This window comes from Malaya genurostris, chromosome 3 (genome assembly GCF_030247185.1).
Source record: "Malaya genurostris strain Urasoe2022 chromosome 3, Malgen_1.1, whole genome shotgun sequence".
Taxonomy (NCBI): domain Eukaryota; kingdom Metazoa; phylum Arthropoda; class Insecta; order Diptera; family Culicidae; genus Malaya; species Malaya genurostris.
Window position 1 is genome coordinate 181,518,153 of NC_080572.1, and position 144,179 is coordinate 181,662,331.

The window sequence follows — 144,179 nt, forward strand, 5'->3', positions numbered from 1 at the left end:
ATACTATTCGAATCAGTTCGTCGAGATCAGAAAATGTGTGTGTGGGACTAAAAATTTCACTCGATTTTCTCTGAGATGACTTTTACATACTTTTACATACTTAGATTCTCGTGAAAAGTCTTATGCTCCAGGTTTCTGAATTTCATTTGAATTCGACTTCTAGTTCCGGAACCACAGGATGATATGTAGAACGAAATTAAAATAATGTCATTATTTTTTTTCGTAAATGGTTGAACCGATTTTCTCCAACTAAGACTCAAATGGAAGTTCTTAAGATCCCATAACAAAATCTGTTTTCTGTTCAGATCCGACTTCTGGTTCAGGAGATACAGGGTGATTAGTGCAAAAAGATCAATTTCACATAACCTAATCGGTCTTACAGATTTTAATAGTCGATTACCAAATAAACCTATTTCAGTTTTACCGGTATTCGGTTTTCGATCCTGGAAGGTAATCAAAACTTTTATTTGGAACGCACTACGATTTCTCAAAGATGGCTGCAATGACTTTCAAAGATCTCAAATCAAATTAAATGATTTATAATTCCTTAGGTAAATTTAACTGACTTCGGCTAAACCGATTTTGGTTTCGAAAGTATCGGGAATATAGGAGCTCAATCGTTTTCTCAATGAAGGCCAAAACGAATTTCATAAACAAAAATTCATATCAAAAGACTTATGGTCCCATACAAAATTGCTGAATTTTATCCGATTCTGGAATTACAGGATGATGACTTTTTTAAAATTCAAGCCGTCATAGAAGATGAAGTTGGGCTCAAAACTATTCTAATTTATTCGTCATGTTAACTCATGGCCGTAAATAATAACCAAAAACTCTAAAGTGGAACTCACTTCGACATTGTGGAATGCTTTATCGATTGCCACACGTTTCGATTCAAAGGAATAATTCTACTAGCAGTTCCGAAATTTCAGGGTAATGAGTGATTGAAATTTCAAACTGTCATTTAAAACGTCGATGATTAAAACAATTTCATGAAAACTAAAAACACCGAAAAATATTCATGAGGATTGATAAAAAAGCACGGTTTTGCATCGTTGCTCTAAATTCCGGTCTGAAATTTTCAACACACTACACGCTGTAGTTCCGGAACCGAAAGTCGAATCCAGATAAAATTCAGCAGCAACCAATGATGTTAGCTTTCGTTTAAGCCTAAGCTTGTGAAAATCGGTTAATACGGGTCTAAGAAAATAAAGTGAGTTCGGTTTTAAAGTTTTTTTAACCTCCGGTTACCTCTAGTGATGAATATTATTCGACTCAGCTTGTAGACATCAAAGGAATAATTCTACTAGCAGTTCCGAAATTTCAGGGTAATGAGTGATTGAAATTTCAAACTGTCATTTAAAACGTCGATGATTAAAACAATTTCATGAAAACTAAAAACACCGAAAAATATTCATGAGGATTGATAAAAAAGCACGGTTTTGCATCGTTGCTCTAAATTCCGGTCTGAAATTTTCAACACACTACACGCTGTAGTTCCGGAACCGAAAGTCGAATCCAGATAAAATTCAGCAGCAACCAATGATGTTAGCTTTCGTTTAAGCCTAAGCTTGTGAAAATCGGTTAATACGGGTCTAAGAAAATAAAGTGAGTTCGGTTTTAAAGTTTTTTTAACCTCCGGTTACCTCTAGTGATGAATATTATTCGACTCAGCTTATGTCTATATGCGTGTATAAAGATTTTTCTCTCCGTACAATTTCCTCGAAGATTTCAACAAGCTTAGGCTCGTTTGAAATCTACTATTGAGTTGTGAATCAAGTTCGAAGTTTTTTTTCTGCCCACACGTTTTTTTACAAAAAGTAAACAAAAATCAAGTTCAAATGTATTATTGCTGATACTGTTGGTTTCGAAAATGTTATCGAATATGAGATAAAAGCAATGAAATGGTGTTAAAAATCAGCCCAAATTCGTGTCAGAAATTATCCTAATCCAGGAAGTTCACATATTCTTATAACTCGTTTTTATCCAGAATGTCACACTCGTCTTTGGCAGTCACATACAGGTTTTATGGAAGTTTTCCAAAGTTTGAACGAATTCTATACCTATATTTTTATACTAATAAAAACAAGTAAACAGGTACAATGGCTTAAATGGACCAGACATCATCTCAAATCCACTAAAAAAGTCCGCAAATTTTTAACAAATTTCAATGACTAAAATTTTAACATCTCAGGTAAAATATCATATTGCTCATATAAAATTCAATGTCCTTGATCTGTTCGAGTTCCAACATTATGAATTTTTTGGCTCCATTATTAGTCGTATCGTAATAAGTTCAAGATGCTCAAATTGTCCGACTTGAATGTATTCTGGCGGCGCGAAGCTAGCTTTCTTACACAATAATTTCACTATTGAGACCAAATTATAACTTCTTCCTAAAACCTTACGAGCATGAACGATGGTCTCCTCAATTTGATAAAGTTATATTACAATTTTTACACTTAGATTAACATAAACATATTTGAAATCATTTTCATTAGATTTATATAACACTTTATGTAGTGTTGCGGATAATATTTAATTATTTCTTTAAGGCATTGAAACAAAACGGATGAAATTTCAGTGAGATGTCAGAAACCAACATCAAACTGTTGTAACTATTCGCTACCTTATTTTCGGAGTGCAACCAAGAACTGGAACTTGCCTCCAACATGTGATGCAAGCTTTGCAGCGATTCAGGATTGAAACATATTTTCATGCGCGCTACCCGATTCGACGGAGATAGCAAACTCATATCATAGCAAATGGTACTGCAGTATTTTTTTCACTCTTGTGGTAGAATTATCAAAACAAAGTGATTCAAACTGGTTTACTAGCTTGTTTGGTACTAACTGGCAACAAAAACATAAACTCTTAAATGCATACTGTATCCGTTCAATTCCTTTCATTTCATCCCTAGTTTAATAAAATAAAACCTTAACCAGACGCTTACATAATATCTAGACAGAGAGACTTTCGGATATCAAACACATTATTCAATCATTTCAAGGCTAAAAACGATATTTTGAATGTGATTCTTTTTTTTTGTATTCCGCAAAATTTTGCATTATCGAATGAATATAGCTTTAATCATATAACTCCATTGCGATGGTCATACGACCAGCATTAGTCAAACAAATTATAAGAAATCTCTAAACATTCGATTATATGTCGTTTATAGAGAATTAGATGGTCTATCGAAATAAATAAATAATAAATACAATAATCATCATGATCGATGTTTCTCACATTTCAATTAATTGTAATCTTTTCGTTATTAAAAATAGTCTCATGCCATGAAAGCATGTTAGGATTTTACTGTTTTAAGTATTTTAGTAAATACGTAAGTAAATTCAACGCCCTAAAGACTAGTCGACAGTAGTATAATATGGTAAGCAATTTACTATTTGCTTTGATTAGACAAAACGATTATTTGTCCATCAAACAAAAAAATGGTTGTTTCTAACCGGAATATCGCAGATTCAACAAAAACAAATGTTGTTTGATATAAAAAAACGTGATTAATCCACCTAGTAGTGAGATGATACCTTTTTTTATCAATCCGCATGTGTTGTTTGCATGGATATTCTTCGGCTTTTCAATTTTCATGACATTATTTTAATGACCGTCGTTTTAAGCGACAATTTAAGATTATAATCATTCTTTACTCTGTAATGTCGAAACTGCAAATTGGATCGAATTTGAATCTAAAAGTGGGACAATCGATTAAACATTCCATGATATGTCGAAGTAAATTCCATTTTAGAGTTTCCGGTTATTTAAGGTACTTCCAGAGCCGGTATTCAGGAACCAGCATAAACCAAACCGATTCGTATGGCCATATGACGAATAAATTATAACAGTTTTGAGTCCAACTTTAAAGCTTTTCGGGATTGTCATCTTCTATATCGGTTTGAATTTCAAAAATTCATCATCATGTAATTCGAAAACCGGAAGTCATATTTGGATAAAATTTATTAATTTTTGTATGTATGTATAAAATTAATTCATTTTGTATATACGTAAATTTTAATATTTGAAAATCAATGAAGACATCTTTGAGAAATCATAGCACGAATTAAATTTTTAGGTGCCTTCTGAATCGACAACTGAATACCACTAAAACTGAAAAAAGCTAATTTTTTATCGACTATCCAAATCTGCTAACCCGATAAACCTGATTAATTTATGTGGAATAGACATTTTTATACCAATCACCCTGTATCCCCGAAACCGGAAGTTGGATCTGACTGAAGATCAAGATGTTTTATAGAATCTTGAAACTTTTCATTTGAATCTTAGATGATTCTTAGATTTCATTTGAATCTTAGATCGGTTCAGCCATCTACGCGAAAAATGAGTTACACTATTTTTATTTCGTTTCACATATCATCCTGTAGTTCCGGAACCAGAGGTCGGAACCAAACATAATTCAGGAACTTTGTTTGGGAGCATACGACTTTTCGTATTAATCTGAATTTGTAGAAAAGAAATTTTCCGAGAAAATTGAGTGAAATTATTTGTCACACACGCATTTGCTGATCTCGACGAACTGATTCGAATGGTATATGGATGTAATGTTCTTCCAGCATTTATTGCTGTAAGTAGTTTAAAACAATATAATTTAAAAAAATCTGCCATCATCTGGTTTATATATGTCATATTCGAACGATTATGTTGCCAAAAACGAGCCATGCTAAAATCGGTCCGAGGCTAAATGTCATGAAAAAAGATGCTGTACACTGTCTTTTTGGTACTTAGTAACAATTGTATGTAACAGTATAAAAAAACGTGTTTTCCGTTGCTCCCAAGCATTTCTTTGTCATACAGCGCTCAAAACTCCTACTGCTAGAATAGGGGGAAAAGTCGTTTACACAAAAATTTCGATATCTCCGTTAAAAATGGACGGATTTTAACAATCTATGGCTTGTTGGATAGGTATTACCGTTCAGAATCTAAGTCTGAAAACATATTCTGTTTTCAAGGTCAAATGTGACAGATACTGTCAAAAAACTGAAAATTTTGACATAAAACTTCGTATAACTCAAAAAATAAACATCCGATCTCAAAACCATTCAATAGCGTTCTGGGTGACGGGGAGACCTTTCATTTGCGACTAGTTTGATCAAAATCGGTCCAGCCATCTCTGAGATCTCGACCTCTTAGTTGACAACACACATACAGACACACACACATACACACACACACACACACACACACACACACACACACACACACACACACACACACACACACACACAGACAGACATTTGCTCAGTTCGTCGAGCTGAATCGATTGGTATATGGCCTCGGAAAATTTTTCGAAAGTTTGAGCGAATTCTATACCTATTTTTTATATATATAAAAAAAAGGTAAAAAAGGTAAAAAGCATTGATTGAATCAAACCGGAATTATTTTTACAATTTTTTTTCTTCGTGTAGAGTGAAATTGATTCATTGGTCCCTATACAAAAAAGTGAAATACTATAGAAACTCAACCGGTCTGTCAAAGCACACCTTTAATAGAAATATCGGACGATTTCGTGTTCGCTGAGATAACACTCTATAAAAACAGGTTTTTCTTTTTTCTGCTATTAGTAGTAATCGAATAGTCAACGTTCGGCAGGAATTCTGATTCAAAGTGGATTTTGACAGGTTGATTGGCTGTTTGAATAATTCTTCATATATTACTTTTCGCAACAATTAACGTGAATGTCCATCCTTACTCCCATATAAATGTCATGTCGCCAATGGAAAGTATTTGTATATATAAAATAACTTACTATTTTAAACCTATACAATTTAATCACGCTAACGCGGAAAATGCATACTCACAAAGCGTTTTCGTTAGACTAGTACAAACTTCTGGCACTACAGTAAGAGAGACTGGGGCAGAATGGTAAATTGTCAAAATCAATAACCAGCATTATGTCTTGATCGATAACAGTTAACGACGTATCGTAATAACGGTACATAACACAAACTGATTCTAAGCTAATTTAAGCGTACTAATCACGAATATAATAAAATTCGATATGTATTTATACGCAATCTGTATGTATTTGGAGAGCTGCAGACTTGATTTTCTATTTTGCCCCACTTCTCATTTTACACATTCAAATTGATCAAAAGTCAATATTATTTTGTTTTAATGTTTAAAATTCAGATATTTGTTTTAACAATCCAGGTATGATCTATAGATTTGGAAACTATTTTGACATTTAGGGGAGACTGGGGCAAAATGCAAAAATTTCAGCATATTTTTTTGGGTATTAAATTGTCACACACATACATAAAATTTTAATAATTTTGTAGGATAATCTCTTCTCTATGTTTGTTAATAATATATTGTGATTACATCTCGAAACAATATTGCTATCATTTTTTCTCCCGAAGTGTAATTTTCTTCTCTTTTGCCCAACGCGCAGTGGTTTAAAAGCTCAATGTCACGCTCTGAATTAAAATCACCATAAAATCATGATTTTCAAGGTATAGTACCTTCAGCAAAGATGCTCAAAATAATGGGCGCCATCCTTAAAAGATTTGACATATGTGATAAATCCCCCTGAAAGCCCTAATATCTTAATATCAACAAAATTTTGTAGAAAGTACTTTCAAACAAATTTGCATAGGGCACCATACCCACAACTAAATAAAAATTAATTATGCAAAGTATTTCCTGAAAAGGGTCGCCGAAATCCAGTTTTCATAAGAAAACATATATTTAAAATTTATATGGCATGTTCTACAAAGTTGTTTATTAAAAAAATTTTTCTGCATGTTTTATGCCTCTGTCGTTTCATATGCAACTACTTAAAACCGTAGTCGAATGAATCGCCTACGGTAATCTTCAGGAGAGGAAGACTCTTTTTAAACATTGTTGTCCTTACTAATACCATACATATCGATGACACTCGCAATGATGAAGTTTTTATTCAGTTCATCAGGTTTCAATACAGTTCGCCGTGGGATAAAATGATAAGTGGGTGGGGAAATGGAAAATTAGGTCTGCAGGCTCTCAAAATACATACAGTATGCATATAAATATAACATAAATGTAGAATTAGAAATGAAACTACAGCCTAACGTGATTTCGTTATGCTCTCGAAATCCGAAATTTGTCAAATAATAGCAAGGTCAGTATAGTAAGGAAACTCGTAGTCCTACGTCAATAATAAAAAAAAAACATAGACTTTGCGAAACTGTCGATCCAGTTCGTCGAAATCAGAAAATGTCTATGTGTATGTAGATATGCATGCGACGCAAATGTGTCTCCGTTTTCCTCGATGAAAGTTTTCGTAGTTCTATAGACTGCTACTAAATTTTATTCGGATTATACTTTCAGTTTCGGAGGAACGAAGTAATATGTGCTCAAACAGAAAATATAGATACAGGGTGATTTTTTAAGAGCTTGAGAACTTTTTTAAACAATAAAACGCATAAAATTTGCAAAATCTCATCGGTTCTTTATTTTAAACGTTAGATTGGTACATGACATTTACTTTTTGTAGATAATTTCATTTAAATGTTGACCGCGGCTGCGTCTTAGGTGGTCCATTCGGAAAGTCCAATTTTGGGCAACTTTTTCGAGCATTTCGGCCGGAATAGCCCGAATTTCTTCGGAAATGTTGTCTTCCAAAGCTGGAATAGTTACTGGCTTATTTCTGTAGACTTTAGACTTGACGTAGCCCCACAAAAAATAGTCTAAAGGCGTCAAATCGCATGATCTTGGTGGCCAACTTACCGGTCCATTTCTTGAGATGAATTGTTCTCCGAAGTTTTCCCTCAAAATGGCCATAGAATCGCGAGCTGTGTGGCATGTAGCGCCATCTTGTTGAAACCACATGTCAACCAAGTTCAGTTCTTCCATTTTTGGCAACAAAAAGTTTGTTAGCATCGAACGATAGCGATCGCCATTCACTGTAACGTTGCGTCCAACAGCATCTTTGAAAAAATACGGTCCAATGATTCCACCAGCGTACAAACCACACCAAACAGTGCATTTTTCGGGATGCATGGGCAGTTCTTGAACGGCTTCTGGTTGCTCTTCACTCCAAATGCGGCAATTTTGCTTATTTACGTAGCCATTCAACCAGAAATGAGCCTCATCGCTGAACAAAATTTGTCGATAAAAAAGCGGACTTTCCGAATGGACCACCTAAGACGCAGCCGCGGTCAACATTAAAATGAAATTATCTTCAAAAAGTAAATGTCATGTACCAATCTAACGTTTAAAATAAAGAACCGATGAGATTTTGCAAATTTTATGCGTTTTATTGTTTAAAAAAGTTCTCAAGCTCTTAAAAAATCACCCTGTACATTCATTTTAATCTGAAACCACTAAATCGATTTCCATAAACTTGGATTCCAATTAAAGGTCTTCTTGTCTCATAGCATGCTTTTAAATTTTATCCGGATCCGACTTCCGGTTTCGGAGTAACGGAGTTAAATGTGCAAAAAAATTTAAAACAAATTTTTCTTAGAAAGCTTTACCGATTTCAACAAACGTAACTGTAATTGAAAGTTCTTATCAAATGTCAGATTATCAAATTTTGCCCCGTCCGATATTCGGTTCCGTAGTAACGGGGTAAAATGCTTTACATAAAAATGGAAAGAAGTGCTTTCGATTTTCTCGAAAATCACGCTAAAATTCAAACGAAAGGTCTCATGTCTCATATCCTGCTGTTGAATTATATCCAGAACCAAATTACTGTTCCGAAATAACGGAGTAAAATGTGCAATACAATGGAATAAGTACACTCCACTGAACCAATTTTTACAAACTAAGTCGCATAGCCAGCTGTGATTTTTTTTTTCCGGATCCGACTTCCGGTTCCGGATTCACGGGGTACGATTGAATGAAAAAAGCACACTAGATTTTCTTGGAATCCGGTTTTGCCTTTCTCATATAGAAAGGCTATGCAATCACTGTGAAAATCGACTTTTTAACCGAGGCCCGGAGGGCCGAATGGCATATACCATTCGACTCAGCTCGACGAACTGAGCAAATGTCTGTGTGTGTGTGTCCGTCCGTGTGTGTGTGTATGTGTGTGTATGTAACAAAAATATGCACTCACTTTTCTCAGAGATGGCTGAACCGATTTTCACAAACAAAGATTCAAATGAAAGGTCTCATAGTCCCATAGCCTGCTATTGAATTTCATTCCGATCCGACTTTCGGTTCCGGAGATATAGGATGATATGGACCAAAAAAGTGAAAAAAATATGCGCTCACTTTTTTCAGAGATGGCTGAACCGATTTTCACAAACTAAGATTCAAATAAAAGATGTTATGGTCCCATAGCTTGCTTTTGATTTTCGTTTGAATGTAACTTCCGGTTCCGGAGTTATATGGTAATATGTGAAAATTTGAGAAAAAGTTAACACTCAATTATCTCTAGAACAACTCAACCGATTTTCGCAAACTTAGATTCAAATGAAAGGTCTTATAATATCCTAAAAATTTGTGGAACATTTTATCTGGATCCGACTTCCGGTTCCGGAACTAAAGCGTGATAAGTGGAAAATTACCAATTTTATTAGTATTTTTCCACGAACGATGGTTAAAAACAGGTACAAATCCCATAAAACTGTCTGATAAATTCTTCTAGTTTGCAAAGCTTGTTAGTTTGTGGGCATAAAAGCATAATTCGGCACTACTGGTCCCCTCTTTTACTGTTCCGAGAGCACCGAAAGTGGAGAAGAAAAACTCCTAAAACTAAATTCACTTCGATTTCTCTGCGATGCTTGAACCGATTTTCATAAATCTTTATTTGAATTAAAGTTCATACTGTCTTTAAACCTACTGTGAAATTTCATCCGGATCCGACTTCCGGTTCCGCAGTTACAGGACAATGAGTGTCAAAGTTTTCAAATCGCCATATAGAGTGACAATATGTACAACACCGAAAGAAGAAGAAAACACAAAATGAACAAGGCGTGCTTTGTTCTATTTCGTACACGTTGTGTAGTGATGTCAATAATAATAATAACAATCCTACTACATGTTTCATGCTGCTGATTCATGCTGTTTAGCTTGACTTACATATGCAGAAGTAACAGAAACGCAGGTTCATTTCGTTAGATTTAGTTTAATTGGTTTAAACGAAATAGAGCATGAGGTAGTAAGTATAAGTTTAACTACGTTCAAAACTGTTCCAATTTGTAGGTCATATTTGTTGGTAGCAAACGAACCAACTTCGGCTATTCCGTTCATCTGAATCCGGTTTCGGGAGAATTGGAAATAGTGATTAGAAACTGCAAAAAGGATCTCACTCACTTTTCTTGGAGATGGCCGAATAGATTTTCACAAACTTATAGGTTCAAAAGAAAAGTCTTACAGTTTCATACGGAATTCCTTAATTTGTTGTGGATACTACTTTCGGTTCCGGAACTACAGGCTAAACAGGATTTATAGAGTTTGTGAGATTAGATCCGAACAAATTATCCTATTCCTATTCAATAAACAGTTGTTTTTGCGAATTTCACGGTTATATTTATGATGTAATGAGTAATATGAGAAAGGCATCATTACACCACTAGGTGGATTAAAATAGGTTTTTGTAAACTTTGATTCAAATGTAAGGTTTTATCGTAACATTAGGCCGTATGAATAAATGTGCTTCACTTCATCAGCAAACACACGAGTAGCAACCTCTACAGCCTACCTACCGAAAATATGTAGTAAACACTACAGTTTGTAGCATGTTCGAATAATGTTGCTGTGTAGTTAAGTCTCTTCTTTTGACAGGAACGTGATCCACATGTAGCATTTACTACCGAAATTAAAGTTTGCTACGTTTTATTCATTGTCTGCTATGAAATTTTATCCGGATTCGACTTTCGGTCCCAGTGTAACGAGGCAAAATATGTAAAAATTATGAAAAAAGATGCTCTCGATTTGCTCGAAAGATGATGGAATAATTTTCGTATACTAAAATTTAAATGAAAGGTATGAAAAACAGAATGTAAAAAGTGCACGCGAATTTTTCGGACACCGCTTAAGCGATTTTTGCAAACTAGTTCATGAAACAAATCGGCCCCCAGTATCCGGTTCCGGATGTACCAGCAGTAATGGCGGTTTTTTTATGCGGTACGTAAACTCGCATAAAAAAGACTTCAGTGTATATGTATTAATATAGACACGTAAATGTGCATATTTGTGTGTATCTTTATACATATATAAACTGGAGATGTGAATGTGCTTATGTATATGTATATATGTGCATATATGAATACATACCTTATGATCAAAAAGAAACAGGAATTTTCATTTTAAAATTCCCGCGCTTGTCCAATCGGTAAACTTTTATTCTCTCAACGTTGGCAACACTTTTATACACATTCTCTCAAATTTTGACGCATATCGTACGATTAGTTTTTGTTGGTGTCTATACAAAGAAGTTGAAAAATTTTCATGTGGCGATTTTTATAATGGATGAAAATTTAGAACAACGTGCGTGCATCAAATATTGTGTTGCAAATTGATTTAAGTGTTCCGAAACGTTGAAAATGTTAGAAAAGGCCTTTGGTGAATCGTGTCTAGGAAAAACACAGGCATATGAGTGGTATAAACGCTTCAAAGGTGGTCGTACAAGCTTGGATCATGATGAGATCCCTGGCCGCCCAACAACATCTGTTACTGAAGAAAACATTGAATCGGCGAAGCAAATCGTGTTGCAAAATCGTTTTGTACCGATTAGAGAGATTGCTGAGTTGTTGGGCATCTCTTATGGATCAGCCGAACACATTTTAACTGATGTTTTGGGTTTGAAACGCGTCGCTTCTCGGCTGGTGCCAAAAAAGCTGAATTTCATTCAAAAACAGCGTCGTGTTGATGTGGCCAAAGAGATGATTTCCAATGCAGATAGTGACCCCACATTCATCGAATGCATCATAACTGGTGATGAGGTGTGGATCTATGAATATGACGTCGAAACCGCACAACAATCGAACGAATGGCGCTTCGAAGGCGAGCCGTTGTTCTAAATTTTCATCCATTATAAAAATCGCCACACGAAAATTTTTCAACTTCTTTGTATAGACACCAAACAAAAACTAATCGTACGATATGCGTCAAAATTTGACAGAATGTGTATAAAAGTGTTGCCAACGTTGAGAGAATAAAAGTTTACCGATTGGACAAACGCGGGAATTTTAAAATGAAAATTCCGGTTCTTTTTTTATCATAAGGTATATACATATATAAGACGCGTAAATTGAGTTTTTTTTTGCAATAACTTTATGTCTGCCTATCGGTTTATGCTGAGCTGCAGGTGACACAACAAATCAACATGAACTGTTATGCACTGACGAGTCTAAGGCGAAACGTAAAGTCAATGTAAAAAATCTTTGACCCTAACCCTAAATGTTAATCTTGTTATCTAATAGCCATATAAATTTACTTGGCTATAATGATACCGGAAATAGTTTTTAGAAAATCTGTAAATGAACTAGCATCAATTTCTTATATTAGTGACTATGAGAAAAGCACCATTACACCACTGCGAGAACTGAAACAGGTTTCATTAAACTGATAAAAAGCAAAAGCTTTTATCTTTGTAGTTGGTATAGTATTATATGTTGTGCTCAGTGTTGGTGATTGCCGAAAATTTGACAGAAGCTGCTATATTGCTATCTATATTGTATACAACATTTTCAATCCGGTAGAAGATGCTACAAGAACTCGAGTCTCTCAATGCCTGAGAGCCGTGAGAGAATTTTGCTACATTTCTTTGCTCCACTTCATACTCTGAGTATTTCACGCCCTTAAAAAAATTTACAGTCTGATAACGATCGTTGCTGTGTGGAATTTTCCAAGAGAGAATCGCAAGTTGACAATTATCGCAGAAAATCGAATCGACGATTCAACTTGATGATTCTCATACTAGGTTGCAATATTTCGAAACCCTTGTAAGGAGCATTCACAGATATTTTCATAAACACAACTTATACAAAGGTTATATGTACATAGTTAGAATAATCGGCAATAGTAAAATGATTCTATCGCAATTATCAACTGCCCGTATAGAATCGGATCGCGAAACGGAAATAAGCGACCGTTTGTTGCTTCAGAGAGGATCCCCACAGCAACGTGCTAACCTTTGATTCTCAGAAATGTCATCGAGAGAAATTCGCTCTTGCACTGCTGTCGATTCTATGTTAAATGAGCCATGCCGGGTTTTTGTTGTTGCGATGATATCCGTCTCTCTTCGATGGCACTGATTCAATCGTGTGAAGAGTTGCTGGTGAGCGTTTTTTGATACGATAAAAGCGGCCCGCTGTCACGACGCCATCATGATGAGATCAAAATCGAAACTCCAAAATCAGCTGATTTCAAAGTAAACAAACAAACAGTAATAAATTTGTTTTACGCATTTACCTTGTTTAGTGCACGAAAATTAGTGAATTTTGGGTCGACTCTCTCACAATAACTTGCCAGTTTACCTAAAATACAGCAGACAGTGTTTTGGGACATCAAGTGGAGATAATTTTCACAATTTGAGAGTCGCGATGAGTATCAAAACATCACAGTTTTTGGGGCTCGAAACGCGAGGGGCTCAACGTAATCGGTATACTTTCAAATGGCTGGTGCTCACATACCGGTGTCAGATGGGTGGATAAAAGCCATCCTTGGTTGGGTTTGCGCAAGACAGTTCAATTCCTTGTAGAACATTGGCAACGTACAAAAACTAACAGGCAATATGCAAACCAGTTATTATACGTCAGTTACAATAATATTTTTTGCCTCTCAGGCTATGCAATCACTTTAAAAACCCGACTTTTAAACCGAGACCCGGAGAGCCGAATGTCATGCACCATTCGACTCAGCTTGACAAACTGAGCAAATATCTCTCTCTCTCTGTGTCTGTGTGTGTGAGTGTGTCTTTTTTTGGGTGTGTGTGTGTATGTAACAAAAATTTGCAGTCACTTTACTCGGAGATGGCTGAACCGATTTCCAGCTGTCCTAGTTCCAGATTTCCTCTTCAGGAAGCATCTAGAATAGTGTTTAAATACTCCTGAATAGTCTGAAACTCAGAATATTTTCTCAAAGATGGTTTGGTCGATTTTCATTAACTTAGGTTTCAGTAGTAGGAGTTACAATCCCAAATAAAATTCCTGATTTTCATCTGGATCCGACTTCCTATTCCGGAGCTATTGTGTTAAGCGCTACTTAAAGCGACGAAGCAAAAGAGTAATAATTGAAAACTGTTTCAATTTGTCGGTCATATTTGTTGCTGGTGATATGAATTAGCTTCGGCTATTCCGGTCCTCGAAATTGGGTTTCGGTAGTATTGGAAATAGTGGGCAAAAACTGCAAAAAGGATCAACCTTACTTTTCTTCTAGATGGCCAAATCGATTTTCACAAACTTATTTAATATTCAAAAGAAAAAAACGGTTTCATAAAGAATCCCTGAAATCGTTGTGGATAATACTTCCAGTTCCGGAACTATGAGATGTTCTGATTCGTAAATTTTGTCTAGATTACGTTCGAACAAACTTTCCTGTTTCTATTCAATGGATAGTTGTTTTTAGAACTCTATAGTAATATGTATGATGGTATGAGTAATATGAGAAAGGTATCATTGCATCACTAGGTGGATTAAAAACGGTTTCATGATATCCTATGATTAGTAACAACAATTTTTTGGACTTTGTTCAAATTATTTTTTTTTATTTAAATATAGCTGTTTTTTTTATTTATCAGCATGCCATCTATCCAAACAAAATTTTAGTCTCCTTAGTCAAATCAATTTTTAAGCGTTAGTTAGCACGATAAGGATTTTCAGATGATGCCTCGTATTTTCCACATTCTTATCTCCTTCAAATGTACAGCGCGGAAACTTCTTTCGAACACTAATCAGTACAGTGTCGTAAGATGAAAAAAGTTATTATTTTGTTTATACTAGCGCACCTAGTGCTTGGTGCGAAAAGATATTGCATACCAGATATCAAGGTGAGAACTCTGCAAACCAAACTCGATTCCGTTTCAACCGCTTAACTTGTTTTGTAGGCAAACTGGTTCAAGGCACATGAATTCTGCACGACTTTGGGGATGGAGCTGATCTCGATTGAATCCCAAGCTGAGCATAATGCACTGATCAAGTTCATCAGGTCGACCGATAAGTTTTCCAATGCTACCCGATTCTGGATCGGCGCTAGTGATCTGGCAGAAGAAGGAATCTACACTTGGATCTCTAGCGGTAGACTGGTCACCTTTACAAACTGGGCAGCCAACGAACCGAACAATATAAACAACACCGAACATTGCATCGAGATAATTCACAATATCTACATAAATCAGGTTTGGCAGTGGAATGACATGGAATGTCGTAATGAAATCGCCTATTTCGTCTGTGAAAGTGAGGATATACAGTGCGTCGATAATTTTTAAACACTACAAAATAAAAATCACTAGAAATTGCGCCCTCACTACTCGTGGTAACAGTTATTAAATATATTTATTTGCATCATATTTAACTCGGCTTATAGTATTGTTGGCCGAGTACCAAATCGACCCTGTTTCGCCTCCCAATATAACTTTGACAACACATTTGCCAACGGCACTTGGCCTGAAATAATGAACGCTTAGCTTTCGTTTCCCAAATTGGTAAATTTTTTGACTCACGGTTGGATCGTATATTTCTTAAGCATTTCATGAGCCGCCGGTTCCATCCAAGGAAAAGTAAAAGTACTTGCGCCGGCTGCCTTCAGGATGTTGGTATCAGTAGCACTGGGGCAAATCGCTGCGAATTTTACGCCAGTTTGGTTGTACATTAAGTCAGACTGTATATGAAAGTAAAAAGCTGATTCAGACTAGAACTAAAAGTAAGAAGGTTGTCAAGCACCCCAAGACTTCTAGTGAAACCTGTCACACCATGTTTAGAAGCAGTGTAGGCGGCAGCTACCGGGTAAGGTTCTAATCCTGCAATCGATGAAATATTAACGATGAAACCTCCCTTTCCCGATTTCTCCTTGGTCATCAAATCAACCGCGATCAAAGAACAATCGATCAAACCAATCTAGAACAATGAGCTAGATGATTTTGATTTTTAAATTTTTAACACATGTAAATACCTACCAAATTTACACCTATGCATCGAGCTGGTTCGCACTCAAATACTCCAGCCGAGTTCACCAGAATGTCTATTCCTCCTAACCACTGAATGGCATCCTGGCGCAAGGCTTTCTCCAGCTGCGGTTTTTTGGTTACGTCGCATTGAGCATAGTACACGGAAGCTTTCGGGTAGCATGTCTTCAGTTGCGCTTGCTGGGCTGCATCCAGGCCAGTTGTGAGATCCAACAAGAGAATTTTCTGAGTTGTCGTTTTCACATGCAACAGAAAGTGCAAAATTTCATTGTTTAGAAACAATCATATATTAGAACACAATATGAAACAAGATTTTTTAACATACTAGAGCATTTCACTGAACCACAATAAAAAAAAGATTCACCCTACCGATACGCCGTTTTTGAGTAGCTCTTCGGCGGTTGCAAACCCGATCCCATTAGCTCCGCCGGTAACCACAGCAGTCTTGTTACTCAATGACATGATCTACTAAGAAAAAAAACTTTTAGACTTTCCAGAACGAAAGACAGACCTTAACTAAACTGTCAAACAGTTTTCACTCGTTTCGCTATTTCATCTAGTGTCGATACACTAACGCACCAGCTGATTAGAATACTTGCACAGAATTTATTTATTTAGTGTTTGTACTTGTATCACCTGTTATTTCCCATATTGCTTGTTGCACAGTGGTCCAAAATACGAGACAATTCTATAACTAAACCATAATCATTTGTCTTGAAAGTCTTTGTTTGAATTTGTCCTTTTTGTGGTTATCTCGGATAATTTGTTTACTTCCAACAGCTAGTTCAACCTAACAAAATTGAAGATAACTGAAAAAGTAAAGTCTTTGTGCTGCATTCCTTTCATGTACTTGATCCTCTATTTCAACAACTTCTGGGTACCATTCATGATCTCAGAACTGACATGCCACCAAACAATGACGAGATCCTCAGCTATGGGAATAATTGCTCCGTTTATTCTTGATAATATGACGAAAAATAAACCGTTAATCCCACAAAAATATACCAACACATATGATTGCTTCGGTTCATTGAATCAAAAGACATATTTAGAATACATTAGAACACATTGTTCTTCAAATGTGATCTGATCTACTTCGAGTTTTCAAGGTGTTTTTGATAGTTTTTTTGATACCTCTAAAAAAACATGTAGTCGTCATGTCACAGAAAGTCATTATATTGCAAACTGATCTTCAAAGCCATTTCGGTTTGGCGAAATATTATTTTTCGGAAAATATCTTATAAATGACTAAGAACCGTAATCCATGAGTGTCACCGGTAGGATAGTTTTGGCCCGATTGTTTTTAATTCTTGAGGGTTTTTGTTTTGACATGAAACCGTCTTATTTAACTATGGGGTACCTCTTCAAAATTGTGAAAGAGTGGAAAGAACTCAATCGTGAATATCTCGAGTAGTACTAAACACAAAACCATAATTCTTTTTCCATGTCATCAGAAATATGATCAGCAATTTATTATTAAATGTTCAAGAGTGTTAAATAGCCATAACTCAAAAATCAAGTTTTAACATTTTTTTAGAAACAATGAGGAAAGCTAATCATGCTTGCTTACCTTTATTATACCAGTGATGACGATTATGTCCCAATGTTGAACTAGGCAAATATAAATGGTAAAGCAACCGGCATTTAATCGCATAGAAATCGAAAATCGATCATTTCCAGAGCAAATAAAAATCATTTTCATTGACTCAAAATAGACGAAAATGAAAAGAAATAAATGTCATTCTTAGATTCGCTTGCAAATTATGAGAACGAAATCCATGTCCAGTCAATGACATAAGCGGAACAAGAGTTTCACAATTGTGTTCTTTTTTTCGTTTGCCCTTTCTGTCATTTTCGGTTTCCCGTGGAAATTACATACTGTGCAGTGTTATTTAACCAAAGCAGTATGAATCGATAATGACAGGAAACGATTCATAATGACTTTTACCTGGTAGTGCTTGAATCTGTAGTAGTTTTGGTTTCCAAAGAGGATCTGGGGTGTAATTACCTCGATTTATCATATTTTAGACACTCTATAGCTTAACGTCAGATTTTCAATATATCGATGAAAGAATGAGAATTAAAATTCTACTAATTCTCCTTGCAGACATTAGTTTAGTGTCGGCATGTCATAGAGGATCGAGTGACATTGGCAATTATACTCTCTTTTGTTTCAATGAGCAACGAAAATGCTTCGTCTCTCTTTGTTTGTTTTGGATGCGGTCAGCTACGAATGAGGCAATAAAAACCTAGTAGTGCAATGATGCTTTTCTCATATCAATCATACTATCAAATGTAATACTGTGGTATTCTTCAAAATAATCTTCTTCGATTCTTAAAGCAATGACCGAAATCGGTTTGTTTGATCGTCTACTGACGAACTACTTCCGGAACCGGAAGTCGGATCCGGATTAAATTTTAGAATGCCATATGGGAGTCAGCACAGGACCTTTCATTTGAACCGAAGTGAGAAAAATTCGACCTCGAAAGTCGGTTTTCAAAGTGATTGCATAACCTTTCTATATAAGAAAGGCAAAACGAATATGAGGCTGTTGGATTAAGCAATTTTAAGCTATGTTCCTTTCCTTTTGTACTTTACACAAGGACTTTCCACCAACAGAAGCATTTACAGACTTTTCGCGTTCTATAAAGCCTCAAACGCTCAACTAGCAGCAGTAACAACAGATTATCAGTAATCGCATTCAGCTTCTAAATACTTTTGGATCTGGTTCCAAGGGCTTAAGGGCTGAGGCCAGTAGGTCGAATGACTCGCTGTGCGTATTACATTTCTCTCCATGCTCTCTCGTAAATGTGCAAAATGACTCTCGATGTGGCCGGGTGGCCAAGAAAGTTTTGATATTTTCGGTTACAAGTTTGACTACATCACATAAAATCCAAGAAAGCTGCCGCTTGTTTGGCAGCCTTTTTGAGCCGATTTTATTTCTCTCTCATGTTTCGTTACGTTACCAGGGAACTAAAATGGCGCCGACAAAGAAATCGACTTACCTCCACAAAAATAACTTTCACTTAATTTTCATCGCAACAATTTATATGTTTTTATGCCTTAATCGCATCTAAATTAAATCATCTAAACATTGTCAGGATAGATTTTTGATCCATGCTTTTGAAGGTGAGATATTCAATGAACAAGTTGAAAGTTGCCGTTTTCAGCTATGCAATTCTTCCTTCAGAAAAAAGACTTTCCCGGCCGCTAAAGTCAAACAATCATTCTGAAATTTTCACTCGATAATCTAAACTCATTTTCTAAGCGATTGTCAGTTGGGTTTTTTGATATTCGTCACCGTTTATAAGAAAATCAGATTTGAAGCGTGAAAATAGCCTTTTTCAGTATAATTTCAGAGTTCAGAGGTTCAGAAATTAAAACTATGACTCTGGAACTGAATCCTAATTCTACATTCTGAAACTGATACCTTGCTAAGATGTTGAAACTGAATTCTGTTCCTTTATTCATATTCGAAATTTGAGTTCTCAATGCTGATTCAAAATTTCAACTTCAGAATTCTAGAACAAAATTCAGGATTTCGATTTTTCGATCTAGATTCTGAAACTAAATGATAAATCTGAACTCCGAACCGGAATTTCGGAACGGAGTTCAGTTCTTGAACTTGAATGAATTAATGAATGTATATTTATAAAAATTCTAGAATTTCTGGATCGAAAATAAGCTCAGTTTAATATCTCTAGAACTAAATTCAAGAACTGAACTCTTGATCTGGATTCCTAGCCAAAATTTTGCAGCTGAATTCTGAGCTTGTTCTATATTTCGAATTTATTTCTTGAATTCAGTTCAAGTTCCTGAATTCTGGTTCAAATGAAAAAATTATGGCAAAAAGTACATCACAGTTATAAACATCGGATAAATTACGCAAATCTGATCTTTTTTGAACCATTAAAAAATTCCCAAAGGATTAGGCGAAGTTTTCCTTTACTGAGTATGTGAAAACGCAAAAATAAACTACTATAACATTATTTGGTGTAGTCGTACTTTAGTATAGAGTGAGGGAAGCATCAGTTTTATTCGTATTCGGGTCCTCCAGTTGTGTCTGGGACATTATCTACCTTTTATGAAAAAATAATTATTAGGCTGTAGTAATTAGAAATCTACCATTTTTCTATGTCTCGAGCTTGTAATTCATTCGCTTGATTTCACCTCGACCTGCTTTTCCCGGATGGGAGAAAGGGTAGAAATTGATGCGATGTACATCGATTTAAAAGCAAATTGTATTATACGAGGTCTGTTCAAAAAGTACTCATTTTTCTAAAAAAATATTTATTTATTCGTCTACATCTATATGGTCCCCTTCAAAGTAATCCCCCTAGATATAATACACTTATGCCAGCCTTTTTTCCAGTCTTCGAAACACCTCTGATAGTCACTTTTTGTAATGCTCTGTAGCACTCTCTGCGATTCTGCCTTTATCTCTTCAATCGATGAAAAACGCTGTCCTTTCATGGGTCTCTTCAACTTTGGGAACAGAAAAAAATCACACGGAGCGATATCTGGTGAATAAGGAGGTTGGGGCATGATTAAATGATGGTAATGCGTTTGTTTTTTTTATCAAAATTCAGCAGTTTTGGAACGAATTTTGCTGCCACTCATTTCATGCCCAAAACATTTGAAAAAATGTGATGGCATGAGCCAACTGATATGCCAACTTCATCAGCAACTTCTCTAATAGTGATTCGGCGATCATCCATAATCATTTTTTTCCACTTTTCCCACATTTTCATCGATTATTGACGTGCTGGGTCGACCGGAGCGTTCGTCGTCTTAAACGTCTTCGCGGCCATCTTGGAAACGCTTATACCACTCGTAAACATTTGTTTTTTTTTATAGCAGACTCACCGTAGGCTCTCTGTAACATTTCGCACACTTCGTTACACTTTATTTCATTTTTCACGCAATATTTAATACAAATTCTTTGACTCTTCAATTCTTCCATTGTTTAAACTAACAAAAATCGCCGAGCTCAAAAAACACGTCTACACCAGCCGCTACAAGACAGAATGTAAACAATGAATCCAACTGAAAATTTCACCATATATTAGGGACATATGTACCAATACAATAAAAAAAAAATTTGACCACCGGACTCTCCAGACGCGCGCAATTAAAAAATTCCGGGAACTTTTTGAACAGACCTCGTATACTAAGTTCGTTCAAAATGAGTCTCAATCTTCGATTTTTTAACCTAATATTGGATTCATTGAGACTTTTGTCGTCAGATGAAACAATCAAACAAATAAACAAATGAAATCTGAATTATTTTTTAGTTGTTAAGATGTTTCATGTCCCCTGTAATTGTCGCAAGGATTGTTCAATTTTTTATGATTCTTGTGATAACACATATCGATATCCACGAACAAACATCATAGCGAAAGTTCCTTTAAGATAAAATGACACCTTATTAATTTTGCGCTGAGAATGAAATACTATTTGCCGCCTTCACGTATATTTGTAACATATTTCACTGACATTTCGAAGGAAGTTGAAGAAAAATGGGCACACAAAGTCAAACGGACTGGTTTCTGTGATTCTATTGGAATTTCGGCTAGCCATTCATTACTTCAAATATGCTAACATTTGCACATCGGGAGTGTTGAAGTAGTTTTACTGCGCTGAAAACATTTTGCACCGATAACCATTATTTGCTCCGAACCATTGTTTGATTTAAAACCAGCATACTGTGAAGTAGTTACATCTATTTTTTGCTACATCATTATTGTTTTTCCCTCCACTTGAACAACTTGAACGTTTCGCTTAATTGTAGGAAACTATTTTTTACTGGCGACGTGAAATTATTTCACACCATTAAATCGAGTAATTGCTCCAATAGTCATCTCATCAATCGAGTCAACACATTATTTTACTGATTGGTCGGACTTAAACCAACGGGTTGCGTTGCAGTAGAGTCACCTCTTCTTGTCTTTGAGCGAAAAAACGACTCTCAACGTTACTTGTACTTAAATCATAAGTTCCTTTCTTTGGAATCATTCCTAGCGAATGCAATCGCTCGAGGTAGACGTATTATAATCGACATGAATAAATGAATTAGAATGGTAAAATAAATTGAATTTAAAGTTTCCTATGAAATAAAGATATTGGGTATACTCACACTGCATCATCTTTGGGCTATCTCTCACCGCGCGCGTGAACATAACAAACAACGTCGATGCAACAAGCAACTCGTTTATTGTCTCTACTGGTCCGAACCGATATCTGCAATACGTTGTCTTGGACACCAAACAAATTCACTAATAGTCAAACAATAACCCTTTCTCTCAAAAGGGCACTATCCCAAGTATGTGTTAAGTAGCTAAAATCGAATTATAGTCCTCAACCCAACTCAACCTTCTCGAATTTCTGTCGTGTTTCAGCCATATGTATTTTTTCGTAATCATTAACCTTTTGTTTCGTCCAAAAATTCTGAAAAACTTTAAGTTGTACTACTAAGATGCACTAGAAATACAATTTGAACTGTTATACATTGATGATTCGAAGACGAACGTGAATGAAAGACTTTTAATGGAATTGCAGGTAAAACAGAGCCTCGTTTAACAAGCCGATTTCAACAAGTTCAAGTTCGTCTGAGCCGATTCTCACAAGAAAGTTTCAGTCGATTTTTGAAAATTGTTTAAATATTTTTTAAAATGATTTTAGATCCGATTTTATGAAAGTACGCAAAATTCTAAATGATGAAGTAGCCAATCAAATTTCTGATAAATATTAACAAACATGAATTCACCAAATCAATCGGACCAACCGTTTTTGAAATATGGCAATTGTACCAATAGTCATCCTAATAGTAGAGTCACCATATTATTTTGCCGATTACTAGTCGACTTTCCATCAATGAATTGTGATAAAATCGGATACATCGGATCTTTGCTTCGGCTCGAAGACATAATATCACAGGATCACAATTTCGAAATTGAGTAGACTTGGATTCAATGGACCTTTTCTTAATTGGCTGTGCTCATATTTAACTTATCGCGACATGTCAGTGGAAATAGGAGATTGCACTACGTCTCCATTTACGGTCAGTTCCGGCGTTCCTCAAGGCAGTCATCTTGGACCGTTCATATTCCTACTCTACCTAAACGATTTAAACATTTTGCTAAAATGCATGAAGTTATCGTATGTTGATGATTTCAAACTCTTTCACCTTATCAAAACCGTCGAAGACGCCAGATTCTTGTAGTCACAACTGGACATTTTTACAAATTGGTGTAGAGTAAATCGAATGACCGTTAATGTTTCAAAATGTTCAGTTATATCATTCACTCGCAAACATTCTATGATTGAATTCGACTACACGATCTTACAAACTGTTCTTAGATGAGAATCGTGTATTAAAGACTTGGGAGTTATCTTGGATTCGAAAATGAATTACAAACAGCACATTGAATATACCATCAATAAAGCCTCGAAACTGCTAGGGTTCGTCTTTCGTGTGACGAAAGACTTCAAAAACATATATTGCCTCAAAGCATTAAATTGTGCTTTGGTCCGTTCTATACTAGAATATGCAGCTATGGTTTGGTCACCCTACAATCAAAACGACATTCAACGCATAAAAAATATTCAACATCAATTTACTCGTTTTGCGCTTCCGAAGCGCCGCTTCGCCAACTACCATGTTCGCAGAAATGTGTTCAAGGCAGTTTTCATTTCTGATCTTCTCCAGTCACGAATTGATTGCTCGTAGCTGTTACGTTTGCTAGATTTTGATATTCGTCGTCGTTGTCTTCGAACTAATCTTTTCCTACGCATTCCAGCCTCCAGAACCAACTATGGCCACAACGATTCATTTGTCAGTATGTGCCGAGTGTTCAATAGCTGTTCAAGTCAGTTCGACTTTCATCTACCTCGTGATACTATCAGGAAATTGTTTTGTCGAACACTATCTCTTTAGAAGTTTATCGTTAGTTCTAAGTACTTAGCTATGTAGTTATAATAGTTAATGATATGAAATAATATGAAATGTATCATTTGGATATTCTGTAATCTGTTGGTACAAAAGATGAGGAGGTTTTATGCCTATTGTAGACATAGTGATAGATTGATAATAACTAATCTCCAGTGGGCTTTTCCCTGCTGCAGAAATAAAATAAAATAAAGATAAAATATAAAATGATTAGAAAATTTTTCAAAACTGCTGTTATAGCGACATGAAATTCGAGGCAAATGCACCTATTTTTACCTTACCCTTGCGGTCAATCGGACAGAGACAGCAGAACTCACTCTAGCTAATGGTTTTCGTATGTTATGAGATGACTACTGGAGCTGAGATGACTACTGGAGTCGTCCTACATATTTTTGAAAATTTGCAAACTGGTGATGGCGAATTGTCCTTTTCGGTAATGAATAACTTTTTGGCATTAAAAATGCCTTAAGGGCTCTCCGCATTTGGCCGATCCGACCGATCCGAGCTCTCCGGCGTTGACTTTTTCTCTGCTTCGTCTATGGCTGAGCTACGGGCGTGCGCATGTATAGGTGCGCCGGACCCGACACAGTTGCTACGGTGCGAAAAGCTCGGTGAGGAATATCGTTGCCAAAGATATGAATTTTATGTCGGGTCCGGCGTACCTATACATTCGCACGCCGGCAGCTCAGTCATAGCCGAAGAGCGAAAAAAAGATCGGCGATGGCAATGTCGGCCGAATGCGGTTTGACCTTTACTCTTCACTATACGAGGCTGGGTGTCAATTTAAAAAATGCAAATCTAACCGCGTAACCTTTTTCTATTATAATTTTGAACGCTTTTAACTCAGTGATTTCTTGAAAGATATATATAATTTAACTACCAATCGATTCGGAAACATTTAACTTAAACTTATGACGTAATGTCGTTTAAGTATTTCAATTTCTTACCATTAAAAGTTTAGTTTGAATTGACCTATGTTTTCACGAGTCAATCACAGTCCCAGTCACAGTGCGTCAATGATGGCATCCTCTCGTCCGATTTGCGCAGTATGAACTATAGCACAAATGGGAATCTATAAATATATGCCCGAATACATTTCTGCTTTAGTTAACCCCTGGCTGCCAGCGAGGAAGGGTGAGTGGACGACAAAGCTGAAAGTTACATTCATTCGCTCACTGGATAGTCGCTTTTGTATGTGCGTGGTGTGTTGAAACCGTTTTCACTGGTATTGAATACAAGCAAAGACATCATATTAACAAGATATCCAGTTCTTACATTTCCCGAACAAATCATTGGCAACATCCTTTTTTGCGAGCATGTCGCCCTCAGGCGAGTCCGTATCGAATCTCGTACATAGAAGTAAGGGAGAGAAATGTCAAATTCGTGCGCGCCAAAATAGCAGCACTGCGCATCCATACAATTGACATGATAGGTTGAATGTGATACCACACGATGGCGTTGCTGAACTGAAGATTGATTTCGCTCCAAGCTGACAGGGTCTGATACAAGTTAGCAGTTTATTTTGATTCTCCAGTAACTAGTAGGCCAATTTAGAACCATCGGCGATAAACTTTTCGGGCCTAATTCTAAGCGCTTGTATCTCGATGATTTGTTGATGGATTTGCCTCATTTAACTTGATTCGAAAGCTTCAATATTGTACGTTTCAAAACAACAAGCGTCTTATCACTGCTTGTGTTGTAACTATAACAATGTTAGTTCATATATTAATAATATAAAGTTACAATATGAACCAGTGGCGTCTCGTCTTCACGTGCATCTCGTGCACGGTCAAATTAAGTCACATTATTTTTTAGATTCTCAATTTATTCGATGAAATCATAGTTGGATAGTACCGAATATAAAATAATGAACGGTTTTGTCCATAACAATTCCACAAAATTTCAAGTATCGCTCATTTCAAGTATCGCTCACTGTGTTAGTGTTTTTTCCATGCACATGAGTTACTGAACAGTTTCAAAAAAAAAAGAACGAATTACTCAGCTCAGTTTTAAGATTTGTGTTGTTCTCTCTGTCACGTTTAGCACTGTGCGAACTTCAGGAGGGGCTTCAGTAGCTTATGCTTATGGCAGTTGAAAACAAATTGCTGTCTCAGTTGCAAAATCAAACGGTTTATTGATGAAGTTAATGACAGATTTTCTCGATGTTCAGAGCGCCAAATGCTTCTATTGTGTCAATAATATGACATAAGTTTAATAAAAAAAAATCCCATTCAAAAGTATATCAATATTTCATTGTATTGAAAAACACTATCGAACATTCATTTCTCAATCGTTATCTTTCATTTACAACGAACTGTTACAACTGATTTCATACCACATAAGCAGTGCACAGCCCACTGATATGAACAAAATGAAAGAATTTGGTTCCTAATATGCAGAAGTGAAAATCAATGAAAGTAACCAAATATTTTGCGCGGACTGTTTCACATGTTTTCTTCCTTGTATTGTTGTCATTGTATTTTCGGACACTCGAAGATTATCGACGCCTTTTAACGAAGGATCATTAAAATTACACTATTACTGAGTTTATTGGTTGACGGTTATTCACAGTTTTCGATCAAAATATATAAAATCTTCTCTAATCGTTGTTTATAAAATGAATAAGTTTATGCGTTCTCTGTCTTGATAATTATTATTATGATATAAAATCGTTTCATTTGTCCAGACTTATATCTTGAGATTGTTCGTATCCAAAATTAATATATTAAGGAGTATATCGAAAATAAGCTATCCACATACATTGGTGTTGTACGCATGTATTTGTGATGGTTTTTTATGCTCCGATCACAGCATGCTGTGCGTTTTGCTGTCAGCTTTCGTTTGTTTGCTTGATTGTGCGGTTGAAATTCAGCGTTTTCAAAATGTCGCGTATTTAAAAGGAAGTCAAAAATTAAGGTTCTGGACACATGGCTAAGTGAGAAGGGTATCACTATGCGCAAATTGGCGAAGCGGTTTGGAATTCATCATGTCAGTGTCAAAACCATCATTAAAAAGTTTGGAGAACACTATTCTTTGGATGAGCTACCAGGAAGAGGCAGAAAACCCCGTTCTTCCAACCCGAAACTGGACCAGAAAGTGGTATCTCTAATCATGAAGAACAAATCAGTGCAGTGTCAACCGAGATGTCTATCTCCTCTGTGTGACGAAGAGCAAGCAAAATTTCTCCCCTCGCACTGACAACTTCAACGAGAGCTCTTCTATTTCACATTTATACACCACTGTTGTGTAAAGTGTGCACGCGTTTGTTTATTTCCTTTTACCTCTTCCACTGAATCGCACTAAAGTGCTAGAGCATTAGCTAATAAATTCTCTGAGGTGGATGCAGATACTTTCACAGAGGTGTACACGCCGGTGAGCACTCTGCAGTATGGTTTGCGTAGCAAGGCCAGATCTACTCTCTATTAATTGAAGTTCACAGAAGTGTTTGTTTAGACGAGAGCGCGTGTGAGCGATTTATGCGAAGAGAATGTGTTTCACTCGCACCAGCTGCTTTAACCACAAGCACACACTCAAATGCTGTCTATTCGACACTAAGAAGAAGTGCGCTTTCCTCTTTGTGCGGTGCTTCGTTTTTTGCATCCTCGGTGTGGCAAAAATCTGACTCTAGCGTGTATCACTCTGGTGAAATGCCATCTCTGAGTGTCAATACGTGATTTGACCAAAAAAGCAGGAACGAGTGTCGGAATGATCCAGCGTGTCAAGAGGCGAAATCACCTGAAGACCTACAAGAAGCAGAAAATCTCGAAACAAAGTGTAGAACAGAAGAAGCGAGCAACAACAAGGGCCCGGAAATAGTACTCGCGTTATTTGCAGTTGCTTTTTGATGGACGATGAAACTTTTGTAAAGGAGGACTCAAAAACCCTTCCAGGTCCACAATACTTTACTGTAGTCGTTGGGGAGGATGTGAGCGATGCGGACAGGTCGATTCAAGTGGAGAAATTCGGTCGAAAGGTACTGGTATGGCAAGCTATATGTTCCAGTGGTTTGAAGTCAACTGTTTTTTACACTATCGGAACTATTAATGCAGAAATCTATCGATCTGAGTGTCTCCAGAAGAGATTGCTGCCTTTATAAAAGAAGCATAGTACACCTCCACTGTTTTGGTCGGATTTAGAGTCGGCTCACTATGCCAAAACCACTCTCAATTGGCTTGCAGAAAAGGGTATACATTTCGTTGAGAAAAATATCAATCCACCAAATTGTCCTCAGCTTCGACACATCGAACGTTACGTTACAGTCTTCAAGAAGACTGGTAAGGCAGCTGGGAACATGCAGGAGTTCAAAAGAATTTGGACTCATGCGTCCAAAAAATGCGATGCAACACTTGTCCGGAACTTGATGAAGAGCGTTCGATCAAAAGTGCGAAAATTCGTGAAGGAATAACTTAAATTTCATGCGGTTATCATTATGCTTAAGTTTAACCTCGTACAATAAAGGATCAATTTTTAGTTTGAATAAAAAATCGTTTGTGGATAGCGTATTTTCGATACACTCCTTAAGTAATTTTGAAATCATCATAATTGACTTTCATTTAAACGATATTTTTTAAATGTAAAAATTTGAGGAATTCATCAAAATAGAGTAAGATCAATTGTTCTGAAAGGATCTAATCATTCGTCGTCGATTTGATCATTCGCAAAAAATCTAAACGCTAAAAGTAGAGTAAGTATGCAATTTGTCACTGTTTATCCACCATCATTTTAATTTTTGTATTTATTATGGGTATCTCAGAATTATTTCATTTTTAATGTAATCGTGCTCGCTCGCGTCTTGCATACAGCCCTTTAATTTTTTGTTCATCTCTTTTATTCAGAATTAATTTGCAAGGGGCGGAGTGCAAATATAAAATCAGAAAAGGGCAATAAATAAATAGTTGAAACACCAATTAACAAATATCCGCTTTGAATTATTATTGAATTGTGTCGTGAGTTGGTGTGTATTTTTTTCTTCTTTTGAGATATTAACTTAACAGCTTATTTTACTAAATAAACTTGTTGGGTTCAAAATGAATTTGACTTATTTTATTCTCAGACGCAACCCAAACTGATCCAGGGTCACCTTCCAGGATGGCCTTAATAACACATTTGCCAACGACGCTCGGCCTGTAAAAACAATTATTTAAATTTCTTTTCTATTGCATACATATTCTGTGCTACAAGCCATTACTCTTGAACTGTCATTGTTTCCATTAGCTTAACTGCAGCTGCATCTTTCGTGGCTAATTTTATCATATTGGTGCGAGTCGCTCCCGGACAAACAGCAGCCACTTTTACACCCGCGTCTTTCCACAACTGCTCAGATTGCTGAAAAAGGTCTATCAGATTTAAAGTATATCCGCACTAGGCCAATCCGACCGATCCGAGCTCTCCGGTACAGACTTTTTTCTGCTTCGGCAATGGCTGAGTTGCAAATGCACACAGCTACATGTGCAGCTCAGTCATAGCCGAAGAAGAAAAAAAGTTAATGACGGAGAGCTCGGATCGGCCTAATGCGGGTAAACCTTTATTTGAGTTCATCGCTTTTGTGTTTTTCCCTTACCCCTAAGCATCTCGTGAAACCAATGACTCCAAATTTCGAAGCACCATACACTGCGCAAACTTGTGAAGGTTCCAATCCAGCTACCGATGCAATATTGATAACGACACCCCCATTACCAGATTTATTTTTGGCCATCAAGTCGAACATGATCGTTGTACAGTCAATCAAACCAATCTGTAATGAGATGAGTAATCTGTAAAACCAATCAATTGAACGTGCTCTCATCCATGAATACTACCAAGTTAATGCCAATGCAACGAGCGGGATCACGATCGAACACACCTGCTGAATTCACCAAAATGTCGATCGATCCTAGCCATTGAACGGCGTCCTGGCAAAGGACCTTCTCAAGTTGTGCTTTGTTCGAAACATCACATTCAGAGTAGAGAATGGTAGCATTTGGATTGCAGGACTTCAATTGTGTTTGTTGGGCCGTATCCAAACTGATGCCAAGATCCAAAATAAGAATTTTCTGCAATTTCAGAATATTACGTTTTTGTTAAGAGCCAATCCAGTAAATACTCTAACAAACAAAATTGTTTTACCAAAATACAATAAAATACTTAAACATTCTTAAATATGCGCAGCTTTTCCATAGTTCAAATAGCCATTTGGGAGTTTTAGTATCAAGTAATCGGCAGATAAAAACTTCTTTCGATTTACTTTCCAAAGTTGCTCGAACTGTTGATGTAAGACTACAAACCTTTTGTCAAAATCACTGGTAACATTTGTTTTGAATATTTAGGCAACGTTTTTTTTGTGTTCCATATAAACTTATTTCTGTCTGTGCGAAATATTGATTCGAAAATAATTCTTTGTGAATTTTTGAAAACCGTGATTTTGAATGTTTTATCTGCTCGAATCGATGCGTATGAATATTTCCAAGTAATGGGTGTGATGACATCGAAATGAGATCGGATGAGCTGTAGATGTCCAAAGCCTAACCACTGATGGTACAGCTTTTTCCGTGTTTTGAATTCGCACCCCTGTATAGAAAACAAATACGTAGTCCTACGCCAGAAAATTATATTTGGAAAGTAGCTAAACTTATAGGCCGTTCCTTGGCGATTAGCTATAGAACACGAACGTACTATACTATTTTCACTATGCTCATCATAACCACGGCTCATTTAATGAGCCTATAGGAAATTCCATAAGAATATTGTAAACAAAGCAACACAGAAACGTATTAGATAAGAAAATGCAATTTACCGAAACTCCAGCTTTCAGAAGTTCTTCTGCTGTGGCGAAACCAATTCCGTTTGCTCCACCTGTAATCACGGCACTCTTGTTGCTTAATGACATGCTGCTTCTACAAATGACTACTGATCGACACTTGCTGCGAATGTTTCGAGTACTGGCTAAATTTATACCACACATAATAACATTGATTATCTAAGAGAAAAAAAATATGCATGTAAATCTAGCAGTAATGTTTCGAATGAACAATACGCTTTATAATTATATATGCAAATCAAATAAAAAGATTAGTACCTGTGTATTGAATTAAACTGCTTATTAATTGCTACTGAGCTTTTGAGTAATACAGTAATGAATGTTTTTTTTTAATAACTATTTATTGGAATATGAGTTAAAATTAAATTATTAAGATTTAAATTGGGTGTTCAGCCACAAGTGGTGACTTTTCAGCCCTATTGAATACATGATTTGGTTATTACCATGAGGACATCATTTGCTTCCGCAATTCTGAGATTTTTGTGTAAAGAATTCTAAACCTACTTGTATTGTGTAATAGGGAAAAGGAACTTATATACTAACTTACTAACTAATACAGAGAGCGAATCGATTCAATTGAAGATTGCATCGATTTTTGTCGGAATTTGCTTATAATATTATGTGACATTACATCTAATGGTTTCATATTTGTGAGTCTGTGTAACTCATTTGTACTAAACCAGGGAGGACGCTTCAAAATCATTTTCAGAATTTTATTCTGAATCCTTTGATGCGTTTTCTTCCTGGTGGAACAACAACTTGACCAAATTGGTACTGCATAAAGCATGGCTGGTCTGAAAATTTGTTTATAAATTAACAATTTGTTTTTTAGACGGAGCTTAGAATTTCTGTTTATAAGAGGATATAAACATTTAATACATTTATTACACTTTGCCTGGTGTTACGAAACCGCAGGGCTGATTCGTGCCGCGGTGGTGAGGTTCAACACCGATCACTGCTGTCAACGGAAGAGAGCATAAATGTCAGTCGAAAACGTCAGGCAACATGACCGCGTGCCAAACTGTCGCCTGCAGCATAAAACAGTACGTGAACTAACAGTGCAGTCTCAGTACAAATTTATTCCTGATAATTTAAAATAACTAAGTGCTAAGAGTGTAAATCTAAGTGTTTGAATTTATTGAATTTAACTAGGTAACTAAAACTATACATCCAATTGTTTATGAATTTAAAGAAACTGATGGAAATAATTATAAATACTTAGACTAATAGTACGGCTCGATTACATGGGCATGACAGTAATATTGGGTATGCGAATACCGTACAAGCAAATTTGAACCTATTAGCTATACAAGCTACTACGTACAGTTTTGCGCTATTTGTCTCGGATAGAAAAGGAAGAAGAAAACGAAAATGTAAGTTAAAATTAGTTTATGAAACTGAATTCATAGAAACAAAATATATTACAGCTTTGAAGCTGCGATTTAGCTGCTATCAAGATTGTGGTACTTCCCCATCCGAACAATCTTCAAAGATTTTCCTGTGATAATATTACCATCACGAATATCGACGAGATGGAGGTGGCGAGACACTGCACTAAATGCGATCGCCCGGATTCAGTTGATAATCTCGTAGGATGTGATGTTTGTGAGACATGGATGCACTTTGGATGTGCAAATGTGACAGATTCCATTGCGGATATCAATCGCAGTTGGAAATGTGAGCAGTGCAGGGAAGAGGAATCCATGATTCAATCACGTGTGTCAGTCGGTCGTTCGTCTACAAGCAAATGTTCAAGTCGAATTGAACTTAACCTAAAAATGTTGGAGGAACAAAAGGCTTTAAGAATGCAAAGAATACAGCAGGAAGAAGCAGCAAAAGCAAATGTTAGGATGCAATTAGCTGAGATGGAGGAAACTTTCTTGAAGAAAAAGTACGAGTTTCTGCTAGCAGAAGCAGATAATTCAGAAGATGGAGTCAGTAGGAAATCGAGATTGAGCAGTCGAGCTAGCAAGGAGAAAGTACGGACGTGGCTTAGCAAGCAGGAAGTGGACACATCACACAATGTGAAAGTAGTGTCATCCAGTAATCCTTCGCCAATGATCGTTAACACTGAAGCAGCTCAGCAGTCTGGTATTCCAGCTCTCATCACTTCAAGTCCACCTGCATCGAACGTTCCTGACATAGCAGTTTCTGGTCCTGCATCAGCATCAACACCAAATTCAACAGATGGTAAATGTTTTCCGTGTTCTGCTGCTGAGATTGTATCCCACGATTTGGTACCAGTGGGTTCAGATGGTTATGTATCTCATGCGGAAATAACGATCGACGTTCCCCGCCGAGCACCGGTGAGTTCTTCACATAGGACTAGATGCAGTTCGTTAATAGAAACAAACATTCTGGAGCAGATAGGCACCGATCGAGTCCAGCGGAAGATTACTAACAGTGCACCGCCATCTATTGTTAAGTTTCCTACCAGATCGAATTGTAATCAACAATCAGAAATAATAGCTAGTAATAACAATATGTTAGGCACGAGTAGGGCACTAGAGTACGACTACAATGCGGTCATACATTCCTCTAGTAATAGTAGGCCAATGATCCATGATACGCTAGTAGTAACAAGTGTGTCAGCAGTACCTCCCGTAACCTATAGGTCCTTGCCAGTGTGTAGCTATAATTCCATCTTTCCACAAAATACCTTTGCCTTAAATCAAGAGTTAAAACCATATGCTCCCGCGCACAGTGTTGCGGCCAGTCGGTGTGTTGCAACTAATCCAACAAAGTCATGCTTGACTGGGGAACATTATCGTCGGATGGGAGGCAGTACGGTTAACTTCCAATGCCCTGGGTTATCAGTATCGAGTGTTCATACTGGAGCAACGTTAAGCACTACTTGTCAAACGACATGGACCCGTAACAAACCCCCCGGGCCCTTTGGCGATGATGTACCAGGGATGGTAAATAATTACATACCGATTTCATCACAGCCAAACGTTATGCTTACAAATATTGGTGGCTACCGTGCAAATACGAATGTGTTGATACCACCAGTTTCCCACGTCACTTCACGTCCATTCGATATTCCGTTCCTTCAGCCGTCCGTACCCTCGTCCATATCCGTTTCTCAGATCGAACAACGACAGCAACAGTATATAGATCGACCCGCCGTCTCAGGGCGCTGTGGACCAACGAACGAACAAATGGCCGCAAGGCAAGTTATGCCAAGGGAGCTACCGTCCTTCTCCGGAGATCCGCAAGATTGGCCAATATTCTACAGTTCGTTCTGCAATTCGACTGATACATGTGGATTCAGTGTCGCAGAGAATCTGGCGAGATTACAACGTTGTTTGAAAGGACAGGCGTTAGACGCAGTAAAAAGTCGATTACTCATGCCACAATCGGTTCCGTTCGTGATTGATACACTGCGTCGATTGTACGGGCGACCGGAAATACTTATGTACTCGCTTCTTCAAAAGCTCCGAACAGTTCCTTCTCCTAAGACTGATAATTTGCAGTCGCAGATAGATTTCGGTCTTGCGGTACAAAATGTTGTAGATCACATGAGTATCGCTAATCTGTCTGATCACTTGTGTAATCCGATGCTTCTCCATGAGCTAGTGGAGAAACTTCCACCTCAGCTCAAGATGCAGTGGTCTTATTACAAAAGTAGATTTACTTGTGTCAACTTGGCGACCTTCAGCGCGTTTATGTCGGAACTAGTGCTGATGGCATCGGAGGTTACACTCCCTATGGATGCGCTTACCCTCAACTGCAAATCAACTAAATCAGGCAGAGACAAACCGAAGCTTTATATACACGCTGAGGAGATACGGGATGGAAAATCCAAAGCCATCGAGAAGAATGGGGCGCTACCAGAGCAAGGTATAAAGGCTTGTGTGTTTTGCGATAAAACAAACCATGAGATTGCAAACTGCAAGCAATTCAAGGCGCTCGATATCGATGATAGATGGAAGACCGTTAAGCAGAAACAGCTGTGCAGAAGCTGTTTAGTGCCACATCGGAAATGGCCATGTCGTACTAAAACAGAGTGCGGTATTAATGGTTGCCGAATACATCATCACAAACTTCTGCATTCTGAGAACTTTTCCAGTAAAGCTGATCTAATAAGCGTCGCCGGTAACAAGAATACGGTAGTACACCAGAATCTACACCGTACGATGTCGTTTTCACTATTTCGGTATTTGCCAGTAACGATACATGGAAATGGTAAACAAGTCCACACGTATGCGTTTCTCGATGACGGGTCCAACTCAACCTTACTGGAGTGTAATATTGCGTCGGCTTTGGGAATCAAAGGACCTACAGACGGCTTCTGTCTAAGTTGGACTGGAAATATTACCAGAGAGGAAAAGGAGTCGCAGCGTATCAGCGTAGTAATTCACGGAAATGGAAAGAAGTTCAAGCTTCATAACGTGAGAACAGTACAGAATTTGCACTTACCGGCACAAACGTTGGACTACGAAGAACTGTCTTATACTTTTCCTCATCTGAAAGGTCTTCCTATCCAGAGCTATACCAACGCAGTTCCTGGGGTAATCATCGGAATCGAGCATATCCGGCTATTGACAGCGCTGCGAACGAGAGAGGGTAATAACAACGAGCCAGTGGCGACTAAAACTCGCCTGGGATGGTGTATCTTCGGAAAGAGCTCCCAGAACAGTAACGTTATGGAGCAGTTGAATGTACACATAGACGACGGTATGTCAAATCGTGATCTGCATCAGTGGATGAAACAATTTTTCGCCGTTGAAGAGTCAAGCGTGACAGTAAAGCCGGAGGCTGACGAGGACAAACGAGCACGTCAAATCATGGAAACCACCACTCAGCGGGTCAACGGTGCGTTCGAGACGGGATTGCTATGGAAATACGATCACATCTGTTTTCCCGACAGCTACCCGATGGCACTACGGCGCATGAAAGCGTTGGAGAGGCGGTTGAGTAAAGAACCGGCTCTTGCATCAAGAGTGATGGAACAGATTTCGGAGTACGAAATGAAAGGATACGCCCATCGTATCACTCCGGAAGAACTTCAATCTACGGAAGCGAGTAGGGTCTGGTATCTACCACTAGGCTTAGTGCAGAATCCTAAGAAACCGGACAAACTGCGACTGATCTGGGACGCCAAGGCTCGTGTTGGCGGTGTGTCGTTGAACGATATGCTATTAAAAGGTCCTGATCTCTTGGTGGAACTAATTTCGGTACTGTTGCGTTTCCGACAGGGAGAGATTGCAGTGGTAGGCGACATAAAAGAAATGTTCCATCAGATCAGTGTTCGGAACGAAGACAAGCAGTCACAGAGATTCGTTTTTCGTATGCAGCCTGAGTTAGAACCCCAAATCTTCGTCATGGACGTATGCACCTTTGGAGCTACCTGTTCACCGAGTCTTGCGCAGTTCGTCAAGAACAAGAATGCAATGGAGCTTGCCGAAATCTTCTCAAGGGCGGCAAGGGCCATCAGGGATAACCACTACGTGGACGATTTTTTGGACAGTGTAGACACCGTAGAAGAGGCTATTCGATTAGTCAAAGAGGTGAAATATTCATGGACAGGCGGGGTTCGAGATCCGTAACTTCAGCTCAAATTCGGACGAAGTTCTAACGGGTATCGGTGAAACAGTTGAGCGACAGCAAGTATCGATGAACCTGGATAAACTCTATACAGAACGCGTTTTGGGCCTGATCTGGATACCGAAGGAAGATGTCTTCACATTCGATTTGAGCAACATGAAGGAGGAAATCAAAGCATTAGTTGAAAGCGAAAGTATACCAACTAAGCGTCAAGTCTTGAGAACGGTCATGTCTCTGTTCGACCCGATGGGATTGATTGCACACTTTGTTGTGCATGGCAAAGTTCTAATGCAGCAAATATGGAGAAGTGGAACGGATTGGGATGACCTGATATCGGTCGACTTGCGAGATGGTTGGAGGACTTGGTGCCGACAGATGCAGAAACTGAATGCTGTCAGCGTACCTCGTTGCTTCTTCAAAGGGGTCAACAGTTCCATGCTCAAGGATGTGGAAGCTCATCTCTTCGTAGACGCAAGCGAACTAGCTTGTGCGGCTGTTCTATATCTTCGATTCTGCAGTGGAGGCGGGCCTAGATGCGTGTTGGTAGCGGCAAAAACCAAAGTTTCTCCGTTGAAACCGTTATCCATTCCACGTCTTGAGTTACAAGCGGCGATGATCGGAACGAGATTGATGGATTCTGTGCTTAAATCGCTAGACATCAAAATTACTAACCGCTTCATGTGGACGGACTCTACTACCGTGCTTTGTTGGTTGCGATCCGACAGTCGACGATACCACCAGTTCGTAGCCTTCCGTGTAGGAGAAATTCTCACTACAACCAGCGTAGATGAGTGGCACTATGTACCTTCGAGAATGAACATCGCCGATGCTGCCACCAAGTGGAAGGACGGGCCGAACTTTGACCCAAACAGCCCGTGGTTTAAAGGACCAGAATTCTTGTATCAAACACCAGATCACTGGCCCTCAGAACCGTCATTGAACCGAGCAGAGGCCGAAACCGAATTACGTTCAGTGTTTCTTTACCACGGAACGATTCCTTATTCGTTGATAGATGCTTCTAGGTTCTCAAACTGGAATCGTTTACTGAGGACGACAGCATACGTACTACGAGCTAGGCGCCGATTCAAAGGTGAAAAAGTTATCAAACCGTGTATCATGTCTAAGGAGGAATTGTTTCTAGCAGAGAACCTTTTATGGCAGCAGATACAAGCGGAATCGTATCCAGATGAGTATGCCATTCTACGTCGTAGTCGAGAAAACTGTACAAGTCCAGTTTCAATACCGAAGTCTAGTGCACTATACCGACTGTCGGTTTTTATTGATGAGTACGGTGTTATCCGGATGAACAGCAGAATAACCGAGGCACCAACTGTGCCGTACGATACCAAGTTTCCGATTATACTACCCAGAAAGCACGTAGCAGTACATCTTCTGGCCGAAAGCTATCACCGAAAGTTTCGCCATGGGAACAACGAGACGGTCTGTAATGAAATGCGTCAACGATTTTTCCTACCCGGACTGCGAGTTTTAATTCGGAAGATATCAAAGCAGTGCATGGCCTGTCGCGTTGGAAAGGCAATCCCTGTTCCTCCTATGATGTCATCGCTACCGTCAGCTCGCGTTACTGGATTGATTAGACCATTTACTCATACAGGATTGGACTATTTCGGGCCAATTCAAGTGAGACAAGGCCGCAGTTTGGTAAAAAGGTGGGTGGCATTATTTACGTGCCTTACGATACGTGCTGTACATCTCGAGATAGTACATAGTCTCTCTACCCAGTCGTGTATCATGGCCATCAGGCGATTTGTGGCTCGTCGTGGTTCTCCGGAGACTTTCTACAGTGATAACGGGACGAACTTTCTTGGGGCAAGTAACCTTCTGAAAAAACAGATACAAGATATTCACGAAGACTGTGCGGTAACCTTCACGAGTGCTAGGACAAGCTGGATTTTCAACCCTCCGTCGGCGCCTCATATGGGCGGCTCCTGGGAGCGAATGGTGCGCTCAGTAAAAGCAGCCATGTTGGCGATAGCAGATCACCCTCATCATCCTAGTGACGAGGTATTGGAAACCGTAACGCTAGAAGCCGAATCGATCGTTAACTCTAGACCACTTACATACATCCCATTGGAGTCGTCGGAGCAAGAGTCGCTAACGCCCAACCACTTTCTGTTATTCGGAACGAAGGGAATTACACAGCCAGAGATACCAGTGAACAACGGGAAGAACGTTTTGCGAGATTGTGGCGCCTAGCACAGTGTTTAGTGGATCACTTCTGGTCTCGCTGGATTCGGGAATACCTCCCAACGATAACTAGGCGCTCTAAGTGGTTCGAACCTGCTCAGCCGCTCAAAGTCGGTGATCTTGTTCTAGTTGTGGAAGAATCCAAGCGGAACGGTTGGCTACGAGGTAGAGTCGTTGATGTAACCAAGGCGCCAGACGGACAAGTTCGTAGAGCAGTTGTGCAGACGAAGTATGGCTTACTCAACAGACCTGCAGTAAAGTTGGCTCTTCTGGACGTACTGAATCCGGGAGACGGTCCGGAACTTCACGGGCAGGGGAATGTTACGAAACCGCAGGGCTGATTCGTGCCGCGGTGGTGAAGTTCAACACCGATCACTGCTGTCAACGGAAGAGAGCATAAATGTCAGTCGAAAACGTCAGGCAACATGACCGCGTGCCAAACTGTCGCCTGCAGCATAAAACAGTACGTGAACTAACAGTGCAGTCTCAGTACAAATTTATTCCTGATAATTTAAAATAACTAAGTGCTAAGAGTGTAAATCTAAGTGTTTGAATTTATTGAATTTAACTAGGTAACTAAAACTATACATGCAATTGTTTATGAATTTAAAGAAACTGATGGAAATAATTATAAATACTTAGACTAATAGTACGGCTCGATTACATGGGCATGACAGTAATATTGGGTATGCGAATACCGTACAAGCAAATTTGAACCTATTAGCTATACAAGCTACTACGTACAGTTTTGCGCTATTTGCCTCGGATAGAAAAGGAAGAAGAAAACGAAAATGTAAGTTAAAATTAGTTTATGAAACTGAATTCATAGAAACAAAATATATTACAGCTTTGAAGCTGCGATTTAGCTGCTATCAAGATTGTGGTACTTCCCCATCCGAACACCTGGATTCCTTCAATGTGATCCTTGAAAGTGAGTTTTTTGTCATACGTAAGTATTTAGCTTGATCAGACCATGTCAATTCCAAGCCATTCAATTTGAGAATGTGATTATTGTTTGGTTTAAAAAAGAAGCTCTTGGCTTATGAGGAAAGATAATTAATTGCGTTTCTGCTGCATTTGGTTTAATTTTCCATTTCCATCACTGAAAATATTTAAACTTCTTTGTAGGCGACTGCAGATCACTCTTAGATTTCTACCCGTGGCTAACAGACTTGTGTCGTCACAGAATAGCGATTTCTGACAACCAACGAGTAGATTTGGAAGATCAGAAGTGAAAATATTATACAAGATTGGGGCTACGCCCGAACACTGCGGAACACCGGCTCGTACGGGTAGCAATTCAGATTCACAATTCTGATAGCTAACCTGAAGAGTACGATCAATTAAATAATTTTGAATCATTTTGATCAAATAAATAGGAAACTGGAAATCAGACATTTTTGCTATTAAACCTTTGTGCCAAACACTGTCGAATGCTTTTTCTGTGTCTAGAAGAGCAACTCCAGTGGATAACCCAGAAGATTTATTTGATTTTATCATGTTCGTAACTCTTACAAGTTGATGAGTAGTTGAATGTTCATGACGAAATCCAAACTGCTCTGGTAAAAAAATTGAATTCTCATTTATATGAGACATCATTCTCAACAAGATATTTTTTTTCAAAAAGTTTACTAATAAAAGAAAGTAAGCTAATTGGTCGATAACTTGATGTTTCTGCTGGATTTTTATCAGGTTTGAGGATAGGAATTACTTTAGCGTTTTTCCATCTTTTTGGGAAGTAAGCTAATGAAAAACACTTGTTGAAAATTGTAACCAGGAGTCTCAAAGCAACATCGGGAAAGTTTTTAATAAGAATATTAAAAATGTCATTATTACCAGGAGCCTTCATGTTTTTAAGTTTCCTAATAATTGATTTAATTTCATCAAAATTCGTCTCAATAATGTCATCGTGTGATAACACTTGGGTTGAAATATTCTCATATTTCAGTGAGACTTCATTTCCAATAGGACTCACAACGTTCAAATTAAAATTGTGGACACTCTCGAACTGCTGAGCAAGTTTTTGAGCTTTTTCGCAATTTGTAAGAAGTATTTGGTTTCTGAGTTTTCTTAAGAACCTTAGAAAGTTTCCAGAAAGGTTTAGAATAAGGTTTAATTTGTTCAACTTCTTAAATTTCTTTTTGTAAATCCCTAATTATGTTTTTCAGGATCACGAGAACGTTGATATTGTCGTCGACGAACATTCTTCAACCGAATGAGCAATTGAAGATTGCCATCGATGATAGGAGAATTTAATTTAGTTTGAGCTTTGGGAACTGAAAGATTCCTAGCTTCGATAATGTAATGATTCAAATTAATAAGTGCTGTGTCGATGTCCGCAGAATTTTCTAAAATAGTTTCATGATCCACATGATTTTCAATGTGAGATCTGTAATCCAACCAATTAGCTCTATGTTAGTTGAATATAGAACTAATTGAATTAATTATAGCTTCGTTGTAAAGTCTGAATGTTACTGGAAGATGATCTGAGTCAAAGTCAGCATGTGTAATTGGTTCACTACAAATGTGACTTTGATCTGTTAGAACCAATTCCACTGGACATGCTTAGCATTTAAGTCCCCTATTACGAAAAATTTCGGTCGATATTTTGTGAGTTTTTCGCCTTTGAAGAAATTTAATTGTTCGCCGGTGCATTGGAATGGCAAATACGCTCCAGCGATAAAATAAATTTCATGAATGGTTTCAACTTCGATTCCCAAGCTTTCAATAACTTTAGTATTGAAGGAAGGTAAAATTCGATGTTTTCGATCTACCCGTCAATAAATCGTTAGAAGACGAATTGGAAGGCGTACCTGTTTTTTGTTTTAAATTCGAAGAAATAAGTGCCTTAGAAATTAGGCGTGGCATTGGTAACGGTTTTTTGATTTTCAGGTATGTTCTGTAAATTTAAGGTCGTTGATTTGACTTGTTGTCTAAGCGAACGAGCGTTTAAATTTTTTTCCCTGACAGGACATTTCAAATAATTGGATTTATGATTTCCATCGCAATTTGAACATGAAAATTTATCAGTGGTTTCATTCATTGGACAAACGTCTTTCGAATGCGATTTACCACAATTCAAACACCGTATATCCATATGACAATTTTTGGTTCCATGGCCGAAGCCTTGGCAACGACGACATTGCGTTAAGTTTACAATACGATTATTCCGTTTATAATGTTCCCAATGAATTTTAATGTGGGAAATGAAACGTACTTTTTCTAGAGTTTTCAAATTGTTTACATCACTTCGATTGATGTGTATTAGGTAAAGATCATGGGAGATTCCAGAGCGTGGTTTAGAAGTACCATTCGATCTTTTTTTCTTAAGTATTACTTGGGAAGGGGCAAAACCAAGCAATTCTTTTAGTTCATTTTTAATTTCATCAGTACTTTGATCATTTGATAAGCCATTCAAGACAGCCTTGAATGGTCTGTCTGATTTTATATCATATGAACAAAATTTATGAGGTTTATCGGACAAATATCGGATAAGAAGTTCATAATCTTCCAATCCATCAACCAAGACTCAACATTCTCCTCTTCGTCCGATTTGAAATGAGACTTTTACTTCCGGGAGAAAAGTAGAAAGTTCAGTACGGAATGCTTTGAAGTCGGAAATCATCACCGCCACTGGTGGCATAGATTGTTGTTTCTTCCCAGAACGACAAGCGTCCATTTTGGGAATTTTTGAAGAATTTTCTTCTATGTCGCTACAATTGGATTCAGGAAGAATCTCGTAAATATTGTTAGACGGCATAGGCTCAACGGAAGGTAAATCCGTCCGTTGTATTTTATTTTTACATTCAGATTCTATAAGATCGTGAATGCTATTAGAAAAATGTTGAATAACGGATTGGGATTTATTCCGTATTGAATTATTTTTAGCCTTAGACTTGTTACCTTTCCGGTTGGACGCAGACATTTTTTTAAATGAATGAAATTTGAATCAGGAATCAGAACAAATTGGCTCAAATGACACGTTCCCCTTGATATTTGGAGATTTGTGCCTAGACTTCTAGTTTGGAAAAGTCTTGATAAAGACTTATTTCGTGGTTGTCTTAAAAAGACTAATTAGTTCGTAGAATAGCTAAGCGTTAAAAAAGGCTGATTAATTTCTTTGTCTTGAAAAAGACTGGTTATATTAGAATATCACTTTTTGTATAGCCATGAGAAAGGCTGACTAATTGTTAGTCTTTAAAAAGACTGTTAGTGATTCAGGTAGCCTTGAAAAAGACTGAAGCCTTGAATCAATGAAACTCTAGGTAGAAAAAATTTCCAGGAGCCAAAAGCTATACGCGTGCGATGCGGACGACTGTTCAACACCGACTGGCAGTAATGAATGTAAGTAATGTATCAAAATAACCAAAAGTGTATCCAAAAATACGATCTGAAAAAAAGAAAACACTTTTTGTTTTTATAATCATTGTAAAAATTCGTTCGATTTGAAGCGGAGAGTTTTTCTCCTTGCCTACACTGAAAATCATCTTTGCCTATTTTTGAGGAGAAATCACTCATTGTCGAGCTCTTATATAAGCTACACAAAATTAGGTCGTTATCTACTTAAACTTTGACTTGATCGTAAAAAATGGATAGCGTGCTTTGTCATGGCATAACATTTTGGGTAAACTTACATGTACTTAAATTTTGATTTAAATTAGGTAGCGGCTGGTAACAGTGTATATATTTACATATCAATTATAAATAATTTTAATCGAACGGAAAAATATTGATTTCTACAGGGATCAAGCACAGCAGAGATGCCAGGCCTGCAAATGATTTGATTGCGGATTGTTTTGAAAATTATGATTTGCGCAGACATTCGTCAAAATCAAGATCTTTTTTGGAGTTTACTTTTTCAACCCTGCTTGAAGATATTTAATTTTTTTATCTGGCATCTCTGAAGCATAGCGTGATTGGTAAAGTGATCACATTTCACAAAGCCTACCTGGAATCGATTCCATTTGTTTGGAAAAGAAGAGTCGAACTTATAATATTAAAAACAGTGGTTTACAGCAGGTTTTATAAGGAATATTATACTTTCATTGAAAACTTGATGTTATGTGAATATTGGTAAATTGATTTAAATGTATTTTCTTCATTTTTTGCATTCACACCAAACGAATTTGCTTCGAATTTGGACTTTAAGTTAACGCTAAAAAAATAAAAATGTGAAACAGACGTTCTGTTTTTCTTTGTAGAAAGGTAATAGAATTGCAGGAAAACCCGACTATCAAACGAAGCCTTGGAGACCCATAGTGTTATATATCATACGCTCAGAGATGACTGAATCGATTTCAACAAGCTTAGGCTTTTTTGAAAGCTACTATTGAGACATTGATCAAATTCAAAGATCAAATAGCGGTCGACATCAGATATAATGGTATAAGTGACGTAACCGACAAAACGTGTTGTTGTTTTTAAAGCGCAATTTTCATGTCAAACATTGCCGGTTCGGTAGATGTAATCTTATATATGACTTAACCGACAACGTAGTGTTTTTCAGTGCGCAAAAAAATGTAGAAAGTGTATGCAAAAAGACAATCACCCTTTTGAAAAATTTGTCTTGAGTCGAATTGATCTCCCCATCAGCGTTGCCAAAGCAAAGTCTTGGCATTACATTCCTTTTGTGAAATTTGGCCTTTTCTCTTTCAACATACATCGCAGCCGGTTCCTAACATACAGAATCATTGCATGGCTAGTACTATGGATCCTACTGACACTAAGCATCCTTCCAGGTCGGGGCTCGAACATACGACAACTGGCTTGTAAGAGCGTTGCCAGGTATGCCGATTTTTGACCTCTATACCGTAATACAGATATGTTTTACAAAAATACCAATTCACTGTTACCAATATATCAATTTTCGGATTGGCTTAGCATGAAAATGTGGTTCTGGGTCCTTTTTTTGCTCACTGATGCAGAATCGATTCTGGTACAGATGTAGTACAGATTTTTGCGCCAGAAACAGATTTTTGAAAAAATGACCTGGTAACTCTGCTCTCCATCCGTGCAAAAATGTTTTGTAATACTGAAGACACTGCTAATGCCGCCCGCAAAAGTTTTAGACTAAAGATTTGTGGCTCCTAGTAGTCCGGACCTCAGAGACCCAAATGTCTAACTAAACGCGTAATTGACAGTTGCAGAACAGCATTCAAAAGTCGTGTTGTTGTTGGGATGATATGGTAAAATATTCAGACACATCGAGCATGTTTGTTTTGAAATGGCTTAATGAAGATAACTGAACTGGAAAATGTTGATATCATTGCTTAAAGTAATTGTGAAAATGCACAGAATAAAATATTTTGTGAATTTACATCTATTCTCATGCACATATTTGGAGCAGACAGTTAAACATAAAGTTAATTTACAATTTTATACGTTTCAATATGATTTAATCGCAAAACTAAGCGTTAATTGAAAATTGAAAATTCAATGCAATCCAATTAAGTTTTGCATCGATCGATTCAACCCATATCTATTCCATGTTACTATCGATTTACATGTCATATAAATATCATTATTTCTTTCTGTGTGGGATTTGATAGAAATATCATGAGTTCCCATTTTTTCTTGCAGTTCTAGAGCGCAGTTCATGCTAACATTAATTAGTCGGTGAAGTTCGATTTAAACCCATTTACAAGTGGTTCATTATTAGTTGATATCCAGAAAAAATGAGCCGTTGGCTGATCTATAATGAACCCATTAAAGTCTACAGCAAATATCATTTAGTCTACATCAGCATTAGCATTTTAATCACCATTAAATTTTCATGACGCATGCATAAATATTTTTCAACCGATTAAAAATGAAAGATAAAACGGATTCAAAGCGGATAAAAATAACGACAATGTTGATTCGAAAAGAAGGATAAAAGGATTTCATCGAAAGACCTGGAGTTGCTCAACATCATAAATATCAACAAAGTCGGACAGGTTTAGTTCAAGGTCATCCTACCTATTCGCAGATGACATACAGATATTAATTACGATCTTGCGGTTACGAAACGACTACAACACAACCCGTTTTTTTGCAGGCGCCGTCCGACCGACAACGATGTCAAAACTGGTCTACCTAAGAACACTCGTCCTCACACTCAACATGCAAAGATGATGGATGTTGTTCAGAAAAAAAAATTTATTTGCACAGTCACCCTTTAAGCATTCCAATTTTTTTCATATTTAAATTTACCGTTCCTAGTTAAAACCAAAACAATTAAAGGAAATTTAAAATATACTAACATCATGTGAACAACTGAATGCAAAAGTCGGATAAGTGCAACTTAGTTTGGCAAACTTAAACGGGTATTTTGGAATGCAAGAACCGGATAAAAACATTGAGAGCAAAAACCGTATATGGACTTTACAATGCAAGAATCGTTTAAGGATCAAGAGTAAACCAAGTTAACTTGTGTTGATAAATTGTGTATTACGTACATTTTATTTATTACGTATGCATAGATCTGTGTATTCATATATGCAGCGCACCGAGTTTATCAAAGTGGATTGCACGATTGAGTTTAAAACAATCTTTTTTCACAATAATTTATTCTCAAGTGAATGTTAAGCCTGACATCTTGGATGAAATATCAGTTTTGATCAAGTTTTCACCAACGTTTGATGGAAAATTGCTTACATTTTATGAATGCATATTTTAATTCCCTAATAAAAAAGTAAGCAACACTGCTTCAATGCATTTGTATTAGATTGCGCTACACAAAATAGACAAAACTAAATTTTTTTTGTTACAAAAGCAGTTTGCCGGAAAAATAAATAGTTTTACGACAACATTTCATATCCATTGCCTTTCACGTGTTGAATTAATAGTTCCTATTTTGCGGGTTTACTTACAAAAGGTACGTAAATCTTTATATCACAATAATTGCTGCAAGAGGAAATCCATTTATGTTTGTTGCTAAATAAATGTATCAGTGGAGGTAAGCTGAAACTGAAATATTTTTTCTCGAGCAGTTTTAAGGAAAACGGAAGAGTCTTAGACTACGATTTTCGCTTTTCTTGAATTGCAATTTTAAGCAGTATGAACCGATTGGTTTATTTTTCAACCATATGGAAGATTTATTTAGTAAAATCAGGAAAAGAAGCGCCGGAATTTGTTTTTACGCACACATTGTTGGCATTACTCATACGCTTGCAAAGAGTCTTGCTCCTTGAAGACATCTTTTTTTACAAGAACCGGACAGAAAAACTTCGAATGCAAAAACCGAACAAAAGCTTAACCGCTTCTTCCAAACCAAATGTATTTATCCGGTTTTTGCATTCAAAGTTTTTACCGCCAGACTGTATCTCCAGTTACCTGTAATAAACTTCATTTCTGTTCCAAGATATTGGTTTCCCTTACAATTGGAGATTTACTATACACGTGATTGTGATTATGTACACCTAACAAAGCAAAATTTAAAAGAATATTTCTGTATAAAATGTTCATTTCGACCTAAGTAACAATGAGAGATTCTCTTTGTATGCTTTCTATTTCGATTATTGCGAAATATTCCTGCTTTTCTCGGTAATTTTTTCAGTGCATATAGAAAGATGATAGCTTTAGTTATTACCGGTAAATAATTGGAGGGAAGGATTGCTAAGAGTACCGTAATAATCAAAAGAGAAAGTAAACAAAGAGTATCTCTCATTGTTACTTAGGTCGAAATGAACATTTATACAGATGTCTTAAGTTCTTAATCTTATATCTAAATATTTAATTTCACTGGTTGTTGAATCAATTAGTGCGGAAATTTGTATCATCATCATTAATCATTTTTCCCGTTCTTTAAAAAATTCTGATCCGAAAAGCAATTTGCAGATGAGAAATTAAGTTTTCGTTAAAGGCGAAACTATGAACTCGAAGCATTAAAACGAAGGGTGTCTAATATCGTTCTCGCTTTATAAAACTGAAACTGACCCAGGGTAATTTCACCAAACAAACACTTTTCACAAAACTGTGTTGGGTTCGCACCTGATATAAAAAGTAGGTTCGAAACTGACTCGATTTTCAGTTCAACAACGTTGAAACTAGGTTCAAAGCTGGCTTCAAACAAACGGTTAGGGTGGAAACTGTGTTAGGTTTGGCATTAAGCGAAAGCGACATAGAAAAGTATTCTACGTTCCATCGAAGCACACCAAGAGTTTGCCTAGATGTGGTAACTAACAACTTAGTGGTACCATGACAACCGGATGGATATCATCGAAAATGAGTTCAACCCACCCAACCACTATCAAGTTCGCCGACTAAGGAATATTTGGAAATAGTTAAGCGCAGACTGAAAAAAGATTGAATGATGTAATAAAGTGGCCGCTAAAGTTAACGTACTGAGTGATGATACGAAATATTTCAAGAAGTGTTCGTCATTCATCGAAACCAATTTTTTTTAATCCTCTGTGCAATGGTTTCATAACTCTTGTCAATAAGTGTGAGTGTAGTTTAAACCGTGGTTGACGATATCAAATGATTTTGTAATTAGAACTCTGCAGTATTTCTTTTATTCAACTATACAGAGCAGTATCCTTTTACAAACTAAACTAATTGAATTAACAAAGTTTTCATTGCAACTGAAGAGAGATTTGTTCGTTACTCGCATCTTTGTCCATTGCTTTGTTGTTGCTTATCTCAATGTTGTTATCAGATGCCAATCGTTATGCGGGATGTTGTTTTCTTGTAGCTTCTATAATTTTGGATTATTAGTGATGTTGTGCATTGGTGCGAATCGACGCGAATTTATTGTATGCAGTCAATTTGCTTCGCTCTTCTGGCACGTCAGGAAAGATATTGCACTTCGGTGCAAATATAAGTTTGCTTATATTGATCCGCGAAGTGGCATTAGCAGTCCAACATAATCTGCTATTGCACTGATGAGTCTGAGACGAAACGTAAAAGTTAGACAGAGTTAAAGGGTGTATTTGATAGAAATAACACTCCGAAAATCTTCTGTAACATTTGAACCGTATGAGTAAAAGCGTCTTTTGTCATTAACAACGAAGTACGAAGGATCCACCCTGTTTGGCCTGGTGCATCATCTTGCATGACAATTAAACATACTTTGATTCATTGTAAAGGGAGCGGGTCATTTCGCCGAAAGCCATTGCCCTCGATTGCCCGGTCTACTCAAAGCTAGGTTTCTTTGGTTTAGTTAGATCCGAACGAGCGGTAGCGAGGTCGGAGAGCACACGAAACAAATCGATCGCATTAGATATTTTTTCACTTAGTAAATGGAAAATACCAAATACATTTGCTTGGTAGATAAACTTATGCAATTGCTTTGATGCTTAGTGGTTAATACTCAACTAGTTTCCTTGGGAACTCCGCTCTGAAGTTCATGGATCAATCTTTATTCAAGAGTAAAAGAATCAAAATTTGTTCCAGAAGTACAATTGTAGGTCAACAAAACGGGCGTTAAGGTATTTTTTTATATAAAATTTTTTTATCCAGGCCAATTTGCGTACAAGCTTTACGTGGCCGAATGAGCCATGTTTTTATTAGATAAAATATTTTCTTTTTACCGTTGGATCTCGTTGTCACCCTTTTTCTAGGGGGAGATGAGCTTCCATTTTTATCTTGCGATGATTGAAAGGCACTTTGTCCGTGGCTCGTGTCGTCCTCCATTGTCGCATCGGTGGTATCGTTGTTGGTTTCCGTTTTTTCTTCGTTTTCCTTCTAATTCGCATTCTTGAGTTGGTTGTTAGTTGCTGTAGACGCGCCTTGTTGTGCATTAATTGCAGTTGCTGCACGGAGAACCCTTCGATCATAAAATTGCGATATCGCAGTTTTTGATTTTTGCGATAGTTGATTTAACTAATTTTCTTTTGATTCAACCAAAATGGTTTTTGGTTTGCATTTATTCAAGTAGTTGAAAATATGTTGTTTTGAATGCTGTCAAATGCCGGAGATAGTTGAAAGCAAAACAATAACCGCAATGCAAAATTAACAACTTTTTTAGTTGAAATCTTCAAAACGTCAATGAAAACAACATCGATGGTTAAAGCGTTTGGTAAAATTGTGTTCATTTGATTTGAGAAATTTATGATTCCATAACAAGTGTTTATCTAACAGCGGTGTTGTGATAAAGTTAACCTTGTTTTAGATGAAAAAGATTTGGTGACAAATTAGAAAATGTTAATGATTGATCTATAGGAGCATTCCACACAAGTCCTATAACGATGACGATCGTTACGATTAATTCATCAGAATCTATTTCATTCAATTCGGGTACATTTCTTTAGTTTACAAGACACGAAAAATCAGTTTCAGACTCAAAATGCAGAACTGTACAACAAATAAAGTATGCACCACACACATAGAACAAACAAGGTCATAAACTAAATGAGCAGACCTTTGAGTCATAAACACAGACCAAACTTAACTTTGTTTATAACCTTATCCGACCTTATCCTGAATAAACATGAATTGTTTGTTTCATCCCTCTTCAAGGGATGAAACTTTGTATGAGCCGACACGCCGTTTGGACTCGGTATCTGATACTTTTTTATTGCTCAGCTCAGACCCAAAAAGAAAGATAAGGGCCGACCGAACTAGCTCGGTCGAAGGCTAGGTACCATCGAAGGCTAGAAAAGGAACACGATAATGCACTTGATCACGATGTTCGGTAGAGCCGAAATATGGATGTATATGTAAAAACGTCTATCTGATTCAAGTTTCTGTCTCATTTTAGAAGTACTAGATTAATTTCATTTGTATATAAATTCTATTTTTGTTTTAATAAACGTCAGTCTAAGTCTAAATCACGGTGTCAGTGTAATTATCCGAAAACAACCGCACGATCCGAAAGCGTCTTCAGTGTGCAATTTTGTACTTGCGACTAGAATACTGAACGTAGTATCTCTTAAGCAAACGTCTAAATCCACTATCTGAAAGGGCGCCCAAAATTCTAACAGTTAGCGTGGTGTTTCTTCTTTCCTTCGCGGAAGAACCCACAAGTGCGGCTAACATTTGGTGGCTCCAGAGAGGAGTTAGATACTCTTGGACGCCTTTTTTCTTTGGTTAAAAGTGTGGTGTGCACGGCGCCTTAAGATCGTGCAGCGCGTTCTAATTCGGAAAACTATCGGTATCGCAAACAGCAGCAGCCATCAGCGTACTATCGTAGTAAAGAACTGGACAACAAATTAGAAGCCCAGCATCATCAACGGCGAGTATAGTAACTCAGAACCAGCAGCGCATTTTATTGGAAGTAAGAGAAAATCACAAAATGGCTACCGGCATTCAATTCATCACCAATCTCAATGGAGATTGCAGATTGTGCACGGAGAAGAACTCCAAGGATAATATGATTCAATGTGATGATTGTGACAGGTGGTTCCACAATGTATGTGCGAAAGTCACAGTCATTCCGGCAGCTAATGAAAGATGGGCCTGCATTAAATGTAGATTAATCGAGGAGAACCTTATGGAGCTCGACCAACTTCGACTGGACTCAAGGGTACCGAAACAAGAATCTGGTTCAAGTAACCAGTTTCGGTCAGATGATAATTGGATCATCTATTTAAAAAGGCAGTCACTAATGACATTGCCGAAATTTAGCGGTTCGGCCAAGGAATGGCCGAAATTCAAACAAATATACGACAGCACCACAGAAGCTGGAGCTTTCACGAATTTGGAGAATTTAACTCGTCTTCAAAATGTATTGGAAGGATACGCAGCAAGATGCGTACAACAATTGATGCTCAATTCCGAGAATGTACCAAAGATTATAGAACGTCTAGAAGACAACTTTGGTAGGCCGGAATTTGTTTACAAAGAGCTACTTTCGGATATATTCCGAGTAAAGAAGGAAAGTAGAACAGCTATCATAGAGCTGGCGGATGCTCTTGAAAATTTGGTAGCGAACATAGAGGTGATACAAAAAGAGGCGTACCTACAAGATCATAGGTTGATCGCCGATATTATCATGAAACTGCCATATGCAGTACAGGTGAAGTGGACAGAAACACTTCAATCTAATACCAGGACCCCCACGCTAAGGGACCTAAGTAAATGGCTGAAGCCACATGCTGCAACAACCAGGATGATGAATGCAAATTTTCATCCGAATGAAAAAAGATCTCGGGTAAATGTACACGAGAAAATTAACCCAGAATGTAGCTTCTGCAAAGAAACCCATTCATTGCCGAACTGTGGAAAGTTTAAGAGACTTGATGTTTCGGAAAGGATCCAGTTCGTGTATAAGCAGCACATGTGTCTTAGCTGTCTTAAATCTTCTGGACATATACTGCGGAATTGCAAACAACAGAAGAGATGCGGTATAAATAGGTGTAATAGAACTCATCATCCTCTGATTCACGACGATAATATGAGACAGAATCAGAAAGCAGAGCAACCGAGAAAGGTAGAATCCTCCAACCACCATATGGATTCGAAATCAAATATCTATTATCAAGTAATACCAGTTACGCTGAAAAATGGCGAACAAAGCTTGGATACATTTGCGTTTTTGGACGCAGGATCTTCATTGACGCTAATAGATGAGCAAGTTGCAGATAAACTTCAGCTCAAAGGCATGATCGATCCGTTGAGGCTAAAATGGACTCAAAATGTGTCTAGAGACGAACATAATAGTAGGCGCGTCCATTTGTGGATAAATGGAGAAGGAAAAAAATTCTACGCGCTGAAAGGAGTTAGGACAGTTAAGAATCTACAACTTCCTACTCAATCATTAGATACCGAGTTGATAAAAAATCGGTATAAACATTTAAGAAATTTGCCTGTAAAGAGGTATAGTGATGTTCAGCCGAAAATACTGATTGGGCTAAATCACACCCACCTAATAGATCCCGTCGATAGACGCATCGGGAAGGAAGGTGAGCCAACAGGTATTAAAACCAAATTAGGATGGCTAATTTACGGTAACATCAGTGGAACCGTAGAATGCGGACAGATTATGATTCATAGGGAGGACAACGATTTGCATCGTATGATGCATGATTACTTCACCACAGAAAATTTTGGCGTGAAAACAGTTGCTGAACTACCAGAATCTAAATCAGACGAGCGTGCTAAACAGATAATCAAAAGCACGATGAAATATGTAAACGGACGTTTCGAAATCGGGCTGTTGTGGAAAGACGATCAATTCCAGTTCCCGGATAGCTACAACAATGCTATGAATAGATTGAGAACAATGGAAAAGGGTTTAAATAAAAACATCGAATTAAAGAAATGGGCAATCCAGACGCTTAATGATTACGAGGAGAAAGGATATATAAGGAAATTAACATCAGAAGAACTGAAGGAACCAGAAGCAAGAACATATTATTTACCTCATTTCATTGTTCAAGGAAAAAATAAACCAAAACCGAGATTAGTATTCGATGCTGCAGCTAAGGTAAAAGATATATCGTTCAATGCTGCGTTGTTATCAGGTCCCGATTCGACTACATCATTGTTCGGGGTACTTATTCGATTCAGAGAAGGCTCAATCGCCATATCCGGGGACATAAAGGAAATGTTCCACCAGGTGAAAATTAGGAAAGAGGATCAACATGCTCAACGGTTCTTATGGAGAAGTTGTAATTCTGATGCAGACCCCGACATATATGTGATGCAAGTGATGACGTTTGGTTCCACTTGCTCGCCTGCGTGTGCTCAAGCAGTAAAAAATTATAATGCCGAGCTATTCGCTGAAAAATACCCGGAGGCTTCAAAGGCGATAGTGAAACAGCACTACGTGGATGACTATTTGGATAGTTTTGATAATGACGAGGAAGCTATTCAAAGAACAAAGCAAGTAATCGAAATACATGACAACGCTAGCTTCTACATTCGAGGATTCGTTTCTAACTCTACAATTTGCACTAACGCCATTCCAGAGGAACGACGCCTTCACAGTGGTGTCAAGATACTCGAGGGAAAAAACAATGAGTACGAGAAGGTGCTCGGCGTATATTGGAATCCTCAACGTGACGAACTCTGATATCGTCTTAATCTATCCAGTTTATCGAAAGACATTCTTTATTATCACAGAAGGCCAACAAAAAGGGAAGTCGCGTCATTCGTTATGAGTGTATATGACCCCTTAGGATTAGTGGCGAACATTACCATTCGGGGAAAAATACTATTACGAGAGCTACATAAGGCTACTGAAAACTGGGATGCAGAGATACCCGAAAATATGTATAACCAATGGAAAGAATGGATCGAATCAATTAAACAAATCGAAAACATAACAATTCCAAGGTGTATAACTAACGATCAATTATCACCGTTAAATATACACATGTTTGTCGATGCATCTGAAGAAGCATTCGCTGCTACAATCTACTTGAATATAGGAGACTCATTCAAACTAATAGCAGCAAAGGCGAATGTTGCCCCTATAAAGGTACTTTCGATCCCGAGACTAGAGTTACAAGCTGCGGTCCTTGGGACAAGGCTACTAGAAACAGTAGTAAATGAACTTCGGCTTAAAATATCAAAGAAATTCTTATGGCCAGACTCAAGAACGGTGTTAGCTTGGATCAAAAGCGATCACCGAAAGTATAAACAATTCATCGCTAACCGAGTGGGAGAAATATTAGATAGTACGACTATGGATCAATGGAATTGGATTCCAACGGAATTGAATCCTGCTGATGAAGCAACAAAAATAAATAAGGGTAATTCCAAATGGTACACTCCTGACCTGGAGAAGATAGTCAAGTTAATACCTCGGACAGATAGTCAGCCCAAGTTTGAAACTACAGAAGAAATGAAGGAATATGTATTCACTCACAACAAACAAGATTTTTCTATCGTTCAAGAAGCCAAATTTTCAGATTGGTGGAAATTAGTACGAAGTTTGGCTATTCTAAGAAAATTTGCTCAGTGGTATACCAGTAAAAATAGAATGGAAATTCAACCGGGAATACCCTACGGATTAAGGAAGGAAATTGAAAATGTCCTGTATAGAAAAGCTCAGTGGGAAATGTACCCACAGGAAATGAGTGAATTGGTAAAATATAATCACTTAGTTAAGTTGAGTCCACTAACTAAGCTAACGCCTTTCTTGGATGATCATGGAGTCATGAGATCCAACAGCAGGTTGAATAACGAGACAAGTATACCCGGTAATATGAAAATACCTATTATTTTACCACCGAAACATCATATTACACGATTAATTGTAAAGCATTTTCGCGAAAAATTCCTTCATACTAATATCGGGGTAACTATAGCGGCATTAGAACAACACTATCACATAAACAACATAAGTGGAGTTTTAAAAACAGTGAAAGCGGCCTGTTCGAGATGCAAAATCCTCGAAGTTAAACCAAAAAATCCACTAATGGCACCATTACCAGCGGCTAGAACCGAACCTGATTGTTTTCCCTTTCTACACACCGGCGTTGACTACTTCGGCCCATTTGAAGTAGTAGTAAGGAGATCAATTGAGAAGCGATGGGGAGTAATTTTCACATGTATGAAAACGAGAGGATGCCAAATAGAAATGGCAGACCGATTGGATACTGACTCATTTATTAAATGCCTGAGAGATTTTCAGGCACAAGTTGGTCAAATCACCGATCTCTATAGCGATAATGGTACTAACTTCGTAGGAGCCGACAACGAAATGAAAAAATTAGTAACCGACATCAATAAAAAAAATGGGTTCTAGTATGGCAGCGAAAATGAACATTTCATGGCATTTTAATCCACCTTCTGCCCCCCATTTCGGAGGAGTATGGGAAAGGCTGATCAGAATCATAAAATCAGCACTCAATATAATGATAAACCCTTCAGGACCTAGAAAGCCATCGCCCGAAGAACTTAGATCATCCTTTAAGCAAGCACAAGGTATCCTTAATGCTCGACCTTTAATCGACAAGGCATGTAATTTAATGGATGTTGTTTTAACACCTAATCATTTCTTGATCGGTAGAGCGAATAATTACATTCCACCATATGACTCGAATGCTAAGATAGTTGATTCACAGATCTGGAAAAAGATTCAGCACAGATCAGAAATGTTTTGGGGATACTGGATAAAGCGTTATCTACCCACACTTCGTAAGAGGTCCAAATGGAACGATAAAATAGAGCCTATTGCAGTGAACGACATCGTTGCAATAGCTGAGGACGATAAAATACATTCAAATTGGATAAAGGGGCGAATAATTCAGGTTCATACTGCCAAAGATGGTCAAGTAAGATCAGCCGAAATTAGAACCTCGGATGGGAAAACATATACGCGACCAGCGGTTAAAATAGCTGTCATCGATATTCAAGATACACCTGAAATTTATACGAACAAGGAAATGAACAAGGATCACGTGATGATTATCGAAGAACTACCGCCAGACACGCAGAAATCAACATCGTCGTCGAAAATAAATAGGAGCGTCGATCTCAGTTTTCCTAACTGGGGAAAACATGAAAAAGTCAATATGGAAGAAATAAAACGACGAAGAATCGAACCAACTGCAGCCGTAAACAAGAGAAGGAAAATTAATCCCGGTAATTGGTGGAAACCAAACATCTTGGCTAGTACGATACTGGCAACCACAACTATACTATCGATGGTCGATAGTTTAAAAATACGTCCTGTTGACCAAGAAGGACTTATATTCGACCATCTTGGTACAACGCTAATAAGAAGAGGAGAGTGGACGACGAATATATATATACAAATATATCAGTACCAGAGGACATCGAGACAATCAACTTGGTACACGCTTCGGTACGAAAATCATTTGAAGCAGCTGAAAAACATCTAAAGACGAGACATTATCGGCAGCTTATGTCTTCTTTGGATTACTATTGCAGCGAGGCAATAATGGAGATACAACGAGGAAGTCGATCAAGACGCAGTAAGGGAATTTTAGGCTTTCTCAAGGATTTAGTATTCGGAGGCAACGATATAGAAGATGAAATTCATGCAATGCAAGTGCACGAAGATCAGAAAATCCATCGTATATCGGAGTCGGTCGAGAAAACTAGGGAAAAAACCATGGCGATTGCAACTCAGCTACAGGCGAAGCTATCGAATCTGAATTTCACTGTTGCAGAGATGGAAGCCAGAGGAGACACAATGGATAGACTTCAATTCCAACTAGAATTAGTAGAATCAGTTATATTAGCCAGGGAAATGATTGATGATATTGTACTGAAACATAGGAAATTGAAAACACGTCCTTTGTCAGAAAAGGAAGTTAGCGACATACAATTAAATATTAGTAAGTCATTACAAAATGATCTAGTTGTTTTAAATCATAAGGATGCAATAACATTTCAAGTGAAAATAATTAACGATCACATTGTCGTATCTATGAAAAGCTTGATTATTAATCGAGAGGAGTTTGAAACATTTAGAATTATTGCAGTACCTCACTCACAGAATCATAGCATTATTGATATTGAAAAACCAATTATTTCAATCAACAAAAAAGGAGAATACTTTTATGATTTTGCAACGGCCTCGAAATTAAACGAGAGTTATTTCTTATCATCTCATGTCGAAGTAAAAAGCTCTCCGGATTGTATATCGGCGATGCTTACACATACGCAATCAGATAAAAAATGTAAACAAACCTATTTGAAAGTTCCGTATTCTCAATTAATACGATTATCAGAGCCAAACTCAATTTTATATTATACCGATAATTCTAAGCAAATTATAATTCACTGTAAAAACTCAGTACTTTCTCCGCCGTTCGAGGCAGCAATGGTCACGATGGATTCTGACTGTAGAATCCAGAGTAAAGAATCAGTAATGTATGCTAGCATAACAGGAGTCAGCAAAAAATTGCTTACGTTCTTTAAACCAAAATCAAATTTCGAAGATTTATTTGAATCTATAAATCAAACAAATTCAGAACATAAAAAATTAAGAAATAATGGATCTCGATTACCAAAGCTAGATTTCTCTAAAGATTATGATGATCCTGAACCTGAAGACTACAATCAATCTGAACATAGTAAGATACTTTTAATAGTATCTGTAATAAGCACATGTACAATTATTGGAATAATTATTCAAAAATTCGGATTTGGAAAAAAATTGTTCAAAAATAGAAATCGCACTATTAGAAACCCAGACATAGAGATGTCGAATTCTCAGTCAACTATACGACCCTCAGGTCCACCAACACGAAATTAAAGAGTTACATAAATTAGGTAAATCAGATAGATTTACGAGGATCGGGATATAACGATGACGATCGTTACGATTAATTCATCAGAATCTATTTCATTCAATTCGGGTACATTTCTTTAGTTTACAAGACACGAAAAATCAGTTTCAGACTCAAAATGCAGAACTGTACAACAAATAAAGTATGCACCACACACATAGAACAAACAAGGTCATAAACTAAATGAGCAGACCTTTGAGTCATAAACACAGACCAAACTTAACTTTGTTTATAACCTTATCCGACCTTATCCTGAATAAACATGAATTGTTTGTTTCATCCCTCTTCAAGGGATGAAACTTTGTATGAGCCGACACGCCGTTTGGACTCGGTATCTGATACTTTTTTATTGCTCAGCTCAGACCCAAAAAGAAAGATAAGGGCCGACCGAACTAGCTCGGTCGAAGGCTAGGTACCATCGAAGGCTAGAAAAGGAACACGATAATGCACTTGATCACGATGTTCGGTAGAGCCGAAATATGGATGTATATGTAAAAACGTCTATCTGATTCAAGTTTCTGTCTCATTTTAGAAGTACTAGATTAATTTCATTTGTATATAAATTCTATTTTTGTTTTAATAAACGTCAGTCTAAGTCTAAATCACGGTGTCAGTGTTATTATCCGAAAACAACCGCACGATCCGAAAGCGTCTTCAGTGTGCAATTTTGTACTTGCGACTAGAATACTGAACGTAGTATCTCTTAAGCAAACGTCTAAATCCACTATCTGAAAGGGCGCCCAAAATTCTAACAGTTAGCGTGGTGTTTCTTCTTTCCTTCGCGGAAGAACCCACAAGTGCGGCTAACAAGTCCAGTCAGCAGTTTGCAAGCCGAAACCGGAATACCAAATATGCGAACCCTCCTCGAACAAAGAACGGCTATGTTCACAGCGCGCCGAGCTGCTAAAGACGACGGTAGTATTGATAATCTTAACGAGGGTAACACGACTTTGAGTGAAGAAAGCTTCCCCTCCAGTGACGATGAAAACGATAGCGGAGAGCTCTGGGGAACAGAAACACGCACGACGAAAGAAGTGAACTCCACCACAACCAGAGGAAAGCAAACTTTACACACACTTCAGCTAGATCTACCGGAACTAGAAACCTTCACGTACCCAAGTACTCCACCCTGGACTAGGTCGAAGATACCGACGGACAATAGCCTTCTTTCAATTAAGCAGCAAACAGCCAATCTGCCAGAACTACGTTCACAGTTCAAAAGATTAAAAAGAACCAAGTACCCCATACACCAATGCATTTATACAGATGGATCCAAAGACGAAGACCGATGTGGTTACAGTGTAGTATCAGCAGATCTAATAATTCGGAAAAGGATAAACAATAACTGTAGCATATATACAGCTGAGAGTCTGGCAGTCATGGACGCACTATCTTGGGTGGTGAACAGCCCAAGAATAGGAGCATACCTCATATGCACAGATTCGATGAGTGTACTCTCAGCGCTCGAAAAGTGGAAAATTAACAGCAGGTGGAAAGACAATGTCCAAGCACTGTATGCTCAAGCTAGGCAAAAAGGCACAGAAGTGATCGTATGCTGGGTACCAAGTCATATTGGTATCACCGGAAATGAAAAGGCAGATCGAGAAGCGAAACAAGCCCTGAAATCTCCAAACATGGACAATAAATCAATTGACGTAAAAGAATTCAAAACGGTCATAAAAAATCGGATACGCTGGAGATGGCAGCACGATTGGAGCCTGGAAACAAACAACAAACTACGCGAAATTACAAACACCATTATACCTTTCACTAAGGCAATAGGAGGAAACAGACAAGAATGCGTCAAATTGTCGAGATTGCGCATAGGACACACACTTTTCTCACATAGCCACCTACTGGACAGAACCGAAGCACCCCGATGTCAACTGTGCAATGACATTTTAACAGTAAAACACGTAATTGTCAACTGCGCAGCCCTCACAGAAAAGCGAACGGAACTAGGACTAGCAGCAAACATGCGCGAAGCTCTAGCGGATGACCAGGATAGAGCTAACACAGTTTTAAAATTTTTTAAAGAAATTAATCTTTATGAGAAAATTTGAATTGTACATATCGTAAATGAATTGTATCTATACATTCAACGGACCTGAATGACAAAGTTTAAAAGGTCCTTAAACAAATTAAAAAAAAAAAAAAAAATGATTGATCATCTCGTAATCTTTCAGGTATGCGCAAAAATTTTATGCTTCAAATTCGATCATTATTTACTTCCAGCAGACTGTTTTACTTCCAGCAGACTGTTTTACTTCCAGCTGTTTGATACCGAATATGATGTTCATACATTAGCAATAAAACGCTTTTTAACATGAATTTAAATCATAAAAGTAACAGGAGGAGTTTCAAACACACAGAACGCGCTGCGATTGAATGGCGCGTTTGAATTGCCGTCGCAAAATTCCAATTCCCAGCGGTTGATGCACCCAAGCTCATATAAATTGACTAAAATTATCAGTGCATAACTTTTTTTCAACCGTTTGAAGGCATCATTTTAGGTAAATTTAATAATTACGCTAATTTACTCGCCCCTCCGGGCACATTTGCTGATTAAAACGTTTTTCTACATCAATCATTTCCGATCGAATCAGAAGTATTTTTTTTAGAATTTAGATCTTTACTGATCTCAAAACAAACAAACAAATAAAACCGATTTATTTTTCAACTAACAGAATTTTGTTTCAATAACAACACCAGTTATTTCAACTCTAATATTTGTTAAAATTGAAAGGTCCTCACTAATTGACAGCTTTTTTTTTTCAAACAGTTGAATTAGTTGTTTCAACCATCATTTCTGCTAATAGAAAAACAAAAATGACAGTTTAGTTAAAACAACAATCGATTAGTTGTACCAAATTTTAACCAATCGAATTCAGAAAATCAACTAATATTCTGGTTGAAATGGGATCGCGGGTGGTTCCGTGTGGTTGGTTTGATGGTACAACAAGAGTACTGCGCTCACTAGTTTCCGTTGTTGGGCGGTTGTCCTTGTTTTTGTTTGAAGATGTTCTTTTCGCAGTTTCAGTGCAAGGTTTGCCGTAGTGTGCAGGTTGTTCACAAAACTGACATGAAACCTGTTGATTTTCATACGTAATTAGCGTTTTACACGGATGTATCCCGTCTTGATCACAAATGATATAAGATGGAATTGCTTTACGTAGTTGCATACGTACCACGGACACCCGGAAAAAAATTCCGCCAGACTTCCCTTTCGATGGAAAGAACTTCACCGTACTGCGACATACTTTCCCGAACGAACCCATCACTGGTCTGCGGGGGAAGGTCATGCACGCGTACTTCTATGGCATTGTCCACCAAGTACACAGGGATTTTATAATTAACATTGTCATGATCAACACTGTGCACCCCGTTATTAACCGAAGCAAATGCAATTGCATCTCTTTCACGTACAGTCTATTGTTCACTACACTGTATTGTCTCTGTTTCTATCGTCTCGACCGTAAGCAATTGTCGACTGTGGCGGATGAGATGCGAGCACGAACTCGGCGTTAAGGTATTATCATTCATTTGTGTTTAATTTAAATCAATTCCTATTATAATATTAAGACATTTGCAGTAATCGGCGAAATGACCCTTTCGGTGAAATGGCTTTCGGCGAAATGACCCTGATCCCATTGTAAAATAGATCCTGTGGCAAATAGTGGTCAATATCCTTAAATGGTTAATGTGATATGTTATTTTATGTTATGTTATGTTATGTTATGTTATGTTATGTTATGTTATGTTATGTTATGTTATGTTATGTTATGTTATGTTATGTTATGTTATGTTATGTTATGTTATGTTATGTTATGTTATGTTATATTATGTTATGTTATGTTATGTTATGTTATGTTATTTATGCTATGTTATGAACCAATTTGTAGATATATTCTATTGTTATGACTTGTTGATATTTGTTTACGAAACCAATAAAATTGAAACTCCCGAATCCAATACCACCATTGAAACTCGTTGCGTTGTGATGATGTTCTAGGCGGATTGTACACTGATATCACTAAATAGTATAGGAAGTTGATACCATTTCAACTCAAACTGAACATCCAAACCGCATGATAACACTACTGGCCGCCTCCACCTCCATTCTACGAAACGATTTCATGTGCTCGCACACGTTACTCATAACACATTTATTATGTGTTCTATTTTCTATACCTCATTTTACACAAACTTTTTTAGTGAAATAAAGAATGATAGATCTTTTCACTTATTCGTTCAGAAACACATTTGTCGCCTTGGAAATAAGTTTTCTTTAACATTCATTTAAAAAAAACATCGATTTAATAGTAATTGAAGAATCTATAGCGATTTTTATAGAAGGGAAACATATTTCCCTTGAGCGTTAAGGGGTTAATTTTGTTATTTCATTATATCGATTTCAAATTATTGCCGTATGATATGATTAAAATAAGTTGATTTCAAGCTCGGTTGAGCCAACTCCGAGAAAATTGAGCGGTAAAAAATATTCGGATAGTGCAAACACACATATAGACACACAGACGTTTTCCGATCTCGTCGAGTTGAGTCGAATGGTATATAACACTAGGGGTCTCCGGAGCTCCGATCAAGAGTTGATTTTTCCTACAATTCTATTACCTTTTTAAAAAAAATAGTACAGAAATTCCAAAAGCAAAACTCGGCTCACCAGTTCTGGTCTATTGGAAAAGTGACAGACAATTTCATTTTACAATAACTATGTTTCTTTCAGCAAGTCATTATCAAATAGAATCAAATTATGAATATTTAAATAAAAATACAGGATAATCATATAATTTCTTTCTGGATGATTTTGCGAATTCCCTGCTAAAAAAAAACAAACCAAACCGGAAAAGGAGAAATATTCCTTCAATTTAGAAAAAAAAACCGCTAGATCAAAGATGGATGTACCATTTAAATCAACTAACATTTTTCTATGAATGAAAGATGATTTTTCAAACTTACCTCAATTTCTCAAAACTAAGAAGATTATTCTTTGAAGCTCGAATATAAAAACAATGATACTACTAAAATCTATAAGTCAACACTATTTGGGTATACATTTCCGTTGTAAGAATACATAAAGTAGTTTAATACTCTAATATATCCAAATTTGTGCAAATTAATTTACTTTAACAACTTTGAAGCCCACCCTTGCGTGTATCATGAAAATACAACTTCGATTTAACTTCGTTTCAAATTGATTCGACAATTTAAAACTGTCGAATTTTGTGTTGATGAAAAGGAACTCACAGAAGCTCGAAAAAAACTGGAATTGCCTAAAAGGAAAATATAATCATCCATCATAGCATTGTTATCGCAGATCAAGGCGCAAATTCGAGCCGCTAGTTTTCTTCCCAAGCTTGTTAGCTAGTTCGAGCATACTCGCATACCCATAAGGAATCATTGACTGCTATCGAAAGTGAATGTGCCAGAAGAAACGCAGGGCAATTGTCCCTCCACGAAAGCTGAACTAGTTCTGTAAAGTAGTAGCGGGGTTGATAATCGGCTTTGACTTTTCGCACATACTTTACAGTGCCCATTAACTAGTTTGGTATTCTTGAACTTGAAAAAGAATCCGGAATACAGATGGCATAGATGCGGATAATAAGTGATAAATGTAGCAAAGCTGTTGTAGCCGGACCAAAATGTTAATTTGCCCATTGTTTCGTGTTGCTTTTAGCTACTTGCTTGTGAGCTGGTGTTTCCAACCGGTTTACCAATAAGGGAAGTACAAAAGAGATGTGATTCCACCCTATTTCTTCCTTCCCGTACACTTTAGCACGTATGAGCCAGCAAATATCAAAAAAGCTGGTTCTGACCAGGCGAAGTACCTACTAGCACAAAAAATTGCGATTAAGAGACAACTTTTATTGTATCAAGTTCAATTTTTTCACTGCTTCAAACTGATATCCACAAAAGAATGCTAAAAGCAGGAACGTAATGGACGTGAAAATAGATGCTTCGAAGGATGCCTGACGAGTAGGATGGAATCAACAGGACCGAAGTATAAATAGTCCAGTAATTCGATTCTTAAGGCATCAATCGTGTTCAATCCTCCGCATTAGCGAGTACTGGTGTACCAGCAGCGCTAAAGTTTCCAACATTATCAAATATGAAAGTGTTTGTCGTGATCTCATCTCTCCTGGCCGTTGCCACCGCAGCCCCACCGTTTTTGGCGCAGCCTGTATTCGCAACCATCCCAGCTACGACATACATCGCTGCCCCAGCGGAAGTGACCAGCCAATTTCACGCTCAGGATGAACTAGGTCAATACTCATATGGATATAGCGGAGGACTGTCGGCGAAGACGGAGACCAAGACTCTGGATGGAGTTACTCGTGGATCGTACACTTTCCTGGATGCCGACGACAAAGTGCAAACCGTTAGTTATACCGCTGATGCCGTCAATGGATTCCGTGCAGAAGCCAGCAATTTGCCAGTTGCTCCCATCGAGACTCGTGCTGCCCCAGAACCAGTTCAGGACACTCCCGAAGTCGCTCAAGCCAAGGTTGAACATTTGGCGGCGGTTGAGCAGGTGAAAGCGCGTAATCTCGCTGCTGATGAGGCAGATGCCGCAGAACAGGCCCCCGTTGTTGTGAACTCTGCCCCCATTGCTTCTATCACCACCTACAGCGCTCCTGTTCCTGCTGTTGCCTTCGCTCCTGCTCCCAGATTTTCCTACTCTACCTCTACTGTATCCCTTAAACCACAACCTATTGCCATCAGCACATATGCCGCTCCAATCGCTGCACCTGCCGTTGAGATCAAAGCTCCAGCTTCCTTCGCATATTCGACCTACACTCCTAGCTTCCCTACTGCTGCTGTTCAGTATAGTGCTGCCCCCGTAACGACCTACGCTGTTCCGGCCGCATCATACGCTTACGCTTACAATGCACCGGCCTACTACGCTGCAGCCAACTACGCTCCAGTGCTTGTGAACGCTCGTTCTGCCCCAGTTGCCGTGCCAGAACCAGTTCAGGATACTCCCGAAGTTGCCCAAGCCAAAGCTGAACATCTTCAAGCAGTAGCCGAAGCCAAAGCTCGCAACTTACAGTAAAACTAGCTCGGTCAACGACGGTCTCAAATACATCTCAACGAACTACCAGTTACACAAACTAGCTCACCGAAAACAAAAGTGCAGAACCATTGTAAAAATGTACAATTTCGAAATAACCGCAGCAATCTAGCTTATACGTGGAGTGATAACTATTACCTATCGTCTCATAAGATGACACTGTGCTGATGAACGCAAATAAAAAAAGGAAAAAAATAATATGAATGAATGTCAAGTAGAATTGTTCGGTTTTTTATTATGCTTGTAAAGACTGTCCCAGAAAGTATGCACGCACTTTGATTTCGCTGTAAATAATTCACAAGTGTTAGATATTCAAATTTTATTCGATATCCTGATAATATTAGACTACAACAACAGAATATTATTCTCAACATTTGCTACTTAGCCATTGTAGACTAGTTGGCGCACCTTCTTGCGAACGTTCCTCATTAAATTCCGTACAGACTTCTTGGCGACAAGTTTTGACACTTTTTTCCACTCTTTTTCGAACTGTTGAATGGTTTCGGCTGCCGAGACATGTGTCCTAAGATGTGCCTTCGTTAATGCCCAAAATTCCTCAGTTGGTCGAAGTTCTGGGCAATTTGGTGGTTTCAAGTCTTTTGGGACCAAAGTGACATTTTTGATAGTATACCATTCTACCGTTGATTTCGAGTAGTGGCAAGAAGCAAGATCTGGCCAGAAGACATCAGGATCCTTGTGGCTTCGAATCATGGGTAGAAGTCGTTTTTGTAAATATTCCTTGATGTATATTTCGCTGTTCATTGAAGCAGTAGTGATGAAGGGTTTCGAAATCTTACAGCAGCTACAAATTGCTTGCCAGAACATAGCTTTCCAACCAAATTTTTCGACTTCATTCGATGTCTCGGACTGGTTTAACACTTGCCCATCTCGCACCGTATAATATTGTGGTCCCGGCAAGAATTTGTAATCGAGTTTCACGTAGGTTTCGTCGTCCATGATTATGCAGTTCAAATTCCCAGCAAGAATCGTATTGTACAGCTTTCGAACCCTCGGCCTGATCGATGCTTCTTGTTTCCGACTACGTTTTGATTGTTTCTGCTTCTTATAGGTTCGAAGATTCAAACGTTCTTTAGCACGAAGAACATTTGACTTCAAAATGCCCACTTTTTTGCCACATCCCGAATTGAAACCTCCTTCTTTTGCTCGAACGCCTTCAGTATACGTTTATTCAACTGAGGGTTAGCAAAACCTTTTTTTCGACCCGTTTTCGGTTTATCCTCAAAGGTGTTATCCTCACCGAACTTCCTGATTGCATTTCGCACGGCTTTTTCACTTACTCCTTTCATTTTTGCTATCTTTCTCAGTGACAGTCCGCGTTATGTGCACCATTTGTACACAATTTTTTGACGTTGTTCTGCTGAAAGTCCACGCATTTCGAAACGAACTAATGAAAACGAATAAACAACTGCACAAGTGGTTAGAGAAGAGTGTAAACAACAGGACGCAGCCATAAAAATTGACAGAGTCTGAACCATTGCGAAATGGCAACAGTTTTTGGTTGCGTCCATACTTTCTGGTACAGTCTTTAGATCATTGCTTTCCTTTACTACAGCATGGCCGCTGCGATCGTCCTAACGTCATAGTAACACCTGCTACACGCCCAAATGTTTAAAACAACTAAACAATTAGTTTAGTTGCTATGTTTGCATTAAACAAGAATATGGTTGTTCCAAACAAATGTCGGTTGTTTCAAAAAATCATCAAACCAGAATTGTTATTGTCACTATATCAACAACAAAAAATCGTTAGAATTACGCGGAATTTATTTTGTTTTACAATTTTTTTCTGAGTATGTGTCAGTAACGATAGCAGTGACACCTATGAGCGACAATAAGACCACAGACTAACAGACATGACAGTATGAGTAAATTCTTATAAAAATAATTTTTCGTGATGCACTAGCACAGACTAACAGACATGACAGTATGAATAAAGTCTTATACAAATAATTTATCGTGATGCACTAGTTCCACCTATATTGTACTGCGCGAACTATTTACTATCGGTACACCCCTTGTGTTATGTAAAAGTTTGTTTACTAGTTGATTTCCCCTCGTTTGTCAACACCGAGCAGCTGCTTGCAGGAATGCCTGATTTCATCATAATATTTGAAAATGAATCGTCACAATAAATTATTGGATTACGTTGATAACATATTTAACTTTTTCGCGATGTTGGAAGGTAACCATTTATTTTACGTTGTTCATCTAGACTATTTTTTACTGTGTTGGTAATTTTCACCCGAAATTAAGTGGTGGCAGACCAGAAGTAAATAAATATTGTAACAAAACGGGTTCGATATTGTATTGCGTTGGAGGATGAGAAGTAGGCACAATTCTGTGTACAGTACATACAAACTGTAGGAAGATTTATAATAAACTTAGAGCTAGCTGTAGTGTCCATCTATGCATCTCCGGGTACCAGCATTGGCGAATTCAAAGAGAGCATGCTGGAGATTATACGACAGGTGAGCAAAACGAAAAAATATATTATAGGCGGAGATTTGAACGCCCACAATAGACTCTGGGACGAGCATCATGCCGATAACAAAGGAGAAGCCCTTTACGATATAATAACAAACGAAAATGTAATTCTACTTAACAATAGACAACCAACGTACATACCAGCGGAACTAAACAAACAACCCTCAACAATAGACCTAGTTTTCTGCGCCCCCACAATCTATCAACAAACCAGAATGCAGATATTAGATTACAGCATTGGAAGCAGACATATGGTAATAAAAATAACAATCGATACGGACACAAGAAAAACTGAAGAGAAAATCATTAACAAGAAAAGATTATTGAAAGAATTTCGAGAATTAGACACGACGAAAATCAAGAACATAAGAGAATTACAAAATGAAACAAAAAAAATTATTAAAACCTGCAAACAAAAAAACCGTTACCAACCAAAATACTGGTGGAATACTGAAATAGAAGACGCGTGGAAAAATAAAAACGAAGCAAGAAAAACATTCAATCACACTGGAAAACTGCAGGATCTAATCGAGATGAAAAACAGAGAATGCATATTTAACAACAAAAAAAAGTTATTTATGAAACAGAAATTTATAGAATTCGCGGAAAGTATAAATCCCAGAACCAACTCGAGAATCTTATGGCAAAAGATTGGAGCATTCACAAGAAGCAAGAGACCATATGCAACGCGGATTCTACTTGACCCGGAAATGACCGAACAATTTCTGGAGAAACATTTCCCAAGATCAGAAGAATATCCCGAGGAGCTAAGAAGAGTGGCGACAACGGAAAACATCCTAGACGTAGGCAAATGGGACCAGATCCTGGAACGCAAAAGAAAAACCTCTGCCCCGGGGCCGGACGGAATGACGTATGAAATGCTCAAAAATGCCAAATTTGATGTCCGTAATACTATTATAGCTGAATTGAATAATATGTGGAAAACCGGGAGAATAGAACATAAGCTCAAAATAATAAAAATAATACCAGTACCGAAACCAGGATATGATCCAGAAATCACTGATAATCTGAGACCAATATCATTGCTCAACTGCCTAATGAAAGTAATTAACACGGCGGTATTAGACAAAATTGAAACATTCCTAAAGACTAATAAAATTTTACCGAATACGTCGTTCGGATTCCGAAAACACAGATCTACATCCACTGCGCTGAGCTACATAACAAACAAAATAATGAATATAAAACGGCAAAAAAAAATAGTCGCTGTTATATTTTTGGACCTCAGTAATGCCTACAATTCAGTGAAAACGATTGCTCTTAATGAAATCTTGCATAGGATTGGCATGCCAATAGCAGTATGCGTCTGGATAAACGAATTTCTCACCGGGAGGCAAGTACAGGTACAATCAACGACAGGAATTGTTGCACGTACGGTGAATGACGGTCTGCCTCAAGGAGACGTACTCTCACCAACGCTATTTAACGTATATACACTGGCATTACACGATATACGTGTAGAGGGAACAGAACTGATACAATTTGCGGATGACTTTTCAATAATAATTGAAGGTGAATCAGTTGAGATGGTCAGTCAAAGGGCACAGACATTTGTAAACAAACTAGTAACTCAGACAAACGAATTGAATTTGAAGATCAACCCTAATAAAACGAAGGCTATGCTATTTCAAATGAGTAACAAAGACCTACAAATTAAAATAAATGGAACAACTATTGAAACCACAAACGTACACAAGCACCTTGGCTTGAATTTTGATAGAGGATTAAAATTCGGAGCACATATCAGAGAAGTGAAAAGAAATACAGTAGACAGATTAAATATGCTGAAAGTTATCAGCAGCAGCAGAACTGGAGGGCATCCTCAAACTATGGGACGGATATGCAATGCAATTATTCGCGGATACCTAGACTACGGGGCGTCGACGTATGCAAACGCCCATAAGACAAATGCACATACCTTGGATATTGCTTACAATGCATGCCTAAGACAAGTGACTGGATGCTCGAAAACCACACCAATCAATACACTTTGTGCAATTGCAAGCCAACACCCCTTGGGATACAGGAGAGAACTAATAACAACTAGAGAGATAATTAGACATGCACAATTCAATACCCCAGTATGGAATCAGCTGAAAGGCTTAAATGAAGCCGATCTGGCAGAGAAAAAGGCAACATACCTAGAACTAATGTTTCTAAAATATAAAGAAATCATTACTCAAACATCTCAAACGTGGCACGTAGAGAAAAAAGTATCGATAATGATAGAAAGTGATCTAGGCGAAGAGACAAGCAATAAGAAGTCTACATCAGACAGAGTTCTTAAACAAAGAACACTTGGACTCCTCATGTACAAATATCATACCTGCACAAAAGTTTACACTGACGCCTCAAAGGTCGAAGATACATGTGGGATAGGTATTTTCGATCAAACACACAATTATCGTCTCAGCTTAAAGTTGAAAAACTCAGTATGCAGCATGTCAGCAGAGTTGGAGGCTATATATGTCGCACTGCAATACCTGGAAAAAAATCAAATCTGCAACGCCGTTATACTTACGGATTCAAAATCAGGATGTGAACTGATAAAAAGTCAAATGGAAAATGAAGAACAGGACGAAACAATCTACAAAATAATCAGAATGGCCTTTAAGATGGATACGAAGATACAGTGGATACCAGGCCATATCAATGTGCGGGGAAATGAAACAGCGGATAGTCTAGCAAAACTAGGATTACAACAAGAGATTGAAGCAAACAACAAAATTTTCCCACACGATGCAATTAACATATGCAAGTATACGATAATAGAAGAGGTTCAAGAATGGTACGTGAAATACTCACAAGAACAAGGCAAAGGACGTAAATTTTTCCAATATCAAACAGGAATCAATGATAAATCCTGGTACCATAACTTGCCGCTAACCAATTCCGAAGTCAGAACTCTGAACAGATTAATATCTGGCCATGATTTTTCACCATACTGGTTGAGCATCATGAACAAAAAGGATGAAAGATTCTGCGACTTATGCGAAACACCGAACACATCGGAGCACATAATCCTACAATGCACAAAACATATCCAACTACGAGATAAACACAAACTGCAATCGTTCTTCAGAATACAAGAAGTGTTTGAAACAAAAAATATCAACAATATCAGAAGGCTAATAAACTTCCTAAAAGAGCTTCAATTACAAATATAACAATGCATAACCACCATAATTACGACATAAAAACTGACTGGCGTTATAGCAAATAGCTGTGCCATAAACAGATGTGACAGCTGTCACATCAAAGGAGAAGAAGAAGAAGAAGAAGAACGAGTCCAAATTGAAATCAGAAATTATCTTAATAAAACCTTTCTTAATCCACCTAGTGGTTAGTGATACCTTTCTCATTGTCATATTACTTATATTTTCAAAAAATATCTCAAGAAGATTCTGCCAAGAATTTTTTTTCAATCTTGAATAAAATAAAAAACTTTTTTTGGGTATGAACTAACATAACCAACATTCAATTTGTAAACAGTTATGTCAAGTTAATAAAAAAAATCATTATTTTGCATCGTCAAAATGACTGATTAAACACACTTTACTCTTTAGTTCTGGAGCCTGAAGTCAGACCCGGATGAAATTGAGAATTTCACTTTCATTTGAGACTAAGTTTGTGGAAATCGATCAAATCATCTCTTAGAAAATTGAGTAAGTCTCGTTTTCGAGTTCTTGACCACTATTTTCGGTACTTGTGGAACCGGAAACTGGAAACCAGTATAGCCGAAATCGGTTCGTTTAGTTAATAACTAATAAAGCTTACAAATTAAATCAGTTTTGAGCCAAATCTAGAAGAATTTTACTCTTTTTTGTGCCATCACTCTAAATTACGGTTTGCAATTTTAAACCCCCTTTTACCCTATGAAAGTATGATGAAATTCAATAGCAACCTATGGGACTATGAGATTTTTTTATTTAACGAGTGAAATTATTTGACACATACTCACACACATACAGACATTGCTCCGCTCGATGAACTTTGTCGATTGGTATAGAACACTTAGCCCTCTGGGCCAATTTTCACTAGTCAATTTTCAAAATCGGTTGTATTTCCGAGAAAATTGAGCATTTTTTCATAAGTTCGCACATATTTTCTTGTGATTCCGGAACCGGAGGTCGGATCCACATGAAATTCAGCCCATAAGCCCTTTCAGCCGGTTCAGCCATCTCTGGGAAACGTGTGTGACTTTTTTTTCTCATTTTTTTGGTGCATATCACCCTGTAATTCCGGAACAGAAAGCCGGATCGGGGTAGAATTTAATAGCAGTATATGGGACTATAAGACCTTTGATTTGAATCTGAGCTTGTGAAAATCGGTTCAGCCATCTTTGAGGAAATTGAGTGACAGTGTTTGTCACATACACACATACATACACACACAAACAGACATTTTGTGATCTTGACGAACTGAGTCGAATGGTATATGACATTCGTCCCTCCGGGTCTCGGTCGGTTTTCACAGCGATTGCATAACCTTTCTATATGAGAAAGGCAAAACATGCTTTGATGAGACTGTGTATATGACAAGAGAAAGGCATTATCACACCACTAGGTGGATAAATTGTTCTTCATACTTCCTAATTTTTCAAAAGTTTCGTAACTGAAAGCATAATAACTAATGAACCCAATGTTACGAAATTTGGACAGATGACATCTGAAATATTGATTGTTGATTAACTACTCCATCTGTCTGTCAGACTGGAGACTTATTGACCAAAATGTTTGACCATTGGGGAATAGACATTGCTTTCTCTGCGAAAGCAGTTCTCTTCGCGGTCGTTGAGTGAAAAATTTATTACACAAATGTTCACCCCTTATTATGTATTTCAATCGAATACGAAAATTGGCATTATGTATCTCGATCGGGTTGAAGTTTTTCATACTAAAGCATTACTCGATCGAAAAAAAGGTTTAAAATTTCATCGGAATCGCAGACTAATAGTAAGTTTAAGTATACAACTGTTATAGCTAGTACAAACTGGGATAAAACTTCAAACGCGACTTTCTCAGAACACATTTTTATCGACTTCTTGGTAAGATTTCTCGAAAACATTCTTACAGAATTATATAATGAGTGATATATTAATTGTTTGCCATGATTATACAAAACAAATAATAATTTTAACCAAAAAATAGAAGAGAAGAAAAATTAAAAAAAAATGTTTTAAGCTTCCATTTCTAACAAATAATTTGATATTCGTGAGCGAATCTTGTACTTGACTCGCGAAAGGTCAAGCCATCACAACAATTTTAAACTTTTTCAAAAATAAATCCAACACGTTCCAGCAGTAAACGCAAGGTATATAGTTTTATACGTAAAATATTTATTTTTATATATTGGAATTTATATTGAAATAATGAACGTTTATCGCGTAAAAAACGGAAATACTTCCTTAATGGTCTGATTTTAAATGCTACGTATATTTATACTAAGGCCATAAATTCGCAGCTATCAGTTTAGAAATTTTGGAATAAAACACACCTTTCACAGAGAAGTAAAATCTTTATTAAGAGCACATACTTCTACGTCACATATCTAAAATCAACAATCCATAATCGTAAATGAGTCTTAAATTCAATGATTACACCGCGTGCCCAAGCGTCGATATCGTCTCATTGCTCTGGGCAACCGTAGTTGGGTAACTGGCCATGCTGGATAAAGTTTCCATTGAACTACCGACACCGGGCGATATAGTCTGCAATGCTTTGTACCCATCGAGTTTGATGATTTCTTGTTCCCGTTCATGACCGCATTCGCAGGCCACGTAGATACTCGTTCGAGCAAAGTCAAGGAATGCCAACAACGTCGGCGAATTCAGATTAACGAACGCCCTCCGTTCATCGGCAGATTCCTTACGTTCTAGTTCCTTCGTGTACGACTTGCTTACATACATCACTTGAACGCAATCAGAATGGGCAATGAATAGGCATGATTCGCGATACTTGAAATCCAGTGGCTCCTGTAACCAATTTATGTTGTCCGGTCGGGAACGACAGCCGTATTCGTCAACAAAGATACCAACTTCTTTGAAACAAAGAAGGAACTCCTGACTGTTCACTTTGAATGCTGCTGCCGGGGTACAAGAGCGAATATCCCTCAAACTAGAGTCCGACATGTCCAAAAATTCTTCCGCACCGAATGACGAGAGATCGATTTCAAAAAACTTATCTGAACTTACAATGGCGGTGTGTCGGGTGAAGAGAACCGACGAAACTGGTAAAACCGTATCTAAGCCACGTACAGGCTTGAATCGTCCTAAATTGACATCAAATTTCAGAATGACAATCCTCGAGGAAGTCGCCGCAATCGCAATCGCGTCCGACAATTGCTGCGATGAAACTTCATCCATCATTCGAACCAGATGCCACCGTTCGCTGTGCGTTCGGTTGGCAATCGAAAGATCCAACACAAAAGTCTCCACCTTAGGAGACAGGCAAGAGGAAGCTTGAGCACGGCTCTGCAGATGGCGTACGTCACACTGGTACAAATATTCGCCATCGTTGCCAATTATAATTGCCTTTGGAATGTGCTGCGATATAGCAAAGGACTTTACATTGGAGATACCTTTTATCTGAACGCATTCCGCTGTTTCCACGTTGTACGAATGTAATCCGCTGTCGGTAGCTATAATTAAGTGTGAAAAGGTTTGATTAAATGTGAAAATATTTCGAATAAGTCACAAAACTTACCCAACAGTACCACACTTTCGTTTACATCGTAAACATCATTGATGACCAATTTTGGCTCCAACCGTCGCGACTTGAACAGCAAATCACCTACATATTTATCCTCGTCGTCATTAACCTTCTCGTCAGCACTGCTAACAGGACCCGAATCAGTGCCCATCAAACTGACTCTATCCTGTATCGAGTCCGTGTCACTCGACGCACCAACCTCCTGCAACAATTCGTTAGCCAGTGAATCTAGATCGCCGTCTTCCTGGCAATCATTTTTGGCACCCGATCGACACTTCCGATGAACGTTTTTGGAGCAAACCGTACACTTCCAGTATGGCTGACCGGCTAGGATATGTCGATCGCAAACACTGCACAGTTGGACCGGATTTTTCGATGACGGCGTTTCCAATGTCATATCGAACGTATGCGCTTTGGAAGTGCTAGTTTTACATGGTTTTTGTGATGTTTTCCTCTGCACAGTTGGAACAGCTTTTTCCGGCACTGGCTTTTCCTCGACAATCTCATATTCTAACTGCTTCTGATTTTCTTTATCTTTCTGAGTCTTCTTCAGTGAACCTTGCATGGCAATCATGTCTGTTTTCGTGCGCAAAAGTTGCTCCTTCAGTTGGTTAGTGCGCTGACGCTCCTTCTGCAATTCTTCCTGAAGCTTCTTGTAACTTGTTGTATTTTCAATCATAATTGGATTGGGGGGAACGTTTTCCTTTTTGTCGTGACCACTGGAGCCAAAAATCTTATCCGCAAAAGATTTTTTCTTCTTGTGTGCACTTTCGTCCACACGAGCTTGCAGGAAATCGATCAATTTTTTGTACTGATCCAATGTTGCTTCCGATTTGATGTTTCGTTCGGAGTAGAATTGTTTCTGTTCGACAAGGACCTTCTTCACGTGACCGAGTTCATTGTTTAACTGATTGATCTTGTTTTTATAGTCTTTAATTTCATTGTTTTGCTTAGTTATGTGTTCCTTGGCCATGAATAAGTCCGTTAGCACTTTCGAGTTTTCTTCTTTGAGCAACAGATGCTCATGTTCGTAATTGGAAACAACCTTCTGCAGATTGTCGGTGTCCAAGTTTAACATTTCGATGCGTTCCTGCACTTCAAACAGGCTAGTTGTCTTTTCAATCAGCTCCTTCTGCTGATCGACCATCTGTTTCTGAAGATCTTCAAATTTCTGTCTCAATTTCTCGTACTCAGACTCAAGCTGAACGGTTTTTGACTCGTTTAATGTTTTGGATGATTTCTCTTGATGTAGATCTTGCCGCAGTTTGGCAATTTCAGAATCCTTTTCATTCATTTCCTTCCATAGGTTGTTTATTTTCTCTTGATTTTCCTTGCTCCGTTTCTGCTCTTTCGTAAGTAAGATCTCCAGTTCCGTTAGTTGTGTCTCAGTTATACTGCAAGCTCCCTTTAGCATATTAAAATTCTTGGTAACAGTAACCAATTTTTCCTCTAAATGTGTTTTGGACTCCTCGACACTCGATAGCTCTTCCCGGCATTCATTTAATTCTCGGAGAAGTCGTGAATTTTCCGTAGTTAGAACCCTCAAATTATCATTGGCCTGGCTAGCCTTCAGTTTTGCTTCATCTAATTTATCCTCCATACTTTGCAGCTTGGCGGTAGCTGCAATCAAATCAGCCTTCTCCGTAAGTCGTCCTCTTTCGATCAAGTCCCGACTGTTTTTCTCCTTTTTCAAATCATCTTTCAATAAACGAACGTCTTCCTTCAAATCGTCAATCTGCTTCAATTTGTTTGCCACAGTTTCCTCCGATTGTTTGATTTTAAATTCGGCTTCTTCCTTTTCCTTGCGGATTTTGTTCGCTCGTTCTTCGGCCTGTTCAACCTTCCGACCAAGAATAGAATTGTCCAGCTTCACCCGGTCCAACTCTTTTTCCAGCTTCCACAGTGACAGATTAGCCGTTCGAGCCGATTGCTTGTCCAGGATCGACTGCTCCCGAACGGCATTAAGTCTTCCTTCCAAGCGCTCGTTCTGACGTTCTAACAGTGAAGTCGTCGTCGCCGATTCCGATGGTCCGCTCGCACCCGGACCAGTCTTGAACTGATCGATGATTTTCTCCAGTCGCGAAACAACCTCCTCCAATCCGTCAGCTCGTTTGCGTTGCAGGTCTTCGCTTTCTCTGAAAACGTTGGAAACAAATTAGACTATTACTCATTACATCTTCGTTTCGTTCGTATCATTATCTGAAAATGGTCATGCTTCACTTTCAATTTTTTTTTATTCAATTGAATAATGCAATTTTCTTTTTTTTTTTGGCAGATTTGCACCATATGTGGGTCTCTCTGAATAATGAAAATTACCATCTGGTTTTGATACGGTTATAAAACACCGACAGTTAAAAACAAAATCGAGACAAAAACAGACCGATATCGTATGCACAGTAATTGTTGCGAGTACTCGTTTTCATTCACTTGCGTCTTCGTTTTGTCGCTATTTCCATGCGATCAATTGTTTAATATACATGCATACTGCCCTAACTCAACGCAAAACGTTGATCGGCTATCAAACCGAGTAACACAAGTAGGTATTCGGAACATGTTTTTGCTTCAGTTGCAACTGCTACTGATGTGTTGTGCCCACACACAAAGAGATCAGGTCAGTGTGCGGTTCATCCATCTGAGCAATTAAACACAAAAGCTGGACGAAAATTCACACGTTTTTGCGCTTTTGAATCAAATATATTTCCACGCATCGCATGGTGATCGATACTACAGTGCACCTTGTATAGCTCGGTTAGTTGGGGAATAGATAAAAACAATGTGAAAAACACTTTACAGCTCAAGTTTGTTGCAAACTTGCTCATGCAACTATTTCATCAGAGGTGTCCATGCGATAATTCGAGTACGACGTCAACGCCGGTGAACATATAATAGCTACCTGATAATAAACAGACAGATGTGGAAAATAAAATAATAATGTCTTGTGAATTCATCGAATTTCCTTCCTGCCACAGATTTAATAAGCCATTATCGTTGCAAATCGAACTACATGCAGAAAGAAATATTGTAAAAGCAATTAAATTCCAGGTAATTCTAACGAACTTGTTGTTGACGTAGTGACAATAAAAATTCTGAATTGATTCAACTAATGTTTTTTTTTTTATACAACCGGCATTTGTTGGGAACAACCAAATTCTAGTTTGAAGTAAGCATATTTTGTTTAAATCTCGATATCTTGTTTTTTTTTGTCGTGAATACGACTTATTTTACTATTGGGCGCCTTTTCAAAATTTACCCTTTGAGAGAGTGATAAGTTTTTGATCGTGAATATCTCCTGTTGTATCTAATGAATCAACATAATTCTTGCTACATGCCATCGGAAATATGATCACAATTTTATGATAAAATTTTCAGTTATGTGACATATTCTCAAATAGTTCAACATTAAACTTTTCTGAAATGTTTGGTATAAACGAGTATCAAAGAAGATAATTCATAAGGCGCGTTCGCCTTTCTCGTATTTTGAAAGCTCATAGCTCCGTGATCTGTAGAAGGATTTATATAATCTAACTACCAATAGAATCGAAAATTTTCAACTTGAACGTGTATTGCAACAACATTGAAGTTTTTCAATAGTACACTTTTGAAAAACCTGTTTGATTTAACACATGACAGATCCAGCCAATCAGAACGCGAGATGTCTGCATCTATACAAGAGCATCCATATAAAAGTTGAGTGGTTCATTTTTCCTACCATTTCCAATTCGTCATCTAACACTCGATGTGGATAGACGAATAACCTACTACGACTAATTTCGATTTTGTTTTATCTTTTATTCGCAGCTGCCTACCTACCCGCGACATGAGTAAAACGCGCCATAGATCCGAGAAGGATCCAAAGGATGCTAAGTGTCTGAAGCCAAGTGATGTACAGATAAACGACCGTTTGCTGAGTAACAACCAATACGCTGATCTGCCAGTTGATGTCGAAGAGGAAGAAGGAAAAATGCCGCCATTCTACCTGAAGGGCTTACCACCAACTCTACGCTCGGATTTCAACACGCTGATCAGCAAAGGACTACAGGCAACAATCCGTTCATGTACTGAGGGTTACAAAATACCTGTTCCGGCTTTGAACCACTACAAAGCAGTGGAATTGTACCTGAAGCAGACAAAAGCGGAATACTTCACACACGATATTACCGCCAACAAACCTATGAAAGTTGTACTTCGAGGATTCCCCGACATGATGGAAGCCGAACTAAAGCAGGCACTGTCGGAGGCTGGACTAAGCCTGTGATGGTGTTTAAAATGAAACGACATAACACGGAAGAAAAGTATAGAGATCAACTGTACCTGGTTCATCTGGAGGAGGGCTCCATCACCATGAGTCAACTAAAAACGATAAAATCATTATTCCATATAATCATCGAATGGCAAAAGTATAAACCGGTACATCAGGATGTCACACAGAGCACGAACTACGGCCATGGAGCGAGGAATTGCCACATTACGAGTCGGTGCGGGAAATGTGCCGAATGCAGTAATATTGACGTTGAGATCTTCACCAGAAACAGTGCCTATTCAACCTCTGAGGAACTAATATCGCACTGATTGGGTCCAATTTCAACAAATCGCCGACCAACTTATTAATATCGATTTGCCACTTGATTCCACGATGGAAATCGATGCGGCCCTATCTTCCTTCCAGCATTCAATCACAGTCGCTCGTGATAGGACGGTTCCAGTACAACATATGCCGAGTTCCTCTCTTCAAATCGACAGTGTCACCAAGAAACTCATCCGACTTCGAAATATCTACCGGCGGCAGTATCAACGAACTGGCATCCTAGATAAGAAGACTTCTTATAACAACTCAACTAGGATAATCCAGGATATCTGAGCTTCGCAACAGGAATTTCCAGCAAAAGCTTCGAGAAATTCTACCACATTCAAAGCCCTTTTGGTCCTTAACGAAGGTGCTTAAAAAAAAAACCGAAGCCTATTCCTCCTCTGATGTCACCCCAGGACACAGCTGAAGGAATACCTTTAATCACACCAGTAGAGAAGGCAAATGCGCTAGGCCAGCAGTTTGTCTGTTCTCACAATTCAGGACTTAACATTGTTAGCCCACATGAAAGAGCCGTTGCTGATAGCGTAGCTGAGGTTGAGCAATCAGACAGCTTAGTTCCTGAGGAAAGTAGAGTCACTGCGAAAGAGCTGATAGCTATTGTGAAAAAATCAAAAAATATGAAGGCCCCCGGCTTCGAAAACACATTCAACATTGAGCTGAAACATTTGAGTATTCGCTCATTTGTTTTCTTAGCTTAAATTTTAAGCAGGTGCTGGGAGCTTGGTTACTTCCCTTCAATGTGGAAGTTAGCTAAAGTTATCCCAGTTTTGAAAACGGGGAAAGATCCTTCCTTTTCCAAGAGCTATCGGCCCATCAGCTTACTCTCTGCCCTATCCGAGCTGTTTGAAAAGTCAATACAAAGGCGAATTCTTGCTTTCGCAGATGAACAGGATATATTTCTGGAAGAACAGTTTGGGTTCCGGAAAGGAAGATCCACCATCCACCAACTCACAAGGGTTAACAACGTCATCCAGCAAAACAAATCAGTGTCCAAAACGACTGCCATGGCAATATTGGATATTGAAAAGACATTCGATAATGTGTGGCACGATGGCCTGGTGTTCAAACTGCATTGGTATAATTTTCCCATGTATCTTACTAAAATTATCAAAAATTATCTTGCGGATAGAGCTTTCCAGGTTTCTCTGAATAATGCACTTTCAGAAAGATTTACTACTCCTGCTGGTGTAACAGTTCGGCTGAAAAGTTCGTATCGTTTAATAGAAACACACATTTTTTGCCAAAATTCGTTTTTATTATTCAACATAATTGCCATCAGAGGCAATACAGCGATTATAGCGATCTTCCAACTTTTCGATACCATTTTTGTAGTACGATTTGTCCTTTGCCTCAAAATAGGCCTCAGTTTCAGCGATTACCTCTTCATTGCTTCTAAACTTTTTACCAGCGAGCATTCTCTTGAGGTCTGAGAACAGGAAAAAGTCACTGGGGGCCAAATCTGGAGAATACGATGGATGAGGGAGCAATTCGAAGCCCAATTCGTTCAATTTCAGCATGGTTTTCATCGACTTGTGACACGGTGCATTGTCTTGATGAAACAAAACTTGTTTCTTCTTCAAATGAGGCCGTTTTTTGAAATTTCGTCCTTCAAACGCTCTAATAACGCTATATAATAGTCATGGTTGGTTGATTTTCCCTTTTCAAGGTAGTCGATGAAAATTATACCATGCGAATCCCAAAATAAAGACGCCATAACCTTACCGGCCGATTGTTGAGTCTTTCCACGCTTTGGGTTCGGTTCATCGCGTGCAGTCCACTCAGCTGACTGTCGATTGGACTCCGGAGTGAAGTGATGGAGCCATGTTTCGTCCATTGTTATATATCGACGAAAAAATCGGTTTTTTTCGACATAACAGCTCCAGCTTCACTCAAAATGCAATATCTCACAAACTAATAATCAGACAGCTGTCAAATTTATACACGTATCTTTTGAAGGTTGGTACTAACTGAAAATGGTATGGATTTAATTCTAGTGGCGCCCTCTCATAGAAACGATACGAACTTTTCAGCCGATCTGTTACCCCAGGGAAGTATCCTAGGTCCCATTCTATACAATATTTTTACATCAGACATCCCACCTCTTCCGGGTGGTGGTGTTCTGTCACAATTTGCTGATGATACTGCCATTCTTTACAAAGGTCGTGTCATTAATGCTCTGAAGAATAAACTACAGACAGGTCTGAACGCTTTAATGGAATACTTTACAAGCTGGAAAATTGTGATCAATGCAGCAAAAACTCAGGTCATCTTGTTTCCACATTCAAGATCTCCAAAACTTGTTCCATCAGACAAATGCCGAATACGATTCGGTGATGAGGTCATTCAATGGTCCGATGAAGTTATCTATCTAGGATTCACCTTTGACAGACATCTGATATTCAGGTCACATGTTGACAAAATCGTTCAAAAATGCAGCATACTCATTAGGTCTCTGTATCCGCTAATTTGTAGAACATCTGAACTGTGCCTGAAGAATCAGATGGCGCACAAACTTAGGCTTCAGCGCATTCAAAGTAAGATCTTAAAGATGATTCTAAATCTACCCCTTTGGACAAGGACTAATGAAGTACATAAGGTGGCCTCCCTGGATATACTAGAACAATAATTCGAACAATACTGCACGAAATTTGAAGAGAGGTGCTCAATCTCTTTAATACAAGTAATTCAAAATTTGTACGTACCAGTTAGGGATAGGTAGATATTTTATTAATAATTAAAATAAATATTGTGATTAAACATTAGTATGTAAAACAAGAATAACTAAAACACCTATTATTAATAACGAATCGTATGAACAACAAAGATGAAAGGCCAAAAGGTCAAAACACTTGTACTGTAGAACGTTGATGTAATACACAAAAATAAGATTAATATTTATGGAAAAAAAGAAATAGCGTCATTTAAGTTAAAGCAGCTACTCTGAACGCACGAGCACCGTCAGCAAGATGGCACCGAAAACCGGTAAAAAGGCAGCCAAAAAGTCCAGCAAGGCCCATTCAAAGCACTTTTCCGTGCTTTTCAGACAATTCAAAGCACTTTTCAGTGCTAAATATCATCATAAAGAACTAGTTGAATTTCATCGCTTTCCTACCATTTTCTGAGCAACTGTTGCCGAAACAAGACACACCATCTCAGATCTAAATACAGATCTTGTTGATTGTGACAATTCAAGGTACTTTTTAGTGCCTCAGATTATCATTAGATAACAATAAAAACAGAAATACAATTATTCCTCAGTTCGCACTACTTTTGTTATTGTTTTCTCGGTCACATAAAAGATACTGAAATTTTCGGAAAAAAATTTAAATGACAATAAGACTTCATCATACCAAAATACAATAAATTGAATTGTTCATGGATAAAGTGAATGAATATAATATTTAAAAATATTACATTGAAATATAAGAACAATTTTTGTCATCTAACCAATCAAGTTGCTCCACTCCTCCTATATATGTAGCTAACTGAATTACCCGGCGTTGCTCGGAAATGTTTCGTGAAGGTAAGGTGGCAAAATTCTAGAAATTGTTCTGCCCATTGAAATACTCTGTTTGTTAGTGAAACGCAATTTAAATGGCAACTCGGTTGAACAATACTCTGCACACATTGCGCACGGCTAGTCTATTAGTTTTAAATCTCACAATAGTTATAATTTTCTCGGTATTCTTGTTAAATCGGTAACACTTGCTAATCCCTCCTCGTTATAAAAATTCTTATGACATCATTATTTCCACGTAATCGCTAAAGATTTTCCATCTGATTATGTTCATTTGATTACGAAGAGCTGTTTATCATCATAACTACATTCGTACTGTAGAATAACGATTCAGTTAATACAATATTGTAAATTTATTTTCATCACCATCACTCTACATTCTTCTCAATTTACATAAAAAAGTATACATTGATTATATGATTTCTTCATCCATTGAGATCAATGTTACCTCCCTTTGTTAAGAATACTTATCCCCTCTCCCTCTTGTGAATATTTTGTGACCCTCACATAGTTACTAGAAATATGATGTACTCGTCAAAAAGAACCAATTAAGTTCTCAACAGCGGGCGTAATTACGTCGCATATCTGACAACATTCTCGAAACCAGTACATATTGTGAAAAAATCGAAATTTCGAAAATCGCGACTGAATTTTTCACAATTAAATTTCAGACAAAAAAATCTACTGATTTTTTGCAAACGCAATTCTCACTGAAACTGATCTCACATGGTCAGTTGTATTATATCTGATATGATTCTCAAACAGAAGATTTCTCAGAACTTTGCAGAATACATGATAAATAAATTCACCGATGATCAGAAACTGATTAATTCTGAAAATGTTAAGTGCGCGTAGGGTGGTTGATACGTTGATCAATAATATTGATGTATTCGACACTTACTCAACAATACCGTGATGGTGGATTAATATCATCAATAAAAGCAGAATGTGCTGTGATTATAATGAAAATAAGAACGATAATAAAAATCCAATGCAATTGATTAAAAAAATATTACCTAATTTAGCTGCGCCGGCAGTGTGTTTGAGACATCCATAATGCTATATTTTTTTTTGTAAGTAGGGACTCTTCTCCCGCATAACGACACAACTCCCTGCATCGGCTACCAGTACCTCAAGCTGTAGCATCGGTGGAAGAAATGGAGCGAGCGACGAATGAGAAGCTAATGATGATAGGGAGGTCGCTCGACACACAGAAAGCATCGGGATCAGATGGCATCCCGAACGTAGGTTACCTTAAAGGTTACGATTGTGGAAAAACCGGACATGTTTAGGGAGGCATGGACGAACGCATTTTCTCGGATATATGGAAGAGGCAAAGATTGGTACTACTACCTAAACCTGGGACGAACAGACGATCCGTCGAACAGTGGTTCGATTCAATAAAAACGTGTACGTGCTACTGTGTCTGTCTGACGTTTTAGAGTGACTAAAACAAGATTCAGAGTGGCGAAATGGTAGCGCGTATGCACGGAATGCATAAGAACCCAGGTTCGAGTCGTGTCTGTGAGCGTATCTATTTTCAATAAATCATCTTTTCAGTTAAATTTTCATTCATTTGGCTTCTCCAATATATGTTTCCGCTCAGTCATTGCAAAACTGTATAAAAACCTGTTTTAATCCTCCTATTGGTGTAATGATGCCTTTCTCATGTATAATATTGTGGTATTCTATTCAAAATTCTTCTCTTCGATTATTGAAAGAAACCAAGAGATTGTTTGTGCATAACATACAAAATGAAACAGTGCTTTCCTCGCGTAGGTCATCCTTAAGAAAACGAAGTTGGTTCACTATTATATGCACTTCCGGCATCGGAACCCGAGAACCGGTATAATCGAAATCGGTTCGTACGGCCACCAAATAACATGACGTACAAACTGTACTAGTTTTTATTCATAGATTTTATACAATTTTACCATCGCACGAATGACGATTTAAATGTTTGTTGTATCCGAAAATATGCAGTAATTTTTGGTAGGACCATAAAATTTTTCATTTCACCCTAAGATTGGGAATAACGGTTTTGAGTCCAGTTTACAACATTTTTTACGGTTTTTGTTCCACCAGTTTTAGTGACGGTGTACAATATTGAACACACTTCATCCTATAAATCCGGAACCGGAAGTCGGATCCGTAAAAAAATCCAGGAATTCCGTATGGGACCGTAAGGCCTTTCATTTGAATTTAAGTTTGTGGAAATCGGTCAAACCACCGCTGAGAAAAGTAAGTGAGAGACATTTTGGAATATATGACAACTGTTTCCGGTGCTTCCGGAACCGGATACCGGGAACCAGGATAGCCGGAATCGGTTTGTTTAGTTGTCTACTGATAATGACTATCGATTTGTGTAGTTTTGAGACCAGTTAGCCACCAGTAGAAATTTGTTTACGTTTTTTGTTTCACAGGTTTAAGTGACGGTGTACAATATTGAACACACTTTAACCTATAACTCCGAAACCGAAAGTCGAATCCGGCTGAAATTCAGGTATTCCGTATGGGGCTATGAGACCTCGATTCAGCCATCTCCCCTAGAAAACCTAGTTAGATTTTGTGACACACACACACACACACACACACACACACACACACACACACACACACACACACACACACACACACACACACACACACACACACACACACACACAGAGAGAGAGAGAGAGAGAGAGAGAGAGAGAGAGAGAGAGAGAGAGAGAGAGAGAGAGAGAGAGAGAGAGAGAGAGAGAGAGAGAGAGAGAGAGAGAGAGAGAGAGAGAGAGAGAGAGAGAGAGAGAGAGAGAGAGAGAGAGAGAGAGAGAGAGAGAGAGAGAGAGAGAGAGAGAGAGAGAGAGAGAGAGAGAGAGAGAGAGAGAGAGAGAGAGAGAGAGAGAGAGAGAGAGTTTATGACAACCCCCTTAAAATCAGTTTTTTATGCATTCATAACTTGTTTCGAGTTATTTTGTAATGCATACTTTGTTTAAAAAAAATTGTAGAAAATAAAAAGTTCAATATTTTTGTTGAAGGTAGCGCATAGGTTTGTTCTTTCCTGGCAAACTTATACATCATTTTACCTTTTTTTGCCTTTCTCTTATAGAAAGGTTATGCAGTCACTGTGAAAACCGATTTTTGAACCGAGGCCCGGAGGGCTGTGTGTCATATACCATTCGATTCAGTTCGTCGAGTACGCAAAATGTCTCGGAGATGGCTGAACCGATTTTCACAAACTTAGATTCAAATGAAAAGTCTTGTGGTCCCATACGAAATTCCTCAATATTATTTGGATCCGACTGCCGGTTCCGGAATTATGGGGTAAAATGTGCAAAAAATTGTGAAAACAAGTGCACTAACTTTTCTCAGAGATGGCAGAACCGATTTTCACAAACTTATATTCAAATGAAATGTCTTGAGGTCCCATAAAAAATTCCGACTTCCGGTTCGGGAGTTATGGGGTAAAATGTGCAAAAAACGATTGTGAAAATAAGTGCACTAACTTGTGTTCTAACTTTTCTCAGATGGCCCGACCGATTTTCACAAACTTAGGTTCAAATGAAAGGTCTTGTGGTCCCATGCATAATTCCTGTATTTCATGCGGATCCGATTTCCGGATCCGGAAATATAGGGTAAAGTGGGTTAAAAATTGTATACCATCACTGAAAATTGGGAAAAACATTCAAATATTTTCTAAATCGACCTCAAATCTTTTCCAATTAATAGTTTTTATCAGTAGACGGTCAAACAAACCAATTTCGGTTATTCTTTCAAGAATCGAAGAAAATTATTTTGAAGAATGCCACAGTATTATATATGATAGTATGATTGATATGAGAAAGGCATCATTACACCACTAGGTGGATTAAAACAGGTTTTTACCTATGATAAAGCCTTGCACCGGAGCGAAATATGCAACTTTATGCAGCTGATTTTTACAAAATTTATAGGAAAATTGGGCATATCCAATACCATAAAAAATCTCAGTGGAACTCGACGGAACTAACGGCCTAAACCTTTTCAAAGTTAGTTTTAGTTATTGAATTATGGCAACTCCCTTAAAACTAGTTTTCCAATCATAACTTGTTTTGAGTAATGCATAGGTTTATTCTTTTCTGGAAAAGTTATACATCATTTTACCTTTTTACCTAGGAAACCTTGTGCCGAAGCGAAATATGCAACTTAATGCAGAAAACTTTTACAGGACTTATAAGAAAATATATTCCTAATCCAGTTTATTTTCCAATTAGAATATCTTGAGTACTATTCGCGTTACTCATTTTCACTATGGCCACGCTGAAACAATGAATGATTAAGAAAAGGCAGGGCGTCACGCGTCTGCTATTTCTGTAACTCACTTCTTCACTTTAACTCAATTTTTTTACACGTTTAAACATGGAATCTCTTCGTAAAGGTTTGTACATTTACAATACTTTATCATATTTTGTTTAGAAAACATTTTTCTATTTTTTAAATGTGTGTTGAACTTTTGATAATTTTTCGGATTTTCAATAACTAAAACTAACTTTGAAAAGGCCTAAAAAATTGCATCGAGTTCCGCTTAGATTTTTTTCTAATATTGTTAATTGTCAAAAAATAAACAAAAAAAATCGCAACAATTTGCTTAGGTTGCGCATGCAAGCATGAGCTTGTTTATGCGTGTTTACGCGCGTCCAGACTGGTAGTCGCTGGTTTCACTCCGATAGAAATATCTTTCATATATTTGAATACATGCATAGCATATACTCTAAGATCTTTTTTATGCGGTCCTTTTTTATGCGACTTTTTTTGCTAATTTTCAGAGTTATGCGGGTTTTTTATGCGGTACGTAAACTCGCATTAAAAAACACTTTAGTGTACAATAAAAATCTATATACATACATTATTATCTTGTTGTACACTATATTAATCTGAAAGCTGGGAAGTAATTGTCACTGGAAGCAATTGATATGCTAGAACTTACAACAGAAAATACAGAGCAAGAAATTAGCGGCACAGAAAACTCGGACGATAGCGTGACTGATATTGATTGATCGAATGCAAAGCGACTAAGTGACATATTGTAATGATTTATTAGGTAACATTGATTACCTAATCATTGTGAAAAGTATTGGGAAAAGTTACTAGGTAGATTCTACGTAGATAAATCCAAAAAAACTTGAGCTTTAGCTTGAGCGACCACCCCTGGTTGCTACTCCGTTACTGATCGGGATTAGCTGAAATTCGATGATTCGACCTGGGACTGGTGAATCATCCTTCAATGTACATCTTCTGGTAATCCCAGAATTCATTGATCAGTACAGGCGCCGGCCAGGTCCGAACGTAGATCGTCTAAGGAATGGGAAGGGATGTTAGTCCATCACTAGTTGTTACTAGAGACCGTATATACTACTGCGCACTCCACAAGTGTCACAGGAGAATGATATTTGTTAGTAAAAAATTCAGTATTGGTATTATTCGCGCGCGACTCTGTATGTTCCGGTTTCAAGATGCTCGGATGCACCACTATTCTCAAAATAAACGAGTGAATAGGATTTAGACAAAATAGTTGATTCATTGCATTGACATATTCTAAATAGTTGTTATAAAATTATAAAAGTACAGACTTTTGATGCCATTAAGTCGGAGATACCAACCACGGAGGTAGCCAATAAAACGCAAGCGGCGTGGTATTCGCCACTGAGTGGTGGTAACACTGGAGGTAAAGAACGCCTTCAACAGCGCCGGAAATAGCAGATGCGTTACTTTGACTGGAGGTATCGGAAGGAAGCATTGTACAGGATCATCAATAGCTACTTTGAGAACCGGATATTGCTCTACGAAACAGAAGAGAGCACAAGTAGCTCTTCCGTCACAAGTGGAGTTCCGCAAAGATCTATCCTGAACCCATTGCTGTGGAATGTTATGAGCGATGCCGTACTAAGACTCAAGATCCCTCCGGGAGTTAAGTTAGTAGGGTTTGCGGATGACGTCACATTAACAGTGTATGGTGAGGTCAACGAAAAGGTCGAACTTAGCACGACAACCTTAATTTGATTAGTGGTAGAAGAAAAAAGGGCCCCGTGCGGTATTGCAACCTTGCTGCATCTTACCAAAATCAATCGTCAACGTGAACCACACGACTGTATGAGCCGTTGCTTAATTTTCTGATCGGTGCAATTTTGTCTCTCGGTTATCTGGTAAAATATTTTCTAAACATAGGTAACAATCTACATGCAGAATTCTTCAAAAATCCACCATGCTATTCTGGTGCTATTTTAAATCAATCGTTGCTGACCCGAGTATGATACTGGACAAGGATTAACAGAGGAAATTCCAACACAAAATCAAAAGCAGTACTGTAAGTTTTTAGGCATCGTTGATTAGGGAGGAGTGTCATCGTTGTTGGTAGTACCGCGTTGCTAAGAACTTCACTTTACATAAACAATCATTCCACTGTTATATTTCAAACCATCCAGGAGATTTTACTTTTCACTCTGCAATTAAAAAGGTGAAAAAAATCAACAGTGCACAGAATGAGTGTACCATCGTTTACAAACTGGTTTTAGGCTATATATTTTTATACTGGTAGACTTTGAGGTTAGGTTTTGTTATGGCCCACATGCTTCATAGCAATATGGCGGACTTATCTCGTACCGAATCGACTTATCTCGTATTGAATATGAAATTTCCGAAATCGAAAAAAATATTTATTGACAAAATGTCTTAGAATTTCATGAAACGTCGAGATCTAGTGTCATCTCGAAAACAATTTTTTTGAAAATATCGACTCTTCGGGACTTAGAAAAATTTTAAGATTTCCGAAATCGAAATTTTTCGTTTATGCCAAATGTCTTAGAATTGTCTGAAACGTCGAGATCTAGAAATCGATTATCTGGGACTTGGAAAATTTTTTGAGATTTAAGGTCTGAGGCCAGTGTGTTTTAGGTTGTTTTAGAGGGCTATTTTCACGCTTCACATCTGATTTTTTAAAAAACGGTGACGAATGTCAAATAACCCAACTGACAATCTCTTAGAAAACTAGTTTAGATTATGCTGTGAAAATTTCAAAATGATTCATTGTCTTAAGTTATCGGAAAGTTTTTTTGTGTTTCTCTATAGAAAGGTATTAGAATTGCTGGAAAAAACCGACTTTCGAACGGAGCCTCGGAGACCCATAGTGTTATATACCATTCGACTCAGTTCGACAAGATCGGAAAATCTCTCTCTCTGTGTGTGTGTGTGTGCACTTTTCGAAGATATTTGAACGCGCTCAGTTTTCTCAGAGATGGCTGAACCGATTTTACCAAACTTGGGCTCGTTTGAAAGCTACTGTCGGGCCATTGATCAAGTTCAAAGATCAAATGGCTGTGACTTTTGGTTCCGGAGATATAATAGTATAAGTGACGTAACCGACAAAACACGTTGATTTTTACCGCTCTTATACATATAAGGGTACCAATATTTTGGGATCACCTCTAATTTCGTAAAGCGCTAGTGCTCAAAAGTGTAAGCACCTCGAAAAATGTCCTCATGCAAAATTTTAGCTAAATCGGACATGCGTAAGGGGTGCTGCCCGGCGGTTAATGTTTGAAAATTTTCGATCTTGAAAAAGCACCAGAGGGGGGAGTACATAAATTATATAATAAAAGTATGAAATATATTTTCATGAGACTGTTATGGAATCAGGAATCAGAACAAATTGGCTCAAATGGCACGTTTCCCTTGATATTTAGAGATTTGTGCCTTGCCATCAATTTGTTTTTAGCATCATTTTCCCGATATATAAGAGGGAAGGATTGAAAGGAAATGGTAAGGGTTGGACTAGGAGGATGGGAAAAATTGACGACACAAAAAACACATAAAAGCAGAAGTAAATTCTGCACCCCTAAGGGATGCTGAACAATCTGCTGAGGATCACAATTAGTGGAAGCAGAAGTAAATTCTGAACCTCTACGAGGTCCCGAACAGTCTGCTGTTAATGAAAACTCCAACCCCCGAGAGGATTTAGAGATCTTACAAAAGCGACACCATTCTGCACTCCCGGAAGAATGCAGAACGATTCGCAGTATGTATGAGCAGAAATAAATTCGGTACCCCATAAAGGATGCCAAACAATCTGCTAAACCCTATTTAAGATGAATACAGAAGGGATTCATTCACTCCAGGAAGAACGATGAATCCTTCTGACTATAGCTCCTTACCACATTGGGTGAGAAACGAGAGAATATCGTTCAATTTTAGCTCCGCATACACAGACTCAACCATGTATGGAGAACCAAAAACCCGGATACGTAGCTGCGTCAATGCGGGACAGTTACATATCAGATGATATGAAGTACCATAATCGCATTCACACAAATCACACGAATAATACTCAGCACGTTGAATAGTAGCCATGTGATAATTGAGTTTGCAATGTCCAGTCAGAGCTCTGACCAGAATACTGCAAAGATGCTTGGAGAAATGCAGTAGACACTTTGACATTTTCAGATTTAAATCTGGTAGAAATGCTTTTGTCTGAGCGCAAGTTTGCAAGCTGCGCCAGTAGCTGGTATGTTTGGATGCAGCCCAAGAACGAATCTTGTGCTTTATCCAACTATTTGAAAGTGGTAAAGCTGGTTCAGGACCAACGAAATCATTCGTTGCACCAGCTCTAGCCAACTCATCAGCCCATTCATTTCCAGTAATACCAGAATGGCCGGGTACCCATAAGAAGTAAACAGCATTTGAAATGCTGAGGTCTTCAATTTGAGTTCGACATGCGATCACTAGATTCGACCGTGAGTCATTCGAACTGAGTGCTTTTAAGGCTGCCTGACTGTCGGAACAAAAATAAATTCGTTTACCACAGATCCTCTGCTGAAGTGCCGATTGTACTCCACACAGAATTGCGTAGATTTCTGCTTGGAACACAGTACAGTATCTACCAAGTGAAAGAGACTGCTCCAGCCTCATTTCACGACAGTAGACACCAGCACCAGCACGACCATTCAACAGAGAACCGTCCGTATAACAAACTATGTGTTCATCAAGTTGTCGTTCCAGACAACCATTCCTCACGAAGAGGATAGCTCACATTGAATGTTTTGAAAGGAAAACTGCATGTGAGAGTTAGGTGACTAGGAGCGAGTAAATACTCATCCCACGTAACCATTTGAGACCACAAGCGAGTGTGGCTGGTAGCATAATCTAATGGGTTACTGTTCCAAAGCCCTGTAACCTTAAGACGGTATGCACAAGATAATGCTTCTTGTTTTAGGAACACATGTAGTGGTTTAATGCACAGTAGCGCCTCCAGAGCAGCAGTAGGAGTTGTCGTGAATGCTCCTGTCATCGCCATTAGGACCATCCTTTGGAGATGATTTAGCTTTGACTGAAATGTCGCGGCGTCTCCTTTCTGCCACCATACAAGACATCCATATGCTAAAATTGGTCTTACAATAGTTGTGTAGATCCAATGAATATATCTGGGTTTGAGTCCCCATGATTTTCCAAAAGCTCGTCTGCATTGGCCGAAAGCCATGCAAGCTCTTTTAATCCTGAAATCAATGTGAGCAGACCAATTCAGTTTTGAATCAAGAATAATCCCGACGTATTTAACTTGATCGACCACAGTGACCTCTGAACCAAAGAACTGCAAAGGACGAGCTCCAGTGATTATCCTACGATGAGTGAAAAGCACCATTGATGTTTTGCCCGGATTTACAGATAATCCAACCTGACAGCACCATTGTTCAACAGATCGCAGGGCTTGTTGCATTAAATCAAAGAGAGTGTTAATGCTTATACCGGTCATCAATATATGATAATCGTCGGCAAAACCATAAGTCGGAAATCTAAGGTTATTAAGTTTCCTTAACAAACCTTCAGCGACTAGGTTCCATAAAAGTGAGGATAGTACACCACCTTGAAGACATCCACAGACACTCAGCTTTCTAATCTCTGCTTGCCGAAGCGATGAACAAAGAAGTCGATTGCTAAGCATTGCGTGTATCCAATTTATGATACTTGAAGGTATGCCATGACCACGGGCTGCTTCCAGAATTGAACTGAAAGACACGTTATCAAAGGCACCTTCAATATCTAGGAAAACACCCAAGCAAGATTGCTTTTGTGAGAAAGCTTTTTCAATGTTGTACACAACATCATGTAACAGGGTTGTAGTGGACTTTCCACGCTGGTAAGCATGTTGCATTCCATGTAGCGGATGCACGCCCAGGCTAACATTCCTGATATAGTGATCTACTATGCGTTCCACTGTTTTAAGAAGAAATGAGCTTTGACTGATAGGCCTGAAACTCTTCGCTTCCTCATAAGTGTCGCGACCGCCTTTGGGAATAAATTTGACAATTATTTCCTGCCAGGCTCTTGGAATATATCCTGTCGCAAGACTAAAAGTAAGTATTTTCTTCAAAACATGTTTGAAATGTTCATACCCTTTCTGCAGTAACACTGGGAAAACTCCATCCTTTCCAGGAGACTTGTACGGAGCAAAACTCTCAACTGCCCATTTGACCGATTCAATCGTCACAACGCTTCGAGCAAGGGCCCAAGAATCGTAACTACCTGAAAAAGTCTCGGGAAGAGCTGTCGGTGATGGATCCATACAACCTGGAAAGTGAGTGTTAAAAAGATAGTGAAGTACATCACCTTCATCAGACAAGTGTTCACCATCTGAAGTTCTTAAGAAACTGACATTAAAGTCCTTGGACTTCGAAAGTAACTTATTTAATCTGCAAGCCTCGTTGAGACTAGAGACATTTGTGCAATGGCTTTTCCAACCACTTCGCTCAGACGATCGAAGAGCGTTTTTGTAAGCCCTTCGAGCCGACACGAATGCCCCCGACCCATCTCTGCGTCGGTGGTTCCAAGCTCTTCTGCATAGTTTCCTTAGTCTAGCAAGTTCAGCATTCCACCAAGGAGTTCCTCTAGTAGCTCGCACAATCCGAGGTGGACAAGCCTCTTCATATGCTGCAACTATGAGTGAGTTTGTCTCGTCGACAACATTTTCCAAATCAATTGGGATTTCAATTGTTGGTTGGTACCCGTAAAATCTAGTCGCCAAGCCCTCTTCATAGAGGTCCCAGATTGTAGATTTGGGATTACGATATGTGATAATATCAAATTTAACGTTTGAATGATCAAAGAATATGTACTTATGATCAGACAACGAAGGTTCGAGCTCATCGGAGACGAGCCAATTCACCAACTCATGCGCAATTCTATCAGAGCAGAGAGTTACGTCCAAAACCTCCTCTCTTCCAGATCTCGCAAAAGTTGGACGGTTTCCTGCATTGACTATGTGCAGGTTTGTACTGCTCACAAATTCCATCATATCAGAGCCCCTCGAATTTATATCTGTGCTGCCCCAAATGATATGGTGAGCATTTATGTCACTGCCGATTACAAGCGGTAAATCACTCTTGCAGCAGTATGATACAACCTATTTGAAGTCATCGCTTGGCGAAGGTTGGTTATGCGGTAAATATGCCGAACAATAGACATATTTCCTGTCTATGCCATCAATAGTCATACCAACTGTGACAGCACAAATATCCCGAGTTGTGAGCTCCGATATGAGAGAAACATCGAGAGCACTATTTGCAAGTATTCATGCTCGAGGCATTTCACGTGGATTAGTCATACCGGTCTTGTTGAAGGCAACAAAGACTGGGTTTAACAATTTTCCAACGTAGAAGTTTCCCAGTCGGTGTTGAACAGTCGTTCGCACCGCACGCGTATAGCTCTTGGCTCCTGGAATTTTTTTCTGGCTACCTAGAGTTTCATTGATTCAAGGCTTCAGTCTTTTTCAAGGCTACCTGAATCACTAACTAAGTGACTAAGTGATACAAAGAGTGATATTAGAGTGACTAAGTGATACAAAGAGTGATATTAGAGTGACTAAGAAATTAATCAGCCTTTTTTAAGGCTAGCTAGGAGTCTAATCGAAGACTAATTTAGCCTAGTTAATTTAATTTAAAATTTCATTAATTTCAAAAATGCCTGCGTCCAACCGGAAAGGCAACAAGCCTAAGGCTAAAAATAATTCAATACGGAATAAATCACAATCCGTTATTCAACATTTTTCTAATAACATTCACGATCTTATAGAATCTGAATGTAAAAATAAAAGACAACGGACGGATTTCCCTTCCGTTGATCCTATGCCGTCTAACAATATTTACGAGATTCTTCCTGAATCCGATTGTAGCGACATAGAAGAAAATTCTTCAAAAATTCCCAAAATGGACGCTTGTCGTTCTGGGAAGAAACATCAATCTATGCCACCAGTGACGGTGATGATTTCCGACTTCAAAGCATTCCGTACTGAGCTTTCTACTTTTCTCCCGGAAGTAAAAGTCTCATTTCAAATCGGACGAAGAGGAGAATGTCGAGTCTTGGTGGATGGATTGTAAGATTACGAACGTCTTATTCGATATTTGTCCGAAAAACTTCATAAATTTTATTCATATGATATAAAATCAGACAGACCCTTCAAGGCTGTCTTGAAAGGATTATCAAATGATCAAAGTATTGATGAAATTAAAAATGAAATAAAAGAATTGCTTGGTTTTGCCCCTTCCCAAGTAATACTTATGAAAAAAAGAGCGAATGGTACTTCTAAACCACGCTCTGGAATTTCCCATGAACTTTACCTAATACACTTCAATCGAAGTGATGTAAACAATTTGAAAACTTTAGAAAAAGTACGTTTCATTTCCCACATTAAAATTCATTGGGAACATTATAAACGGCATAATCGTATTGCAAACTTAACGCAATGTCGTCGTTGCCAAGGCTTCGGCCATGGAACCAAAAATTGTCATATGGATATACGGTGTTTGAATTGTGGTAAATCGCATTCGAAAGACGTTTGTCCAATGAATGAAACCACTGATAAATTTTCATGTTCAAATTGCAATGGAAATCATAAATCCAATTATTTGAAATGTCCTGTCAGGGAAAAAATTTTAAACGCTCGTTCGCTTAGACAACAAGTCAAATCAACGACCTTAAATTTACAGAACATACCTGAAAATTCTTCTAAGGCACCTGCCAATTCGTCTTCTAACGAAAACAATTTATTGACAGGTAGATCGACCTCGTCATCATCTTCTTCTAATGTCAGTTATGCTGGTATATTAGGTAGAAATCTATCTCCTATTTCTTCTAATGTAAATAATCAAAACACAGGACCGCCTTGCAGTTCTTCTTTTAACGAAAACAATTTATTAATAGGTAGACCGGCCAAATCATCTTCTTCTAATGGCAGTCTACCTACAAATATTCCTTCAATGCCATTCGCTTCTTTAAATGAAGTCGATTTAGGCGATATAACTGAAAATAAAATGATCTACCTACAAGATCAACTTTTTCAAATGATCATCCAAATGAATTCGACTTCATCACTTTTTGAAGCATTTCAAATCGGATGGAAATTTGCAAATAATATTATAATGAATTTAAAATTTAACAGTGATGTTAAATAATTATTTGAATATTTTAAATTGGAATGCTCGATCTTTGAAATCGAGTGAAGATGAATTTTATAATTTTCTCAAAGTTCACAAAATTCATATTGCCATTGTGACAGAAACTTTTCTTAAACCAAATGTAAAATTGAAAAGTAATCCACATTATGTGGTTCATCGATTTGACAGGTTTACTGGAATTGGTGGTGGAGTTGCCATTTTTGTCCAACGGCAAATTAAACATCGAATTTTACCTTCTTTCAATACTAAAGTTATTGAAAGCTTGGGAATCGAAGTTGAAACCATTCATGGAATTTATTTCATCGCTGGAGCATATTTGCCATTCCAATGCACCGGCGAACAATTAAATTTCTTTAAAGGCGATTTGCAAAAACTTACAAGATATCGATCGAAATTTTTCGTAATAGGGGACTTAAATGCTAAGCATGTCCAGTGGAATTGTAGGCAAAATAACAGTAATGGTAAAATACTTCATAATCAACTCTCAGCTGGTTACTTTACAGTTCTTCATCCCAGTAATCCTACTTGTTTCTCTTCCGTGAAAAACCCGTCTACAATTGATCTGGTTCTAACAGATCAAAGTCACATTTGTAGTGAACCGATTACTCATGCTGATTTTGACTCAGATCATCTTCCTGTAACATTCAGACTTTCCAACGAAGCTATAATTAATCCAATTAGTTCTATTTTCAACTATCATAGAGCTAATTGGTTGGATTACAGATCTCACATTGAAAATCATGTGGATCATGAAACTATTTTAGAAAATTCTGCGGACATCGACACAGCAATTGATAATTTGAATCATTATATTATCGAAGCTAGAAATCTTTCAGTTCCCAAAGCTCAAACTAAATTAAATTCTCCTATCATCGATGACAATCTTCAACTGCTCATTCGGTTGAAGAATGTTCGTCGACGACAATATCAACGTTCTCGTGATCCTGCTATGAAAAACATAGTTAAGGATTTACAAAAAGAAATTAAACATAGATTTACTCTTTTGCGAAATGAAAATTTCGCTAAAGAAGTTGAACAAATTAAACCATATTCTAAACCTTTCTGGAAACTTTCTAAGGTTCTTAAGAAACCTCAGAAACCAATTCCTGCTCTCAAGGAAGGAAATCAAATACTTCTTACAAATGGTGAAAAAGCTCAAAAGCTAGCTCAGCAGTTCGAGAGTGTCCACAATTTTAATTTAAACGTTGTGAGTCCTATTGAAAATGAAGTCTCACTGAAGTATGATCATATTTCAACCCAAGTGTTATCACACGATGACATTATTGAGACGAATTTTGATGAAATTAAATCAATTATTAGGAAACTCAAAAACATGAAGGCTCCTGGTAATGATGGAATTTTTAATATTCTTATTAAAAATCTTCCCGATGTTTCCTTGAGACTCCTGGTTAAAATTTTCAACAAGTGTTTTTCATTAGCTTACTTCCCAAAAAGATGGAAAAACGCTAAAGTAATTCCTATCCTAAAACCTGATAAAAACCCAGCAGAAACATCAAGTTATCGCCCAATTAGCTTACTTTCTTCAATCAGTAAACTTTTTGAAAAAAATATCTTGTTAAGAATGATGACTCATATAAATGAGAATTCAATTTTTTTACCAGAGCAGTTTGGATTTCGTCATGAACATTCAACTACTCATCAACTTGTCAGAGTAACGAACATGATAAAATCAAATAAATCTTCTGGGTTATCCACTGGAGTTGCTCTTCTAGACATAGAAAAAGCATTCGACAGTGTTTGGCACAAAGGTTTAATAGCAAAAATGTCTGATTTCCAGTTTCCTATTTATTTGATCAAAATGATTCAAAATTATTTAACTGATCGTACTCTTCAGGTTAGCTATCAGAATTGTAAATCTGAATTGCTACCCGTACGAGCCGGTGTTCCGCAGGGTTCGAGTGTAGCTCCAATCTTGTATAATATTTTCACTTCTGATCTTCCAAATCTACCCGTTGGTTGTCAGAAATCGCTATTCTGTGACGACACAAGTCTGTTAGCCACAGGTAGAAATCTAAGAGTGATCTGCAGTCGCCTACAAAGAAGTTTAAATATTTTCAGTGATTATCTGTCAAAATGGAAAATTAAACCAAATGCAGCAAAAACGCAATTAATTATCTTTCCTCACAAGCCAAGAGCTTCTTTTCTTAAACCAAACAATAATCACTTTCTCAAATTGAATGGCTTGGAATTGACATGGTCTGATCAAGCTAAATACTTAGGTTTAACGTATGACAAAAAACTCACTTTCAAGGATCACATTGAAGGAATCCAGGCAAAGTGTAATAAATATATTAAATGTTTATATCCTCTTATAAACAGAAATTCTAAGCTCTGTCTAAAAAACAAATTGTTAATTTATAAACAAATTTTCAGACCAGCCATGCTTTATGCGGTACCAATTTGGTCAAGCTGTTGTTCCACCAGGAAGAAAACGCTTCAAAGGATTCAGAATAAAATTCTGAAAATGATTCTGAAGCGTCCTCCCTGGTTTAGTACAAATGAGTTACACAGACTCACAAATATAGAACCATTAGATGTAATGTCACATAATATTATAAGCAAATTCCGACAAAAATCGATGCAATCTTCAATTGAATCGATTCGCTCTCTGTATTAGTTAGTAAGTTAGTATATAAGTTCCTTTTCCCCATTACACAATACAAGTAGGTTTAGAATTTTCCCTACACAAAAATCTCAGAATTGCGGAAGCAAATGATGTCTTCATGGTAATAACCAAATCATATATATATATATATATATATATATATATATATATATATATATATATATATATATATATATATATATATATATATATATATATATATATATATATATATATATATATATATATATATATATATATATATATATAACAGGGCTGAAAAGTCACCACTTGTGGCTGAACACCCAATTTAAATCTTAATAATTTAATTTTAACTCATATTCCAATAAATAGTTATTTATAAAAAAAAAAAATAAAAAACGTTTCCCTTTTGGAAATATGGTTCTTGAACCAAAGCTATAGAAGCTTTACCTTCTTGCAGAAGTCTGGATAGATTCATAGTTGCTGTACGTTTATGCTGAAGATTGATTTGTGCCACTCTAACCATTATCAATTAGAGTAACGAACATTCCACCTCCAGCACCAACCGTACAACAACTACAAGAAACCAAATATATTGGCTTATAATCGCCTATAGCGAACCATGTAAGGATTTTTTTAGATGTTTTAATCATTTAAATCCCACGAGTTTCGAAGAAAGAAATCGTCCACTGTGCCAGAGCTTCGCTTAACACAGTAAGGGAAAACCCCAAGATATTCCGTTCACGACTGCATTGTTTAACCTCCTGCAGCCATTAAACCATCGGCACGGAAATACACCTTGACTTAGGAGTTCCTATTTTTGTGGCCTTTTACGACATGGAACAGGAAACCAGTGGATCAATTCTTGGTAAAAAATAATTCCGCCGGAGGCCACACGGCTTACCTGTTTGGTGGACTTATACCACCGGTACAGGTGGACCGTAGTGTTATTCTTAGCCAGTTGGGAAACCGCTACCGACACTACACGGCTATCTAGGCTGCTCAGAGAGGGAAGTTGACATTGATGGTCAACTTCCATGGATGGTCGAGCAGCCGAGGGGGGTGCCCGGCGTAAGGGGTGCTGCCCGGCGGTTAATGTTTGAAAATTTTCGATCTTGAAAAAGCACCATAGGGGGGAGTACATAAATTATATAATAAAAGTATGAAATATATTTCCATGAGACTGTTATGAAAGAAGAGAAAGGCATTATCACACCACTAGGTGGATTAAGAAGGGTTTTTCTGAAGGAAGAATTGCATAGCTGAAAAGGGCAACTTTTAACTTGTGCATTGAATATCTCGCCTTCAAAGGCATGCATCAAAAATCTATCCTGATCATGTCTTGATAATTTAATTTAGATGCGATTAGTGCATAAAAACATAGGTGTTGTCGCGATAAAAATGAAGGGAATGTTATTTTTGTGAAGGTAAGTCGATTTCTATGTACGTGCCATTTTTTCTGCTCCAGTTTCCTGGTGACGTAACGAAAAATGAGAGAGAAATAAAATCGGCTCAGCAAGGCTGCCAAGCAAGCGTTAGCTTTATTGGATTTTATATGATGTAGTCAAACTTGTAACCGAAAATATCAAAACTTTCTTGGCCATCCGGCCCATCGAGAGTGCAAAATGACCCTCGATGAGTCGGGTGGCCAGAAAAGTTTCGATATTTTCGATAACAAGTTCGACTACATCAATCGGTCGAATCGGATTGACATGTATAAGCATATATGCTACCGCTTGTTTGGCAGCCTTGCTGAGCCGATTTTATTTCTCTCTCATTTTTCGTTACGTTACCAGGAAACTGGAGCAGAAAAAATGGCACGTACATAGAAATCGACTTACCTTCACAGAAATAACATTCATTTCATTTTCTATCGCAACAACACCTATGTTTTTATGCACTAATCGCATCTAAATTAAATTATCTAGACATTGTCAGGATAGATTTTTGATGCATGCCTTTGAAGTAGAGATGGGTAAAACAGTTCACTTCAAAGAACCGTTCAGTGATGCAGAGTTCTATTGAAAGAACTACTTCTCCAGAGCCGTTCGTTCGTTCCTTTCATTGTTGGTTTGTTTTAGTTATGGGCAGAACCGTATATTTGAAAAAAACCGTTCAGCCCATGTAGCACTTCTGCTCTGCAGTGACAGCTTGCCAAACAGGCCAAAACTTGACAGGACCATTGTAAGGTTTAATGTAGTGATAGGCAAAACCGTTCATTTTGAAAGAACCTTTGTATGTTTCTGCAAAGTCGACACGAAAGCTTAGGTTTAGCGAGCAAAAAAAAACAAAGAAAAAGGTCACACGAATGAGGTTTCGTGATGTCCTTATAGTTTCCTTATATCGCATTTTAGTGGGGAAAGGGTTCCAATCAGCCTTACAACCCTGTCCAAAATGTGTTTCCCTCCCCGTTAGTTTGTATCAGGCCGAATTAGCGCATGCGCGCCATATAAACGCCATTATTATTACCCAACAGTTTTTATTATTTATGCTAGCTTGATTTATTTATTTTATTTATTTATTTTCGTCAAGCAAATGTAGACTACATATAAATTGTTTACAATGTTCACTTACATACTACGCATTATTTCTACGACATAGCTGAGATTTGATTTGATTTTTTGACATAGTAAGGTCAAGATGTTCGCTGTATTGATTGTAATGGCGCATTATTCGATTGACTGGACTGTATTTTGCATAATTTGTTCTAGCTTGTTTTTCTAAAAATAATTTCCTGGAACGTAGTTGACGGCTAGGTATATAAAAATTTAATTGCGATAATAATGGAGCTGATTGAATGCGTTGAGAAATAATGTCGCTGATAAAATAAAGCATTGCAAAGTCGCGGCGTTCTTTAAGTGTTTGTATATTGATGAGCATGCAGCGTGCTTCATATGATGGTAGAGGGAATGTTGTCCAGTTTAATTTACGAAGTGCATATAAAAGAAATTGTTTTTGAATAGATTCGATGCGTTCTTCGTGAATAATATTGTATGGATTCCATACTAGACTGCAATATTCCAAAATAGGTCTGACATATGTAGTGTATAATAATTTAATTGTATATGGGTCCTGAAAGTTATGACTGAAGCGTTTAATAAAGCCCAGCATGCTATTAGCTTTATTGATTATGGTATTGTAGTGTTCAACAAAAGTGAGCTTGGAGTCTAAGATTACGCCTAAATCTCTTACAATTTTACATTTTTCTACAAGTTGATTTCCTAGATGTATGTTTGTGGATATAGTTTCATTTTTCCTACTGAAAGTTATTGAGTTACATTTTTTTACATTGAGTTGGAGTAGACTTTTGCAGCACCAAATGTGGAATAGATTGATTTCGTTCTGGAATATTACAGCGTCGTTGATATTTTTAATTTCCATGAAGAGTTTCATGTCGTCTGCATATATAAGCACTTTCAGATTTTTGAGTATGAAGGAAATGTCGTTTATATGTAAAATGAAAAGGAGAGGCCCTAAGTGAGAACCCTGAGGTACGCCAGAAGTTACATTAATTGGTTCAGACAGAATGTTTTGGAAGCGGACTACCTGTACACGATTCGTTAAGTATGATTTGAGCCATTCAAGAAGAGTATGTTCTATGCCATATTTTTGTAGTTTGTGTAGAAGTAAAGGTATGTCAATACGGTCGAAGGCTTTGCTAAAGTCAGTGTAAAGAGTTTCTACGTAGTTTCCGGCGTCCATTGCATTCAGAGTGAATGTCATAAATTCTAAGAGATTTGTTGTAGTTGAGCGGCCTTTAAAAAAGCCATGTTGTTTGTTTGTTATTACATTTTTAAGTTGATGAAAAAGTTTTTCGTTTACAATTTTTTCAAATAATTTTGGAATGCATGAGATAATGGCTATTCCACGGTAGTTCCGAATGTTAGATTTTGCACCAGATTTAAATATTGGTACAAGAAAAGAAGATTTCCATGCTTTAGGAAAAGTACATTTATTAAGTGATAAGTTAAAAAGTAGTTGTAGTGGTAGTGTAAGTTCTTCAGCAAGATTTTTTTAAAATATTGGTGGTATACTGTCAGGTCCAGGCCCTTTTGAGGCGTCTAAGTTTTTCAGTGCTGTCGAAATGTCATGTTCTGATAGATAGTTTACAGAGATGGAGTTGGAAAATGCAGGTATGAAAGAGAAGTATTCACGGTCACGGTCAGTTTCTGAATAAGATGTATATACTTCTTGGAAAAAATTTGCAAAGTGATTGTAGATTTCTGTACTATTTGTCCCTTCATGTTCGTCGAGGTGCATTTGAGATGGAAAATTGTTGCTTTTTAGTTTAGTTTTTGTGTAGTTAAAAAAGTTCTTAGGGCAAGTCTTTATTTCGTTTTCAATTTTGCGGTTGTATTCTTCGTGTGCTGTGTTAATTGCTATTTTGAGCTGATTGCATAGATTTAAGTAATTTTGAAGATGAGCGTCACTTTTTTCTTGTTTGTAAGTTTTGTGTGCTTTTTGTTTCCTATTTTTCAAATGTTTTAATTGTGAATTGAACCATACAGGTAATTTGCTGTTATGATTTTTTCTTCTTCTTTTCATGGGCAAAGTTTCGGCTAATATTTTGTTTATAATGTGATAGAATTTGTTTACTTCGACGTCGACATTTCCTTCTGTACTCAGTATGTTCCGCCAATTTATTATACTTAGTCTACACTTGACTTCTTCAAAGTCAATTTTATTGTATACGCTTCATTTTTCCATAATGGCAGGTTTGATGCGTTCACACAAAAGTCTTCTGTGCAATTTGTGAAAAGAAGGTCTAAATATGCATTTTGTTGATTTTTTACGGAGTTTACTTGATGCAGGCCAAAATTAGAAATTTTGTCGAAAAAGTAATGCAATGTTGCGTTTTCTCCTACGACTGGAAGTAAGATTGATTCATTTTCAATGTCAGAAATGAAGTCCGCATTACGTTGATTGAAGTCGCCAAAAATATGAAGCTTTACTGCAGGTTCCATATTCGAAATAATTGTGTCTAAAGATTGAAAGAATAATTCAAAAGCGAATTTGTTCGCATTTTCGGGTGGGAAGTAGACAGAGCAGTAAATATGTTCTTCTCCCAATATTGAGACTTTGGCCCATACATGCTCAAATTCTTTATATTTAGGAGTAATAATTTCTTCAGAAGTATAGCAAGAGTTGTATATTGGTTTTCTTACCTTTGGTCATAGTTTATATTATGTTCTACCTTAATTCCAGTGATTGTATTCAATTGTGTTTCGTAAGTGTCTTTTGTTGTCATTCTATTTTATTTCCATTCCGTACTTTGCAGATATGTTATTTTAATTCCTTAAATGTAAAAGTTAGTTGTATGCAGTGGTGTTGTTATTCTTACCCATGTTCCATTTTGTATCTAAGATCTCCTAAGATTGTTAATTAAATTATTTTCCAATTTGCAGCTTTCTTATTCATTCTCAGTCATCAATTTCCGAAAAAAGGATTACTGTTTTTAATGACATGTTTGTAAGCAACAGTTGCACTTTTTCTGTACCATTTAATTCCACTATTTCACTGTCACGTTATTACACTTTCACAAAGTCACTATACTTTAATGAAGCATAACAAACGTTAGAGTGACTAAGAAATTAATCAGCCTTTTTTAAGGCTAGCTAGGAGTCTAATCGAAGACTAATTTAGCCTAGTTAATTTAATTTAAAATTTCATTAATTTCAAAAATGCCTGCGTCCAACCGGAAAGGCAACAAGCCTAAGGCTAAAAATAATTCAATACGGAATAAATCACAATCCGTTATTCAACATTTTTCTAATAACATTCACGATCTTATAGAATCTGAATGTAAAAATAAAAGACAACGGACGGATTTCCCTTCCGTTGATCCTATGCCGTCTAACAATATTTACGAGATTCTTCCTGAATCCGATTGTAGCGACATAGAAGAAAATTCTTCAAAAATTCCCAAAATGGACGCTTGTCGTTCTGGAAAGAAACATCAATCTATGCCACCAGTGACGGTGATGATTTCCGACTTCAAAGCATTCCGTACTGAGCTTTCTACTTTTCTCCCGGAAGTAAAAGTCTCATTTCAAATCGGACGAAGAGGAGAATGTCGAGTCTTGGTGGATGGATTGTAAGATTACGAACGTCTTATTCGATATTTGTCCGAAAAACTTCATAAATTTTATTCATATGATATAAAATCAGACAGACCCTTCAAGGCTGTCTTGAAAGGATTATCAAATGATCAAAGTATTGATGAAATTAAAAATGAAATAAAAGAATTGCTTGGTTTTGCCCCTTCCCAAGTAATACTTATGAAAAAAAGAGCGAATGGTACTTCTAAACCACGCTCTGGAATTTCCCATGAACTTTACCTAATACACTTCAATCGAAGTGATGTAAACAATTTGAAAACTTTAGAAAAAGTACGTTTCATTTCCCACATTAAAATTCATTGGGAACATTATAAACGGCATAATCGTATTGCAAACTTAACGCAATGTCGTCGTTGCCAAGGCTTCGGCCATGGAACCAAAAATTGTCATATGGATATACGGTGTTTGAATTGTGGTAAATCGCATTCGAAAGACGTTTGTCCAATGAATGAAACCACTGATAAATTTTCATGTTCAAATTGCAATGGAAATCATAGATCCAATTATTTGAAATGTCCTGTCAGGGAAAAAATTTTAAACGCTCGTTCGCTTAGACAACAAGTCAAATCAACGACCTTAAATTTACAGAACATACCTGAAAATTCTTCTAAGGCACCTGCCAATTCGTCTTCTAACGAAAACAATTTATTGACAGGTAGATCGACCTCGTCATCATCTTCTTCTAATGTCAGTTATGCTGGTATATTAGGTAGAAATCTATCTCCTATTTCTTCTAATGTAAATAATCAAAACACAGGACCGCCTTGCAGTTCTTCTTTTAACGAAAACAATTTATTAATAGGTAGACCGGCCAAATCATCTTCTTCTAATGGCAGTCTACCTACAAATATTCCTTCAATGCCATTCGCTTCTTTAAATGAAGTCGATTTAGGCGATATAACTGAAAATAAAATGATCTACCTACAAGATCAACTTTTTCAAATGATCATCCAAATGAATTCGACTTCATCACTTTTTGAAGCATTTCAAATCGGATGGAAATTTGCAAATAATATTATAATGAATTTAAAATTTAACAGTGATGTTAAATAATTATTTGAATATTTTAAATTGGAATGCTCGATCTTTGAAATCGAGTGAAGATGAATTTTATAATTTTCTCAAAGTTCACAAAATTCATATTGCCATTGTGACAGAAACTTTTCTTAAACCAAATGTAAAATTGAAAAGTAATCCACATTATGTGGTTCATCGATTTGACAGGTTTACTGGAATTGGTGGTGGAGTTGCCATTTTTGTCCAACGGCAAATTAAACATCGAATTTTACCTTCTTTCAATACTAAAGTTATTGAAAGCTTGGGAATCGAAGTTGAAACCATTCATGGAATTTATTTCATCGCTGGAGCATATTTGCCATTCCAATGCACCGGCGAACAATTAAATTTCTTTAAAGGCGATTTGCAAAAACTTACAAGATATCGATCGAAATTTTTCGTAATAGGGGACTTAAATGCTAAGCATGTCCAGTGGAATTGTAGGCAAAATAACAGTAATGGTAAAATACTTCATAATCAACTCTCAGCTGGTTACTTTACAGTTCTTCATCCCAGTAATCCTACTTGTTTCTCTTCCGTGAAAAACCCGTCTACAATTGATCTGGTTCTAACAGATCAAAGTCACATTTGTAGTGAACCGATTACTCATGCTGATTTTGACTCAGATCATCTTCCTGTAACATTCAGACTTTCCAACGAAGCTATAATTAATCCAATTAGTTCTATTTTCAACTATCATAGAGCTAATTGGTTGGATTACAGATCTCACATTGAAAATCATGTGGATCATGGAACTATTTTAGAAAATTCTGCGGACATCGACACAGCAATTGATAATTTGAATCATTATATTATCGAAGCTAGAAATCTTTCAGTTCCCAAAGCTCAAACTAAATTAAATTCTCCTATCATCGATGACAATCTTCAACTGCTCATTCGGTTGAAGAATGTTCGTCGACGACAATATCAACGTTCTCGTGATCCTGCTATGAAAAACATAGTTAAGGATTTACAAAAAGAAATTAAACATAGATTTACTCTTTTGCGAAATGAAAATTTCGCTAAAGAAGTTGAACAAATTAAACCATATTCTAAACCTTTCTGGAAACTTTCTAAGGTTCTTAAGAAACCTCAGAAACCAATTCCTGCTCTCAAGGAAGGAAATCAAATACTTCTTACAAATGGTGAAAAAGCTCAAAAGCTAGCTCAGCAGTTCGAGAGTGTCCACAATTTTAATTTAAACGTTGTGAGTCCTATTGAAAATGAAGTCTCACTGAAGTATGATCATATTTCAACCCAAGTGTTATCACACGATGACATTATTGAGACGAATTTTGATGAAATTAAATCAATTATTAGGAAACTCAAAAACATGAAGGCTCCTGGTAATGATGGAATTTTTAATATTCTTATTAAAAATCTTCCCGATGTTTCCTTGAGACTCCTGGTTAAAATTTTCAACAAGTGTTTTTCATTAGCTTACTTCCCAAAAAGATGGAAAAACGCTAAAGTAATTCCTATCCTAAAACCTGATAAAAACCCAGCAGAAACATCAAGTTATCGCCCAATTAGCTTACTTTCTTCAATCAGTAAACTTTTTGAAAAAAATATCTTGTTAAGAATGATGACTCATATAAATGAGAATTCAATTTTTTTACCAGAGCAGTTTGGATTTCGTCATGAACATTCAACTACTCATCAACTTGTCAGAGTAACGAACATGATAAAATCAAATAAATCTTCTGGGTTATCCACTGGAGTTGCTCTTCTAGACATAGAAAAAGCATTCGACAGTGTTTGGCACAAAGGTTTAATAGCAAAAATGTCTGATTTCCAGTTTCCTATTTATTTGATCAAAATGATTCAAAATTATTTAACTGATCGTACTCTTCAGGTTAGCTATCAGAATTGTAAATCTGAATTGCTACCCGTACGAGCCGGTGTTCCGCAGGGTTCGAGTGTAGCTCCAATCTTGTATAATATTTTCACTTCTGATCTTCCAAATCTACCCGTTGGTTGTCAGAAATCGCTATTCTGTGACGACACAAGTCTGTTAGCCACAGGTAGAAATCTAAGAGTGATCTGCAGTCGCCTACAAAGAAGTTTAAATATTTTCAGTGATTATCTGTCAAAATGGAAAATTAAACCAAATGCAGCAAAAACGCAATTAATTATCTTTCCTCACAAGCCAAGAGCTTCTTTTCTTAAACCAAACAATAATCACTTTCTCAAATTGAATGGCTTGGAATTGACATGGTCTGATCAAGCTAAATACTTAGGTTTAACGTATGACAAAAAACTCACTTTCAAGGATCACATTGAAGGAATCCAGGCAAAGTGTAATAAATATATTAAATGTTTATATCCTCTTATAAACAGAAATTCTAAGCTCTGTCTAAAAAACAAATTGTTAATTTATAAACAAATTTTCAGACCAGCCATGCTTTATGCGGTACCAATTTGGTCAAGCTGTTGTTCCACCAGGAAGAAAACGCTTCAAAGGATTCAGAATAAAATTCTGAAAATGATTCTGAAGCGTCCTCCCTGGTTTAGTACAAATGAGTTACACAGACTCACAAATATAGAACCATTAGATGTAATGTCACATAATATTATAAGCAAATTCCGACAAAAATCGATGCAATCTTCAATTGAATCGATTCGCTCTCTGTATTAGTTAGTAAGTTAGTATATAAGTTCCTTTTCCCCATTACACAATACAAGTAGGTTTAGAATTTTCCCTACACAAAAATCTCAGAATTGCGGAAGCAAATGATGTCTTCATGGTAATAACCAAATCATATATATATATATATATATATATATATATATATATATATATATATATATATATATATATATATATATATATATATATATATATATATATATATATATATATATATATATATATATATATATTAGAGATGGTCGGGTATCGGGTATTTTACCCGAAACCCGACCCGTACCCGTACCCGACGGGTTTTTGGTCGGGTACGGGTAAAAATTTTTATTTTCAATCGGGTACGGGTCGGGTACGGGTAAAAAAATTTACTGCTCACTCGGGTACGGGTCGGGTACGGGTAAAAAAATTTACCGCTCACTCGGGTACGGGTCGGGTACGGGTAAATTTTTTTTTCGGATCGATTACCCGACCATTTGTACTTCACATAAATATGTTTACACGTTGACGAGATTTTTTCATTGCAAAACAGTTCTTCCGAAAAATAATCAATTTGATTCAAGGGGTTTTGACATTCGCGCCTAGGACCAGACCTGTCAACTGGCATCTTTTTCCAGAAAAAAACATTTTTTTCTTCATTTAAAAAAAAGATCAATCATATGTCGTTTTCGTTTTTAAACTGCACTACACCGGTGGAGTGCTACACCATGGCATGAATAAACGAACAAAAATGATGAAAACATAAACAGTAACCATTGACTACAATAAACGATTCCATTGCACAGAGCTACACCAAACTTTTGATGAGTGCTACACTAGTGGTATCGGTGCAGAAAAAGTGTAGCACTGGTGTAGTGCAATTGGTAAAAACGAACGGTTTCAGTGCAGCTTTCGCTACATCTGTGTAGTGCAATTTAAAAACGAAAACGACAATAGTTACGTGAAAAGTTATGTGAATATTTCCCGCCCTACTTTGTTTATAACATATTCAATAAGACACACTGCCTTAGCTCTATGATGTTGCGGTCGGAATCTACTTTTCACGTAGGTTTTAATGGACTGCCATTTTAAAGCTGTTTAATGCACAATCCAGTAAAAATTATTTGATTCATATACTGCCCATACTCGCATATCAGTCTCATATCGATTTTCGCCAATTTTGAGTTAGCTTGAGGAATGGAGTCTTTCCTCAATATACTCTCAGAAATTGCAATGACAGTTGAGGGTTTGTTCAGTAAAATATAAAAAAATATCAACTGATTTCTGTGTCCCATATGCTAAAGTACTCGCATATCAGTCCCATTCAGTGCAAAATTTCAATAATTTCATTTGTTGCAATATTGGAACAGCAAAGGTGTATTACCGATATTTCATGTAATAACACCAAGATTTAGCACTAGGGAGCAAAGCAAAGTCTTGGCATTACATTCCTTTCGTGGAACTTGGTCTTTCTGTTTCAACAGACTTCGCAGCCGATTCTTAGCGTACAGAATCATTGCATGCCTAGTACTATGGATCCTACTGACACTAAGAATCCTTCCAGGTCGGGGCTCGAACATACGACAGCTGGCTTGTAAGACCAGCGTCCTATGCATTGAACCGCCAACCCGGGACCAGCATTAGGGAGCACAATAAATAAAAAATTATGAAATAAACTTTTGATCGTCTTTTTCACAACATGCCGATTTCCCATGTGGGACTGATATGCAAGTATGGGCAGTATATAAAATGTAGTGTAGTACTCATATCACATTCAGATACCAGAAAACTGTTATTTTAAATATTGGTTGGAGATTTTCAAAATTTTCATAAAAATCATTAGGATTCTTACCATAAAAACATGAACATTTATTTCAGAAAATCTAGAGAAGTTCTTCTTATCCTGCACTTCTAGGTGGTGTCACCTCACTTGAAATGACACCGATTGATGGCACAGCAAGTTGGGCTATATTGCTAGTTAATTTTCGTTTCTTTTCACTGGACTACAAGTGAAAATCTCGATGCGTGACAACGTGGAGTCGCAAAAGTAAGGGTGAAAATCTTTTCTCGCGAAATACTCAAATTTTCACCGTGTTCACTCGTTGAGGGTTCCACCGGTTCAATGGCTGTAAAAACCACCAGCTACTGATAACATCGTGGGTGTGGGTTTATGAGGCTTACAAAACGGGCATAGTTGACAGATTAATTTAAATCAAAATCATAATTCATTTTGCTTTGTAGTAAAAAATTGTAACCAAAAAAATTTCCTACGAATGTTCAAACTACTTACACTTGAAGGACTCACTGTTCACCATGTTCAAAATTGAATTTTTCACACCGGGAATACACGTACATTGTTTGATTCTTTCGTCAATTCACGTAAACGAACTGATAACACACTATTCATTTTAGGGGATGTTCGCATAACATTCATTTTCGTCACGTATAATATTCAATTTGACATTTGGAACTATTTTACGTAATTTTTCAAGTGATTGGAATGTGAATTTTTATTTGTGTGTCAAGATAATGAGCACGCTTACTTGTGGTTCTAAAGAATTGGATCAAAAGTCGCACTGTTTCGTAAAAACCATACCTACCAAATATTGAATACAACGGGTATTACGACATTTTGGGTAAATATGCTTCTCGAAAAATTTGAGTTGATATTACTCCCTTTTGTTGACATTTGTAAATGAGTATAAAGTACCAAAGACATTGAAAATCTACAGGGTCCGCCATCTAACATTTATTTTTGAACTAGCGGTTATTTCGACATTGGTAACCTCAATGTCACTTCTGATTTGACAGAAACTTAGTTGTATCCTTCCGCTGAACGAAAATGGTTGTGTATACGCTTGAGGATCGCGTGAAAATAGTGCAGTTTTACTTTCAAAATCATGGTAATGTTGCGGAATGTGTGCAAAAAAATCATCTTCTCGGATGAGGCACATTTTCATCTCGGCGGGTATGTTAATAAGCAAAATTGTCGCATCTGGGGACGGAAAACCCGCACGTCATCATGGAGAAGCCGATCTCAGAGAGTAACGGTTTGGTGCGGATTTTTGTCTGGTGGCATCATTGGGCCTTTTTTCTTAGAAAATGAGGCAGAAGCCGCCGCCACGGTCAATGGCGAGCGGTACCGCGTCATCATTAGCGATTGGTACTTCCCGTTACTTGAAGAGGAAGACTTGGACACCTTTTGGTTCCAACAAGACGGCGCTCCGTGCCACACAGCCAACGCTACGATCGATCATCTGTGCACAGTCTTCGAAGATCGAATTATCAGTCGAAATTCGGATGTCGTTTGGCCGCCTCGGAGCTGTGATTTGCCACCGTTAGACTATTATCTTTGAGCGGCTGTCAAAGATAAGTGTTATGTGGACAATCCAGAGACAATTCAAGCCTTGAAGGATAACATTCGTGCATCCATAGCTGAAATAAAGCTGCAAACAATCGAAAATGTATTAAAAAGCTAGACCGACCGTATGGCGTACTGCAAGGCCAGCCGAGGCAGCCATTTGAATGAAATTATATTCCACAATTACCCGGAAGGATTGTACTTTAATATGAAAAAATAAATTTTGAATTCGGATGAACCGTTTGATTTTTTTGGAAGTTTAAAAAAAAGTTACATTACATTATTCATGCTTCACAGTGTATTTATATGTTTAAAAGTAAACAAGCATTTTAATGTATTTTTCTTACCAACTAGAGCCTGATACGGCTCGATATCTAAAACACTTTTTTTTCCATACTGAATTTTGGTAAAATTTTTACTACTCATTCGGGTCGGGTACGGGTACAGGTAATTTTTAATCGGGTACGGGTCGGGTACAGGTAATTTTTTTTATTTTTTTTCGGGTACGGGTAATTATTTTTTATTATTGATCGGGTACGGGTCGGGTACGGGTAATTTTTTTAATTTTTAATCGGGTACGGGTCGGGTTCGGGTATAAGAATTTCTATACCCGACCATCTCTAATATATATATATATATATATATATATATATATATATATATATATATATATATATATATATATATATATATATATATATATATATATATATATATATATATATATATATATATATATATATATATATATATATATATATAACAGGGCTGAAAAGTCACCACTTGTGGCTGAACACCCAATTTAAATCTTAATAATTTAATTTTAACTCATATTCCAATAAATAGTTATTTATAAAAAAAAAAAATAAAAAACGTAGAAGTTTCCCTTTTGGAAATATGGTTCTTGAACCAAAGCTATAGAAGCTTTACCTTCTTGCAGAAGTCTGGATAGATTCATAGTTGCTGTACGTTTATGCTGAAGATTGATTTGTGCCACTCTAACCATTATCAATTAGAGTAACGAACATTCCACCTCCAGCACCAACCGTACAACAACTACAAGAAACCAAATATATTGGCTTATAATCGCCTATAGCGAACCATGTAAGGATTTTTTTAGATGTTTTAATCATTTAAATCCCACGAGTTTCGAAGAAAGAAATCGTCCACTGTGCCAGAGCTTCGCTTAACACAGTAAGGGAAAACCCCAAGATATTCCGTTCACGACTGCATTGTTTAACCTCCTGCAGCCATTAAACCATCGGCACGGAAATACACCTTGACTTAGGAGTTCCTATTTTTGTGGCCTTTTACGACATGGAACAGGAAACCAGTGGATCAATTCTTGGTAAAAAATAATTCCGCCGGAGGCCACACGGCTTACCTGTTTGGTGGACTTATACCACCGGTACAGGTGGACCGTAGTGTTATTCTTAGCCAGTTGGGAAACCGCTACCGACACTACACGGCTATCTAGGCTGCTCAGAGAGGGAAGTTGACATTGATGGTCAACTTCCATGGATGGTCGAGCAGCCGAGGGGGGTGCCCGGCGTAAGGGGTGCTGCCCGGCGTAAGGGGTGCTGCCCGGCGGTTAATGTTTGAAAATTTTCGATCTTGAAAAAGCACCATAGGGAGGAGTACATAAATTATATAATAAAAGTATGAAATATATTTCCATGAGACTGTTATGAAAGAAGAGAAAGGCATTATCACACCACTAGGTGGATTAAGAAGGGTTTTTCTGAAGGAAGAATTGCATAGCTGAAAAGGGCAACTTTTAACTTGTGCATTGAATATCTCGCCTTCAAAGGCATGCATCAAAAATCTATCCTGATCATGTCTTGATAATTTAATTTAGATGCGATTAGTGCATAAAAACATAGGTGTTGTCGCGATAAAAATGAAGGGAATGTTATTTTTGTGAAGGTAAGTCGATTTCTATGTACGTGCCATTTTTTCTGCTCCAGTTTCCTGGTGACGTAACGAAAAATGAGAGAGAAATAAAATCGGCTCAGCAAGGCTGCCAAGCAAGCGTTAGCTTTATTGGATTTTATATGATGTAGTCAAACTTGTAACCGAAAATATCAAAACTTTCTTGGCCATCCGGCCCATCGAGAGTGCAAAATGACCCTCGATGAGTCGGGTGGCCAGAAAAGTTTCGATATTTTCGATAACAAGTTCGACTACATCAATCGGTCGAATCGGATTGACATGTATAAGCATATATGCTACCGCTTGTTTGGCAGCCTTGCTGAGCCGATTTTATTTCTCTCTCATTTTTCGTTACGTTACCAGGAAACTGGAGCAGAAAAAATGGCACGTACATAGAAATCGACTTACCTTCACAGAAATAACATTCATTTCATTTTCTATCGCAACAACACCTATGTTTTTATGCACTAATCGCATCTAAATTAAATTATCTAGACATTGTCAGGATAGATTTTTGATGCATGCCTTTGAAGTAGAGATGGGTAAAACAGTTCACTTCAAAGAACCGTTCAGTGATGCAGAGTTCTATTGAAAGAACTACTTCTCCAGAGCCGTTCGTTCGTTCCTTTCATTGTTGGTTTGTTTTAGTTATGGGCAGAACCGTATATTTGAAAAAAACCGTTCAGCCCATGTAGCACTTCTGCTCTGCAGTGACAGCTTGCCAAACAGGCCAAAACTTGACAGGACCATTGTAAGGTTTAATGTAGTGATAGGCAAAACCGTTCATTTTGAAAGAACCTTTGTATGTTTCTGCAAAGTCGACACGAAAGCTTAGGTTTAGCGAGCAAAAAAAAACAAAGAAAAAGGTCACACGAATGAGGTTTCGTGATGTCCTTATAGTTTCCTTATATCGCATTTTAGTGGGGAAAGGGTTCCAATCAGCCTTACAACCCTGTCCAAAATGTGTTTCCCTCCCCGTTAGTTTGTATCAGGCCGAATTAGCGCATGCGCGCCATATAAACGCCATTATTATTACCCAACAGTTTTTATTATTTATGTATATTGGTTTTCTTACCTTTGGTCATAGTTTATATTATGTTCTACCTTAATTCCAGTGATTGTATTCAATTGTGTTTCGTAAGTGTCTTTTGTTGTCATTCTATTTTATTTCCATTCCGTACTTTGCAGATATGTTATTTTAATTCCTTAAATGTAAAAGTTAGTTGTATGCAGTGGTGTTGTTATTCTTACCCATGTTCCATTTTGTATCTAAGATCTCCTAAGATTGTTAATTAAATTATTTTCCAATTTGCAGCTTTCTTATTCATTCTCAGTCATCAATTTCCGAAAAAAGGATTACTGTTTTTAATGACATGTTTGTAAGCAACAGTTGCACTTTTTCTGTACCATTTAATTCCACTATTTCACTGTCACGTTATTACACTTTCACAAAGTCACTATACTTTAATGAAGCATAACAAACGTTACAATACAGATACGCGTATTTCGGAATGTTACTTACATCCTTCTTCAGTGTATCGGTTTTATAAGTTTGTTTAACTTATAAAACCGATACACTGAAGAAGGATGTAAGTAACATTCCGAAATACGCGTATCTGTATTGTAACGTTTGTTATGCTTCATTAAAGTATAGTGACTTTGTGAAAGTGTAATAACGTGACAGTGAAATAGTGGAATTAAATGGTACAGAAAAAGTGCAACTGTTGAATACATTCCGCTAACAGCTCCAGGTGAAAAATAGTGATGTTTGTAAGGCCGGTCATGATGGTTTGACGGAAAAGAACTGAGGACATGCGTTTTTATTTAAATTATATTGACACTTGTGTCCCATAAGTATTACTACAGCATGTACACATTGCGTTATCTTCGATTGATCCTTGACAGTGTTACCTTCCGCTCTGGCACTTTTGCGTATCTGGTGTACACTGACTCACAATCGAAATGCATCACTACCATTTTGACACAACGCACCCAAAGGCACGGTAAAATGTATATTGTACATACACACAAAAACACATACATACATACATACACACAGACACACACATACACACATGCATACGTACCTACATGTATTCCACACGCAAGTATTACAACATTGAGTTACTATTTCTACTCTAATAGATCCTAACTAAAACTAGTGTGCCAATAGTCATCTCATTAGTAGAGTCACCATGTCATTTGTTGTAATCGTGTGTAACCCAATTGGGATACGTTCACTCCACTTAATTTCCACTTCACACTAGTAATAAGGGCCGGTAGTATAAAAATAAAACATAAAAAGAGCTCAGTTAAGCCCTACCGGCCTCTCCAACCCCGGATGTTGGAGCGTAATGCAATCAACATCTTATTCATTTAATTCGTCCCATATCTTATTCATTTAATTCAATTATGAAACTAAAAGCTGTAACGCGTATCTTAATCAAATTGTAGCCAATTGATTGTATGTGATGATGTTTGCAATACCGTCAAGCCCACCAACCAATGGGAGGGACGAATGAGGTTTCGTGATGTCGCACTTTTATTATGAAAATACTGTTCTTCAACAAAGAACTACTGATCACTCATTTGAACCGTTCGGGAATGAAATGCCCATCTCTAGTTTGTGCAAAGAGAAAACGAGCGCTTAGTGTTGAACTTAGTAAGTGAACAAGTTGAAAGTTGCCGTTTTCAGTTATGCAATTCTTCCTTCAGAAAAAAGTCTTTCCCGTCCGCTAATACTGTGGTAATCTATTCAAAATGTTTCTCTTCGATTTTTGAAAGAAACCAAATGATTGTTTGTGCATTAACTAGTATAACATGAAGAATGAAACAGTTCTCTGATCGGTTAGGCCATCCATTACAAAACGAAGTGGGTTCACTATTATATGTACTTCCAGCACCGGAATCTGAGAACAGATATAATCGAAGTCGGTTTGTACGGCCACCAACTAACATGACGTGCAAACTCTACAAGTATTTACTTTAATTTTGAAGATTTTATACGATTTTGCCATTCGTTGTGTCCAAAAATATGCAGTAATTTTTGGACGAATCATAAGACCTTTCATTTGATCCTAAGATTGGGAATAACGATTTTGAGTCCAGCTTAGAATTTTTTTACGGTAGTTGAAAAGTGAGTTATTAAGTATTTCTAATTGAACTTCCACTGATCATTCAAATGCTATAGAAGCAACGCAAATAATAAATATGGATGGATGATAATAAACTCGAACAATCGAATAATTATTTTCAAATATATATTCGATTGTTGAATAATCGAGTAATCCGAAAAAAACAGACATCTCTAAACATGGTTTCTAAATCACATAAAAAACCGATTCACTTACCTCGCCTTAATCAGATCACTTCGCAACTGCTCTTCCACGTGCGTGTGTAGCTCCTGCAAACTGGAATTGGCACTCTTGAATTCCGGCTCGTTGACGCTAACCATCGAACTTCTGTTGCTACTAGTGCTAGTACTGCATGAAACGCTTTGTTCCTGCAGTTTAGTAATCTCTCGTCTTAAGTTGTTGCACTTCTGCTGCATTTCTTCACTTATTTTATCCGATACCTGCTTGGCCTCTTCCAGCTGAATGGTCATTCTTCGTTTGAGATTATCCACATACTTCTGGTGAGAGTGTTCAGTATTCTTGGCATCATGTTCGTATTCGTGGAGCCGTGATCGAAGTTCTCGAATGTCCTCTTCCTGTTTTGCTCGCAGATCTTTCTCGGTTTTCCATTTTTGCTTCAACTCCATAATTTTCGTCTCATAGGCCGCCACCAGTTGGTTGTGATTTTGATCGTACTCTTCCTTATCCACCATCAATTTGTCTTTCGATTTTCTGAGCAGATCCTTATAATTTTCAATCATCGACTGCAGCTGACTGCACTCATCAACTTTCGATCGGAGCTCGTTGGACTGCGATCGCAACTTCTCACTCAACATGTTGTATTCTGTGCGTCTATCAGCAATTTGTTTTTCATAGTTCTGATCCGATGCTTGCTTGGCCTTTTCCCACTTTTTATAAGTTTGTTTCAACATGTCCGCCAAAGTTGCCTCGTTTTTCAAACGTTGCTCTTCTTCGATTTTGAACCTGTTCCGCAGAGTTTTTATATCCGTTTTGGCCGTCGCAAGCTCGGCGGTTTTTGTTTTTAACAATTCCTGTAAATTTTCCATTTCTTTTTTTGTGTCCCCATAAACTTTACTGTGTGCATTAATCGTGGCAATTTTGCGATCCCTCTCTAGTAGACCTCGCTGGAGCTGATGAATTTCTTCTTTGTACTCCTTAATCAATTGATTCTGCTCTTTGATTTTCTGCGATAAGCGAGCTGTGGCCATATGTTCGTCAGTATCGCGATACTTTCCTGCTGGATCTGCCTCCTCATAAACGTAACTGTAACCGAGGAATGGAAGATTTTGTCCACTAAAATCGTGAACCTTTGATATCGGATAGGTCGGTTTGCTTATAAGCATATTCCTTTTAACGGATTTGTCAACGTCTTCGAAGTTGGACGTGTCGTCATCGCTACTAACGGTTGGGATTATGGGAGGAATTTGATATCTCAACTTGGTCCAGTTTACATCACTGAAGAACGGATGTTTTTTAATCTCACTGTACCCCATTCGGTTGGACACTTTCGTCACGAGTCTGTCAATAAGATCTCTGTAGTGAGCGGATATGGACACATGATCTGGATATGACAATTTGTTTGTATATCGACCCTCACAATGGGCGATAATTTTCGAATAAGTTTCGTTTACATTTTCATCATGAAACGGAGTCGATTCAGTTACAAACTCATACCCAATAATGCCCATTGACCAAAAATCGCAAGTAACATCGTGATTGCTTCTCGGTGATCGTGATGTCGTCGAAAGTGTTTGTAGCAATTCCGGGGCAACATAATCGGGTGTTCCGACGGGTGTAATACTGGTAACACTACCGTCTTTGTTGATCGCAATCGCATTGCCAAAATCCGCCAACTTCAGGTGACCGAATCGATCCAACAGAATGTTTTCCGGTTTGATGTCTCGATGAACATAACCAAGAGCGTGCAAAGAATTGAGGGCCTCCGTTAACTCCGCTAGATAGAATTGAGCAAGCTCTTCATCGAAGATACCCACACGAATCATCAAACTGAGCAGGTCACCTCCCGGAAGATACTCCATCACCAGGTACAAGCATTCTTGATCCTGCAATTCAAAATTAGGTTCTTAGCCTTCGCTGATGAAATGTATATTTTAAGATAGTTCTACACTAGGTAGAATGATTGTATCGAAACATGGACTAGCTTATCAAATAGCTAGATTAGACTTCTTTAAGCGCATCGGACGGAAAGACAAAATTATTACATTTAAAACCCAAAACAGCTACAAAAATCAGAACCGAAAGACAGTTGTAAAATGTGTTCTACAAACTACACAAATTACAATGTCTATGCTACTATCTTCCCCTATTTTGTGTACCAGTCCAGACAATAGTAATCCTGTTTGAACCATTTTGCTTCCCATCTGCTACTGGAAGAAACACAGAACAAAGAAAACGCGAGAAGACAAAAAACAACAAACCTGAAATGCATACTGTAGCGAGGTTATCCACTCTGACCGCCTGGACGCCATGATATCCCGTTCCTCTCGAATTTGAGTAGAAGTAACCATTGCCTTGCACATTTTTTTCATGGCATATACCTCGCCGTTTTTGTTCCCGCGTTCATATACCAACTAAAAATGAAATGATCTTTTTAATATTTTTCCGGTTGAATTATCTCACGTCAGTTTTACATGAACTTCTCCATAGTAACCTTTTCCGATTAAACTTTTTACATCAAAGTCGTTAACGTTAACTCGCATCGAGCGAGTTTCTTTGACGATAGGTCGGTCTGTAAAATACAAACATTTGGGCATCATTTCAGTATTTTTTTTGTCAGTTACTAATATTAAACGAATCTAACACATTTTTTTCGTTTTAGTATCGTTAAAGAACAAATTATTTTACTAACATTTGTTGACAAAATCTGAAACATTTTTATCTCTCTTTTTGAGGGCATCCTTGCTGCATTCCTCATACAGCAAAAATAATGAATCCAAAAGTCCTTCCCGGGAGATGGCCGTCTCCAATGATATATCGCCGACCTGGTCAATGGTAGCCGAAAAATGATTTTCCACTGCCGGAGTCGATCGGCCAAGAATTAAATCGTTCAAACACGCAGTACGCGCGCTTATTTGTTTACCACCCATTTTTTCAATTATGCCACCCGACACAATACACAAGTCCTGTATATAAACGAATATAAACTACGATAATCTAAGTTATTTTTTTCAGACTAATGTTTATTTATCGCACTAAAATCCATTTTTCACAACAAAATGCATTGCTTTTACGCGTATTAAAATACAAGAAACCGTTGAAGATGCGATATTGGGAGTGCTGCCAGTCCAACACCAGGTGCATTTTGATGGATTGAAAGCGGCTCCCAAATGTTTAACGATGTGGATTGAATCGGTAGACAGGAAAGATCGACGAATGAGGGGCGCATGGATGCTGATTTTTTTTGTAGTAGTAATTGTAAACTGATAAAATTGAATTCGTTGACATCATGTGCTACATATTTATTTTCGGATTTTCAGTTCGGTAATATTTTTGGGGAAAAAATCATCACTTTGATCTAAAGAACCGAATTGTCCGCTATTCTTATAATAATTGACATATTCCGTATAATTTTTTTTCCCGAAATTCGGTTGTCTAAAATACATGTACCGAAAACTTGGTTATTTTGTACCGAACAGTTCGCACTTCGAAATAATTTGGTAAATTTGACAGAAATAGTACGGAACGATCAGCAGTTTATCAACTTTTAACGAATCGTTCGGTAAAAATTGCCGAATCCAATTGTTATACGCAAACACCTAGCACGCCATTTTGTATTTTAGTTGAATTTTAGCAAAGTGAGTAAATTGGAGTCAATTTTGAACAAAGTTCAATGTCTGAATGCATTCAGCAAGTAATATAATTCTTTCTACAACATTTCATCTTAACAATAAATGGATGCAATCACTTGTTTTTCTCTGTCGGAAGTCAGTTTCCGGTTATGTAGAAAGGCTTGGACGACATGTCTCTAAACATATCCGCAATCACTATTAAAATAAATATAAATTATGTTTAAATTTATATTAAATCTGTTTTATTTCAGGTTGATGACCCGTTTCCCGAAATAAATCCAGATTTTCAAATGTGATTTATAAATCTGATGGTGGAGCTATTTGTTGGCGCGATCACTTAATTCCAGTAAAGAGCGACATTCTGTATTACTTCGGATTGTTGTGCCAGTTCATTGTAGTGTTTAACTGTAAAAGCCACCTTGCAGATAAACTGTTTGGAATCGGAACGCTGGGGAATGTTTCCGACGAAGTTTGGATTTAAATTCATAGAAAAATATTTATATATGAAATAAATAACAAAATGCATTCGGATTTCGATTGTTTTGGTGTGTGTTTTAATTGGTTGTTTTTGAGAATACGTCCGGTTATCTTCCCATGCTAACTAAACAGTATAATATTACCGAACCCTCATCACAAATTACTGATCAATATAGTGAAAAATGACAGCTCGAACAAACTTCAGTTTTACGGAACGTTCATCAATAAATAAATTATATGTGTAGACATATCGATAGTCCCACGACAAAAGGGCTGCAAATGAGAACCTCTCTTCGTATACTTTCTCTTCTGATTATTACGGAGCCATCCCAAGTAACAATTCGAATGCCTTATGATTTTGATTATAATTTATAGGAGTTTTGTAATTGATTTTTCAATCACTACCTGTTTTATGCCAACTATAATAAGTGTCTCTTTTAACCAGTAATATAGTTTTCAAAGCTTCTATAAAACCCTTTACCTGCACTAAAAATAAAATAAAAATAAAACAATTTGCACTAGAATAAAACCATGCAAACACTCTTAATATTGCTTTCAAAAATTTTCTTTAAAACATTATTGCCAGTTAAATTCTTTCATAAATCTAGTTTTTTTGTGTGTGCGTGTTCATTCTATGACAATTTCACTCAGAGTAAATTTGAGGGTTCTAAAGTATATTTATGACACATTGGTTGTAGGCTATTTGATTTATTGCTTCTTAGGTTAAGTGTAATTTGCATTAAAAGGAATTTCATGGCCGCCATTATGATGTTCTATACCGTAGCATTTATTGACATCAAATAAACTTCGAAATGCAAAAACGAGGAAATATGTTGGACTTTCATGATTCATTTTCAGATCGTATGCACAAGTTTTATCGCCACAGAATAGTTTTATACAAAAATGACGATGAATCACAAAAAATAATTTTCATAAATCATGGAGACTTTCGCAAAAACCGCATTTATTTCGAGGCGATTAGTTATAATTCTTATTTTTATCCTTATATTCACGATAAAAATAAAAGCGCATAAAGTTTTTACGTTCGGAAAAGGTCTCAAACTCGTAATTAAAATATAATATATTCTTACTTCAAAGTAGACATGACGCACATAGTCAAGAAAAATATCATCAAAACGACAGTTTATTCATAGCGGAATTCATTCCATCCAAAGAAATTTAATGTTGATCGTAAAGCTGGTTTCAAAATTTTCTTGAATTTGGAGTTTTAAAGCAGGTTTATGCTGATTCTTCATTTTGATTTATAAACCTTATGAAGAATGGTCCACTTTGCAGGAACATGCTCTTATAGAGGTTTTCAGTAGGTTTTCGTGGAGTTTAAAGTTTTATTGCAAGATTTATTATGTAGCATTGAAGACAGCTACAAGTATTTAATAATATTAAAAATGTTACTTGGGATTATTGCAAATTCTCTAAAGTTTTCAATATCGAAAGTTCGTAGTTTCCGCCTTCGAAGTTTTGAGAAGAGTAAAGTGTCAAATATAAAATTAGTTCGGTAAATTGTGAAAGAAAAAGTAAACAAAGAGAAACTGCCATTTGCAGTTAGGCCCTTTGTCGTGGGATGGTCGATATCTCGAGATTTTTTTGCGGCCCGGTGGCAAGGTTAAGGCGCTTAAGCAAGTGCTATCGTAGCCAACATATGGGGCATTTGGTAAGCAATCAGAGCTCTCAGAGTATGGTAAACAAACATTCGCGCATTTCAAATCTTAATTTCGTTACCGTATTGATGATGTTCTGGTCGATAATTTGCATGGAATCGCGGTAAAGGGGACTGAATAAACAAGTAGTTTGTAATATCCAATTTTGTGTTAGCCATTCTTCTTCATTGTTTTGGTTTTGGCAGAATAATGCTGGTCACAGTTACATGACGTCATAGCAGGGGGTTGTTTTTTGTGATAAAGGCCAATAAGCCCGAATAAAAATATTTTAGAAAAACAATACGATTTGTTGTTACAAAATCTTAACAATTTTGCTTAGACCATTGAAAAATATTTTAATGTATTGTTATACACTATTCAATTAATTGTGAACATGCTTTGTGCAATAGAATGTATGGGTTGTTAAGAATCGTAACAATTCAAAACATAAAATTTTCTCATACATGTTTTCTTGGAAAACAATCAAATGTACAGTTTGCATATTGTTTGAAACACCACGTGTACAATAAATTCAATTGTGAATCGTAGAAACAATATATTGAATGGTTGAAAATCCTGTCAAGATACAAGGATTGTAACCCATAGATCTAATTGTGAATCAGTTGTTTATGCTGTAAAATCAATTGTATACTTTTAAGAGGATTTTCGAATAACTCGGTAGTCGCAAAGAGTAAGTCATAGCAGTGAACGATAGAGAACTGCTTTCTCTTTTGTCTGGTGTTAAAATTAATTCTCTATTTTTCATGGCTCACCTGCAAAGTGGTTTATTGGACAAACCAAGGATCACTAAATTGCTTATTGGCCGTTATCACAAAAAAAACTCGTGATATACATTATGACTATATGTACAACACATGAAATTCGTATAGAGGCCATACACGAGAATTCGTAATGTCATTTTTAATAATTACTATGTTATGACATTCCAAATTTGTATGAAGAATTCATCATTACCGTCTATATACGTTCATTAAAAATGACATCAGCCATTCTGGTGTCCAGTTGCCTTACCGTTACCAGACATTCACCCTAAACGATACAATCCACCAGGATTTCTGGGGTAGACGTGGCTGCCAGCCGTTTGTCATACCGATAGAAATCTGACATTTTCAGCGAAGGCGAAAAAATGAAAACGCTCGGCTAACAAAGATACAGGCGACTATGTATTGCCAAATTGAATTTGACAGCCGTCACTGAAACAATTTTGGTTGCCGTCTGGTGGCGATGGCTGCTCAGGTAGTCAAAAGGGGTACTTCCAAATAATCACATTACTTGTTCTCGTGTAAGGCTCCCTTAAGAATTCTATTTAGATTATAAAATAAGTGTAAACGCTATGCATTTCGAAATGATAAGTAAAAACAAAGATAAACTCTAGATTACAATGTCCCTTATGATCCATTGAAATATGTTTGTCAGTAATCGTGAACCAGTTGGCTCAGTGATAATGAAAATTTTATCGTTAATAGGGGTCGATTAGTTCCATAGTTGCCATAGAAACAATACAAGTTGAACATGAAGCGAACATATGTTTACATTCAGCACATAATGATTTCTTGCCACACCTGACTTTAATGCTTCATGGGATGAGGCAATAACAAACTAAATAAATTCTATGCAATGGTTCTAAGAAGTTTTTACTTTCTTATTATAAGAATCGCTGGATATAAGACAAAATTGTTCAATATCGTTCATACTGTAACTCAGGGTTTGGAATATTCATTCACCGGTGAATGAATATATAGTTTCCATTGCATTATGAACGAACAGTTCTACCGCTTACAATGAGGACGTCTTTCCAGCCAAAAATAACCAAACAAACAAAACGCTAGTGGAAGCAAATATATTCCACATATGCACAGATGGTACAGTGTGCTGGTATTAGAGTCTTCATGAAGCACAGAAGCCGTGAATAGAATTTTCTCTCAGGTGGTCTGAACGTCGTTCTTCTCACAAAACAATTCATTGCAAGCAAACTCTCTTCACGGGGCTAGGAAGTGATGAAGATTATATATTCAGTTTTCGCTAATAGACTGACGACTGGCTCTCAGAACGCGAACGGCTGTTAATGATGACTTTATGCCACTAAAACTGTTGCATATCACTTATTTAATTCGTGTCAAGTTATGAGAGGTTAAGAATTCTTAATTTCACTTGAATATTATAAATATAAGTAGCAGGAGCAAAGGATCAGCGATAGCAATCTGTCGATTTCAGTAAATACTGCAAACAAACAAACGCTTCGTTTGCTAGCTGCAAACGTTTGCAAATTCCTGCTGAATAGCGTTTAATTTGGGTTTAAACAAAAAGTGCATGATTGTTAATCAACCAGTAGGATAAAAAATAAGTCTTTTATTCAGTATTGCGCATTGAACATTTTTATTGAATTTTCATTGCGTATTGCTATCACAGACTAACAGACATGACAGTATGAGTAAATTCTTATAAAAATAATTTTTCGTGATGCACTAGTTCCACCTATATTGTACTGCGCGAACTATTTACTATCGGTACACCCCTTGTGTTACGTAAAAGTTGTTTTACTAGTTGGTTTCCCCTCGTTTGTCAACACCGATCAGCTGCTTGCAGGGATGCCTGATTTCATCAAAATTTTTGAAAATGAATCGTCACAATAAATTTTTTGATTACGTTGATAATTAGAGTGCCTATAACCAGAGTGACGACATCTCATCCGTAATGCTGGCAACAATTAAAAACATTCCATTAGCTTTACATTGAATTGACAGGCCGTTTGCTCGTTTGGAACTGGTAGCTGTCATTCCAAACGAACAGCTGTCGCCACTCTGATTATAGTAACTCTATTGATAATATATTTAACTTTTTCGCGATGTTGGAAGGTAACCATTTATTTGACTCAACGTTGTTCATCTAGACTATTTTTTATTGTGTTGGTAGTTTTCACCCGAAATTAAGTGGCGGCAGACCAGAAGCAAGTAAATATTGTAACAAAACGGGTTCGATTTTGTATTGCGTTGGAGGATGAGAAGTAGGCATAATTCTGTATATAGTTTTGGCAATATGTATTAAATTTGTATCCTGCATGAAATTCGCATGGACGTATACAAATCAATACATTACAGGTAATTCTGCATGAATGGCAACTCTGTTGGTAAATGAAAAAAAAACACAGTATAGATGACAGACAGGATGTTTTTGATAGGGCAACGTGGCGCCATCATGACACATGTGAGTACTGTCCCAAATAAAGGAATATTCGAAATGACCGTTAAAATGATTGAAGAATCTAATTTGAATGTCCTGTCTGTTAGTCTGTGTTGCTATTATCTGTGAGAGCTGTGAAAAACACATGTCCCCATTACAGCAAAACCTTTATCCCAATAGACGATAGCCAGTCATAAGTCTGTTAGCCAAAACTGAATATATAATCTTCATCTCTTTCTAGCTTCGTGAATAGAGTTTACTTGAAATGAATTATGGGGCTAGACAAGATCTTACCGAGAGAATAAGAAAAAGTAGTATGAGTGAATATTGTTTGCTCTCTTCCATTCTCGTGCATGGACAGCCATTCCAATAAAGCAACAAGGCTCACGCTTCCTTAAAAGCGACATGGTTCGTAATAGGTAAATTCATGAATATCATACGCCATGAAGCATGTATACTCATCTTCACTGCTTCGTTCATCCAAACCCTGCTGTAACTTGATATTTTACCAAACATAAACAATCATTGTCATAATTACGACGCATCTAGTGATCAGATGCTTGTTGTTTCGCTTCAAAAGACTGAAACTGACAGTGAACCTAGCTCATCGAGGGGTCCTCTTCAAATGATACATAAGAAATCGCAAACTACTCTATCTTGAGTTTATCTTTGGTGTACATTCCGCATAAATGATTTTTTGCTTCAACTGACTTTAATCGACGACACGACCTGCCACTCGGTTATCAAAACTGTATCACAAATTTAACTACCCCTCAGTAACTGGTAATGTCAAAATGACATCTCCTGAAAAACTATTCAAATTGGCAACACAAGTTGATGAATTGTTGATTTCGAATAACAGTTACCAAAACCATGGTTACTGCATATTGAAGACTTGAGGAATGTAAACATAAGCTGCCACGGGTGGAAGATCCTTATTTCGCGGCAAAGTTGTCGGTTTCATATAACATTTCAATATCCGTTGATACTTGTTAAATAATTCAACGTAACCAGGCTTCAGATCAGATCTATGACGTGAGTTTTAAAATGTTAGCAAACTAAATAAATGAGTTTTAAAATGTTAGCAAACTGCAAGAGTCATTGAATCCGTCATAATAAATCTTATTATCAATCTGATGATTTAGTACCGAAATATGAATGACAAAGCTGAGTCAATCCGGTATATCAGTACTATTCTACGAGATGCAATCGCACTTCATATGCAGATGCGAATACACTTATAAATAGAATTCATGCTTGTTCTTTTATAATGAATTTCTAAAGTATTCATCATATTTATGTATATTCGTCACTTCTGAAATTTTTCCAAATCATTCAACCCAAGTTTCTAATCAGCTACATATACGCTGATACAATACAATACAATACAATACTCCGTCATATTTTGGACATTCGAAAAACTCCTTTACATCGCAAAGCGGGTGAAAAATCTGATGAACATGTAAGACTCTTGAAAAGCACGGGAAACCAGTTTTTTTTAGGATATGTGATCTGATCAGAATTATGACCTGTAAAAACTAATTTACTATAAATAATTTTATAATTGGTTCTCAAGCAAAACATAGGCCGTAACTTGATGATTATATAGAATGAAGCCTGTCTATCGTAGCACTACATTTAGGTTAGATTTGGATTATGTTCCGGTCGGCGCGAATACAAAAAGAACGTTGTAACATTAACTTGATAGATGAATAAATCTTTTAATATTAAAATTCGTTCATTATCAACTATTGAACGTGGGCTTTGGCGCAGGATAATTCTGTAATTCATGATAAATTATATATTAGTTATTTTTAATTATTATTAATTTATTCCTCGTACCTAGCGTATTGTGAAATCGTCTAACTTTGTCGTATGTAATAAATAAATTTTTCAGGGGTACCAGTCCCCGGCCGATAGCTCGCGGTTTTTAATTTTACGCTGATGGCACAAAATTTAAATTAAAAAACTATTTCAAAACATTCTCGACTGGTTTGTTTATTTATTATGGGGCTCCTTGGTAACTAGTTTGTAGCAACTTAAACAGTGTTGCTCAAGAAGTTTATTTTGATAGTCATCAAGGGGTCGCTATATTTGTGGTAACTGGCGGTAAATCGCTCACGAGCACTTTTCATTCCGATTTTTCTTTGAAGTGCCGTGTCGTGTCGTCGCTTTAATGCTTCAATAACAAGCTAAATAAATTCTAAACAATAGTTCTAAGTAGTTTTTACATTCTTGTTTTAAGAATCACTGGATATGAAGCAAAATTGCTCAACCTCGTTTTTACTTGATATTCAAAAGATTGAAACTGACAATGAACCGAGCTCATCGACGCACTCTATCTTGAGTTTATCTTTGGTAAAACGCTCTTAAATTAATGTGAACTTATAAATTCATGTAAACTATGTCTATAAAAATTGTATAGCCATAAAATCAAAGTAAAGAAGGCAAGGCAGGCCAAAGTCATCAAAGCAACGTTGGTTAAATCGACCACTAACACTATTACTAAGTTCACTGGTTCACGATTACTGGTCCGAAATTTTTCGATGGATCGTATGGGACATTGTAATCTTGAGTTTATCTTTGGTAATAGTAAACAAAATCGAAAAGCTTTCTCTTTCGTCTGGTGTCAAAATGTATAATCTATATGCCATGATTTGCCTGCAGCCTCTCGTCAAAGTGGATGTTGACAAAGGCCTATTAAACTTTACAAAAAAAAGATCGTTTAAACTTGCTCGTCTATTCCACTGAAATCCATCGAAATACTTGGTAATACTTTTGCACGAGTCTCTTTGAGGTCCCTTCGTACAAGTTATCGATTTAATAAAAAAAAATCGACGAACGTATATTCCATTCGAATCTTTTCTTGTCAAGTGTCAAATTTAAGTGTACGAAAACATTTTCGTATCAGATTTTCATGATGCATCTGTACGCGAAAATGTAGAAAAAATCCTAATTAATTAGCACTGAATAATCGTTCTGAAGTTTTAGAAAAGCAAGCAGTTGGCACATTGGTTTCAAACGTTTTGCTAGGAAAAATACCCATTAAAAGGTCCATTATTCGTCACTTGCTAATGACTTAGGTGCGCAGCTTAGTGTTTTGATTTAAAAAGTGAAAATTTACTTGCTGACTGCAGTGCGGCAGCTGATCAGCTTTTGTTTTTAATTTTTGTTGTGTTTGAAATCGGTGGGGAAGTGCTAGTCACCATGAATTCAGCTGGAGGCGTCCGAGGTCCAAGTGCGACCAGTAATGGTAAAGAGCCAAGCAAGCGATTCTCAATTCACGATGCCTTCGAAGAGGAGACTGACGAGGTAATCAAAGTCTATGGCACGACAGTGATATCGACACCGATACGAGCCAAAACCCGATCACCGGACGACGTTTCCATACGGGTGCACCACGATCAGAGGTACGAAACATTGTTCAGTTCTACTCCAAAGAGTGTTTCTTCAGGTGATGGGCACCGAGTTTAAGTAATTGAATGTAGATTTATCTTTTCTGGATGTTAACAAACAAACATGTTTGCAAAATGTACAAAGCAAATAATTGTCTTTATGAAAGTAAAATTCTAGAATTGGGTTCTTCTCTGTTTCCTTTTCTTATCTTCCTATCTCACTTTCTATGTTCCGTGTGTGGTATTGGTTCTACCGACAAAAAAAAAACTCAGAACTCTAAAGTACACCGATGATACCACCTCTAGGGATAGTGATTCACTGATACAGGAGTACGGCAATTTATCTACGAACGACACCTACACTTACTGCTGGCGACACCCGAAAGTACGGGAGAACTGGCGAACGGTACTGGCTGCAGCCACTCTGCTGGTTATTGGAACCGGTCTAATAGCAATGGGAGCGTACGCAATCGCTGAACCCCACAACGGTTCGCAGGCGGCAGTGTTCTTCGTCGCAGGATTCATATGCTTTGTCCCCGGAGCGTATCACGTTGTATATATCTGGCTAGCAGCTCGCGGTTATCGGGGCTTCGATTTCTATCACCTTCCACTGTTTACGTAAGATGGAGACATTGATAGGCCACAGTAGGCGAGTACTACTTGACAAGTTTGAAGCGGCAATAGAAATACGAACCATGCTCATATTTCCTTCCCCGGGGAGAAGGACGGTGAAAATTGAGACGACGTGCGAATATTTTTCACGGCACTTTCTGAAACAAATGGTAAGTGACTCAACCATAAATTAATTAAAACTTTTATCCTATCATCAGACGCGGATAGTTATACAGGAAGATCTGTTTGGAACAAAAAAATGTCGAAATTAAATGTTTTGATTTATTTTATATTTCCCACTAGTTAAGGCAGGCATATACACTCTCTAATAATGTATAGATTTTCAATGGAAAGAAAACAATGTAAACATCGCAATCCGTATCACAGTTTAATTTAGAAAGCAAAATTGGAAACTTTCATACACCTAGTGACAAATCAAAAACTGCTTTATGGTTATGGTTGATGATGTAGATCACGCTGTCGAATGCACTAAAGTGGATTCCATCTGTAATTGCAAAGAAATTTTAGAGTAATTGTAAATTATTTATTTGGAAAAAAATTATGTTCATAGATTCCAACGTTTTGCTTGAAAAAAATCAAAATGTATAGTTAGTCAAAAAGGCTGAAAGATACATAAGCTACTCACATTCAATAAACATAGCTGGTATCAAAATCGACTTTGCCAGATTTTTTACTAATTTACCAATCAAAAGTTTGACCCAGTCGAATCGAGATATGCGTTTCCTAATTTCATTCAACTTAAACAATATCAGAATCGGCCAGTGTTTTGCGGAACGAAATCGACTAATAATAATGCAATTATCAGTGAACTCATTATGTAACCAAAAGCCGCTTATATCTTTTGACAAGTCGTTAAAGTTTAAGTTTCAAATATACATTCGAGTCTAAGGATGCAACTCATCTATCAGCAATATAGGCAAAATCGGACTCTTATCTGCCAGTCACGCAATAAATTTTCACAACTCGATTTTGCAATGAAACAATGTAGTGTAAAAAACTTATAGATCCGTTAAACATTATGTAGCATCGGTTTAATTCCACCTGTGATGAAAAATCAACAAGTCAATGTCCCAACTATTTTATTTGAGAATTCTCTCGCTGGGATTCTACTCGATATGCTAGGCTTTTCTATATGGTTTCATCTACTCGGAACTCGCTAGAATATACAGCAGTGTGCCATGTATTTTCGCAATTCGCATATATAAAAAATAATGAACAACAAAAAAAACTTGCACCCTGTGTGAGAACGTAATGAAATGGCTTTGCATGAATAAAAAATCAACCGCATATGATAGAACAGTTATAAAACATTCTGCCGCTTTTCTAACTCTAACCAACGGTACCCAGCTCAGTATTCGCGTTCAAACAGGGTAAGACTGGATTTAACAATTACATACTTCTGAAGCTAGAGTGTTTTGGATTCATCGATTGTGTCTTCAAAATCGTGAAAAGGCTTCCCGGATTTGTATCTTAGATATACTATATGATATTAAAACATTTTGAAATCATCGTTATATTGATCATTATTTATTTTTACTATACAAAACATAATCTAGAAGGAACTGATCGGCGAATAGAACACTAATCGATTCAATTTTTATTGGACATGACGTTACATTGAACGTAAAACAAATGTTTAATTTAAAGTAGACTTGCTAAAAAGCTCAACTGTTAGAATTTTCAAATTATATTGGTTTGAATAGAGGAGAAAAAAACCTTAAATTTGTTTTTCATGGCGTTATAGGAAAAAAAAAACTGATAAGAAAATAAAACAATGTACTTTAAATTTAAATAAGTTACACATACAAACTCGATTGACATGATAACACATTATTTGTTCGCAGTGAACTGAGGTGTAGAAGCAACAACGAGGCATTCCACGTGATGTAACACACTTGCACTGACAAATACTATCACATTACTCGGTAAAATTTTCAAAAGACCATATCAGCAAATCTCCCATAATCTCTCTTTGTTGGGATTTAACCATCGAAATTTCTATTGGATTGGTACTGCTGTTGTGAAGGACGTGTGAAAACGATCGACAGAAGAGAAAATAAACAAAGTATGGTGTCATTTGCGAATACGGTCTTTTAAAAAATTCTTCGGGATTGTTTTTTTTCTTATTTTTTCTCTACCCTCTTTTCCTATCACTTACAATTTTATATCATATTTTCCGTACACCAAAATTAGTCTGATATGCGCCAGAAAAAAATATATATCTCATTTCAATCTTCACATGGAATGCATCATCGTGTTGTAGACAATTAAGTTCCACATTTGGCATAATGTCAATGAAATTGCAATTACTGTAGGCTAACTATTGAAATTAAGCAAACGAAAAATAAAAATTTATATATAACACATTATTATCATATTTACAGTGGGATATTTTCATGCTCAGTTGAAAGAAAAGGTCCGTAGATATCAGGTGTACAACTTTGCTTCCGCCGCTTCCGATAGGTGGCTGTACCGGCTGAGGCTGGTCAAAATACATAGATGATAATGTCTTCGAAGTGAGTGTGTACAGTGCCTAACGAATTGTCATCGCCGTTTCAGTGACAGTTGTTCTTGTTTTCGTATTATTCACGCTCGAAAATGTCTGTTTATGTGCCCAATTCTCGCCATTTGCGGGAAGTTTTACTTTTCTGTTACAATTCGAAAAAAAAATGCAGCTGAAGCGCATCGAATGCTCTCAGAAACTTACGGTGATGCTGCTCTGAGTAAAAGAACGTGTCGGGAGTGGTTTCAACGTCTTAAAAATGATGATTCCGATGTCGAAGACAAACATGGTGGTGGAAGAGAAAAAACTTTCAAAGATGAACAACTTGAAGCATTGCTTGATGAAAATTCGTGCCAAACCCAAGAAGAGCTTGCCGATTCGTTGGGAGTGAATCAGCAAGCCATTTCAAAACGTCTCAAGGCCCTGGGCATGATTCAGAAAGAAGTAAACTGGGTGCCGTACGAGTTGAAACCGAGGGACATCGAGCGCCGTCTATTTGTATGTGAGCAACTGCTTTAAAGACAAAATCGTAAGGGGTTTTTCATCGAATCGTAACGGGTGATGAAAAGTGGGTTCGATACGATAATCCTAAACGCAGAAAATCATGGGGAAAGCCCGGGCATGCTACTTTGTCGAAGGCAACACCGAATATACACGGCGCCAAGGTTATGATTTGTATTTGGTGGGATCAGCTCGGTGTAATTTTCCACGAGCTCTTAAAAACGGGGTGAAACCATCACAGGAGATCTCTACCGAACGCAACTGATGCGCCTTAGTCGCGCGCTAAAAGAAAAGCGGCCACAATATCGAAGGCGACATGACAAAGTCATTCTCCAACACGACAATGCTCGGCCTCACGTCGCAAAATTGGTCAAAAAGGACCTGGAAACGCTGAAATGGGAAGTCTTGCCAAAGATAAACTCAAGATTACGAAGTCCCATATAAATAAAAGAAAAAAATTGTTCGGTAATCGTGAACCCGAGAACTCAGTAATAGTATACTTTTAGTAGCCCCTTGTTAAAAAGCGTCGCAAAAATACTAGAGGTCTGCAAAACAGCTCATTTTGGTGAACAGCTCCGAACCGATCAGCTCACCAAAGTGAATCGATTCGATGTATCAGCTCATCAGCTCTTTTATTTTGAACTTAAGGTTCATTTTGTGGTCCGTTTTTCTTATGCACTTATGTTTTCTTTCAAATGCATGATCGAAATTGAATCATTGATTTGCAATGATGCAATGAATGCAATGCGAAATAATTTATCTTTAATTGATGTCGACTAAATTGAATCTCTTAAAGAGCCGAAGATCCGATCAGCTCGTAGCGTGTTCCCTGCGTCATAATGCAGTGAACTGGGTAGCAAATGAGTGAGCTGGTGAGCTGCGGTTCTTTTGAAAAGAGCTGTGAGCTGTCAGCTCACTTCAATGATTCGATTCACTGGAACAGCTCAGGAGCGAATTGCCCATCTCTAAAAAATACCATGGTTACGCTACAAAACCAAGAGAAAATAAACAAAAGTTTGCAAGTTTTGCGTAAAAAATTGTTGAATCTGATTGCTTCTAAAGCAGATTAAACCGTCTTAAACGAATTAAACATTAGGCTAGTTGAATATAATAAATTACTTCTACATTCAAATACAAAGAACCGCAGAAAGTGTTCGATATTATGCATATTTGAACACGATTTGTTACTAATATGAAAACAAACATCCTCATAGTAACTAACGACGCATAGAGCGACTGGGCGTTTGTTGTTTCGGTTCAACTAATCATTGCACTGCGACTGACGGTGAACCGATTTCATCGAGGGGTCATATTTGAATGGTGTATGAAAAAATATAGACTATTCCATCTTGAGTTTATCTTTGCTTTCATTTACTCTTTTCTCAAATTCTGATCGTTTTAGGAGACTTTCTTTGTTTTCTGAAGCTTTTCCTCCACAATCGCCCATATTTTTCAATGTGGCGAAGTTTTGCCAAGTTCGACGGACTTGCCTCTTTCGGCACAAAAACACAAGCGTTAGTTCCATACTATTCCGTCATCGGTTTCGAGTAACGGCACGATGCCAGGTTAAGCCTAAATAGAGTGTCACCTTCGTGGAACCGGAGTAAGGACCACATTCGCTTCTGGAGGCATTTATTTTCATATATTTGGCACTCACAGATTCTCTTGATCATTCAGGCGAAAATTGCTGACGGGAAATTGCAGAATAGAACGTGGATCTGCTTGGTGTCTGTTTTAATGTATGCGTTAGACCCCTCGTTACCTTGAAAACATGAAGTCCGTCTCGCTTCATTGCCTTTTGGATAAACCTGATAAACCAGACGGACGAACTGACCTTCTTGAAAAACAAAGTCTTGGCATTATATTCCTTTGGTGGAATTTGGCCTTTCAGTTTCAACAGACTTCGCAGCCGATTCTTTGTGTACAGAATCATTGCATGGCTAGTACTATGGATCCTACTGACACTAAGAATTCTTCCAGGTCGGGGCTTCTGACCTTCTTGACCTCATCCCGAATCAAAAGGTTCGGATTGTGCTTGAAATAGTCGAAATAATCTCTTATCTTCCTTGCGTTCACAGGGTTGCATTTCTTCGCTTTTGTTCCGATGCCAGTTTGCTGCGGGTTCGTCTGAGGCTCCTCGAACGATTTAACCACAAGGGACAGAGTCGAGATGTCGATTCCTTACGGTTTCACAATCCACCTGTGGCATTGACCTCAAATTGTTTTGTTGAAGCACTTCTTGTGTGGAAGCCACCTAACAGTTTGTAGCGAAATTTTGCACATGTAAATATTATACTCTAAACTAGTTTTTCCCCGGAATTCCATCAATTTTTACCCATGCAATAAAAAGTTGTATGCAAAAAAAATTTTTCTTTCAAACAGAGTTTTAATCCACCTAGTGATGTAATGAAGCCTTTATTATAATCGTTAAAACCTTCTGATCAAAATTGACAAGGACTGGATTGGAAAAACATTTTTTTTTAGATTTCAGTACATTTCTTCATTATCATCTTCAAAATATTCTCATTGTGAACCAATTCAGGCATTTCAGCGCTCAATTCAATTTTCCATACACTTGCCATAGATCTCGGCCAAGATGGCCTTTAGTTGCTTCAGCGAATTACTTTCTATGTCCTCGAATGTCGTTTTGGAAACAGGAAAAAGTCACCGGCGAATACGGTGGCTGATCAATGACTTTCATTTCATGTTCGGCCAAAAATTCGGGTACAATTATGCTGGACTGCGACGGTGTGTTCAGTTCTTTCGATACGAGCTTGGCATCGACGCGTTTCATACCCAAAACATTAACCAAAATGTGCTGGATCGATCCATAAGAGATACCAAGATTCTCTACACTCTCTTACATGACGATTTTTGAGCACAATTTCCTAAACTTTTTCGATGTTAGCATCGTTATCAGAGGTGGACTCGTTCAATTTTTTCCAATCAAAAAAGCCAGACAAATTTTTCGTGTCGTAAACATACAGCTGCTAAACACACAACTAGATGACATGTCCCGCTCAAACTTAACAGGAATATCAAAGAAGGTTGTACCAACCTAGGAAAAAAATTTCAACATAAACTGTTATGTACTGACGAGTCGAAGACGAAACATAAAGTATAGAAAACAATTATGTGCCCTATGCACAAAACTGGCTAACCCCTAAATGACCACCACCTGAATCGGCCAGTATAACTTGAAACCCGTTTACTTTCGGCACGACAATAAAGACGTTGCACCAAATACAAATAAACGTAAACTAAAGTGAATTTTTTTTTTGAAATTCGCTACTTTTAAACGTGATCTGGAAGCAGCGAACATAAATCAATCAAATGAATAGACATTTTAATTAGTTTATTAACCAGTTATTTTATTTATACAATAACATACCTAGCAACATTTTCTAGCTGAATTTGCTTCCGCGATATTTTTATTGGTAATTTTTCGTTTATTATGGTCTGATAAACAAGCTAAACTAAACCATGGCAACATAAAATAAAGTTGCCAGTAATGTCGTTTTCGTTTTTAAATTGCACTACACTGGTGCAGCGAAAGCTGCACTGGAACCGTTCGTTTTTATCAATTGCACTACTCCAGTGCTACACTTTTTCTGCACCGATACCACTGGTGTAGCACTCATCAAAAGTTCGGTGTAGCTCTGTGCAATGGAATCTTTTATTGTAGTCAAGGGTTACTGTTTATGTTTTCATCATTTCTGTTCGTTTATTAATGCCATGGTGTAGTACTGCATCGATGTAGTGCAGTTTAAAAACGAAAACGACATAAGATACATTTCTGTTCACTCTGACTTGTCAAGGAATCACAGGTGGAACGGAATCATATTTCTCGGTTAATTTTTCATTAGGGCGTATAAGCAAGTGACTGTTTCTCTTTGTTTACTTTCTCTTCTATTAATTGCCAAGCGGCTTCCACGTTTATCACTCAACTCTTTGCAGAAAATGGTACCTGGAACTTTCGACTTTCAAACAGAGTAGTGAAATCAAAGAAAATCTCTTTAAACACATCACAATAATCGAAAGAGAGAGAGATTAAAGAGAAACTGTCACTTGCTCATACGCCCTAATGAAAAATCAACCGAGATTTGTATTTGGTTGCACTTCGGTGCAAACGGAAAAAGTGTTCTGCTTGTAGCAGAAACTTTGTGTCTGCTTCAGTGGCGTACCGATAAAATTTGGTACCCGGGGCAAAATAAGAGATTTGCCGCCTCCATCGTTGGTTTAGTGAGTAAAATATGAACAGAGCTGAACTCCATCTCCGGAGAGATGACTTGGGCGAGCAAATAGAAAAGGTCCCAAAGATTAATTTGCCGCCCCCTTCTCCCCTCTTCTGCAGTATGAAAGATTTTCCAAAAAATCATTTTTTTCTGTTAGTTTCTCATTCATTTGGCTTCTCCAATATATGTTTCCACTCAATCATTGTATTTAGGAATTCGTATATATTTAGATGGTATGTCATAACAAAACTCTCCACATTGAATCCAAACAAAATGGAGGGATTTCAGATGGAATTTTAAATCCTTTCATTTGAATCTATGTTCATGAAAATCGGAGTATTCCGAGAAAATTGAATTTATATTTTTACATGTTTTAGCCCATATCACCATGTAATTTCGGAAGTGAGATTCGGATAAATAACAAAAATTGCGTGAGGAAATATTATTCCTTTCGTTTGAATCTAAGTTTTTGGCAATCTGCAAAAATATGTGGAGTTTCAATTTATTTTTTTCTGTATTAGTCTCCTTCCTCTTCCATGCCTTCAATGTTCTGATACAATCAAACCTGAAATAGTTGTAAGATCATGTACAGTATATACAAAAATAAATGAGTTTTTGAGTAGGTTAAAGAATGACTACCGAAATACTTATATGACATATAAGGAAACTAGTAGTAATATGTTTTGTTAAATACTTACCGTTATGACTTTATTCGAAATATATTAGGTTTACTATATAAACACTAATGTATATTGCCTTAAGAAATAAACGTATTTATAAAAAAAATCTGCAAAAAAATGAAGATACATATTTGTTTCGAAAGCACCTCACGACGATCTTAATTGAACGGTATGTGTCACTTCGACCTTCGATTGAAAAGTTGATTTTCACGTCATTCCATAGCCATACTGTATGAGAGATGCAAAATACGATACGAATACTATACGAGTCTCAGAAGTTAATTGTTTTACGAATCTCTGAAGTCATTTGTTTTTTTAATATTTTTTTTTTAATTTTTTGTTTTGTCTTATTCTAATTTAAAAATTTTTAAAGTTTTTATACGGATACATGAAAAGACTTTGGTGCATGAGCATTTGTTTTTTCTACAACCTAGCATCAGTTCTTACATAAAAATGCTTGGCGTGATTTGTAGCAACAACATCACTCAGTTTGTTCCACTTGATTATTGTAAAAAAAAGTAACTTAAATTTAATCGATCATTAGATTAGGGTTATAGAATACATTAGTGAGAGTTTTATGAATAATGTGCATCACGTGTTGGTATAAACAAAGGTCGGGACATTAAGCAATCTTAATAAGTTCTAGTTAACGTGTCTCCCTATAATCATGCTCTTAACGAATGAAAAAACGCTACCTCAAATTATTCCACTAATTAGTCATATGCTCTAACTACTTCACGGAAGAGTGACCACTTTCTTTTCACAAAAACGGTGAACTCATACATGCACGACATTTCGCGAACCTTCGCGTGATTACAAAATATAATCATAAATTCAAATGCAGTAGCTGCGGTTTTTCTTTATGCCATGCGTTGGGTCCTTTTCATAGTCATTATCATTCCATTGTGTTGAAATAATCCGCTTTTCCCAGAAGTACTTTCTGTATGCCATACTGTTGCAATTACAATCCGACATTGACCGATTGAAGAATATAGTCGGAGTCTTTGTCAAGCTAATATAACTCCTGATATGATATGATATGCTTTTCCAATATTGAACGTTTCAGTCGTTTAGCAGAATATAATGTAGAGGAGTAAAATTAAATAGGAAAATATAACTAGTTAGTACGAGGAAAAAATATTAAAACATCATCTATAAGTTTAGCTTAAATTTATTTTCGAATGATTAGAATGCATACAAATTTTAATGGGTTACAATAATCAGACTCCATTCCCCCATATCTTATCAATGCTGATGCAGTTCATATTTTAACTCACTAATACGCCAACGCCATCACCATCCTTCGAGAGTCGTTTTTTATGTTTCTTACCTTTGAAGTCATACATGTTTTGGTATTTGTTGATTGAATTTTTCAGTTTCTTATTTAACCACGCGGCAAATGCCTCCTCATTGGTCTGTGCTTTGATTTGCTGCTGTTCTACCTTCTTCTGGTACCGTTCATAGAATCGCTTTCTTTTCGCTTCCACTCTTTTGTTTTTTGCATCCAGTTCTTCTTTGGACAATCCATACTCCGAATGAAATCCGTTATAGTACGGTAACTTGTCGTCCAATTTCTTCTTAAAACGGCAGCATTTTCGTTGGCACTTGGCCGACTTGTTCCGAAAGTGAGCCTGAACAGGACTGTCACGTTCCCGCGATTGCTTGTTATATTGTGTTTCAGTGTTATCTTCGTTTGCTTCAGATTCTAAATCATACGAAAGCGATTCTCTCATCAATCGCTCTTTCAAAATTTCCCGTTCCTCTGAATTATCCTCCTCATTTTGAGAATCCTCGGAATAATTTACCTCACTCTGACCATCGCCGGATCCCGATCCCTCTTCACTGGCACGAGCCTTTGTCGGACTACTGCTGTCTTCACTCGTAGTTTCCGGATTCGCCACTTCCGTATCGAAACTGGATTCCGTCACTTCTTCTTCGAGTTCCTCGTATTCATCTTGTTCTTCCTCTGCTTGTTCTTCGTTGACAACTGCGGTTTCTATTCGAGACTCAATTTCATCCTCCGTGGGTTCATTTATGCTCAGTTCCTCGATGATATCTTCGTCTACCTCGTCCATATCATCGGTAGGGTTTTTACTCTCCACACAATCATTCAACTCTGGTGAAGTTTCCGGTTCCTCGCTCACAATACCTGATGAAAGATGTAAAACATTGATTTTAAATTATTGATACTAAAATTATGGAATGATCATAATTTTATTCAACTTATATTCAGTGCTTAAGAAATAAAGGGTGCGCCATCTATTTCAACATTAAATAACATCGAGCCATTTTTTAAAGTAGGAGAGACCACCGACGGCGCACGCTACCGTTGGATTTTGCCGTATTTGTTTACCAATAAACGCAGACAAAAATATCTGAGAACTTATATTCTCAACAAGATAAAAATTGCCACACCAGAACGGCTACAATCAAGTTCCCAGAACGCATTCCCTCAAAATATGGTAATTTGGAATGTCCTATTCGTGAGGTTATGAAAAAAACGAAGCTCATTCTAGCAAGCCGAAGAACATTGACGAAATTAAAGCTGATAAACTAGCTAAAATAGCTGCGATAAAGCCCGTAATCCCGGCCAATGTTTGGCAAAATGCCCGCAAAAGAGCTACTTTTTGTGTATGAAATAAGGGTGCCCATTTGTTCGACGTTGTATCCTAAACCTAGTTTGAAAGAAATAGAATAGAATAGACTTATTTATTTGTTAAAAATCGGTTGAAAAATGGTGGAGTTATTCAATGTTGAAATAAGATACATCCAGATTGCGCACCCTGTAAAAAAAAAACACGAGTTCAAAATCAGAATTAGGATGCTAAGGAAAGGGATGCTGTTTTCTCTTGGGGCGATTTACAATTTCAGGAAAACGGCAATTGTTTTCAAAACGCAATAGAAGTTTTCTTCGCTGTCGTTGAGCGGAAATTAAAAAAAAACAAATATCAATTTGTTTGATACATTTTGAAAAATAAACCAACATATCGGTATCGGAAGATTCATCAAGCAAAAGTGGAGAAAACTGCTTCTGCGTTTTTCAACAATGACTGGCTAAGATTGTAAGTAAAACCTTGAAGAGAATATTCAATAAACCGACGCCAAAAATAAACATGTTTTGACAAACTATTTAAATAAATCATAGTGGACGTAAGGAGAATGATAACAGCTGTTTGTAATGAAGATATAAGAAGGCACAAAGAGGAAGATAGTTTTTTTTCTAAAGCCAGAATCCAATAACCGAATGGTTAAAATCTTTATAGGCGATTTAATTGTATCTATACTCCCAAAGACCTCACTGTGAAAAGCTCCTGAACTATACGTCGTTTCATTTGTGCCTAAGCTTGTTAAATCTATTTTACTGTACCTGAGAATCGAGTTTGTTTTGGAGGTGTTGATCGTTACCTCCGGTACTTTTAGAACTTTGACTTATCATCTCATATGACGGTTTGAATTTTTAACACTTTCCATATTATATTTCCTAAACCGGAGGTCGGTTCTGGATAAAATTTTACCGCATGCTATGTGACCATAAGACCTACAATTTGAATCAAGTTTGCAAAAATCGGTTCAGCGGTATTCGAAAGAATCAAGTGCACTGTTTACACCGTCAATCCAGAAGTCGAATCTAGATAAAAATCAATAACAGGCTGGGAACCCAGCAGAAACATCAAGTTATCGCCCAATTAGCTTACTTTCTTCTATCAGTAAACTTTTTGAAAAAATTATCTTGTTGAGAATGATGACTCATATAAATGAGAATTCAATTTTTTTACCAGAGCAGTTTGGATTTCGTCATGAACATTCAACAACTCATCAACTTGTCAGAGTAACGAACATGATAAAAGCAAATAAATCTTCTGGGTTATCCACTGGAGTTGCTCTTCTAGACATAGAAAAAGCATTCGACAGTGTTTGGCACAAAGGTTTAATAGCAAAAATGTCTGATTTCCAGTTTCCTATTTATTTGATCAAAATGATTCAAAATTATTTAACTGATCGTACTCTTCAGATTAGCTATCAGAATTGTAAATCTGAATTGCTACCCGTACGAGCCGGTGTTCCGCAGGGTTCGAGTGTAGCTCCAATCTTGTATAATATTTTCACTTCTGATCTTCCAAATCTACCCGTTGGTTGTCAGAAATCGCTATTCTGTGACGACACAAGTCTATTAGCCACAGGTAGAAATCTAAGAGTGATCTGCAGTCGCCTACAAAGAAGTTTAAATATTTTCAGTGATTATCTGTCAAAATGGAAAATTAAACCAAATGCAGCAAAAACGCAATTAATTATCTTTCCTCACAAGCCAAGAGCTTCTTTTCTTAAACCAAACAATAATCACATTCTCAAATTGAATGGCTTGGAATTGACATGGTCTGATCAAGCTAAATACTTAGGTTTAACGTATGACAAAAAACTCACTTTCAAGGATCACATTGAAGGAATCCAGGCAAAGTGTAATAAATATATTAAATGTTTATATCCTCTTATAAACAGAAATTCTAAGCTCTGTCTAAAAAACAAATTGTTAATTTATAAACAAATTTTCAGACCAGCCATGCTTTATGCGGTACCAATTTGGTCAAGCTGTTGTTCCACCAGGAAGAAAACGCTTCAAAGGATTCAGAATAAAATTCTGAAAATGATTCTGAAGCGTCGACCCTGGTTTAGTACAAATGAGTTACACAGACTCACAAATATAGAACCATTAGATGTAATGTCACATAATATTATAAGCAAATTCCGACAAAAATCGATGCAATCTTCAATTGAATCGATTCGCTCTCTGTATTAGTTAGTAAGTTAGTATATAAGTTCCTTTCCCCATTACACAATACAAGTAGGTTTAGAATTTTCCCTACACAAAAATCTCAGAATTGCGGAAGCAAATGATGTCTTCATGGTAATAACCAAATCATATATATATATATATATATATATATATATATATATATATATATATATATATATATATATATATATATATATATATATATATATATATATATATATATATATATATATATATATATATATATATATATATATATATATATATATATATATATATATATATATATATATATATATATATATATATATATATATAACAGGGCTGAAAAGTCACCACTTGTGGCTGAACATCCAATTTAAATCTTAATAATTTAATTTTAACTCATATTCCAATAAATAGTTATTTAAAAAAAAAAAAAAAAAAATAACAGGCTGGGGAACCATAAGACCTTTCAATTGAATCTTAGTATGCGAAAATTCTCTAATAGTACTGTTGTTGTACCGTTGAATTCCACTATGTCACGTCATTACACTCTCACAAAGTCACTATTTTCACAGTCACTATTTTTACGAATGTGTATCAAACGTTACAATACAGATACGTATTTCGGAATGTTATTTACATCCTTCTTCAGTATATCGGTTTTATAAGTCAAACAGAAATTTACACACTTAGAAAATTTCGCAGAATTCGGTAATTTTTTTACCGAATTTTCAACAGCTGAACGTTCGGTAATCAGTTCGGTAATTAAATTGATTACCGATCGTTCGGTAATTGCTGAACTGTCAAACAACTACCGTAAACTGTAAACCAAATGAATCTAGCTGATTGTTTGGTAATTTTTTGTTTGTTTGTTTTCCTTTGGTTAAAATTCTGGATTTTCGGATTTTGAAAAACAACACAAATTCCAACCTGTTGTGGCTATGGTTTTATTCCAAGAAAAAAAGGGTCAAATGTTCCGGCTGACCAGAATTATGAGCGCCTTCCAAAACACTGCACAATCCGTCGAGTCCACCAAAAAAATTCCCTCGAACGATTTGTGTAAACAAATGTGTAACTGGACAAATTTTTTTTCTGCCTATAACTAAACAAAAAGCTTTTAGTGGTTCAAATGTTTTAAAATTTTAGCACCAGTATCTCAATTCATTCGATGAACTCTTCAAGATTCTTCGTTTGGTTAATAAAAAGACACTGAAAATTTTAATAAATGTTTGACAGTTTGTTTCACGACAATCAGTTTTCACAGAAGTTCGGTTATTGGAAGATAATTTTACCATACGGACGGTATGGTTTTTACCGTACTCGGCGACTGTTCAGATTTACCGTATGAATTGTATATCTATTTACAGAATTCTGTAATGAAAACTTGCGTAAAACTGATCGTCCGGTAAAAATTTGCATAATTGTTGTAAAATGAAGTTCATGTACCGAAATATCGGTAATTTCTATTGATTACCGAAAGTTTTCGTCAAAAACATTACCGAACAACGGAATCGAATCTTAGTGTGTACTGATGCGAAAATTGTTTCAGCAGTTTCCGAGAAAATCGAGTGCACTTTTTTCCATTTTTAGCACATATTACCCCGTAACTCCGGAATCGGATAAAATTCCATAGCAGATTATGTAGCCACAAGGGTTTAGAAGCCTAGATCTTATGGCCATTTTAATCAATTCCGCGATACCTATAGATGAGTGTGATTTTATTTTATTTTATTTTTGTTTTTTAGGAGCAATAGAAAAGCCCGCTGGAGCTGAGATTTTTGTTCTCCTTCTCCAGCAGGCATAAAACCTTCTCATCTTTGTATCAACAGATAACATTTGTCCAACTGATACATAACGAAATCTT

At 37.2% G+C, this 144,179-nt stretch overlaps 9 protein-coding genes across 10 annotated transcripts in view; 5 read left to right on the forward strand and 4 right to left on the reverse strand.

Annotated features, from left to right (window-relative positions):
* The first annotated feature begins 14,878 nt into the window (after positions 1 to 14,878).
* LOC131434123 (C-type lectin 37Da-like) lies at positions 14,879 to 15,394 on the forward strand. Its single transcript, XM_058600766.1, has 2 exons — positions 14,879 to 14,956; positions 15,014 to 15,394. Exons 1-2 carry the CDS (start codon positions 14,879 to 14,881, stop codon positions 15,392 to 15,394), a joined length of 459 nt encoding a protein of 152 aa, XP_058456749.1.
* A 27-nt stretch (positions 15,395 to 15,421) lies between these two features.
* LOC131435374 (alcohol dehydrogenase 2-like) lies at positions 15,422 to 16,618 on the reverse strand. Its single transcript, XM_058603187.1, has 5 exons — positions 16,460 to 16,618; positions 16,082 to 16,315; positions 15,849 to 16,022; positions 15,629 to 15,786; positions 15,422 to 15,572 (listed from the first exon to the last, which is right to left on the reverse strand). Exons 1-5 carry the CDS (start codon positions 16,550 to 16,552, stop codon positions 15,452 to 15,454), a joined length of 780 nt encoding a protein of 259 aa, XP_058459170.1. The 5' UTR covers positions 16,553 to 16,618; the 3' UTR covers positions 15,422 to 15,451.
* Positions 16,619 to 28,972: 12,354 nt separating this feature from the next.
* LOC131435373 (alcohol dehydrogenase-like) lies at positions 28,973 to 30,962 on the reverse strand. Its single transcript, XM_058603186.1, has 5 exons — positions 30,812 to 30,962; positions 29,838 to 30,071; positions 29,600 to 29,773; positions 29,228 to 29,364; positions 28,973 to 29,163 (listed from the first exon to the last, which is right to left on the reverse strand). The coding sequence occupies exons 1-5, from the start codon at positions 30,902 to 30,904 to the stop codon at positions 29,043 to 29,045; spliced, it is 759 nt and encodes a 252-aa protein (XP_058459169.1). The 5' UTR covers positions 30,905 to 30,962; the 3' UTR covers positions 28,973 to 29,042.
* A 5,492-nt stretch (positions 30,963 to 36,454) lies between these two features.
* LOC131434124 (uncharacterized) lies at positions 36,455 to 38,602 on the forward strand. The gene has a single exon (XM_058600767.1). It carries the CDS (start codon positions 36,455 to 36,457, stop codon positions 38,600 to 38,602), a length of 2,148 nt encoding a protein of 715 aa, XP_058456750.1.
* Positions 38,603 to 50,807: 12,205 nt separating this feature from the next.
* Positions 50,808 to 53,528, forward strand: LOC131434125 (uncharacterized). The gene has a single exon (XM_058600769.1). It carries the CDS (start codon positions 50,808 to 50,810, stop codon positions 53,526 to 53,528), a length of 2,721 nt encoding a protein of 906 aa, XP_058456752.1.
* Positions 53,529 to 63,766: 10,238 nt separating this feature from the next.
* On the forward strand, positions 63,767 to 65,033 carry LOC131435372 (cuticle protein 16.5-like). Its single transcript, XM_058603185.1, has one exon. The coding sequence runs from the start codon at positions 63,851 to 63,853 to the stop codon at positions 64,793 to 64,795; it is 945 nt and encodes a 314-aa protein (XP_058459168.1). The 5' UTR covers positions 63,767 to 63,850; the 3' UTR covers positions 64,796 to 65,033.
* Positions 65,034 to 72,835: 7,802 nt separating this feature from the next.
* Positions 72,836 to 119,725, reverse strand: LOC131435269 (citron Rho-interacting kinase). The gene is made up of 6 exons (XM_058602961.1): positions 119,316 to 119,725; positions 119,098 to 119,195; positions 118,885 to 119,037; positions 116,663 to 118,509; positions 74,043 to 76,183; positions 72,836 to 73,977 (listed from the first exon to the last, which is right to left on the reverse strand). Exons 1-6 carry the CDS (start codon positions 119,551 to 119,553, stop codon positions 72,935 to 72,937), a joined length of 5,520 nt encoding a protein of 1,839 aa, XP_058458944.1. The 5' UTR covers positions 119,554 to 119,725; the 3' UTR covers positions 72,836 to 72,934.
* Positions 119,726 to 128,453: 8,728 nt separating this feature from the next.
* LOC131436339 (transmembrane protein 134) lies at positions 128,454 to 131,988 on the forward strand. Of its 2 annotated transcripts, none has more exons than XM_058605007.1 (2): positions 128,454 to 129,001; positions 129,260 to 131,988. In XM_058605007.1, the coding sequence occupies exons 1-2, from the start codon at positions 128,799 to 128,801 to the stop codon at positions 129,606 to 129,608; spliced, it is 552 nt and encodes a 183-aa protein (XP_058460990.1). In that variant the 5' UTR covers positions 128,454 to 128,798; the 3' UTR covers positions 129,609 to 131,988. The 2 variants fall into 2 exon arrangements, with proteins under 2 accessions (XP_058460990.1, XP_058460991.1); XM_058605008.1 differs by having other exon boundaries at positions 129,293 to 131,988.
* A 6,753-nt stretch (positions 131,989 to 138,741) lies between these two features.
* The window catches only part of LOC131438504 (uncharacterized), an 8,941-nt gene continuing 3,503 nt past the window's right edge, over positions 138,742 to 144,179 (reverse strand). Inside the window, exon 3 of the mRNA XM_058608584.1 lies at positions 138,742 to 139,687. Within this exon, the coding sequence (XP_058464567.1) occupies positions 138,807 to 139,687 (881 nt within the window). The 3' untranslated portion in view covers positions 138,742 to 138,806. The remainder of the gene's footprint in view (positions 139,688 to 144,179) is intronic.

Coding starts and splice junctions, on each gene's coding strand:
- LOC131434124 (XM_058600767.1), top strand. CDS start 36,455: ATGAACCTGGATAAACTCTATACAGAACGCGTTTTGGGCCTGATCTGG.
- LOC131434123 (XM_058600766.1), top strand. CDS start 14,879: ATGAAAAAAGTTATTATTTTGTTTATACTAGCGCACCTAGTGCTTGGT. Junction 14,957..15,013: donor ATTGCATACCAGATATCAAG/GTGAGAACTCTG, acceptor CTTGTTTTGTAG/GCAAACTGGTTCAAGGCACA.
- LOC131435374 (XM_058603187.1), bottom strand. CDS start 16,552: ATGTCATTGAGTAACAAGACTGCTGTGGTTACCGGCGGAGCTAATGGG. Junction 16,023..16,081: donor GATGCATAGGTGTAAATTTG/GTAGGTATTTAC, acceptor TCATTGTTCTAG/ATTGGTTTGATCGATTGTTC. Junction 15,573..15,628: donor AAGAAATATACGATCCAACC/GTGAGTCAAAAA, acceptor TCATTATTTCAG/GCCAAGTGCCGTTGGCAAAT.
- LOC131435372 (XM_058603185.1), top strand. CDS start 63,851: ATGAAAGTGTTTGTCGTGATCTCATCTCTCCTGGCCGTTGCCACCGCA.
- LOC131435373 (XM_058603186.1), bottom strand. CDS start 30,904: ATGTCATTAAGCAACAAGAGTGCCGTGATTACAGGTGGAGCAAACGGA. Junction 30,072..30,811: donor TTCTGAAAGCTGGAGTTTCG/GTAAATTGCATT, acceptor CTGAAATTGCAG/AAAATTCTTATTTTGGATCT. Junction 29,365..29,599: donor GTTTCACGAGATGCTTAGGG/GTAAGGGAAAAA, acceptor GACCTTTTTCAG/CAATCTGAGCAGTTGTGGAA.
- LOC131434125 (XM_058600769.1), top strand. CDS start 50,808: ATGGCTACCGGCATTCAATTCATCACCAATCTCAATGGAGATTGCAGA.
- LOC131436339 (XM_058605007.1), top strand. CDS start 128,799: ATGAATTCAGCTGGAGGCGTCCGAGGTCCAAGTGCGACCAGTAATGGT. Junction 129,002..129,259: donor CGGGTGCACCACGATCAGAG/GTACGAAACATT, acceptor AAAAAAACTCAG/AACTCTAAAGTACACCGATG.
- LOC131435269 (XM_058602961.1), bottom strand. CDS start 119,553: ATGGGTGGTAAACAAATAAGCGCGCGTACTGCGTGTTTGAACGATTTA. Junction 118,510..118,884: donor CGCTACAGTATGCATTTCAG/GTTTGTTGTTTT, acceptor TTTGAATTGCAG/GATCAAGAATGCTTGTACCT. Junction 76,184..116,662: donor AGTGATCTGATTAAGGCGAG/GTAAGTGAATCG, acceptor CAACGTTTTCAG/AGAAAGCGAAGACCTGCAAC.